The sequence below is a fragment of the Tamandua tetradactyla genome, chromosome 4 (assembly GCF_023851605.1).
Source record: "Tamandua tetradactyla isolate mTamTet1 chromosome 4, mTamTet1.pri, whole genome shotgun sequence".
NCBI classification, from domain to species: Eukaryota; Metazoa; Chordata; class Mammalia; order Pilosa; family Myrmecophagidae; genus Tamandua; species Tamandua tetradactyla.
The window spans coordinates 37,661,317-37,801,047 of record NC_135330.1 but is presented as its reverse complement, the minus strand read 5'-3'; the positions used below and the strand labels follow the sequence as shown (position 1 = coordinate 37,801,047).

Sequence of the window (139,731 nt, the reverse complement as noted above, 5' to 3'; positions counted from 1 at the left end):
GCTATTCTGTTGAAAGTTTATGCAAAAAAGAATACCACCTATAGCATAAATGACCTAATTTTTTAAATGAAAATGAATGAAAGTTTAGTCTGCTAAAATTCAAAGTTATTACTCTAAAGGCATTTCTTGAATTCACCATCTTATCCTTTGGATTTTATTTGTCAGATCTATATATCCTTTTCCCTCTTACCTTTTTATCCTTTAAGTTAACTTTACTGGTACTCTTCAATCCTGAGCCCTCCTCCAGACCTCCCTCTCCTTTTTTTTTTTTCAGCTGGGAGAACTCCCTTTAGTATTTCTTTAGGGCTGGTCTCTTGCTATTCGCTCAGTCTTTGTTTGTCTGTGAAAATTTTAATCTCTCCCTCAATTTTGAAGGACAATTTGGCTCGGTACAGAATTCTTGGCTGGAAGTCTTTCTCTTTCAGGATCTTAAATATATCATATCACTGCTGTTGGGTCTCCATGGTGCCAGTTGAGTAGTCCAAACTCAGTCTTTTGTGGGTTCCCTTGTATGTAGTAGATTGTCTTTTTCTTACCGCTTTTAGGATTTTCTGCTTCTCTTCAGCATTTGACAGATTGATTAATATGTGTTTTGGGGAAGGCCTATTTGGATTTATTCTATTTGAAGTTCATTGGCCTTCTTTGTCTTATATATTTATGTTCTTTATAAGGGTTGGGAAGCTCCCCCATTATATCCTCAACTAATCTTCCTAGCCCTTTACTCATCTCTTTTCCTTCTGGAACACTGATGATTCTTATATTTGTGTGTTTTGTTTTGTCCATCATTTCCCTGAGATCTAATTCAAATTTATCTTTTTTGTCATTTGCTCCTTTGTGTGTTCCAAATCCATTGTCCTGTCCTCTAGTTCACTTTTTCTTTCTTCTGCCTCTTCAAATCTGTTGTTATGTGTCTCTAATATATATATTATGTATTAATATATTATATATATATATATATAAACATACATATATATATGCTTTTTTTTTTTTTGCATGGGCAGACTCCAGGAATTAAACCTGGGTCTCTGGCATGGCAGGTGAGAATGCTGTCACTGGGCTACCATCGCATCACCCTCTAGTATATTTTTTATTTGGTCTACAGTGTCTTTAATCTCTGTGATATCTGCTATTTTTCTGTTTTTTAAAAAAATTCCTCATAATGCTCTTCAAGTGTCTTTTTGATCTCCTTTACATCATTAGCCATTGTTTTATTAGTAGAGTTGTATGAATATCTTTGATTAGTTATTCCAAAATCTGTGTCCCTCTAGTGTTTTAATTTGGTCATTACCTGGGCTGCTCTATCTGTCTGCAGCTTCAAATGTTTAGTGATCTTCTGTTGCTTTCAAGGCATGTAAATACCTTGCTAGGGTTACTTTGGAAGTTGATTCCCTTCAGTAGTTCAAAGCTTCGCATTTGCAGGACGGGTTGTGGCATAGGTATATACACGGGTCAGGGACGCTGTACTGGTGTCTGTGAGCATGGGGTGTGGGGTGTGGGGCTGTGGAGGTGCAGTACAGGGGTGGTGGGGGCAGAGGGCAGTGCAGGCAGGACTTGGAGTGCAGTAGCAGGGTGCAGTATGGGGGATACAGCGGTAAGGCCTGGCGGGAGACTGTGTGGATGCACAGGGCTGGTGCGCAGGCAGGATGTGAGTAGGCATGTGGAGTGTGGGGGTCGTGGGTATCAGGGTGTGGGGTATGGAGCACAGAGTTCAGAGCACAGGGAGGGCAGGGCACCGGTGTGTCCTTGTACAGGGGGGAGGCGTTCAGGGGTCCGAGATGCAGATGCATGTGTGTAGGGGTGGGGCGCAGATCTCGGGGATGTGGGTCATGAGCAGGTGATGTCGGGTGGGCGGGGCCATGGCACAGGTGTGCGGTGGGGTAAAGGGTTGGGGCAGAGGTGCACGCATGTGTAGGGCAGGAGCTATGTAGCATAGATGCTCATGTGAGCACCTGCCAGGTGTGGGAGCTGGGTGTTTGTGTGGGGGTGGGGGCAAGTATGTGCATGTGTGTGGGGCAGGGAGGGTGGGGTGCAGGGGTCAAGAGGTCAGAGCGAAGGGGAGGATGTGTCTGCGCATGTGCTTGGGTCTGGGGGGTGGAGCCTGGTGTGCAATGCGCAGATATCGGGAGCAGCAGGGTGGGTTGTTCCCGCTTGTGCTGGGGGTGGGGTGACCCTGCTTTGCAGGTCAGTACTTGCCCAGAGCTGGGAAGGCAGGCCAGGAGTACGTGCACAGCCTGGATGCACACTGCAGGAGGCAGGGACGGGGAGGTGGGGTCGAGGGGCTGGGCGTGGGTGCATGGGTCTCGGGAGGGGCGGGGTGAGACTGTGCGCTTGCACGGGAGAGATTGGTAGGCAGGTGTGGGGAGGGGGGCGAGGTGGAGGGCCTTGGAGCGCAGTGGGGGGAGTGGATGACAGGTTCAGGTGCATGAGATGTGGGGGGAGTTGCGGGTCACAGGGCAGGGAGTGGCACATTGAGGGTATTCACGTTCAAGAAACTGGACTTGGCTTACTTCCTTGTCCCCATCTCCCTGTCTGTACACTCCTGAGGGATCCGGACCTCTGTTTGGAAAGGGGCATGTTAGGCTGTTTGCACTAGCTTCCCAGTCTCCAGTTCTCTGCCTCTCAGTTCTTTAGCTTTTGCAACCAGGGCCTCCCCATGTGGTATAGGAGACCCTTCCAGGTCACTTACAACCTGGAATCGTTGTCCCAGTCACCTTCCCATCCCTTCTCTAGCTGTTCCTTGGATCAGGGGTGAACTCGACCTATTCCACCAACTTCCTGAATCTCTTTCATTCTGGGAGAAAATCCACTGGACATGGTGTAAGCCCACAGTACTCCATGTTTAGTCCCCACTTCTCAGTTATTATAGTGTGAAATTTAACAGCCAAAATTTCTGCATCAGCTTCATAAGGCAGGAAGCTCACAAATTCCACTCAGGTTATGAGATTCACCCACAAACCTCACCACACAGGCAGGTGCTCTTCCCCTGCTATGTGTACCACATCAGCAGTGATAATGGAAAAGAAGTGTTGAGTCTCTCACTTCCCTCAGAGTTTCTTCCCAAATGCAGCTCTCCCATATCTCTAGCATCTGTTTCTGCTGCGGTTTTGAACAGAGCAATGTTTTAACTGCTGCTGTCTCAAAGTGCTTTCTCAGAACCTTTTCATCAGACTTTATTTGGTACTCCAGCAGTGGCTGAAAGTTATCAGAAATCAAGAGAACTTCAGACAGTTTATCAGCCTCACGTCCATCCAGAGGGATGTTTTGTTTTCCCATATGAATCAAAATTTCAAATAAATTTCGTTTTCCCTCTCTTCAAGGGTTACAGGTAAAATATCTTCATCCCAGTCCTCACCCCCTCCTCCTGCATTTGGGTTCTGAGCATTGCTGTTGCTTATGTTTTTTTCCTGTTCAGAAGTTTCAATTTTTTTCTGTTCCAGTGTCCTAAATTTCATCTTCATTCAGTTCTTTCATTAGTTTTCTTTGTCTACTATGTGGATTGTTCAAATCACTGGTAAGATAAAACATTGTTGGCAATAGCATTACCTCGAAAAACTGTCCTATAAGGACTCTCCTGATGACTTCACAAGTATTTGCCTCAATTAATTTTGAAAAATAAAGTAACCCAACCATTCTTTAGATTTCTGATGCCTCTGCAAAATGTCTAATTCTACAGATCCTAGAGGTCTCAGGGTGTTTGGCACATAACCAATACTTCTGTTTCACTGAGATGTTTTATTATCCTCCTGCAATTCTCCACCCACTTCTGGGATCTGGCTGGGTCCCATGGGAGCCTGAAGAAGGCCGGGTCGGACTGGGTGCAGTGGGAGCAGCGTAGAAGTTCGGCGTTGCAGCCCACTGCAGGTGGTCCAGCCCTCCCCTCCTGGCCTCCTCAGAGCAGCCTGCCTGCCCCTCAGGCCGGGGAGGGCAGCCAGGCCGCCAGTGGCCCTGCAGGGCCCACGGCCCTTCCATAACTTTTCCTGAATTAATTTTAAGTCAAGTATTTATGGCATTACAAACACCAAATCATCATGTAGAACTTGATAGGTCTGTTTTCAAATGAGTCTTTAAGTACTGGTTTGAAAGGACGTATGTCCCCTTGAAAAGCCATGTTTAAATCTAAACCTCATTTCATAAAGGCAGAATAATTCCTATTCAGTACTGTATGTTTGAAACTGTAATCAGATCATCTCCCTGGAGATGTGATTTAATCAAGAGTGTTTGTTAACAGGATTAGGTGACGACATGTCTCCACCCATTTGGGTGGGTCTGATAAGTTTCTGGAGTCCTATAAAAGAGGAAACATTTTGGAGAAAAAGAGAGGTTCAGAGAGGGTAGAGCAGAATGACACAGCCACGAGAAGCAGAGTCCACCAGCCAGCGACCTTTGGAGATGAAGAAGGAAAATGCCTCCTGGGAAACTTCATGAAACAGGAAGCCAGGAGAAGAAGCTAGCAGATGATGCCATGCTCACCATGTGCCCTTCCAGATGAGAGAGGAACCCTGACCGTGTTCACCATGTGTCTTTCCACATGAGAGAGAAACTCTGACTGTGTTCGCCATGTGCCCTTCCACTGGAGAGAGAAACCCTGAACTTCATTGACCTTTTTGAACCAAGGCATCTTTCCCTGGATGCCTTTGATTGGATATTACTATAGACTTGTTCTAATTGGGACATTTTCTTGGCCTTAGAACTGTAAACTAGCAACCTATTAAATTCTCCTTTTTAAAAGCCATTCCATTTCTGGTATGTTGCATTCCAGCAGCTAGCAAACTAGAACATACCCCTATTAAAGTGTGAATTAAGATGCCTAAGGAAAATCCCCCTGGATGTAATGGATGGTGGGAAAACTGCTTGACAGAATCCACACACTCGACCTATTTGCAGTTGTGAGGCTGCACCACTTGATACCAGTTAGTCCTGTCTTGATTAGGATAGGTCTTCCAAACCCACTGCTGTGGTCCTCGGATAGCTCTTCCGAGGGATGTTATATCGGATAGGTCCTGAAATGGATATGTATTTACATATAAAGGTTTATGGTCTTCAGGTGGCAAACAGCTTTACGCAGAGTTGTCCTGATACAAGCGTTTACAAGACTTGAGGGTTTTGTTCTGTTGGTTGTTTTAAGGCTTTGAATGACTGAAGCTATGGTGTCAATTTCCTGAGTTTCAAATATAGTTTCTTTGGTTTTAGCGAAGTTTCCTAGGCTGTCTCCGAGCTCCATATTAGGTTAGTCCTGGCACATTGCTTCAGATGTGGCAGGACCAAGGACTTTTGGTTCTCTCTGAAATGTTATGTAAGAAAGTAGAATATAGGTGGAAACTTGACATTGAATTTCGAAAGTGATTCAAAAGAGATATCTTCCTCATCTCAGCCCAGTCCTCTGGGTATGACAGATGTGATGCATGGTGCATCATTATTTATATCACCTTGAACCTGAGTCAGCACATCTTGTTTATCTGTGCATTGTACAGGCAAAGAGCACTGGGCTTCAGTTTTGCAGTATCAGGTACATTGTTTGCTTAAATGGTCTTTTTTTTTTTTATCGCACATAGTCTACGAAATTCTTCTTTCAGAGCCCCAGAAAGTCTTTTCTATATAACCTTTCATGGAATAAAGGAATGCCAAGACTCTTTGGTGAAGTTTCTTTTCTAGGAGAAGAAACTTCTTGCCTTTGATTGTTTTTCTCTTGGTATTCCTGATTTCGCTTTATCATACGGCTGATCAAGAGTTAAACTATTCTTCCTTGATTCACTGTCTTCAAGCAGGGGAACATAACCATAACTATTATCTCAACTATAATTCACAAGAAGTAACTGTGTTTTAGCTTATCAATAATAGCTTATTGAAGTGACAGCTGTACCTGTTACTCATGTATTTTCTGCTCACAGCTCTTAGTCACACAACCACCCCACACTCTAATCAAGTTCGCTCAGTCTTTCTTCTAGCTCATTGCAATCTAAAATTCACAAGTTTCTATTCAAGTAATCAGTGTGGTACCACCGCTGAATAAAAAAACTGGAAGACTCAGATGCCTTTGCTTGACAGATGTTCTTAAACGGAAGTAGCACATTGACTTCTCAAAGAGAAGCCTCTGTATGTTAAATTGCGGTGAACTAGAAGAAACACTTTTGCTGTGGTTCTTTTACTGCAAAATCCCTATCCATGCATGCCTGTCAGAAGGCTTCATAAGCTTTACTGAGTAGCTTGTCAATGGTTTTGTACATTACTCTTCTTCCTGTAGAATCACTATAAAGGATAGAGTAAATGACAGGTAGTTGAGGGATTCAGCATCTATCTCTCATGTCTCACATCAGTGGCACCCCCTCTTGCACTTTTAAGAACTTTTGTGATCAGCCTGGGCCCACCCAGATAATCCAGGACAGCTTCTCATCTCAAGGTCCTTAACCTTAATCATATTTACAAAATCCATTTTGCCATAAGGTATGTATTCACAGGTTCTGGGATAAGGATATGGACATCTTTGGGGAGCTATTATTCTGTCTCCCACATTATATCTTTTTTTTTTTTTTTTTACTTTTTATTTTGAAATAATTTCAAACTGATAGGACAGTTACAAAAATAATACAAATCCTATACAGAGAACTTCAGTACACCCCTGCAACCCCAGATACCCAGATCCACGAATTTAAATATTTTGCCACATGTGTTGCATCATTCTATCTTTCCATCTATCTTTGTCTACCAATCCATTTTTTGAACACATGGGGTCTTTCTCTTCAAGCTCCCTGGGTGTTCTCTCTGACCTCTCAGCTTTTTTTTTTTTTGTCTCTTATCCTCATAAAGGACTCCAGTAAGACCCACCTTGAATTGGGTGGGTCACATCTCAGTTGAATCAACCTAATCAAAAGGTCCCACCCACAATAGGTCTGACCCATGGGGATGGGTTAAAAGAATATGTCCTTTCCCAACACTTCCTGCCCATGCGTCTTGTCTTGGGCATGCACAAGTGGCCCTGGAAATTCTCATTTACATAGTTCCAAAATGTCTCTGCTTCCCTAGGAAACAGTTTCCTCATGCTGGGCACTACATCCAGCAAACCATTGCCCCAGGCAGCATGATATGACTGCTCTCCTACAGTCTTCTACATGCAGGGAAAGTTTTGGGACAGTGAACCCCTCAGGCCACCTCTAGAAAGACTGGGCCAGGCACACATGCTCCCAAGTATGTGCACAAGGGTTAGTCTTTTCTCTTTAGAACAAAGGTCAGAGATCAGCACTGGGCATGTGGGCCAGTTCCATGCTGAGCTGGTGAGGGGATGGGAGAGACGACACCCAGAGAGCCATGAGATCCTCCTGCTTTTTTTTTTTGTATGCTATATGGCAGGGTTACATATCATTATTTTTCCATGTCAGTATCCCATTATTGTAGCACCATTTTGCTGAACTTTTTGTTTGTATTTGCTTGTTTGTTTTTTGGGAAGTGCATGGACAGGGAATCAAACCCAGGTCTCCCGCATGGCAGGAGAGAATTCTACCACTGAACTACCCATGCACCACCCCCTACTGCTTTTTTTTTTCCCCTTCTTCTTTGTATGTTGTATGGCGGGGGTCATATTTCATTCTTTTTCCATGTGAGTATAACCTTATTGCAGCACCATTTGTTGAATTTGTTTGCTTGTTTTGGGGAAGTGCATGAACCAAGAATCCAACCCAGGTCTCCTGCATGGCAGGTGGGAATTCTACCACTGAACTACCCTCACACCCTCCCCCTACCTACTGTTTTTTTTTTTTTTTTTTCGCATGGGCAGGCACCGGGAATGAATGCCCCTACTGCTTTCTTTTGGGGGGTGGGGGGAGTTGCATGGTCCAGGAATTGAACCTGGATCTCCTGCATGAAAGGCAAGTATTCTACCACTGAACCACCTATGCACCCTCCCCTACTGCTTTTCAGCGGACTTTTTCTTGATTCAGCACTCAGCCTGTTACTAGCAGTTTTTTAACTTTTCTGAAGTTTTGAGAAAGACTCATTTCTGCCATTTCTTGCTGCTTGTTCAAAGCTTCTGTGGCTTGGTAGTGCCCTGAAGTGTCACACTCTGCCATCTTGACTGGGGACCCTACAACATATATCTTAACCAGTTTTCTAGGTCAATGGAAGACCAATCCTAGCTCTACTCCTCAAATGGGATTTAAGGAGTTTCTCTCACCAGGATTGATTATCCAATATACAGCTTGTATAAATGTGCAGGAGATTGTAATTTGGAACCTAAAGGGTTCCATATTTCTGTCCTGGCCTTCTTCCTTTTTTCATAGACCTCCTCCCCCCATTTCTTGTTATCTTTGTTTCTGTTATTTTATCTTTTTAGTATTATAAAAGGGATCTTTATTCCATTACATGTAGTAACTTATTTTAATGAAATTTATTTTAAAATAAAAAATTTTTTAATGCATTATAATTGAGATATATTCACACACCATAAAATCCATTCTCAAAATACGAAACCAGTGACTCACAGTATCATCACATAGTTTTGCGTTCTTCACCACAATCATTTTCATTACTCAAAAGAAAAAACAAACCCCAAAATATTCCATATTTCTTATCCCTCCCATTATTGACCCCTACTAAGCATTGGTATGGTGCATTTGTTACTGCTTATGAAAGAATAGTAAAATATTATTATTAACTATAGTGCATAGCTTGCAACAGGTGCATTTCCCCCATATACCACTCTATTATTAACTCCTTGTAATAGTGATGTCCATTTGTCCTATCACAAAAGAATTTATTTTAACCTCTAGCTTTCCTTTTAGTAATATTTGTGTGTGCCGGTCTGAATCTTTGGTGGACACCAGAAAAGCCATGCCCTTTAGTCCTCTTCAATATTGCTGGGTGGGAGCATTTTGATCGTTTCCATGAATTGTGACCTGCCCAATTGTGGGTGGTAACTTTTGGTTAGATGATTTCCATGGAGGTATGTCTCCACCCACTGAAGGTGGCATTGCTTACTGGAATCCTTTAAAAGAGGAAACATTTTGGAGAGAGTCCCTTTTTTGGTAGCGCCAAGAGAAAGCCAACAGATGTCGCCATGTTCGCCATGTGCCCTTCCAGCTGAGAGAGAAAGGTTGAACGTCGTCAGCCTTCTTGAACCAAGGTATCTTTCCCCAGATGCCTTAAATTGGACATTTCTATAGAATTTGTTGTAATTGGGACATTATCTTGGCCTTACAATTGTAAACTAGCAACTTACTAAATTCCCCTTTTGAAAAGCCATTCCATTTCTGGTTTAGTGCATTCCAGCAGCTAGCAAACTAGAACAATATGACTGTAAACTTGCAACTACAATTACATAGTTCAGTGCTGTTAATTACACTCACCATAATGCGCTACCATCACCTCTATCGATTTCCAAATATTTAAATTCAACCTAGTTAAAAATTTGCACATATTAAACAACTGCTCCCCATTCTCTAGTCTCATTCTATCTCCTGGTAATCTATGTTCTAGATTTTATCTCAGAGAGTTTACATATTATAATTAGTTCCTATTAATGAGATCATACAATATTTGATCTTTTGTGTCTGACTTATTTTGTTCAAAATAATGTCCTTAAGACTCATCTATGTTGTTGTGTGCTTCAGAACTTTATTCCTTCTTACTGCTGATTAATATTCACGCATATGTATATATACATTTTGTTTCCATTCATCTGTTAATGGACACTAGGGTTGTTTCCATCTTTTGGAAATTATGAATAACATCACTATAAACATTGGTGTGCAAATGTCTGTTCACATCCTTGCTTTCAGTTTTTCTAGTTATACACCTAGTGGTAGGATTGCCAGACTATATGGCAGCTCTGTACTTAGCTTCCTGAGGAACCACCAAACTGTAACATTTTACATTTCCAACAGCAGTGAATAAATGTTGCTATTTTTCCACATCCTCTCCAATACTTGCTTGTTTAATAGTGGCCATTCTAGTAAGCATGAAATGATACCTCATTGTAGTTTTGATTCATATTTCCCTAACAGTTAGTGAAATTGAGCATCTTTACATGTGCTTTTTAGCCATTTGTATTTCCTCTTTGAAAAAATGTCTATCCATGACTTTTGCCCATTTTAAAAATTAGATTGTCTTTTTATTGTTGAGTTGTAGGATTTCTTTAAATATTCTGGATTTCAAACCCTTATTGGATACATAGTTTCCAAATATTTTCTCCCATTGTGTCAGTTGCTTTTTCACTCTTTTGACAAAGTGCTTTGAAGCACAAGAGTATTCAATTTTGAGGAGTTCCCATTTATTTACTAAATTATATCCATATCCAAAAGAGGGCCCCTATCTCACACCCTATACAAAAACTAACTCAAAATGGATCAAGGACCTAAATATAAAAGCCAGAACCACAAAACTAGAAAAAAATGCAGGGAAGCATCTTTAAGATCTAGTGATAGGCAGTAGTTTCTTAGACTTTATACCCAAAGTACAAGCAATGAAAGAAAAAAATAGATAAATGTTGAAGCCATCTGGTCCCGGACTGTTCTTTATTGAGAGGTTTTTAATTATTGAGCCAATCTCTTTACTTGTGATTGGTTTGTTAAGTCTCCTATTCTTGTGTCTTTGTAGGTTGTTTGTGTGTTTTTAGGAAATTGTCCATCTTAATTGTCTAATTTTTTGGCATACAGTTGTTCATGGTATTCTCTTTGATCTTTTTTAGTTCCACGGGCAGTGGTAATGACTCCCCTCTCATTTCTGATTTATTTGCATCTTCTCTCTTTATCTTTGTTGGTCTAACTAAGGGTTTGCCAATTTTATTGGCCTTCTCAAAGATCCAACTTTTGGTTTTGATTCTCTCCATTTTTAAAAATTCTCAATTTCATTTATTTGTGCTCTAATCTTTATTTCTTTGTTTGCTTTGGGATTCGTTCACTGTTCTTTTTCTAATTTCTTCAGGTATTCAGTTAAGTCTTTGATTTTAGCTCTTTCTTCCTTTTTACTATAGGTGTTTAGGGCTATAAATTTCCCTCTCAGCACTGCCTTCACTGCATCCCATACGTTTTTATATGTTGTTTTCATTTTCATTTGTCTTGAGATATTTACTGATTTTTCTTTAAATTTCTCTGACCCATTGATTGTTTAAAAGCATATCGTTTAGCCCCCATATATTTGTGAATTTTCAGTTCTGTGGCTGGGATTGACTTCCAGCTTCATTCCATTATGATCAGAGAAATTGCTTATTTTCATTTTAATTTTTAAAAATATATTAGGTCCTGGGTGGTGCGATGGTGGATCAGTGGCAGAATTCTCGCCTGTCATGCCAGAGACCTGGGTTTGATTCCCAGTGCCTGCCCATGCAAAAAAAAAAGCATTAAGTCCTGTTTCTGTTCCAGCATGTGGTCTATACCAGAGAATGTTCCATGAGCACTTAAGAATGTATATCTTGCTCCTTTGGGGTTCAATATTCTACATATTTCTGTTAGGTCTAGTTCATTTATCAATATTCTACATACGTCTGCTAGGTCTAGTTCATTTATCATGTTAGGTCATGTTTTCTTATTGATCCTGTTTAGATTTTCTGTTTATTGAAGAGAGTGGTGTGTTGAAGTCTCCCATTATTATTGCAGAGACATCTATTACTCCCTTCAGTTTTCAGCGTTTGCCTCATATACTGAGGCATGTTAGTTAGGTGCATAGATCTTTACAATTGTTATTTCTTCTTGGTGAACTGACTGTTTTATTAATATATAATGCCCTTCTTTGTCTCTTATAACATTTTTGCATTTAAAGTCGATTTTGTCTAATATTAGTATAGCAACCTAACTTTATTTATTTATTGGTTTCTGCTTGCATAGAATATCTTCTTTTTAGCCTTTCACTTTCAACCTATTTGTATTTTTGGATCTAAAATAAGTCTCTTGTAAATGGCATATAGATGGATCTTTGTTTTAATAATCCTTCTGCCAATGTTTCTTTTTATTGGGGAGTTTAATCCAATTCAATGTTATTGGATTAAACACAGTACTTCAACCATTTTCTCCTTTGACTTTATCAGATTTAATTTTTCTTTTTTTAACCTTTTATTTACCCGTATTAAGAATCATTTCTACCCTCTCCTCCAAGCCTCTCTCCTATCTTTTAGCCAGCAAAACTCCCTTTAGTATTTCTTGTAGTTCAGATCTCTTGTTAATGAACTCTTTCAGTTTCTGTGTATCTATGAATATTTGAAATTCTTCCTCATCTTTGAAGGACAGCTTTGCTGGTTAGAGAATTCATGGCTGGCCAATTTCTTAATATATTGTACCACTGCCTTCCTGATTCCATGGTATCTGATGAGAAATTAACATTTGGTTTTATTTGGCTTCTGTTGAATGTGGTGAATTGCTTCTCTCTCTCTTTTAAAAACATTTTTATTGACAAATCTTTACACACAAAGATTCCATACATGGTGTACAATCAGTGGCTCATAATATCACAGTTATGTATTCATCACCATGATCATTTTTAGAACATTTGCACCACTCCAGAAAAATAAATAAAAAGAAAAAACTCCTAAATCCCATACCCCTTTTACCCCACCCTCTCACTGACCTAGTATTTCCATCTACCCAATTTACTTTAACCTTTGTCCTTTATTTATTTATTTTATATCCATATTTTTTTACTCATCAGTCTATACTCTGGATAAAAGGAGCATCAGGCTTCCGGCGGGCGGCTGAGGTGGACAGAGGAATTGTTCCCACTCCTGCTGTGTCTGCAAGGCAGAGCAAGGAGGAGCACGCTCAGGCCTAGGACTCCAGAGTGCCAGGGCGAGGGATGCCCTAATGGACACACATACAGGTCTGTTCTAGTTTGCTAGCTGCTGGAATGCAATATACCAGAAACGGAATGGCTTTTAAAAAGGGGAATTTAGACTTCCAGAGAAGATGGCAGCTTAGTAAGACGCGCGGGTCTTAGTTCCTCCTCCAGAAAAGCAACTAAAGAAACAGAAACAATACGAAACAGCTCCCAGAGCCACGACAGAGACCAAAAAGACAGCGTACCCATTCTGGAACGGCTGAACGGGCAGGGAGAATCCGCTGCGGTGAGATACCCGAGGGGCGCACGCTTTCCCGGCCGGGGCGGCTGGCAACTGGGGTCCCCTCCACGCACGTGGCTCCCCGGTCTGACTGGGAACGTTGGATAGCAGGGCCCTCCCGCCACGCTTGGCGTCTCGGGCCAGCTGGGCAATTTGGACCGGCACTCCCCCAAGCCGCGGCGGCCGGCAAACACCCTCCACGCGCGGTTTCCCGGGCCCACTGCGAGATTCGGATTGGCAAGTTAAAGGAGCCACAGCATCTTTTACTGGTGGGCCCCGCAGACAGACGAGCGCCACGAGCGCCACCTACTGGGCAGGAAAAGAAAAACAGAGCCCAGAGATTTCACAGAAAAAACCTTTCAACCAGCCGGGTCCCACACCCAGGGAAATCTGATCAAATGCCCAGACACCAGCAGAAAATAATGGATGACGCTCGGAAAATTGAAGATATGGCCCAGTCAAAGGAACAAACCAATAGTTCAAATGAGATACAGGAGCTGAGACAACTAATGCTGAATATACGAACAGAAATGGAAAAACTCTTCAAAAACCAAATCAATAAATTGAGGGAGGACATGAAGAAGACATGGGCTGAACAAAAAGAAGAAATAGAAAATCTGAAAAAACAAATCACAGAACTTATGGGAGTGAAGGACAAAGAAGAAAAAATGGAAAAAACAATGGATACCTACAATGGTAGATCTAAAGAGACAGAAGCTACAATTAGTGAACTGGAGGATGGAACATCTGAATTCCAAAAAGAAACAGAAACTATAGGGAAAAGAATGGAAAAACTTGAGCAGGGGATCAGGGAACTGAATGACAATATGAAGCGCACAAATATACGTGTTGTGGGTGTCCCAGAAGGAGAAGAGAAAGAAAAAGGAGGAGAAAAACTAATGGAAGAAATTATCACTGAAAATTTCCCAACTCTTATGAAAGACCTAAAATTACAGATCCAAGAAGTGCAGCGCACCCCAAAGAGAATAGACCCAAATAGGCATTCTCCAAGACACTTACTAGTTAGAATGTCAGAGGTCAAAGAGAAAGAGAGGATCTTGAAAGCAGCAAGAGAAAAACAATCTGTCACATACAAGGGAAACCCAACAAGACTATGTGTAGATTTCTCAGCAGAAACCATGGAAGCTAGAAGACAGTGGGATGATATATTTAAATTACTAAAAGAGAAAAACTGCCAACCAAGACTTCTATATCCAGCAAAACTGTCCTTCAAAAATGAAGGAGAAATTAAAACATTTATAGACAAAAAGTCACTGAGAGAATTTGTGACCAAGGGACCAGTTCTGCAAGAAATACTAAAGGGAGCACTAGAGTCAGATACGAAAAGACAGAAGAGAGAGGTATGGAGTAAAGTGTAGAAAGAAGGAAAATCAGATATGATATATATAATACAAAAGCCAAAATGGTAGAGGAAAATATTATCCAAATAGTAATAACACTAAAAGTTAATGGACTGAATTTCCCAATCAAAAGACATAGAATGGCAGAATGGATTACGACCCAGCAATACCACTGCTAGGTATCTACTCAAAGGACTTAAGGGCAAAGACACAGACGGACATTTGCACACCAGTGTTTATAGCAGCATTATCTACAATTGCAAAGAGATGGAAACAGCCAAAATGTCCATCAACAGACGAGTGGCTAAACAAACTGTGGCATATACCTACGATGGAATATTATGCAGCTTTAAGACAGACTAAACTTATGAAGCATGTAATAACATGGATGGACCTAGAGAACATTATGCTGAGTGAGTCTAGCCAAAAACTAAAGGACAAATACTGTATGGTCCCACTGATGTGAACCGACATTCGAGAATCAGCTTGGAATATATCATTGGTAACAGAGACCAGCAGGAGTTAGAAACAGGGTAAGATAATGGGTAATTGGAGCTGAAGGGATACAGACTGTGCAACAGGACTAGATACAAAAACTCAAAAATGGACAGCACAATAATACCTAAGTGTAATGTAACTATGTTGGAACACTGAATGAAGCTGCACCTGAAATATCATTTTTTGTTTGTTTGTTTCTTTGTTTGTATCTTTTGTTTTTTTTTTTCTTTTATATATATATATATTTATTAGTATTATTATCTTAATTCTCTTCTCTATATTAACATTCTATATCTTTTTCTGCTGTTTTGCTAGTTCTTTTCCTAAATCGATGCAAATGTACTAAGAAATGATGATCATACATCTATGTGATGATACTAAGTATTACTGAGTGCATGTGTAGAATGGAATGATTTCTAAATGTTGTGTTAATTTCTTTTCTTTTTTTTGATTAATAAAAAAATTATTAAAAAAAAAAGGAGCATCAGACACAAGGTATTCACCATCACACAGTCACATTATAAAAGTTATATCTTTATACAATCATCTTCAATTATCAAGGCTACTGGAACACAGCTCAACAGTTTCAGGTATTTCCCTCCAGCCACTCCAATACACCGTAAACTAAAAAGGGACTATCTGTATAATGTATAAGAATAACCTTCAGGGCTGGGGACATAAATGAGATCAGAAAGAAAGATAGATGTTAAAGATTGAGATGGTATAATCTAGGAATTCCTAGAGTGTATAATAATAGTGACTAAATGTACAAATTTTAAAAATGTTTTTGCATGAGGAAGAACAAAGGAATGTCATTATTGCAGGGTGCTGAATATAGATGGTAATTAATATTTTAAAATGTCACCTTATGTGTGAGACTAAAGCAAAAAATGTTTGTTTGGTACAAACTTTATATTTTGACTAGTGCAGTTCCTAATATAACTTATGTAGATAGTTTGATTGAACACCATAAGTACTTGGAATCTCAGGTAGGACATGAGATTTTGTTGGTTTGTCCAGAGTGATGCCCCGATGAATCCCAGAATGATTTGATCAGTGAATGGAAAAGTATTTGCAAAGCCCCCTTTGGAGACTGGTGAGAACAGGGAGAAATTCAGCTTCCCCAAGTTGAATTCTCGATGTTCTCACACGCAGTGTGGACAACCAAAGCTATAGGCTGAGCCCCCAGTCTTGGGGTTTGTTCATATGAAGCTTAACCCTACAAAGGATAGGTCAAGTTTACTTAAAATTAGGCCCACGAGTCACTCCCAAGAGAGCCTCTTTTGTTGCTCAGATGTGGCCTCTCTCTCCAGCCAACAAAACGAGCAGTCTCACCACCCTCCCCCTGTCTACATGGGACATGACTCCCAGGGGTGTGGACCTTCCTGGTAACGTTGGACAGAAATCCTAGAATGAGCTGAGACTCAGCATCAAGGGATTGGGAAAAACACCAGAATGAGCTGAGACTTAGCATCAAGGGATTGAGAAAATCTTCTCGACCAAAAGGGGGAAGAGTGAAAGGAGACAAAATGTCAATGGCTGAGAGATTCCAAACAGAGTCGAGAGGTTATCCTGGAGGTTATTCTTATGCATTAAGTAGATATCACCTTGTTATTCAAGATGTAATGGAGAGGCTGGAGGGAACTGTCTGAAAATGTAGAGCTGTGTTCCAGTAGCCATGTTTCTTGAGGATGATTGAACAATGATACAGCTTTCACAATGTGACTGTGTGATTGTGAAAACCTTGTGTCTGATGCTCCTTTTATCTACCTTGTCAACAAATGAGTAGAACATATGGAATAAAAATAAATAATAGGGGGAACAAATGCTAAAATAAATTTTGTTTGAAATGCTAGTGATCAATGGAAGTGAGGGGTAAGGGGTATAGTAGGTATAATCTTTTTCTTTACTGTTTTCGTTTTATTTCTTTTTCTATTGCCCTTTTATTTCTTTTTCTGAATTGATGCAAATGTTCTAAGAAATGATGAATATGCAACTAAGTGATGATATTGTGAATTACTGATTATATATGTTAATGTTTCATTTGGTTTATTTTTTAAATTAATAAATAAATTAAAAAAAAAAAAGAAGAACCTCTAGGATAACCTCTTAATTGTGTTTGAAATCTCTTAGCCAATGAAACTAGTTTGTTTCATTTCTCTTCACCCTTTTGGTCAAGAAGTCTTTCTCAGTCCCATGATGCCAGGCCCGGCTCATCCCAGGATTTCTGTCCCACATTGCAAGGGAGATTTACACCCCTGGAGTCATTCCCATGTAGGGGGAAGGACAGTGAGTTCACCCACCAAGTTGGCTTAGAGAGGCCGCATCTGAGCAACAAAAGAGGTTCTCTGGGGATGACTCTTAGGCTAATTTTAAGTAGGGTTAGCCTGCCTTTTGCAGGAATAAGTTTCATAAAGACGAACCCCAAGATTGAGGGCTCAGCCTATTGATTTTGTTGTTCCCAGTGCTTGCAAGAATATCAGGAATTCTCCAAATGGGGGAGCTGAATATTTCCTCCTTTCTCTCCAGTTCCCCAAGGGGACATTACAAATACTTCTCTATTCACTGCCCAAATTACTCTGGGATGTATCAGGGCATCACGCTAACCTGGACAAACCAACAAAATCTCATGCTCTATTCAAGATCCCATGTACTTATGGTGTTCAACTAAATTGACCAAACAAATCAGAAAATGAACTACCCAAAATATAAATTTTGCATCAGATAGACATCTCTCCCTTTGGTATCACACAAAAGTTGAGTTTTAAAATATGGACGATATTACCCTTACTCTGTATTCTAATTTACCTCAATCCTATCAGATCAGCTTTGTTTGTATCTGTATGTCATGGTCAGGTTCATGTGTCAACTTGCCAAGTGGGTGTACTTGCCAACTTGCTTGTCTGGTTGGCCAAGTGCTGGCCTGTCTGTTGCAATAAGGACATTTCATAGAATTAGATCATGAGCACGTCAGCTGTATCCACAGCTGATTTCATTTGTAATCAGCCAAAGGGAGTGTCTTCTGCAATGAATGATGCTCAGTCTAATCACTGGAAGCCTTTTAAGGAGGATTCAGAAGAGACAGGCTCTTTCTTCCTGCTTCGGCTGGTGAGCCTCTCTTGTGGAGTTTGTCCAGACCCTCCATCGGAATCATCGGTTTCACAGCCTGCCCTGCGGATTTTGGATTTTGCATTCCTGCAGTCATGTGAGACACTTTTATAAATTTTATATACGAGTGTTCCCTGTTGATTCTGTTTCTCTAGAGAACCCTAACTAATACACTGTACTTGAAGTCTAATCACTTTTTCAACTTTTTAAACAATTCCTATTTGGGGTTGGTATAGTTTGAAAGCTGCTGGAATGCGATATTCCAAAAATGGAACAGCCTTTTAAAATGGGAATTTATTAAGTTGCAAATTTATAGTTCTAAGGCTGTGAAAATACCCAAATTAAAGCAAGGCTATAGAAATATCCAATTTAAGGCATCCTGGAGAAGATACCTTGGTTCAAGAAGGCCAATGACGTTCAGGGTTTCTCTCTCAACTGGAAAGTCACATGGCAAATATCGTGATGTCTGCTAGCTTTCTCTCCAGGCTTTTTGTTTCATGAAGCTCCCCCAGGGGCATTTTCTTTCTTTATCTCCAAAGGTCTCTGGCTGCATGGGTTCTGACACTTTTTCCAAAATGGTTCCTTCTTAAAGGGCTCCAGGCAGCAACCCCTCCTTGAACGGGTAGAGATATATCTCCATGGAAACCATCTAATCAAAAGTTACCATCCTATGGTCACCTTTAGAAAATGCTTATAAGAAATCAGGGTTTACAATCTAGTTTCTGGGAATGACCAGGTTAAAAACAAACAGCTCAGCACCTCAGAATTTAGAAATAACTGTTTCAACTGATTATCTGTGACAGTGTAAGAGCTTACAATCTAGGACCCTTTACAATAGGCTCCAACCTCATAACCCATGTTTTTGACATCAGTTTGAGTTTTTATATTATAATTAGTTTGTATGATTGAGGCACGATATTTACTTTTATCTCCTCATTCAACATACACAGTCCTTAAGGTTAAAACACCTAGTTGCATGCCTCAGTTTCATTCCTTCTTGCAGCCACTCAGTTCTCCATTGTATGTATACACCATAGTTCCCCCCCACCTCCATTCCTCAGTCGTTGTACCCTTAGGCCATCTCCATCCACTGTGGATCAAGAACACTGCCTCCATAAACACAGTGTGCAAATGTCCATTCATGTCCCCACACTCAGTTCCCCCAGGTATATACTGAGCAATGGGGTTTCAGGATCATATGGTAACCCCACTCCTAGCCTTATGTGGAACCACCACACTGCCCTTCAAGGGGCTGCACCTCTTAGTTTCCCTACCAACAATGAATAGGAACATCTTTTTCGTTGCATTTTCTCTAGCACTTGTTTCTCTCTGTTCGTTTTTAAACAGTTTTATTCACACATCACACAATTCAACCTAAGTGTATAGACATGCCTTCACAACCATAATCTATATGAAGACATTTCCTCTTCTTCCACAAAGAACCTATACCCCTCCCTCATGTCCCCACCCCTCCCCCACCTTTTGACTTTAGTTCTGCATGATGCCTTTGTTTCATTCAGTAGAAGCATATTATGATGTTACTGTTGACTATAGGCCCTAGCTTGGATTAATTGTACCTTTTCCCATTTACCATCTGCTTTCAACACCCTCTAATACTGTTGCACAACTGTATTCCTTCATTACCAATTGCCCAATCTCTACCCTGTTTCTGTCTCCTGATAACCCATGTTAACTTCCATTCTCAAATTTCACTCAATGTTATTTCATAATTGTTATTTCATAAATGTGATATATATATGTCCTTTTGTTTCTGGCTGAATTCAATCAGCATAATGTCCTCAAGATCCTCAAGCATGTTGTTACATGCTTCATGACTTTATTCTGTCTTACAGCTGTGTAATACTCCATTATATGTATATACAAACAGTTTGTTTAGACACTCATCTGGTGATGGACATTTGGGCTGTTTCCATCTCTTGGCAATCGTATATAATGCTGCTATAAATATTGGTGTGCAAGTGTCCATTTGTGTCCTTGCCCTCATGTCCTCTAAATAGATACCTAACAATTGGATTCCTGGGACATATGGCAGTTCTATACTTAGCTTCCTGAGAAACTGCCAATCTGCCTTCCAAAGTAGTTGTACCATTTTACATTCCACCAACAGTGGATAAGTGTGCCTCTTTCTCCACATCCTCTCCAGCACTTGCCATTTTGAGTTTTTTTGATAATGGTCTGTGCTGGTTTGAAAGGATGTATGGACCCTAGAAAAGCCATGTTTTAATCAAAATCCCTTTGTAAAGGTAGAATAATCCCTATTCAATACTGTATGTTTGAATCTGTAATTAGATCATCTCCCTGGAGATGTAACCCTATCAAGAGTGGTTGTTAAACTGGATTAGGGGAGATGTGTCTCCACACATTTGGGTGGGTCTTGAGAAGTTTCTGGAGTCCTATAAGAGAGGGAACATTTTGGAAAATGAAGAGATTCAGAGAGAGCCAGAGAAGAACGACATAGCCACGAGAGCCCAGAAGCCAGCAACCTTTGGAAAACTCCCCCCGGGAAAGCTTCATGAAACAGGAAGCCAAGAGAGAAAGCTAGCAGATGATGTCTTGTTCGTCATGTGCCCTTTCAGCTGAGGGAGAAACCGTGACTGTGTTCACTACGTGCCTCCACAGATAAGAGAAAGAGCCTGAACTTCACTGGCCTTCTTGAACCAAGGTGTCTTTCCCTGGATACCTTTGATTGGATATTTCTATAGACTTGTGGTAAATTGGGACATTATCTCAGCCTTAGAACTATAAACTTGCAACTTATTAAATTCCCCTTTTTAAAAGCCATTCCGTTTCTGGTATATTGCATTCCGTAAGCTAGCAAACTAGAATATGGTTATTCTAGTGGGTATCAGATATCTCATTGTAGTTTTGATTTGCATTTCCCTAATAGCCAGTGAAGTTGAGCATCTTTTCATGTGCCTCTTTTCATGTGCCTTTTAGCCATTTCTATTTCCTCTTCTGAGAAGTGTCTCACATCTTTTGCCCATTTTTAAATTGGGTTGTCTTTTTTTGTCATTAAGTTGGAGAATATATATATATATATATTCTCCAACTTAATATATATATATTCTGGATACTAAATCCTTATCTGACATGTGGTTTCCAAATATTCTCATTGCATAGGCTGCCTTTTAACTTTCTTGACAAAGTTCTTTGATGCACGAAAGTTTAATTTTGAGAAGTTCCCATTTCTTTCTTTCTTCAATGTTTGTGCTTTGGGTGTAAGTTCTAGGAAACTGCCTCCTATCACAAGATTTATCAGATATTTCCCTACATTTTCTCCTAAAAGTTTTATGGTCTTGGCTCTAATGTTTAGGCCCTTGATCCATTTTAAGCAATGTATAGGGTATGCGATATGGTCCTCTTTCATTCTTTTGCGTATGGATATGCATATGGATATCCAGTTCTCCAAGCACCATTTATTGAAAAGGCTGCTCTGTCCCAGGTGGGTTGGCTGGACCACCTTATTGAAAATCAATTGTCCATAGATGAGGGTCTACTTCTGATCATTCTATTCAATCCCATTCGTCATATATCTATCTTTATGCCTGCACCATGCAGTTTTGACTACTGTAGCTTCATAAAATATGCTTTAAAGTTAGGTAGTATGAGACCTCTCACCTCATTTTTCTTTCTCAAGATATTTTTAGCTATTTAGGGCACCCTGCCCCTCCAAATAAATTTGGCTATTGGTCTTCCTATTTCTGCAAAGTAAGATTTTGGGATTTTAATTGGTATTGCAATGACTCAATAAATCAATTTTGGTAGAATTGACATTTTAACTATATTTAGTCTTCCAGTCCTTGAACACAGTATGGCCTTTCATTTATTTAGGTCTTCCATGACTTCTTTCAGCAAATTGCTTTTCTCTTACTGCTTTCAGAAGTTTTTCCTTTTTTTTTTTTGGCGTTTGACATTCTTATTACTGTGTGTCTTCAAGTGGGTCTATTTGTATTTATTCTCTGGAAGTAACTCAGGTATAATTAATTAGTTATAGGTAGGCTTGGCTTCTCCACTACAGAAACGAGTTTTGTAAGAGCAAGTCTCAAGATCAGGGGTTTGGCTTGTTAACTTGGGAGTCACTAGTGTTTGAGAGCGTTAGCAGGAGTTTCCCAGATGTGGAGTTTAATAGTTAAATATTTTTTCTCCAGACCCTCAAGGGACTTTAGCATATTTCTAATTTCATCTATTGCATCTTTGTATGCTTTCAAATTCTTTATGTTCACCTGTGTCTTCTTAATATCCTCTATTTCTTTAGTCTTCTCCTTAAATTTATTTAATTTTTGAACATCTTTGATTAGTAGTTCCAAATTCTGTATCTCCTCCAACTTTTTAATTTGTTCATTTGACTAGGCCATGTCTTCTCATATTTTAATATGCCTTTTAATTTTTTCCTGATATCTGGGCATCTGATTGTCTTGATGGGTTTATTCTGAAGGTTGGTCTCTCTCTTGTGTAGGGTTTTTGTTGCCGTTGTTGTTGTTGTTTGTTTGGATTTGTATTAACGCTCTTTTTTTGACAGTTGGCTCATCTGTATTTCCCAGCCAAAGCAGTCCAAACAGGGCCAGGTACTCACGTAGAAGGCACAGACCAGACCACAAAGGACCTGAAAGGACCTGGAGAGGCTCTGGAAAGACTCCAAAAGCCCATTTTTCCCCATTTCATCTCATCAGCTGCACTTTTTGGTCTGCCCAGAAGATGGCACTCTTTGGCTACCTATTCCCCTCAGTCCTTTTATGGCTTTTTGACAGTTTGCCTCTGACATGATTGGAACAGCAGTGCCCAGTGGTGTATAACTGGGATGGGCTGAATCTGAGGAATCCTGTGTTCTCACTTTACCAGCCAGTTATCTGGCTTAGTGTAGGGCTGTGTCCCTCTGTACTTGGGGGGGGGGGGGGGGGGGGGGGGGGAGGATTCCCATAGTCATTCTAGTTTGCAGCTGCTTACCAGGCAAGGATTAGGCTACCTGTCGATGCATTTCTTGAGGGTGGGGGATGGGCACCAGGAACAAGGAATGGAATTACTCACAGTCTTTGACCATGGTTTCTTAGTCTCTTCTTCCTACACTTCCCTGGATGTTGTGCTGAATTCCCATGATCTCTGGATCACCAAAACAGTTAATTCAGACAGTTTCTGTACTAGCTATTCATTGCTTTTGGGAGAAATAGGCTCTGCTGCTCCCTCCCCATTTCCCCATTTTGGAAGCTACTCCTCTACCCTTCTTTTTTTTTCTTTTCTTATTTGACCATTTCTACCCTTCTTTTTGGTGCACAATATACTCTCCTACTAGACTGGTAAAATTTTGGAACATAGGCACTGTATCTTAATAACCATTATATCCCCTCTTGTTCTGTGAACAACAAGTAGTAACTGCTCAATAACTTTTAAAAAAAAAATGCTGAGACTTCTGGGAAGATGGTGGGATAGGATAGGTCGAGTTCACCACTGCTCCAAAGAACAGCTAGAGAAGGGGCAGAAAAAAGACTGGGAGAGTGACTCCAGGGTATAAAAGACCTGGGAGGGTCTACACCACATAGGGGACCCTGGGTTGAAAAAGCAGAAGTGAGACACAAAGAACCGGAGACTGGCCAGCTAGTGCAAGCAGCCTAGCACATTCATTTCCAGATGGAGGCCCAGAGTCATCAGGAGGGTATGGACAAGGAAGTAAGCTAAGCCACGTTTCTTGAATGTGCTACCCTCCCATATGCCACCCTGCAACATATGCCTCCCCTCACACCCCGTGCACCTGAAACCCATCACCTGCCAGCCTCCCAATGTGCTCCAAGCACCTCCTCCCCGCACATACCCGCCCCATACCCCTGCCTAGTGCATGTGTACAAGTCTCTCCCAGCCCAACCCACTCCTCTCACACAAGAGTATAGACTCACCACACCTCTCCTGAGACCCAAGCACCTGTGGCCAGTCCCTTGACACCCCCCCGTTCCTTGTAGTCATGTGAACTTCCAGGCTACAGGCACTCACCTTCATCTCCAGGCCACCTGCACTCAGCACCACATGCCCCCCCTGAGCTCTGCACATGCACACATCAGCATCCAGCCTCCCAGACATGCACCCACTCAAGCCACAGTCCCTCAGCACTGGAGAAGTGCTGACCTGTGCATCCGGGCCACACCTTCCCCCAGCCCACACAAGCACAATTCCACCCCACTGACCCTGAGCTCTGTGTACATACACTCCAGGGTCCTGCCCCCCAGATCCAAGCACCAGCACAGCCACATACTCCCGGCCGGGCACCCACGTATCCATGTGCTCTCAGGCACATGTGTGCCACATAGCCTCTGCCCTGCATAAGAGGGCACCTGTATCCCAACCCACCCCTGAGTACCCATGCCAGGACCCTGCCTACCCATCATCACCCATACCTGACACACATCCCACAACCTCTGTGACCTGTGCCCCACTTCTACGCATCACACATCTGCATTCTGGCCCCCCTGGAACCCTTCCTGAGCAAGGATACTCCCATGCCCAAACCTCCCTGTGTCCCGATTTCTGTGTCCTGTACCCTACACCCTGACACGCACGACCCACACGCTTCACGTACCCATCCACATCCTGCCCACATACCAGCTCTAGCACAGTTGCTCAGCATCCCCATCTGCGTCCTGCCACACCCTACCTGTGTCCTCCATGTTGCACCTTGCTCTTGTGTTCCAAGGCCTGCCTGAGCTGCATCTCACCCCCATGGCCCCCACACCACAGGTTCATAACCTCATGACCTGAACACCACACAGGTACCAGTGTAGTCTCTGACCTGTGCGTGTGTACCTGCACAACCTGTCACCAGATTGTTCTGCCTTGCACCCTACATCCTGCTTTATACTTATTCCGCAAATACAAAGCTTTAGACTGCTGAAGGAAATCAACATCCGAAGTAACCCTATAAAGATATTTACATGCCACTAAGACAACAGAAAATCATTAACCATATGAAGATGCAGACAGGTACAGTCCAGTCTAATGATCAAATTAAAACATCGGAGGAGACAAAGACTTTAGAATAACTAATCAAATGTGTTCATAAAACTTTACTAAATAAAATCAGTGGGATGGCTAATGAGATTAAGGAGATCAAGAAAGCACTAGAAAAGCGTAAAGAGGTTTGAAAAATAGCAGATATCACAGAGTTTAAAGATGCTGCAGACGAAATAAAAAATATACTAGAGACACACAACAGCAGATTTGAAGAGGCAGAAGAAAGAATAAGCAAACTAGAGGACAGAACAACTGATTCTGAACACTCAAAGAAGCAAATGACAAAAAGATGGAAAAATGCGTGAATTGGATCTCAGGGAGATGGACAAAATAAAGCATACAAATATAAGAATCACTGATATTCCAAAAGGAGAAGAGAAGAATAAAGGCCTACAAAGATTAGTGGAGAATATAATGAGGGAAAACTTTCCAACCTATATTTATAAAATATATAAATATGCAAACCAAAGAATCCCAATGAACTCCACATAGAATAAATCCAAATAGGTTGACCTCAAGACAAATCTAATCAGTCTGTCAGATGTTGATGAGAAGCAGAAAATCCTAAAAGTGGAAAAGAAAAACAATCTACTACATACAAGGGAAACCACATACGACTGAATTTGAACTACTGGTATTGTGGAGGAGAGAAGGCGGGGTATAATATATTTAAGATCTGAATGCAAAGTGAAGAATGCTGTACCCAGCTAAACTGTCCTTCAAAACTAAGGGAGACTTGCCTGCCATGCCAGAGACCCAGTACCTATCTATGTGAGGAAAAAAAAAAAAAAAAAAAACTGAGGGAGAGATTAAAATTTTCAAACAAACAAAGGCTGAGAGAATATGTTAACAAGAGACCAGCTCTACAAGAAATACTAAAGGGAGTTCTGGCTGGCTGAAAAAAAAATTAGATTTTATTAGAATCAAAAGGCTAACCTAATCTTATTGTGCTTCCTATTATTTTATAGAAAGAGCTATGAATTCGTAATCATTTGAATTATTAAAACCAATTACTAAACTATTAAAACCAATTACAATTACTAAAGTAATAAAAATAACTAGTATACATTTTTACAATTAACATGAAAAACATTATTTTACAGGTTTACCAGTTAAAATGAGAAAAATTAAACACTGGATTATGTAGTTAATTCCACTGTTAGTTTCATCTTAAGTTTATTTCTAGGTTTGAAAGAAATATGGAATTTCAAGTTTGAAATTTCCCAAAAGACTTCCAATTTAAGATTCATCCTAGCAACCAATATATCCTGGTTTGCCTAGGACTTTCTCCACTTTAACACTTAAAATGCTGTGACTCAGGAAGCTACTTAATCTCAGGCCAACTAGGAAACTGTTCACTCTACCTCTCAGAAAGTAAAGGTTCTTTTTACATATTTTCTTATAGCAAAACCCTTACTAAAGTAGTATGATGAATTCAGGTGACCTCAATCAATTAACTGAAAGATTCAATAGTAAATTTTCCCATGTGGTCCAGAAATCTTTGACCTTCTCTTCAATCAAAATCAAAAGTCCTAAGTCCATTCCAGTGTGACTGAAAATCCAGTTTCTAGTTTTATTTACTGTTTCCCATCCCACTTCTCTCTGATTTATAGGAGGAAATTGACATTTACATATGTGCTTAGCTATAGTATTCTCTTTCTAGTCGTTTGGGCTAACCCCAAGCTGGCAAACTGTTCATGTTCTCCTGGTCTATTCTTTTGGTTTAGGTGATGACATCCAGTTTTGCTTGTGGGTTCATGGCATGGGAGATTCCATGAAGTTTGTAACTGTTTGCTCAAGCATGCTTGGTGCCCACAAATTTTCTGACCCAAAGTGCTCTGCAGCATGGTTTCCTAAGACTGCATATAGACTTCTTTTCCCAATTAACTTCAAAGCATCAATCTGCACCCAAAGGAAATGAGATATTCCTTTCCATGAAATTCTCAGCACCAAAGGAAGCTTAGGGTGTAAAAACCCTCAGTTACAAATGCAGAGTAAAGATATCAACCATGCAAACTGTCAACCACTGACAGACTGGGTGGAAACCAGGTTCAGTCATAGGCCTGACTAAACTTTCAGGGCAGGCACAATTTTGTCAGTACCAACTCTCATCATGGCTCCCTACCCCAGTATATGTGTACGACAGAGAAGCGGTGGTGAGCACAAACTTCACAGCTTTCCACACATTCTTCCCAAATTCTCTCACCCTACTTTTTCTAGCCATTTATTTATCTCCTGAATGAGGAAGAGGAGGGCAGGGAATCATCTCTTGCTTTGGGGAAACTTTCCAATCATCTTACATCTGCTGTGGCAACCCTTAAACCAAATGGTACGTTCTAGCCAGGCTGTAGGGGGATAGCTGAGAAAAGAAAGGAACTGTGATAACGTGGCTGATACTACAAGGTATCAATCTGAAAAATCAAATAGCATCCGGTGCCGTCTATTCCTTGAAAGGAATTATTTCTGGTTGTTTACATCATAATGGATTCTTTGACAATAAAATTGACTTGAGTGGATTTCCACTTACAGCCTTGAGACTGATATTTGACTTTTCTTCCCATGTAAACAACTAGAAAATTGAACTCCAGATACATGAATGAACCGTTTTCAGCAACTGGACAAAAGGCAATGCAAAACTGTGATCCCCACGAAAAACAAATGATGTGAGTCCTACAATCACTCTTGACTTTGAGAAGGTACCTCCTAACTATGGCAGAAGGAGAGAACCAACTACAACACAGCAGTCTCACTGAACTGAAGAGACTGCAGTTTGGGGGAGGGAGTTGGAGTCTGTGTGGCAGAGAATACAGCAACAGGAGAGGAGGGAACTACACAGAGAAATAGTTAAATAAATGTGCATACAATTATTAGACCTTTGCCTGGTGGTTCTTTCAAGCTCAAGAAAACGTAATTGGATATCTCTTTTGGCCATTTTTTGATCATCTTTCCATTTCTCAGTTCTAGCGAGGCTATTGGAGGGATGATTACCCGCAAAATGAGGCATAATTGGATTTATGCCTTTTATGTGAAATAACATAACATGTGCAAAGGACAAGAGAAAGCAAAGTCCAATGATGGGGCCAAAAGAAGTTCAGTATGGCTAGCTATAGCTGTGGAGAATGGAGGGGGAGTGAAGGAGGGAGCAGGGAGTTTAGCCTTTATCATAAAGGTAGTATGAACCACTGAATGGTTTCACATGGGGATGTAGAAGCTGTTGTGATTAAACTTTTACAGGAATGTTTACTTAAGGTGCAGCGTGGAAAATGAATTGTAGAGGGGCAGGACTGTAGGCAGGAGGTTCAGTTAAGAGGTTGTACTGTAAGTCAAAGCTGAGAGCCTAAATAAAATAGAGGAATCTGGTTCCCAAAGCATGGACTAGATCGGGAAGAACTGATCACATATGGTAACACATATGACTTAGTCAATTAAAGGCAACTAAGTATCCGAAATTCCTATCAGTAACCATTGAGCATGAAAGCAAGAACCAGAATACAGCAGTGAGGGTGGGGGATAGTTCTTCAGCTGTCAAGTATGGAGTTTTTAAAATTTCTGTAGGATATCTAAGCAGAGATGTATGCCCAGTAAACAGCTGTCTATATGGGTTTGATGCTTAGAAAGGAAATCTCATTTGGAGATGCAAATTTGGGAGTCTGAAGGATAGGAATCATCAGCTTATTGACAGTAATTTGTTAAAAAATTATTTAAATGACATATAGAAAATGAGAAGACCTTGAAAAAGACCCTAAAACAAAGTAGAACTTGTCCAGGATCTCCCATGTGACAGATAGCAGAATTAAGATATGAACCCGGGTCTGTCTGATCCAAAGTGTTTGCAATCTCTATGATATTATGCCATCTCCTAAATGAGAAACTAGTTAAAGTTCTTTGGAAACTGTAAAATACTATGACTGTTTCTATAAAAATTAATTAGCTTCATAAATGTCTTTTGTGATACATGTTAATGTAGTTAACAATTAGTTCTCAAATATCTTTTCCCCTTCAAATTCTAAACTTCATGAACTGGTGAATCTTCTCTTACTTTCTTCCCTAAATATAATCTTTTGAAGATTTGTGGATTGATTATATTGCCTTTAATTCTTGTGCTGGAAAACAACTTAGAAAATGCCAACCTTGGTCTTCAACAGAGTTTCAAAGCAAAGCTTGGGAGAAAGCCAAAATGTCCAGTTCTAAGTCAGAACAGTTTCATTCAGGTGCAGAGGTCCATGTGAATTGTACAATACCCAGTATTTACCTCAAGAATAACAATTCAACTTCAAGGTTATTTATTTCAACTTCTATAAGTAACAATATTACTAGGTATACTTTTAAAACACAGAGTACAATCTTTCCCTTTGATGTTTAAAACTAATTGATGTAACTGACATTGTAAAATTATTCTAACGTGTAAGACCAACAATCAAATATGGAACCAGTGTTGAGTGTAATACTTTATTTTCTATTTTATTAAACTAAAGCCAAGAAAATATCAAGTTAATTTAAAAGGCAAATCTGTACTTCTTAAAGAAAAAATACAAACTGTGGTAGTTTTATAATAAATCATTATATTTTACATAATATAAACAAAATCACTAATGTTATCTATGTGCTTGGTTTCCATAAACTACAATGAAAGACACAAGTGGAAAACAGGCTTACTAATTGGTGGTAAACTAGTATCTTGGGAAAATACAAAGCATGCTTTTTTTTTTTTTAACTGTCTACAGTAGGCACTGACATAACCACGATTTAATAGCCACTAACTCCTCTTCCTTGTCCAAAATAGCCACTTCCATAGCCCCCCCTACCACCACCTCGCTGGAATCCCCCAGTTCCTCTGTAGCCTCCACTAGATCCTCTGTAGTCTCCTCTAGAGGTCCCTCTATAGCCTCCTCGGGAACCTCCTCTATAGCCTCCACCACTACCTCCACCATATCCTCCCCGATAGGAGGTAGAGCCATAACCACTGGCACCATAGCCTCCGGTACCATAGCCTCCACCACCATAATTAGAACCTCCCCTTCTGTACCCACTTCCGTTGTCATATCGGGCCATCTTGGGAGGACGGGGACCATCTCCATACCTAAGAGAAAAGAAAACCATCGTTTTAGTAAAACATTCTTAATACTTCTCAACTACTCACCAAATGTACTCATTTAGTCATATTTGAAAATTTAATGCAAAAAAGGGAATGAAGCCTACACCCACAAGAATGGACACTATTAAACAAAAGGAAAATTATAAGTGTGGGAGAAGATGTGGAGAAACAGAAACACTCATGCTGCAGAAGACAGCTTAGTAGTTCCTCAGAAAGCACAGTACAGAAATACCATATGACCCCCAATTCTACTTCTGGGTATAGACCCAGAAGGATTGACAGGACTCAAATTGACATCTGCACACCGGTGTTCATAGCAGCATTATACACAAAAGATGGAAACAATCTAAGGGTTCATCAACTGAAAATAGACAAATAAATAAATTCTGTATATATGATAACAGAATTTAAGAAAAACAAAACAAAATCATGGAACTAAAGTATTCAAACAGTGAATCCTAAGTTGGGTCATGAACTATAGTTAATAGCACAATTTAAAAAAGGTGCTATCATCAATTGTATCAAATGTTCCACACCAATGCAAGGTGCTAATAGGGTGGTATATGGAAATCCAGCATTTTAGGCATGATTGTTCTGTAAACTCACAACTTCTCTAACAAAAAAAAAAAAAAAAAAAGGAATGAAGTCAAATATACAAATTCAAAATGAAATGAAATCTGCTACTCCAAGACAGACAAAGGAGGCGGTATCAACTATAACTGTTTTCTAAAGTTCTTTCTACTTCATTCTCAAAGGTCTTGAGTTTTGGCAGCATGTCCTTATAACTCTGCAATGGGTCTTCTTCACTAGGTTCAATTATTATACCATTTTAGGAGAACATGTACTAAATATCATGTTAGGAAGAGGTTCCTGGAGATGGCAAAAAATTATTCGGTATTTATTATCAAATATTTCCCTGCATTAACTCTAAAATGTGTAATAGCCTTGGTAATAACTCCATTTCAGTATGGCCCAAACTGCTGATTTTTCTTATGGACTAGAACTACCACTGCACAGCTACACATATCAGAAATGACTGTGGTCTTCGTCTTCCCTCCTTCACTGCCTTGCTTCCCACTTTCCCTTAATCTATCACCAATTCCTACTGATTCTATGGCAAATCTGTTTAATTTATTCACTTTCCCCATTTCAATTACTCCTACTGTACTTCAGGCCATCATATTCATATACCCTAAACCTTTTCTTATCTTTATCTTACCGCTTTCCAGTCTCTGGAATTTTGTCCTAATGGCTTTCTCTACACCACCTCTTTGTATATATAAATACCATCCTTCATGGAGCAGATTACCCATGAAGCCTCTGATCACCACGTTTCTTGCCAAAAATAATCTCTCCTCAACTAAACACCATGAAGCTTTGTATGTACTCTTATCTGCCTCATGACATCTACTTTTTATTTTTGTTTCTGAACATTCATTCTCCTTCTCAACAAATCTTCTATACATTTGACCAGTTGGAGGACCACAGTATAGCAGAATAAATAAGTTTAAGGAGCCGTAGTACCTAGGTATAAATCTAACTCTACCATTTTACTAGCTGTATGACCCTAAGCAGGTATCTTCTATGTGCCTTGTTACCTCATGCATATTGAAGGATGCACTGGTCTGAAAGGGTGCATGCCCCCTAGAAAAGCCATGTTTTAATCAAAATCCCATTTCGTAAAGGCAGAATAATCCCTATTCAATACTGTATGTTTGAAACTATAATTAGATCATCTCCCTAGAGATGATTTAATTGAATGTGGTTGTTAAGCTGAATTAGATGATGACATGTCTCCACCCATTTGGGTTGTTCTTGAGAGGTTTCTGGAGTCCTATGAAAGAGGAAACATTTTGGAGAATGAAGAAGATTCGGAGAGAGCCCGAGAAGAACGACATAGCCATGAGAGACCAGAAGCCATCGACCTTTGGAGATGAAACAGGAAGCTAGGAGAGAAAGCTAGCAGATGATGCCTTGCTTGCCATGTGCCCTTCCAGCCGACGGAGAAACTTGACTGTGTTCACTATGTGCCTTCTCGGATGAGAGAGAGAACCTGAACTTCATCGGCCTTCTTGAACCAAGGTATCTTTCCCTGGATACCTGATTGGACATTTCTACAGACATGCTGTAAGTGGGACATTATCTCGGCCTTAGAACTGTGAACTTGCAACTTACTAACTTTCCCTTTTTAAAAGCCATTCTGCTTCTGGTATATTGCATTCCAGCAGCTAGCAAACTAGAACAAAGGGGTAATGTTTACCTACCTCCTAGATAGGTAGACCAAATATTTAAATGAGTTAACATTAAAAAAGTACTTATAGGACCTGGCATACACAATGTCCTAAGTGTTCAATAAATTTTAAAAAGTAATTAATTCAGTTATAAACCAAATGGGAAACCAGAATCCATAAAGTGCACAGCAGTTCTGGTAGATTAAAATTATAATAGCTTACCACCACATGCAATAAGTGATCTTTAATGGGAAATTTTTTAAAAAGCTAGAAAAGACATTCTGTGATAGCTAGAAAAATCTGAATATGTTTGATACATTACTGTAGCTCTTAAATTTTGGGGGTGCAATCATGGTGTTGCGGCTCTATTCTTAAAAGATAGATCAAATAAATTAATGTAAAATGTCACAATGTCTTCAACTTAATCACAGATGATTAAGCAAAAGACGGGTGTGTGTACTATATAAATATAAATATGAAAGCTGTATATAGTATTGTATAAATATATATATGAAAGCAAGAAATGCTGAAAGTAAATCTAAGTTAAGACTCTGAGTGGGTGGGCCATCGGTGGCTCAGCAGGCAGAGTTCTCGCCTGCCATGCCGGAGACCCAGGTTCGATTTCCGGTGCCTGCCCATATGAGGGAAAAAAAAAAAAAAAGACTCTAAGAGTGTTCATTGTACTAATCTTTTGGCTTTCTGTAGGCATCAAATAGTTCAGATAGATGAACTATGAACTATTATAGATGAACTATAATGAAAATATGCATGGAAAAGAAAAATTCAGAAGGAGGAAAAAATGGAAACGAGAAATTTTGTACTTTTTTGCTTTAAGATATCCATACATCCATTATTTTCCTAAGATAAACCCAGGAGTTTTTCATTTGAGGGAGAAGTAATTTATCCCCTCATCATTTTTTCTTTAGAGATGGCAAAAAGTACAGTGAAAGAGGACTGTCCAGGCTCTGTCACTTTCCAGTGATGAAGTTCACTCTGGGCCATATGTGAACTGGCACCCTTCTATCTCTTATAAGGCATCCTTCTATCTCTAATATGCCCTGAAGTAACAGATTATTAACAGAGAGACAAAAGTAAACAAAATTCTTTTGTTGTGAGTGTGTTAATCAGAACTAAATTCCATGTTCAATGTTTGTCTGGGTTTCTAGTAACTAACTGGGAATTCTAGGCCTGTATAAGATTACTGTTCCTGCTTGGTTCAAACAGAGGTTAATGTGGTACTCACCGTGCATTGCCAATCATAAGGCTGATGCCTGCAGCTGAGGGCCTAGAGATTTGGCGGATCATGTTTAGCATACGTTCATTTACGGGGTCCAATTGGCTGATGATATCAGGCTGTTTGGTTACTTCAACAACCAGGGCCTCCATGGCTGCCCTGAGAGCAGTGATGCAGGCAGCAGCTTCATGGGATATTTGGAGTCTGATCCTAAAATTGAAAAAGAAAAAATGAAAAATGAGAGATGTGCATATAGAAAAAAGTATAATCTTCCAACTTCACACATGGCATGTTTTATGGCAAGTCATGGAATAAATTTAACTGTTTACACCAAGTATCAATACTTTAAGCTATTGCAATGGCCCCAAGATTAGGTATACACACAACCAGTAATAATAATTTACATTAATCTCTTCAATTTCACTGTTAACTATTAGCAGGACTTTAAAAACACTAAGGACCCCCAGGCACAATACTGTTAGTAATACAAATCATTAGCCTCCAAAACCAAAACCAAAAAAACAAAGACAAAATAAGAGGGCAGACAATAGTGGCTCAATAGCAGAGTTCTTGTCTGCTGTGCCGGAGACCCGGGTTCGATTCCTGGTGCCTGCCCATGCCAAAAACAAACAAACAAACAAAAATCCAAAAAAACAAGACTCAGAATGTGGGAATAGTTTCCAAGGATACGGTTGCACCTACATTAAGTTCTATTCCATTTTTGCCAATGCTTTCCACTTGTCTCTAATAGAGGACGTAACTAGTACCTCAATTCCAATTACATTCTAACTTCTTAGTAGCAGCATTGATGATGGTAGATGTGGTTCAAGTTCCTAATGCATTTGCTTCTATTGATAAAAATCCAATCTAAGGACTTATTTTACAATGACCCATACTGTCATAATTTACTACTCTCCAAGAAAAAGTAATGTTCTTTGTGCCAGCAAATTCTGCCATGTTTTGTAAATGTGATATTTGAATTAGCAGCTGAATTACACCACATCTCAATTTTAAGATGAACTGAGTTTGTAGTTCATATCTGAAAATCCATACCAGTCATCTACATACCAGTCATCTACAAGTACAATCTGCCCATCAGATTGGACTTTCTTGGAGGCAAAGAGAAGCAACTGTAGCGGGGTCACTAAGGTCATGCCTTTAGCTGAGATGGCTCGGGTTCGAATCTGGAGATGGAGAGAGTTTAGAGGAACTAGTTGACATTCCAAATGCCAATTAACTGCCATAGAATGGCATGCTTTGAAAATTAAAACTCATCCCCACTAATAAGCAAAGACAATTTGAATTTCCAATGTAAACTCTTATAAAACTTCTTACCTTTTCACCAAATACAAAGAAGGGAGACGGATACTTCATATCCTGGCTGCTAAAGGGACAATTAACAGAAGACTTGTGGATAAGTGCATTACGTCCTTCAGTGGTGAGAATCTTTCTCTTTTCCTTATGATAGCACACGTTGGGGTACACACCAAAGGCCAGGAGAGAGATTACAACATCCAAATTATTATCTGGTCCAGTGTTATTAAACACTTGCGTCAACAAACAGTCTGTTAAGAGAAATGGAGTTAAAGATCAGATAATTGGCTAATCTTCACACCACAGCCAAACTATTAGAACGGACTCCTCTCTCAAATAACCTGTCTATAATGCTTTCTCTCCTCAGACCCCTTACATCCAAAACAGGTTTAGGCAGAACATTTGCTCAGTCTCCACAATAAGAACTTTTATAGATTCAACTACAACATAAGCTTGGGGTGATTACTTTTCAAAATCCTCCCCATTAAACATCTGAGATTAAGAGCTATGTTGTTGGGAACACTAAGTATTTCACTAGAATTTTTAAATCGCTATTATATTTCTAAAGAAGATGGAGTGACAATCCAAGGGGACACCCACTGGGATGAAGGAGCTGATATTTTCACCCAGATTATACTTCATGAGTACATCATCATTTCCTGGAAAGCCTGTCAGTGAAATGCTAAAACCATGTCCTAGACAAACCTGAGTTCTAGTCTAACAACATCCTAATCAAATGAGATTGGACAAAAAATTTAAAGCTCTGTATCAGTTGCCTGATCTATAAAATGGAATATGACATCAATGTCCCAGGATTGTTATGAAGATTCTAGGACATAAAAAATATTCTTCCCCTTTCCTTTGGTTTTGAAAAAAGCTAAAATTCAGTTTACAAAAATATTTAGAAAGGAACAACTATGTTTAGTTAACTTAGATCATATTCTTGAAAAATTTACCTTTCTGTCTTTCAAATAAATTAGTCCTGTTTCTGGTTATGCACTCCAGTTCTCAATGTTTTAGGAAATAATTCTGTCTAATAACTTAATTGGAAGTGAATACTTATCTCAACTTTATAACAAGGAATTAAAAATTGAATCACAGTTTCTGCACTATATATCATAAAAAGTACTCTGTACTACTAAAAGCTTAAAGTCATTTTAAATATAACTTGGAGGAATTTATTTCAAGTAAACAAAAAAACCTGGGCAGACTGATAAATCATTTCTCAAACCATTATTTAAGGTAATTCAACAAATTGCTCATTCTGAAGGTTCTGAAATAAGGATCAGTATTCTTTTCAAGATAAAAAGGAGGTAAAAATATAACTTCTTTTAACCAATGTAGTACAATTTTTAAAACAGCTATTATCATCTATGTGCCACTTTGTCTTTCAGCATTTCACTGCCTTTTTAAAGACAGAATTAATGCAAAAAACTGCTATCACAATAGTTCAAATAAACCTAGAAAAAGTTGGGAACATAGAGAAAGCATAGGGTCTTAAGTTTGAAGCTAAAATACACTGGTACGAAATTTGCATAAGATATAAATGTCACTTTAGACATATCTTAAGAATGTGAGGAGTCTTGAGTCTTACCTTCTGGAAATCCAGAATTGATTAGAATCTCTTTGAGTTGAACTTTGGCTTCCCAAGTCATTCTTAGTGTAGCCATATTGAGTCTTTTGTGCTCACAAAAACGTAACTCTGCTTCTTCCCCACCCATTCTAAAATAAACAGATATAAGAAGTCATTTTCAGAGGCCAGAGAATGGACACAGATTAAAAACTAGAGCTGGCCCACCCAAATTTTACAATTAACTCTCAAGGCCATACCTAGCATCATCCCAGGCTTGGAATACTGATAAAAGGGCCACATGATCAGAAAATCTGTTTCCAGCAAAATTTCGATGGATATAACCCAGTCTCTTTCCTTCACTGATGAAAGGCTCTGGAAAGCAGGTGGCAGCAGAGATGGTACAGACAGCATCTCCCACACTGAAACACACATACAGTAAAGTTCAGTCTAGAGCATTATCCTGTGGCCAGCAGCTGGCTGACCACAGGATTAAATAGCTTTTAATCATGACCAAGTGTTATATTTTTCTTTCACATTTTCTCTTTTACATTTAAATACATCTCTTAAATCTTCAAAACTTTCTGATAAAATAAACCTTTTTTCCTAATGCTATTCTTTCATGGAACAACTAAATTAACCTCCTGGGATAAAATGCACCTCTTTTGAGAAATTAGTTCTTTCTCCCCTAACATTTTGGACCCAGATGTTCATCTACTAGAATTACTCATTCTCATTTTGGTGTTCTCCTCCCCTTACCTAGATTGCCAATTATCTCAATTTAAAATACTCAGCTTTTTCTGAGCAGGGTATAAGATCGTGAAATTGTTTTACTCTTTAACTATCAGCAATAAAACAAAGCACTTACTAAAATATACATCCCATTATCATCATTTTGCCAAGACGAGGCTCAATAGGGAGTTTAGCCAGGATTCGTCCCAGAGGAGTCAACTCATCATTGGTATCTAATGCATCGAGCTCTGTGGGGAAATATTTGTGAGCATAAACAGTTATAACACCCATTTAACCTAGGCAAAGGTGAAACATTTCTTCATAGATTAGGTCAGGATAGTATACTTAAAACTTCATCATTTAGTCAAGCCTTCTGCCAGCATCATACCCATAAATAACCAATGGTTCTCATCACTCAAACTAAACTCTAGGGCACCTATATGAAGATGATACTAAATAGAGCAAGAGCGTGTTATAAAGCTTAAAACACAATCCATGAGAAGTCTACAAATCCAGCAATAATCATAACAGCAGCATGAGTATATACATGTGATGTAAGTTCACAACCATTTCTGATGATTCTTAGAAAGAAATGAAACCTGGAGGAAAAAGAGCAAAAGTTCACATAACAGGTGAATGCTAGATTAAAAATTCAAATTCAGATTACTCCAGCTCCAGTGCCTTTATTTTTTTCATTATGCTACACTGCTCCTCTAATAAGGTTGATAAGAAAACCTAAATAGGAGTTCTAAGGGATTAATGTTAAAAAATGCATGGGTATCAAATTCAAATTCTGATCTTTGTATATTGGTTAAGAGAGGCTATCTTGCCCTTTCTTTTTTTCTTTTTCCTAAATAAAACATTAACTCCTTCCTTCATGTATATGGACCATACTAAGGACATAATAAGGCAACACTGGAAGCATTATCACAGCTCTGTTCACTGACTATACCTTCTTGATTCATTTGTTAAGTGTTATTTGCCAGGATAAGACAGATGATATATTTAACATGTCTGTTAAGTAGGTTTGCATTTGTACCTCTGAGGGTATGCTCTGCTTCAATCACAGCATCCAAAGGTGGAGGTTCAATAGCCTTGGCCAGGAATTGACCAATTCCTCCCAGACGCAGAAGTTTTATGCTCAAAGCAATTTCATGCAGTGGTGTTCGGAACATCTCTGGCGTCATGTGGGTTTCAAGTCTAAGAGGAAGCCAATATAAATTAGCCATCCCACATACAGATTTTAGTTTAAAATCCTCTTGACAAGGTCCTCTTAAGTGTGTGAGTAGAAATTTCTGACACTGCCTTTATAGCTTGATGATATTTCCAGCTGTAACAGGATGAAACAATTATCCAAAACCGCCTCTTATCAATCCCCACCTATAGCTTCTTGCCAGCTGACAAGGGTTAAATATTCTAGCAAGACTTCTGGGGAAGATGGGAGCTAACGTTAACATCTCCCCAACTTTTGTACTGGTTTATACAATCCTAGTGCACTGGGAATATTATTACAGATCATCTAACCCTCTCAAATTTAAAATACAATTATTATAAAGCAATATTCACAATAACAGCTAACTTTTACTGAGAGCATACTCTATGCCAAACACTACTCTAAGTATTTTACACTATTAACTAATTTAATTTCAAACCAACCCTATGTATAGATAGTACATTCTGTCTTCCTTTTACAACTGTAGAAACAGACACAGAGAGGTTAGGAAACAATCTCATTTTACAGAAGGGGGAACTGAGGCTTAAAGAGCATAAATATTGAGAGTTTTAATGTATTTGGCACAAAAAGCAAAAAGATTCAGGTCTTTTCATTTCTAATTCAGGGTTATTTCTTATAAACTTCATGGTGAAGATTCAATGGAACCATTTAGAGATGATCCCAACACTGCTGGCAGTCTTAGATCAGTTTAACTCAGGTTTACCTAAATGTACATATCTGATTATGTTTCTTACCTTATAGAGAAAGAACAAAACTTTCTTACTAAAGGTCTCTTTATGCCATTATTAATTAGTAGGTAAGTGTAGCTCTCTAGTTGGAGCCAGTTTCCCCAGAAATAAACCTACACTTAAATGGCTAGGGAACCATATGTCACCAGTATAAAAGCAAATCAAAGTTTAATTTTTTTCAGCATATAATATAGGTCTGGTCACCTAAAATAATCAATCTCACAGTATTCTACTGTTATAAACAACATAAACCCTAATTCGACCTTTCATTAGTACCAGTTAAAGCTAATATATACCACAGAAATTTCAGAAGCATTCAATTAAACACATCTTAATAAACCTATGATTTAGAAAGATAAAGATACTTTTAACCAATAAGTTTCATTCACAAACATTCCCAAAAAGGTCCTGTAGTACAAATGGAAACAGACAAGGAGTTCAGACAGTTGGATTTCAGTCCTGGCTCTGGTATAGTCTTGGTTAAGTTAGCTAAACTACCTAAGTATTAGCTTTTTAATCTAAATAACTACCCTCTTGAGTACGTAAGCCTACCTATATAGTTATGTCTAAGAATTATTTCCAGAAAATCTCTTTCGTTTCTCAGATGTGGTCTCTCTCTCTAAGCCAAACTCCTCAAGTAAAATCATTACCCTTCCCACTATGTGGCACATAACATCCAGGGGCGAAAGTCTCTCTGGCAGAGTAGGAGATGACTCCCAGGGATGAGCCTGGGCGTAGAACCATGGAATTGCCTTCCTGATCAAAAGGGGGAAAAGAATTGTAACAAGGCATCAGTGGCTAAGAGAGTTCAAATAGACTTGAAAGGCTATCCTAGACCCCAACCAAACCCCAACCAAAACCATTCCTATTAACCCTAAAGAACACCTACGGCTCTATCTGAGATTCTACAGAAGTTTCACATACTAAGATTACTTTCCAGAAATCTATGATTTCCAGATGGTAACTCAGGTTTACATAAATGTACATATTTGATTATCTTTTTCTCATCCAACAGAGGGTCTCCAGTCTCCAGTGTCTTAGAGTAGCTATAAAGAAAAGCCTAAAATTGTGGAAGAGTAATCCATATCAAACTCTGTTCTATACCTACTTGTTACAATGTACTTTGAAATTTATTGTTTTTTTGTATATATGTTGTATTTCATACTTAAGAGTGTCTATAAAAAAATTCTATCCTCAATTTTATTTCTCAGAGATATGATGAGGATCATTATGAGGCAGATGATGTGCTAACACGGAAAACATACATTCTATAAATATAAAGGCATATTTTAACTTAAAATTTTCAGAAAAATATTCCACAAATATCAGAAATTCCAAAGTGATAAAAAGCTACATAGAATCAAAATAACATTTATATATCCTCCTTTTAAAAAATTATTAATAAAGAATACACTGGTATCAAATATGCCATGATTGGCAATTTCTGATTCCTCCTTTTCCATTCTTACCACCATCTTCCTATCCAAGTTAAGCTTTCTCCAATATACTTAATTGGACACATTTACTTCTTGAATTAAGTTTACGGCAGAGCAGGCCAGGAGTTAAAAGCGAAAAGGGGTTATAAAAGAAACATCAACCTTGATTTAAGAATTGGTCTTACCTCTCAAAACGAGCTCGGCTACAGAGATGAAAGCAGAATCCAGGCCGTACACGGCCAGCTCGCCCTTTGCGCTGCTCAAGGTTTGTTTTGGATGCCCACACTGTAGCATAGTTGGTCATATTGTTGTGAGCAGTGAACAGCTTCACCTTCTGCCTAAAGAGAAATCAGTGGTTAATTTTAAGACTCATATGTATTATCAATATTGATCACATTTTCACTAAACGGTAGACACTTTTCAGATAGCCCTGTCTACTAGTGGTGCCTGTGAATGGCACAAATAAAAATCAGCAATTTTAATCTGCGCTCTCCTGTCAAACTACTAAAAGGCAATATAGTATACATGTGTCACTTATCAGCCGGATAACCTTGGTTATGTTACATAATCCCTCTGTGCCTCAACTAAAAATGAGGCTATTACTCGTACCTATGTCATAGGGTTTTTTTTTTTCTTGGTCACAGGGTTTTATAAACATTAAACAAATAAATGTAAAACATTAAAAATAAGATGTGGAGCATACAACATACAGAGAACTGATAATTATTCAAGTCATATCTATTCCAAAATTTGTATTACTTTTTGGCTATGTATGATCTAAAGGGCATGTGCTAAAACAGATTATGTGGCATATTTGATACCAAACCTCACTAAGTGGCATCTACAAGGCTCTTCTGAACCCTTAAGAAACCTCAGAATTCTTCAGCATTACATAAAGGCAGTAACAAATAAGGACTGGCCCAAAGAGATGAATGCTCTTCTACAGTCCCTAAAGTAGGCCTTGAGAAATATTTTTCAATTGAAGGACAGGGTGAGGTAATTAGGCAGAAAATAGGGAGCAAAAGCTGGCCAGATAAAACCAAGCTTTGAGCTTGCTGTCCTGTTTATCAGTTATCATATAATTACTTTATCTAAATACAGTCTCCCCCGTGTATTCCCAGTTTCATCTCAGACCAAATATGAAGGCTTTTAATTCTTAAATGAGTGTCCTGTAAGGATATCTACTATGTCTTCTTTATACACCAACCAGCATACTAATTTATGACAGCGGTCAACAGAAATATCCAATGGGAAAAGAGCAGAACACCAGCAGGTAAGAGCAGTGGGGAGAAGTCAGAAGACAGTGTTAAGCTTTGTCATTTTCTACCGCATTAACTGATTTGCAATGTTCAATATGAACAGAAACACTCTTAATTATTAACTAGCCCATAAGTCAGTGTATGTAGATGCATGATAATTTTAAAGGTATATGAACAGAGAAATTAAAAAATGAAGTGTTGTTCATGCTGTTAACTGACACCAGATAAATTTCCAGTTGGTAACACTGGAACAATCAAAAGATTTAGTCTAGGAAAACAGGTTCTCAGGATACTTACTTGCAGGAATCAATGACATAAACAACATCATTTATGGTAATGCTTGTCTCAGCAATATTTGTGGACAAAATAACCTGTGAAAAAATAGAAAAATGACACTTTAAAAAATACTCTTACTATGTATTTGAAAGGACTGATTTGCTTATACCACAAATGTCAAGAATCATAAAAAAAAAATTCTTCACCCACTGACTTGATAATGAAAAATCTACTAAGTTTCAGGAGAGGACATACTTTTCACTTCCTTGCTTTAGATGGCTTATAAATTTTTTTTTAAGTTTTGACAACACTCTGAAGAACTGTAATTTGCTTACACTTGCAATCCCATAATGGCAATGTTTAATATTTACTTTTGTTACTCCTGCTGGTACTGGATCAAATACTTTGCGCTGCTCCTCACGAGGAATCTGAGAATGCAGAGGCAGAATCTGATAACGATGGCTTCCTATAACAATAAAGAAGGGTTAAGGACTTAGAACTAGGAGATTGGTTTAAAACTGATCTCCACTATGCATTTTTATTAAAAAATGGAGACAACAATAAATTTTCTGGGTTTTCATATACTGCCTATGACCCAGGAAGAATTCTCATTTCCACCCTAACTATGTGAGAATTCAGACTCATACCAAAATGTGGATTCATTTCCAAATGCTTCTGCATAGTATAAATCAAATTCCAGCCAGGAAGAAAAACCAGAACAGCTCCAGGAACATTAAGGGTCTCAATGTATTTAAGAAGAGCCTCGATGAGTTCAAAAGGAGTTTCTTTTTCATTCAATTGAGCCATGCTCAACTTTGTGTCTGAACCATATTCATCACCACAGATCAGGTTGCAATTGGCCTGCAAAAAAATAGGGAGATGTATTTTGGATTGTCATTATAAATTAATTAAGGCTCATGAGATAAGTCTCCTAGATTTGTTATGTTAAAATGACAAATATGTCATTAATTCTAGCTGAGAAGAAATTTATACAGATGTAGAGCTTATCACACAAGAAGCAGTGCATTTCTTTACTGATTAATATTCCCCATAAGACATGACTAAAACTCAAGCAAACTTTTAAATTTAACTTCTAATAATGGCTTCTTATAACAAGTATATTTCTCATTTCTCATAAAAGATAATAAGCTCTTGGTTTTTCAAAAATACTTCTCTTTAGGGATTAATGAATTGCTCCTATGACTTAGATAATCTTTGATCATCTTCAAGTACTTCTAAAATAGTCATATTCTGTATTTTTCCAAAGTCTGCCTCACAATCAATGATAAACAAAACCCCAGTGTTGAAAAATTAACCTGCTACAAATAAGTCTTTTTTTCCTACTAAACTTCCCAAGTTTCTATTCATTTACATCTTCAAGTCTTCTGATTTTAAAAAATCTCATCTTGGGCTATTTCCCATCAAAGTGACTGCTGGCTATCTTACATACAGTATTTGTTCCGTTCAAATTTCCAGGTCCAAGGTACATTTTTTTATATTATCATTTGTTCATCAACTTTCAAACACTATAAAATAATGGTCACTTTTCTCTCTTGTTACTTCTCAAGAAATCTCAGATTAATTCCTAAATTTAATATTCTCACAACCGATAATATAATCAAAGAATCACTCTAATTTTGGACCACAGCTACTGCTTTAAAAATTTTTTTATATATATGCATCAACTGGGATCACGTTAAAAATTCAGATTCTAATTCAGAAGATCTTGGGTGGGGCCCATGAGTCTGCCTTTCTACCACTTTTTCAGGCTCTGCTGGTCCACAGAACACACTCTGAGTAGCAACGCCTTACATTACACACTGGAGTTGTCTTTAACCACGTGTGGGCTTTAAACATCTCTTTCCTTTTATTGTTTTTCTTTTTATCTTTATGCCAGAGATGATTAACTCATGGTAGAAAAGTGCTTGTCATTGAACTTGGAATTCTTTGGGAGTGAAATAGATTATTTAATTCAAAGACAGGCATAGTCAGTTTTTAAAAAATGATTTTTTACTAAAATCATTCCCTGTAAGAACAATTTGTCCACAATGACAAATCTTCATGAAATCCACTTACATCATCATCATCACCACCATCATCCTCCTTATCCTTCTTCTTCTTGTCCTTTGGTGGAGGAACAAAGTGGGTCATCTGAATACAGTCTTCTAGAAAATATTCTGCCATAGACAATGCAGGAATGTAAGTAATATCAACTTTCTGAATGGAACAATCTTGCACACACCTGCTAATTCATAGTTTAAAATTACCTTAAAACTCTTCAGTAGGATTTTTCACAATTGCCAAGAAATTCCAGTGGCAACAGACTTTTATTTTCCTAATTAAAATCAGAGCTCCTCTCTTGGACCTAGACGGAGGGTGCAGTATTTCTTACATATGCTCCCACAGAGCCAGCTGGGTATTCTCTGGTGTACAATATTCAACCAAATATTTATGGAGTACCTAATATGCACTTGTTCTATGTTGTACAGCTCAATTACGAACATAAAATTGTCTCTGCTCTTAAGGAACAAATTCTGGTGTGGGAGTTACATATGGAAATAAATAATTTCAATACAGTATTCTCTATTAGGATGCAGAAATGAAAAAGGCCCCCTTGAGCCATTACCTTGAAGAGGGACATCAATGCTAAGGCATTGATCTGCTGATCAATTATACTCAATTATGCCCAAGGTTCTCTGAGGGGCTCTGAAATTTCCTATAATTAGTAACTTCCCCTACAAAGTGACATTCTCATCCCATCATATCAAGAGTATATACTATCAACATGATTGATGTAGTGCCTACAAAGTTTCTCCAATGTAAAATTACATCCTCACCCCCACCCCCTCTTTTCAATTCTACTCTTTAGAAGTAATCACAGCCCACTCAAGTTTTAGGGAGTTAAAACTTTTTTTGGCAGGGTGGGGGTGGCAATATCTACATAAGTTATCCATTATTTGGAATTCTTCTGTGTGGGGGATCTCTATTCCCCATTTATTTATCCTATCACATATATATTGGTATAGTCTCATTGATGTATTTATTTATCCTATCACATATATATTGGTATAGCCTCACTGATGTTTCACACTTAGGCTATAATTCAATACTGTGTTATTTATTTTTGCAGAACTGTTCCAGCTTTGGCCACGGGGATCTCTTTCAGATTGGCTCCTGTGTTCCTTTACCCCCCTTTATTGTGGGCTCAAGGGGGAAGTGGCATACATTTTCTGGCAATACAAGATGCGCAGGCTCATCCTGTGTATTCTCTGCCACAGCCACAGAATGAGACATTCATCCAAGGAGTTCTGGTTCCTTTTTATGGGAGAATGGTATTATAAATCAAGTTCTAGGTGCTGGGCATGCTCCTTGCTATTGGGGTGGTCACATCTCTATGCCCTCTCAACAGACAGAGCTAGGCAATATAGTGTGTAAACTAACCCAGGTATACACACATATCTGCAAATACTTCCATATCTACCCATTTCTATCTATTTTTAACTAAACAAGAGTTCATACTGGTGTCTCTGACTGTAATCTAGTACAACATGGTTCTTTCTAGCTTTCCTTCCTATTTCTCTATAACCTCCTACTGCAAAAGTAAGAAACTTGGCTTCCACCATTAGCATCCCAAATCCCTATATAACTTTACCATAATTCTTTTTTTTAACAAATCTTTTGTCTTTTTTTGTTTTTTAAACAAAGTCTTGCCCTAGAAAAAATGATGATAAAATCTAAAGAAACTGAAACTTTGCTTTCACTTATCAAAAAAAATCAAACTTTTCTGCTTGCTCACGAAACACTTACCTTAATCTCATTTCAAAATCTGACTGCTCTGGCGCTAAGGAATTTCCACTTAATTTGATCTCGGTTGCTTAAATTTTTTTTGTTGTTGTTTGTTTTGCATGGGTAGGCTCCGGGAATCGAACTTGGATCTCCAGCATGGCAGGCAAGAATTCTGCCACTGAGCCACTATTGCACTGTCCTGGGTTGCTTAAACTTTAAACAGTTCCTCCCACGAATGTCTAAAAACCAAATTATACACGACCCTATACTATAACTTTAAAAGGTAAGCTTGGTAAAGGCCAGAAAACTTGTTGATGTGCAAACTGCTCAAAAACTGAAGGAAACCTGGTCTCCACTCCTCAGACTGTAACTGATAACTACCACTGCCTGGTTAAAATTACAGACAAGAAACTTCCCCCCAAATTCAGTTTTCCCATTTGAAGAACTCCTGATATTCTCAAAAGCAGTGGGGACAACAAATCAATAGGTTGAGCTCTCGAACTGGGGTTTGTTCCTATGAAACTTAGCCCCGCAAAAGGATAGGCTAAGCCTACTTAAAACTAGGCCTAAGAGTCACCTGCAAAGAACCTCTTTTGTTGCTCAGATGTGGCCTCTCTCTCTCAGCCAATATGGCAAGCAGATTCATTGCCCTCCCACTCTTTACGTGTGACATGACTCCCAGGTGTGTAAACCTTCCACACAATGTAGGACAGAAATCCTAGAATGAGAATGAGCTGGGACTCAGTATCGTGGGATTGAGAAAAAACCTCGACTGAAAGGGGGAAGAGAAAAATGAGACAAAACAAAGCGTCAGGGGCTGAGAGATTTCAAACAGAGTCAAGAGGTTATCTTGGAAGTTATTCTTATGCATAATATAGACATTCCCTTTTTAGTTTAAGGTGTATTAGAGAGGCTAGAGGGAGGTGCCTGAAACTGTAGAGCTGTGTTCCAGTAGCCATGTTTCTTGAAGATGATTGTATAATGATACAGCTTTCACAATGTGACTGTGTGATTGTGAAAACCTTGTGTTTGATGCTCCTTTTATCTATGGTATGGACAGAAGAGTAAAAAATATGGATAAAAAATAAACAAAAGTTAAAATAAATTGAGTAGACTGAAATACTAGTGATCAATGAAAAGGAGTGGTTAAGGGGTATAGAAAAAAATAGGGGGAACAAATGTTAAAATATATTGGGTAGATGGAAATACTAGTGGTCAATGAGAAGAAGGAGTAAGGGGTATGGTATGTTTAAATTTTTTCTTTTTATTTCTTTTTCTGGAGTGATGCAAACGTTCTAAGAAATGGTCATAGTGATGAATATACAATTATGTGATGATATTGTGAGCCACTGATTATACACCAAGTATGGAATGTTCCTATGTTAAGAATGAGTTTGTATGTTGTTTTGCCAATAAAAATATTAAAAAAAAAACTTCCCAAGAATGCTATGGTGCATGCTATACTCTAAACTGGTTTGTATTTTAAATGTCTTTTTGACTATCACTTCAGTCTCCAGAATTACAAAAATCCAAACCTTAGTATTCAAAACATGATATTCATTCTTCCCACCCACCCCCATGATATTTACCTTGAACAGGGTAAGTTCTTCCATAAACTTCAATGATGGGGCAATTGAAGAAATATTCACAGAACATACTGGTATCAATAGTAGCAGACATGAGGACAATGCGAACTTCAGGATAAGCCTGAACCACATCACGCAACACTACCAAAAGGAAGTCAGTCTATTAAAAGACAACCACAAATAAAAAAAAAACGTTATAAACAGTTAGTATTAACTAACCCTTATGCCTAAAAGATTTCTCATGTTAAACAGCTGCAAGTCATAAGTGAAACTAAGTTTTTAGGTATTTTATAGAAATGGAAGAGAATGGGTTACATTGGAATGCCATAAGAGGATTTCTAAGACTAGTTGTAGCCCAGTAGCTATAGAGATTAGAAATGAGTACTATTCCGGTGAAGAAAGGAGAAAAATCATTAATGAGAACAAAGAACTCATCTCAACATTTTCATTGAAATTTAAATTTGCAGGCACATAACTAAAAAAGTAGCGGAAAAGTCCATGATGAACCAGAAACTAGTTAACCTGTAAGACTAATAATATGAAATTAAAAATGTCTTACTTCAAAGTTCATTCAAACAAAATAGTGGCTGAGACTTTTTTTTTTAAACAATGTAAAACATCCATAAACCCACCAACCAACAAGAAAGCTAGGGCCTGGATGGTAACTTATGTTTGGCTGTGTGGTTCCCCCCACCCCATCACCCACTATCTCCCTGAATCAGAGTTAACCACCATCCAGAACTGTATTTTCTTTTCATAATAGTTTTCATTTCATCTACATGGATCCCTAATATAAATATTCAAATATATTTTAAATTTTACTTATTCTTAACCTTATGGGAAAGCATAATATTGCATGTAATATTTTGAGATTTTCTTTTTCATATAATGTAACACTGCTATGATTCATTCATATGTACTATTACAGTCACTGTTTCTGACTGTTTAATAACCCAATGTGCAAACATACAAATTTAATTCACCTACTTTCCCAGGCATCTGAGTTGTTTCTAGGATTTTACTATTATGACATTTACTGATATGAATATTATTCTTATTTGTGTCTGCTGTTGAACATACGTGAGTTCCAAAGGCTATGAGTGGGTATGTAACTGCAGGTTACTAGAGAGTGTGTAAATGTTAAACTTCATGAGGTAATGCTAAACTATTTTCCTAAATTTCCACCAATTTATATTATCCAGTAGCAGTGGAAAAGAGATTCTGCTGATTCACATGTTCTTCAACATTTGGTACCATCGTTTAAGTTCTATTAATCATATGAATATAAAGAATTACCTTTACTGTGGTCTTAATCTGTACTTTCCTACTCACCAATGATGTTGAACAACTTGTGTTCATTGACCAAATGTGCTTCCTCTTTCATTCATTTGTAGTTTATTTTTAAGCTAATTCTTTGTTGAATGTTTTGGAATCTTTTGCCAGTTGGCTGCTTCTTTTACAGTTATTAACAGATTATTTTCATATAAATGAAGATGATTTTTTATTTTATAACCAGTGCTTTTCATGTTTTAAAAAATTCTTTCAGAAGATCTTGAACCATGCTGCCCAGTTCAGTAGTGACTAGCCACTTACAGTTACTGAGCACATGAAATGTGGTAATTCCAAATTGAGATGTGCTCTAAGTATAAAAACACACCAGATTTTGAAGAAGTCATATGAAATAGAATGCACATAATTTCAATAACATACTTCTTTTCTTGACTACAATGCTGAAAATATTTTCGATATACTGGGTTAAATAACCTAATTTTACCTGACTCTCTTAAACTTTCTTAAATGTAGCTGCTAGAAAATTTAAAATAACGTGTGTTCCACTATTTCTATCGGACAATGTCTAGATGTTTACTTTTTCTACTTAAGGTTTAAAACTGCTTTGGCATTTAAGTCCTTAGTCCATTAGGAGTTGATTTCTGCATTTGGTTATGACGTAGGGATTCAATTTCAACCATTTCTTTATGGACTAAACATTTGTTTCCAGCTCCATTTAGTGACCAGTCCTGCTCCCTTTCCTACTAATTTGATATGCCACCACTGTCATACAATCAATCCCTGTTCCATACTGTCTTAATAACTATAGTTTCAAAACAAGTCCTGATATCTGTAAAGTAAGATTTGCCATTCTACTTTTCTTCAGAACTACTGGTATTTTTGCCCATAAATCTTTCTTACAAGTATTTATAATCAGCTTAAGTTCTTTGAAAAGCTCTACTAGGATATTCATTAGAATTACATTAAAATTAAAATTATACATTAGCTTGGGGAGAACTGGTATCTGCTATATGATATTAAGTTCTTTAATTCATGGACATGATCTAGTCTTTTTCTTAATGTTTTATAATAAAGTTTTATAATTTTTTCTGAGAAGTCTCACCTGCCTTTTTATTGGATTTATTCCTAGGTATCTGATACTCTCAAAATTGTAATGGTATCTTTTCCTTAACTGTATTTTAATTATCTGAAATGTTTTAACCAGTCGCTTTGTTAAATTCTCCTATTATTTATAATAATTGGTCTGTTAAATTCTTTGAGATTTTCCATGTAAAATGGCAAATTTAGATAATTTAAGTTTCTCAAAAGCTTTTTACCATTTTTTACTGTGAATGGCATATTATAAACCTGACAACCTTTCAAGGAAAGTTGACCAAAAACACTTTTTCTTTTTAGGAAACTAATAACGATGGCCTATGTTTCTAATTAATTACTTGGAATAATAGTGGTGTGTTACAATGAAAGTCAAGATAATACTGACATATTTAATTTGTCAATTATTTAACGGGGAATAACTTAAATTTTCATGAAATTAACAGAAATATTGTTCTACTAAATAGTTAAGATTTCTGATTTAAAGTTATTGATAAACCATTCAAACAATTTTTACTTTCTTTTGCTTAACCATAAAAAGCCACACAGTTTTGCCAAAACTAAAATAACAATGACGACTGTGAAGGTATATTCTGAAGGGGAGGAGTGCCAAAGAATGTTCTGACTAATAGCATACTCTTCATCCCCTGGCACCTTTGAAAGAGACTACACTTGGTTTGTATATATAAACAGTGGTATTAAAGAGCTGTTATTATTTTATGGTATTAATCCATAATCACACAGTTAAATCTATACAGGTTTTGCCAAGAGAGAAGGGTAGGACAGTAATTTTAGTTTTTTCTCATTCTGGTGTGATTACCATTGACATCCGAAAAGATCAGAGCAGGAAATTCCAAAATGACATTGCAAAATTATGTTAAAATATTATAAAGTTAACAGATAAATTTTCAATTCAACGAAAAGCTAACCATTACCAAAATTTTACCAGCTATTCATATAGTCAGAAATCCTTAGTTTAGTTGAATTATGCCAGCTCTTACTGATCACTGTACTTATACTTACTTACTTGCAAGTACTTACTTGTGCTTCTAATAAGAGGTCTTTACTTTTACATAAAGAAAAAAAAGGTTTGGTTATCTTGGTAAACAATTATTGCCTCTTTTCACATAACGATGTTCAAGACCTTTGTGACTGAAATTCATGGTTTTGAAAGAAGATAAATGATATAAACGGTAGGGAAAGGGAAAACGAAGCAAAAACATTCCATCTTGGTTTCTCTCCATTCTGAATTAGCACCTTACACTCAATACTTACATTTATGTCTCTTTCATGTATTTCATCTACAATTACATGGCTGATTCCTCGAATACCTGCTTCTAATTTTCTTAGTAGCACACCTTAAAAACAAAATCAGAGCATAAGCTGGGTATGTGTGTCTATGTTTAACAGAAAAAAGTAAGGAGGTATAGAAAAGTACAAAAAAGCAAATTTTAGACAATCAACCAAAATAATCCCAGCATCTTTTTGGGAACAAATCATTTGTATTATTTAAACTATTAAAAAGGTGATACATGTATTCTGAAATACATACATCTGTTTAATGAAAGGTTTTAAAAGATAAAACCGCTAATAAAATAAAGTTGATTTCACTTCTCTGAGTTATAACAAAACCAGATATATTATAGACTACTTGAAGAAAAAAACTAACAAAAGTCATATTTAAAAACAAGAAATCCTGAAATTGGCTTCTTTATTAATTTCCAGCCATTCTATTTTCAACTCAAACAATACAACATAATCCCAAACCAAAGAATGAAACAAAACATGCTACTGACCTACAGTGCAAAACATTATACTAGCATGGGGACGGGGAAGTATAGACTCAAATCGAACACTATAGCCACAGCTTTTTCCAGGCTCTTCTCCTCTCTCATATGCAACTCGCTCTGCCACAGAAACTGCACTGATTCTCCTGGGCTGAAATAAGAAAAAAGAAAATTTAAAATTTAAAATTTGTAATTATAAAATTACAATTACACTTACTAATTAGTGTCTAATTATTGCTAGTGAATCCATCCCATTGCCAGTTCAGAAATCAAAAGAAATAAGAACAGCAATGAGGATCTTTACGAAGCTCTAAAATTTATTAAAAACAGAACAAAAAAACCCTCCCGCCCTCACTTACCATCTAATTTTATGGCAAATACTTAAAAAAAAAATTGCTGTTTCCTTTTGTAAAATATAAAGTGATTTCATACTTTTTATTGATGATAATAAGGAAAGTCTAGAATTTCTTTACTACTGGCCCAAACTCTTAATGATATCCCAGAGTAGTTTTCCAAAGTAATAGGAAATGGGAAAAGCATGCATAGTGAACTTGTCCATACTGGACAAACCTCAAGAAAATTATTTAATTGACATTTACGGGAATCAGGAATGTGAACAATCTCCTTTCCCACAGTTATGGTAACCAAGCTTCATTTACTTATTAACTTATAAATCAAACAATTATTACACATTTGTATACATGCTACAGAAGGTCCTACAGTTAAGAGAAGCTGAATAAAGTCACTCCTGTTCTTGATGTGCTTAAAGAACAGGGAAAACTGAGTATCACTGTTTCAAGCAATAAACCACAGAACCCTAAGGGGAATACATTTTTCTACAGGGCAGAATTTTATTTATAGGTAAAAGTTAATATTTTAAGTGTCAGACCTTGATTTTTCAGAAAAGTTTTCAAAAGCATTCTAGTTCTTCTAAGGACAGAAAACGATCTTTGTTAGGGCTACCATAATATGCTCAAGATATAGCTATGGAGATACAGGCAGATATGACATTTACAAAGACTAAATCCCTGCCTTAAAGTTGCCCTGAAGTTGATTTTGAAAAAAAGTTCCTGGTCAGTTGTATTTTAGTTCCTTGCTTGAGAAAACTTCGTCAGTTTCATATGTAGTTAAGTACCCATGTTGATTTTCCAGGATAGGACATAACTAATTAGGACATCAGAGGTTCACAGAACTTTAAAAAGAAAAAACAAAACAACGCAAAAAAACTTCACTAGATCTTTCAGTATCCTTTCAACTAACTCAAACGATGATTTTCTACTTCTCTAACACAACAGAACCCTTAGGGTATATGGCTAGTAACAAACACAGGTAAGTGTACAAAACAGTTCATACCTATCCTGTGTACAAAATAAGATAGAAGATAATGGTTAACATGCCTTGCTAAACATACTCAGGCTCTGGCTTACAACTGTCAGTTGATGTGGCTTGACTTGCTCAACTATGTTAGTTGTTACTGACCATCCTTTTTTTACTAAGATTATGTTTTTAATAGCTTTTTAAAATTAAATAGATAAGGATTTTCCCAACTAGGCCATCATTATCTAGAATTTTTCATAACTTCAGCTTTTACACAGTAAAGTTCTGAAGTTTTACTTTCTGCAAAACAGATCAACTACTTAAATATTAATAGCTTTATACATCCTCATCCAGATTTAATTAGTGAGATAAAAATCCTGAAAAGTAATATTACACAAAATATTGCTCTGTAATATATTTTTCAGTGAATGTTAACATATTCCACCAAAGGTTCAAAGTACAAAATACAATCAAAGTTTTCGTGCAAATGTTTTCCTGGCCCTTTCAAGAAGTTCCATGCATTCTGTACACAATAAGGTTAATGCCCAACACTATTATGTCCTTTGCCCATTTTTTTCCTTCCTAGTTCCCAGCATTTCTTCTTAATAGCTAGCTTCCAGAAGAACTTCATATTCATTAGGATATTTTAGTCTTCAGAAGTGCGTTTATATGCCACTGGGTACTTAAGGATTGCTTTATCACCTTGGGACTATTGTCAGGTCCATTATCTTCATAGTTTCCAGCCTCCCTCTAAAATGAATATGGGTAGGAGATGGCATATTCTCTATGCTATTTAAATTCTTAATCCCTCCCTCCCACACCCTCAAACACAACTAAAACTAAAAGGAAGTCATGATAAATGAACACAAGAGGTACTAAAACCACCATCATCCAAAGCTGTACCTGCTAAATTTCCTTGAGTGAATAGAACATCAATCTCAAAACAGCCATTCAAACAGTTAAGAAACAAATGATCCTACTATAGCCTTCCCATGTTTTGTATGTTTTTCTGACTTACCAGTTTCTATTTTCCTCCTCAGTCCTGACTTAAAAAAAAAACAGCCCACATTTTCCAAAAAAGAAATGCTTCTTTCACTCAGTTGATTTTATTGAAAATCAGTGTAATTTTCTGGAAGAGTATGGCAAAATGTATAGAAATTAAACTACCCATTGATCTATCAGTTCCACATTTGGGAAGTTATCACAAGGAAATTAAAATGTGTACATATATATGCTCAAATGTCTACAATCCAGCATATGCAATATTAAAACATTATAAACAATCTAAAATAATCTAAAATGGAGACTTATTTTAGATAAATGCATTAGATGGATATATGCATTAAACAGAAAATTATGAAGCTATTAAAATTACAATGTAGCTCTAATACCATATGTTCTTACATAAAGGGGACAGATTTAAGACATGTGCATATAAATATATATTCACTGAAGTCTGAAAGTACATATAACAAAACTCAACTGAAGGATGATAACGATCTTGAACTTTGGTTTCTTTAAAAATATACCCTATTTTCTAATTTATTCCCCAATGAACATGTACAACTTTAAAATTAAAAAAAGGAAAGAAAAGAAAATCTTCTAATTCTCAGATTATATACATTCACAGGATAGGCATATTGTGTGGAAAAACAAGACTGTTTAATGTAAGACTACTGATGAATGTTTAAAACACTGCATACCACTTGACCGGCTATGAAGTAAATGTTCTACTTACTCCCTGAATAATTCCTTTACCCTAGATCTTCTATGTTTAAATAGTTTTTCATACAGTCCTTCACAGTGAATTAATACAAGGTAAGGCTCACAGTTAAAATGCCATCTTCTGTTTATACCTGCTGAGCTACTGAGTTATCATATACGGCTTAACTATCCCTTTCAGCAAATATATACAAAGAACGCTCAAGACAGTGAAGATCTGTAGAATCATAATTAACATCTGTGTAACATACAACAGAGCAAAAACAATGGTACGAAGTGATTTTTATTTCATTCTAACAGATAAAAACACAGTCCATAAAGGTTAAATTATTTTGTCTAAAAATATACAAAGGAAATAAAAGGATTTATATTCAAAATTTCTTTCCAATCCTTTTTTCATTATTCTGCCCCTTGTAGTAACTTTAAATTGCAGATAGGGTATTAGCATGTAAATAAGAACAAGGCAACTGATTTTAAGTGAGACTAGTTAAAAGTAATTGGTGATGAATGCAAGAGATATGATCTTAAGCCATTCCAACAGAATACTTTAAATTATCCCCCAGGAAATGAGCTTTTCTTTCAGCTTTCACTTATAAATCTGCTGACCTTATTTTCTCTAGAGAAGCTTATTACTCTCGCCTAGAGTCTAGCTAGGGTAGTAGGTAGTCTGAAGTGATCATTATTTCTTCACACTTCTGTTTATTTGCTTTAAGCAATGCAATAGTTAATACCTAATCACTTACTCTGTGACAGGCACTGGGTAACATTCCATACCACTGAAGATTGAAGATCACAATTTTTTTGCAGGAATTCCATGATCTGCATTTTTCTTGTATCCCTCTTGGTATTTACCCAGAACTACTAATTTCTCTTATCTTAGAAATCTTCTAATGAAAGGATACAGGTCTCAGAAATTTGCTCCTCTACTGCTCATCTAAGTATTTAAATACATAATAAAACTAGGCTGCAATAAAATACTTAAGATTCAAAATTTCAAAGGCACCAGTTACTATATAATATACAAGATCCACTTTATTTTCTAAGTTGTGAGTTTCTTTCATGTGAGGGACACCTATATCCTGAAATGATGGCAACCTGTGATGGTGCAGGATTGATGAAAAGTCACAGGTGATATTAATTTAACATGCTTGATTTACATCCTCACAATTCATCTCTCTCAAACAGGTTTCATGTCTGGGAATAACTATTTCCTATTTTCAGATTTTCTGCACTCAGCCCCTAAGTTGTAAGTGGTTGGGGTGCAGATAGTCTGAAGGCACAGATAGAATTCAGTGGTCAAGAATTTACATGGAGGTTGGTGACAGTTATGACTGAGGGTTTGAGTTATTTACTCTGTTTTACTATGTCAGTAAAATGCAACTTATGCTCTATGACTTGAGACAACACATTTAAACCAGGGTCATAAAAAGCTTTCTAATATTTAGATAATGACTTCGTGTGGTTTCTGATATATGGTTACAAATAGAAGAAAAAGAGAAAATAGAAGAAGAAAAAAAGGGTGACACAACTAATGAAAATTACTAATGTAATCTCAGACTGCCTTAACCAAAGTATTATATAATTATTTTTTTAAAGCAAATAGTTGCCCCACGTTAGCCTATAATGAACAAGCAGTACACTCAGGCCTATCTTTTATATTATAAAAAGGCAGATGTATTTAGAAATGGGTAAACTGAATCTTATGCTCTGTTTTCAGGGCTGAACTATGGATATTAACAAGCCAAAGGAGAGAGACCGCGATACCACAGAGGTTTTTAAATTTTGAAGACCTGTAACAGGTAAGAGGCAACAGACCGATATGGTGACAAACAGGAGTGGATTACTAGGACAAAAAGAATGAAACCACAAAATGCAGATCCAACATGACACAGTCATCTGTCTAAAATCAGAAGGCATGGACTTGCTACTATATTTCACCTGCACTGGAAATTTTCAAGTAGAAGTCAGGTAACCATTCATTATAAATACTCCATCCTGGATAGGAAGATAATAGTTCTTTGAAATGTTTTCCAACTTCATGATTCTATCATCTCATGAAGGAATTAATATAAAGGAGGATTAGTAGACAAATGAAAGCTATTTTCATACTCACAAGATGCAGAACAGCATTTGACCCACCATTCCACTTTGCAGCTCACTACTATACATTTTTTACAGCCTATGTACAGAAACCTGTGTTCTTCACAAATGAAACCACTGGAAACATCCAATTATTTGGGAAGAGACACAAGTTAATACGCAAATAACACGAAAGTGAAAACCATAACATAAAAGGCATTGTTGTAAACAATCTGGCCTGAACAAATGGCCTGTGATTAGTCAGGAGGGCAGAAAAAATACTTCTCACTTGGCCAGAAACTGAGTGTTATTTTACTCATGACATGTACACAATATCTGACTTAGAATAACTGTTTTTAGTTTACTTGTTAAATTCTGTATTTATGCTGACATGCCTGAACTGTTTTTGACATTAAACTGGAGAGTGGTAGTAGAAAAGAGAGGATAGGCAGAACTCAAGTTCCTCTCTTGTAATTAGCATCCTGAACAACACTTGTCCTGAAAGATCAGGGAAAATTAAATAAGGCTATTTTATTGAATCACATTACCTGGGGATGAAACTTTCACTGGGAGGCAAGGGATACAGGGCCAGTTGTGAGGGTTGGAAAAGAAATCAAAGAACATTCTTGGAAGAAGAAGAAAGCTAGGAATCCTTTTCCAGAAAAATGTATGTATCCTTCAGAATTTTTTCCTAGTCTAAGAGCTATCAATCTTACATGCAACATTTATCCCTTCGGTAGTTTTACTTCAGGCCAAAAACCTCTCATATAAAAGACATTGATTATAAAATAATTCTCAATCTCAGAAATGTTATAAAAGGAAATATGGCTTGTACATATATGTGTAATCTTTTTGGGTTATTTCAAGGTTTATGGCCTGCCCTCAAGTATCATCTATACTTTTCCGGTTAAGAATTCCAAAGTCCAGGTTTGAGACTATCTGAAAGGTGGCATCACTGGTTATTTGCAATGTTGTTCTCCCACATGCCAGACGTGCAGGGTCAGAAATGATGGGAACTGCTTCAACCTGCAAGGCTTATTCTTTCCTAAGCACTGGGATTTATGGTTGTTGCTTCCTGGTAAACTAATAAAATATAACAGTTAACAAAAAGGATTCTGAAGACAGATTGTTTGTGTTTGAATCCTAGTTTCACCACATCCTATGTTATACTTGAGCATTCTATGTAACACTCTGTGCCTTAATTTCCTGAAAGAGAAAAATTAAATAAAAAACTACCTACATCATAGGGTCATTATGATCTGTAAATGTGTTTAAAAATCACCTGTTTAGAACAGAACCTGACACACAGTTAAGCATTCAGTAAAAGTTAATCATTCTTTATTTTGTTTGCTTGCCTATTTTTGCTCAGATGGGAGTCTACTCAATAGTAAGGCGGTAAGAGAGAGGGGAACAAAATTTGGATATGAACTCAAGGTAAAACTCTCAGTCTTGTTTGATTCTAGGCTTAAAGTTTACACAAAAAGAATCATTAGAGTTTACACAAAAAGAATCATTAGCTTATCAATGAAATTGGAGACTGGAATGAAACTTAAGTTCTCCTCTACCACTCTCAGACTCATGTGACTACAAAGAGGGAGATGGATGGAAGAAAGGGTTAAATAATCTAACTCAACATACCTGGGTAGATCATTTAAATAACCCAAACACAGGGAGTCCAGAATGGGAATGAAGGCTTGTAATTCTGTACAGATTAATGTAATACCTGGATACATCCCAGAGTATGTTGAACAGATAATTAAAAAGTATTGGCAGGGCAGTACAACAGTGGCTCAGTGGCAGAATTCTTTTCTGCCATACCAGAGACCAGTGTTTGATTCCCTGTGCCTGCCCATGCAAAAAAAACAAAAAGTATTGGCAAAGTCCCTTGAGGGATGAGAGAAAAAATATGGAACTATTAAACTTTACCATTATGGCAAAACATTAGATATGGTCTGAAACATTAGAGACTCCCAAGTCAATAGGCCAAGCCCTTGATCTTTAGGCTTGCTGTTGTGAAGCTCATTCCTGCAGCAGAGAAGCTAAGCCTACCTATAATTATGCCTAAGACTTACAGCCAGAAAACTTCTTTAGTTGCTCAGATGTGGCTCTCTCTCTCTCTAAGCCCAACTCTGCAAGTAAAATCACTACCCTTCCTGCTATGTGGGACATGACATTCAGGGATAAGCCTGGCCCCAGCACTGTAGGATCGACAATGCCTTCCTGATGAAGAGGTGGAAAAGAACTGTAACAAAATAAGGTATCAGTGGCTGAGAGAGTTCAAGGAGAGTGGAGAGGCTATTCTGGAGGCTACTCTTGTGCAAGCTTCAGCTAAATATTACTAATTATGAGGGCCCGCCAACCCCCAACCAAAACGATTCCCATCAACCCTAAAGAACAGATAGGGTGTTATCTGATATTTCACTACAATTTCACACACTAAGATTACTTTCCAGATTACTTTCTAGAGTAGCCAGATGGGTTCCTAGGCCACTTAAGTCCTGAAACCCAGAGGGGACAGCCTCTTCAGACATCAACTAATTCCACAGCTTTATCCCATATTATCAACAGTCCTTTCTGACATGAAAAAGTTAGAATGGCCATAACCCAAATATTCCTAGAGACTGGCAGAAAGATAAAAGGAAAAGGTGGAGTTATAACAAAGACAGGATTTTATAAATGAGTATGACTGCTAAGGCATTATATTGATATTTCTTTTAGTTGCCAGTGTCTTGGCATAACTAGAAGGAAAAACCTAAAATTGTGGAACTGTAATCCCTACCAAACTCTGAAATCTGTTCTGTAACTAAATCATGCAGTGTGTTCTGAAATTTATTGTTCTGTATATGTTATTTTTAACAATAAAAACAAACTCTAACCACACAGATACAGCTCCTAGTTAGGTTGCTACTTACCTGAGTTACTACAATATTACACTCTGCTGCTCGGTCATTCTGGATAAAGTCATCCAGAATGAACTGGGGAACCTGTGTGGTTTTACCACAACCAGTAGCGCCGCGGATAATGACAACTGAATTCTGACTAATTGATTCCAGGATTTCACTTTCAAATTTCTTCACAGGCAGTAACTCTCTCTCCTGCAAAATCTGTATTAGAAAAGTTATACCTCAGTCAAATTTCTACCAACATATACATTAGAAACAAATGTTGTAATCCTAAAATTAAAAAAAAAAAAGCAACCTTTTCCATATTCTTACTATTCTTGTTTCTCCTTGTACATTCCACATACATTCCCTTTCTTCTAACACATTACTGTTAAGTTTTTTCAGACAAATACTAAAAAACAGCCCAAAACAATTATTACCCCAAATTTCTCCACTTACATTGTATTACATTAAGTGAAGTGAAATTCTCTTCTAGACACTTAAAACTCTTAAGAACTCTTCCTAGAGGTAACTAGGATTAGCAATTTATTACAGATCTTTTAACTATTCTTCTAGAAAGAACAAAATATATAATTCACTGTCCTTTTGCCCATATAAAAGATTCAAAAGCTCTGGGCACCATATGCCTAAATACTTCACAGACTTACTGCTTGCAAATCATGATCCTGTTCCAGCTGGTACATTAACTCATTCTTGAGATCCATGCTTATTTGTTCTGGGGTAGCCTATAAAATGGGAAGGTAACAACCAAACAGAAGCATGTAACTCAGCTTCAAACTGAATCCATTTTTTATCTAGACATCCTGATAAAATATATTCAAGAGTAAAACTCAAGACTCTGGTCTCAAAAACAATGCTGCACTCACATAAGCCAGGGGGCCCTCATCAATGTTGCTACTGGTCCAAGGATTCCAGTTGGACTGTGGTGGTGACCAAGGAACCACACCCATTTGGTTTTGCCGCTGAGACGGTTCGAAGTGAGCCAACTTGCCAATATTGAGTACAACTGGCACAGAAGGATCGTCAGGCTATTAAAGAAAAAAAGAAAAAAAAAGCAACCCTATTATGAGTTGCTTGTTGGACCAGAGAAGTGCTATGCAAAGGTGAACTAAAGAGCAGTATACTTACTGGCTGCATGATTTCAAGATTTAGCTCTTGAACAACGTTTTGCAACTGGTGCTCTAAATCCTGAGAAAGGTTAACTTTATAAGGCTCCACCTACAGAAGAAGCATGACCATGAGCATCATGTAACACACATATGACTACTATTCAAATCCACCCTACTGGTCTAAGAATATGTAGTTGACAGTAAGTTTACAATATTCCTAAAACCAACAATGAGTTATTTTAGTGAGAGAATTACTTCAATTATTTGCCAGGTAAGACTCCTGGAAGTATGAATTAAACATACTTAGCCAAATACAAAAGCTAAATTAAATCTTACAATATCTCACTGGGCTAAGTCTAAAGACTCACGGTCTCTCCTTCCTTCTTCTTTGTAAGTCCAGAGTAAGCTTCAATAACTCCAAGATGGTAGAGTTGCCTGACAAGTGATAGGGCACAGGACTGTGCTGCCAATTTCTTATTTGATCCATGTTCACGTGCAAAAATCCCTGTAATGTAAGGTCCAGAATTACTGAAACCAAGGATAAATGCCCTGAGTAAGGAAACAGCTTAGCACAAGCAACTCAGGGCTTAGGTATAAAGGCCCCAAATAAGAGAGTATGCAATGGGATCTAAGCTCTCGTTCATTCTTTTTGCTAATCAAAAGCAACTGCAGAACAGATTATCAACTAAATAAACTGTGCTTGATTAAAGGCTGATATTAAAACATGCCTAAATTGATGTTAATGAGGGCAAATAACCAATATCAACAAAACTGTCATTTTAGTATCACTTGGTATCATGGTCAGGTTCATGTGTCAACTTGGCCAGGTGACAGAGCCTGGTTGTCTAGTAGGGCAAGTGCTGGCCTGCCTGTTGCTATGAGGACATTTCATGGACTTAAATCATGCCCATTTTGGTGGAATCCACAGCTGACTGTATTTACAATCTGCTAAGGGAAGTGCCTTCTGCAATGAGCGATGCTTAATCTAATCACCAGAAGGCTTTTCAGGGGGACTCAGAAGAGACAATCACTCTTCCTGCTTCAACCAGTCAGCCAGCCTCTCCTGAGAGTTCGTTGAAGACCTTCATTGGAACTGCTAACTTATGGCCTGCCCTACAGATCTTGGACTCTTAATCCCCAGAGTTGCCCAGCCAGCACCTCCTAAGAGTACGCTGAGGACCTTCATTGGAGTTGCCAGTTTGTGGCCTGCCCCACAGATCTTGGACTCCTACATCCTCATGGTTGCCTAGCTAGCCTCTACTGAAGAGTTCAGTGAGGACCTTCATTGGAGCTACCAGCTCGCAGCCTGTCCTACAGACCTTGGACTCTACACCCCCACAGTTACATGAGACACTTTTATAAATTTTATATATACAGTTACTTCCTGCCAGTTCTGTTTCTTTAGGGAACCCTAGCTAATACACTTGGCATTAAAGTAGAAAAAAATTCTCTTTAACATTCGAAAAGCAAAATAATCTAAAATGTACCAGAGTGGTCATCCAGACAGGGGATGGCAAACATTTTCTGTAAAGTCAAGTAAATACTTTAGGCTTGGTGGGCTATATAGTCTGTCACAGCTCTTCAACTCTGCCTTTAAGGCATGAAAGCAGCCACAGACAATAATTAAACGAGGGCTGACAAAGTACAGGCCTGGGAACTCAGAATGGTTTTTACATTTTTAAAGAATTGTGAAAATGAAAAAAAAATTAACAATATGTAACTAAGGTGACCCACAAAGTATAAAATATTTAAAATCTGGCCCTTCACAGAAAAAAATTTGCCATCCCCTTATGTAAACAAATGGCCAGAGCTATCTTCTAATAAAACTCTATAAAAATAGGCAACAGGCTGGGTTTGGCCAGAGGGCAGAGGTTTGTTGACCCCAGCAGTTACTCATACTCTTAAAGAAAAGTAGTATTAGGAAATTTTCTTTCCTCCAATAGCATTCAGCTTTAGAAGAGATGTCTAAAAAGCAAGGAGGGGTCACAAAGATTTCTTTCTGCCTAACTGGTCAAAATGAACCTTGATGATATGATCAATGGGCTGGAAGAAGTTATACTACCTTTTTCCTCTATTCCTCAATACCCTGTCCACTCAAAGGAACTTATTTTTAAAGCCTTGGACAAAAAAAGTCAAAGATTTGATTTTATTAGGAAAGGCTTTCATATACTAAATTCAAATCATTCATGTTAGTTGCAGAGTTCTCAAACTAGAAAGCATCTTAAGACACTTCTTTCAATCTGAAGATAAATGAACTCATAGGATGTGATTTACTGACGATCACAAAAATTTGTTAGTGGCAAAAACCACCCAGGCATACAGGTGTACTGTGCTTTATATTTCAAGCATAACAAACATAATGCCTTAAGCTTACTGCCCTAAGAATAAAGAATACAAACATCATACTTTAATCTTTTTACTTCCTTTATAAATAACCCCAAATCTATTCTTAGGGTCTCCTCAAAGAATTTTCTCACTTTCTCTTCCTGATTCTATGACCCTTATATTTTAATTCTATCATCTGATTTACTCCTTTCTAAATTTCACCTAGCTAGTTTTACCTGAACAAACCAAAAAAATGCTTCTGGGTAGAAAGATTAAAAAATGTTTTAACGTTCTCTCAAATTGGCAGATTCCTACTCTCTGAAATATTATACTAATATGAATGATCTTTTTTCACATCCAAATTGGTAGACTGGGCCCTATAACTCATAATCACTAATATTCTAAAATATCCTAAGACATTACCATATATATCATATTCTTTCACTTAATACAGTTTACATAAATATGGCCCAAGACTTTTATGTGAAGATTACTGCTCTATACAGACTAACAGAGAAGCAGTTAATACTTACTTCTGCCCAGCTGCTTGATATAAATAGTCATTTCTGCAATAAAGCTCCTGTAACAACATATACAAATAAGATTAGGAGTTTCACTGTTAGAAATTACTAAATCCAGGATTCCCAAATCAGGCAGGCTTTCCAACTGCTTAGGCAAATCACAGCAAAAACACCACTGTAAACATTCATTCCTGTTCAATCCTAGAACAAATAAAGTACATAAACTTTAAATAATACACAACATAGTATGGCACAGCTATAATCAAAGTTGACAAGCCAATAATAGTTCTTGTAAAGAAATTTTAGGATTTTAGATTCTGTATTTACTTACTGTTTTTCAAAGATTGGCATCTGAATAGAACACATTCAATGAAAAGAATTTTGGTCTAAGAAATAAATTAAGCCCCAAACTCTTCAAATTACAGTTTGTAGTTATCTTTAAAGACCTTTGCAGAAGCCACTCATTAATGACTTCAATGTATATGCATTCATGCATATGCACGCGCCTGCACGCATGCGCACACACAAACACTCTGTGCTTATAACTGGCTCCTGAGGCAGGATTCTGGGATCTGCCTGCAGTTGGAAGTAGCCCTGCATAACAAAAATTTTAGCCAATTTTTATCACATTTACTTAACTCAGGTCCTGGAGAATAAAACACTTTTTTTTAACATTATAGTCAAAATTGCTAACAGATTCTAGTGAATGAATATAGATTCTAAAAAGGGAAAAACTGCTCTCTAAAAACTGCATTCTGGTCTTTCCACTGCTCATGTACATTCTAACCTTGACCTTGTGCCGTGAATAAAAGGTTAGATAAACTTAAGAAAAAAATAAATGTTAGATTCCTTCCTATACCTCTTGTGAACTGACCTTCAGGCACAGCGGCTTCAGGGGTCAAAGGCCACTGGCTTTCAGGGGAACAACATCCACCCTTTCATTAATGACACCGATGCCAGTATGTTTCTCAGCCAGGCTTAAAGTCAGCACTCAATCTCATTCTCCTCCACCTAGGGGGAACAGCGACACCAGAAATCAGTTTACAATAGCTTCCCATGTGATTGCTTAGTTCAGCCTAAGCAGCAGCACATGTGTGAATGAACACAGACCTCTGGTGTTGCTGTCTGTTATGCCTTTTAAAAAAAGACATACAAGGAGCAAAGCTGTCCTAGATTGCCACTGGAACTCCCAGCTGTCTTTGCTTTCCACATTGTTATATCCTGAATTCTTCAATTATTCTTTGTATCAGAAGCCACAAAATACTAGTATCAAAAAAAAGTTTACAATAAGCTTCAGACACAGGTATCTTAACTCTTCTTAAAGTCACCAAGTGCGAGGCCAAATCAGTTCAGGACAAAATATTAAAGAAAACAAATCAACAACAAATTTATCTTTCCTCTATAACCTCTGATGGTTTTAAAACAATCTTCTGACACCAAAAAACATATTTGAAAATTCAGGATTGAACAAAACAGTGGAAAGTAGGGAGAACCATGCTTTGAACGTTATTTTGACCACAGTGTGAAAGTTTTATTTCAGCACTAGTTATTACAGGGTTGCTAGATTCAGAAACACCTTGATTTTCAAGGAAATTTTTAAAAATGTAATTTGAATAATTTATTTTATATAATTAAGGACAGCGAATTGAATCATCCAGAAGATTTCCATTACAACCTCTTTTCCCTTCCAATATAAGAACCCCAAGAAGAGTCTAATCCATACGAGCCTTCCTGGGAGTAATAACTACTACACCCTGGAACGCTCTCAGGAAGAATAGCAAGCAGGCTGAGAAACAGACTGTCACTGTTACAATGACCTCTCTTTACCTTCAGTTTTATAAATTTAACAGAAAAAACATATGCTAATTTAATCCACATACAAAGACTGATGCTGTTCTTCTTCAGCTTTATAAGACTTGACATTTTAACAATAAGACTCTTAAAGAGAACCGGCAACTTCAAAGCCGAAATAAAATTTACATGTACATCTAGATGCAATACAGTCTACCCCTGACATTCCAAAACTTAAGTGCCTAATCTGACCTATTAAAGAAATAATTCTTGAAGCTGCCTCTCAAGATATCACAGTGAAAAAAACATCTCTGGCTGGTTTTTAAATCAGTTATGGACAAACACTACCACTCACTGTGATGACTTCTGCCTTTCAAACTAAATGAGAACCTTACAAGTCTATATCACAAACACATTTCTGCAGAAGGCTGAACTCCTTACACAAGCTAAAATCATACATGTAAGTGAAAGCTATGTTAACATACAACAAATCAATGACAATCCTTCTGCAGAGTAATGTATTTTCTTTACACAATTCTCTGCTAATCTGCAAACTCAACCAGATAACACACACAAAACTAAAACAAATTCAACAATGAATATTCAAAACAACTTCAACTTACTATAGAATGAAAAGAGCAAAACAAGCAAACCTGTTGTGATCAGGACCCACTTGGGTGTACTTATATTCTCCTTGAATCTTTTCTTTTTGGAAATATTGGTTCAGACGAGCCTTAGCATTTTCCAAGGTCCAGTTTCCATGAAGCCCGGCATTTAAATCCACTTCTTCTGATTCTAGAGTCTGGTGAATCAATGATAATTAAATTCTGGTGTACTAATTTTAGTTTAGTTGTGTGCACTTTAGGTACAGAAATTTATAACAATATCTTCTATGTACCATACTTCATATTGCAAAAGGTTTTTTTTTTTTTTTTCACATGGGCAGGCACCGGGAACCGAACCTGGGTCCTCTGGCCTGGAAGGCAAGCATTCTTGCCTGCTGAGCCACCGTGGCCCACCCATCAAAAGGTATTTTTAATAGGTTCTAGTCCTAGTCAAAACTGAACAAGAATTAATTTTAATTGCTTCCTAAGGTCCAGTTACACAAAAAAGATATTAGTTAATATACTGCATTAAGTTGTTCTTAAAAACCTTCGACAAATTTATTTTTGTGCTTGTTTTAACACTTTAAACATATTAAATGGAAAAATAAGCTGTACTATCAAAGCATTTTACTATGAGTGCTTATGATATAAGGTTTTCTAAGATACATTTCCTAAAAGCAGATAAGGGCACGTTTTATTACTACCAGGAAAAACACTGTTTTTTTTCCATAAGTAAATCTAATGACCAGATCTAATGGGTAGTTTAAGTTTTACGGTGACTTGTATGAATAAGCAGTCTCAGATAGGAACTCACAAGTTTCTCCAAACCATTACTTTGTGAATATCCTAAACCTAGCTGTGAACTAAGTCCCAAATCACATTTCCAGAGGTGTAATACAGGCAACAGGCTTACCGCTTGTGCTTCTTGTTCCTCCTTTCGTGAGTAGTAGTCCTTTAAATTGGCTCCCCGATCCCAGGTGGGCCCAGGAGCACCATAGCCAGAAGCTCCAACTCCAGAATTATTTTCTATTAGAGAAAGAAAATCAGTGTTTTCTTGAGGAATCAAACTGTAAGAAGATCTTAAATATCTTAAAGAGAGGAATAAATTTTTATTTCGACACTCCATGATTGGAAATTCAAGGTTTTAATTGTTTGGCAAAGGGTTCGAAATATCCATGACTTACTTGAAAAGTGAAGATGGCTATATTATCGGTCTACTGCTGCAAATTCCACGGCTTGTATGCAGGGGAAAGCTACTTCACTAGTAACTGATAATCTAGCGTACCTATCAATATACATTTTTCAACTTATACATATGTAATAACTGGCTAGGTGATAGAAGTGTTTCTTTGCTATGACCCTGAAAAGAAGTTACTTGCATAAGCTGGTGCTGGTGCTGGAAATAAACAGAAGCTAAAGAGGTGAAACAGCAATGAATCTTTATTAGAAAGTAGAGTAACTAAAAATAGCAGCTATCATTGACTGGATATTAACACTAATTTTATTACTTGCACTGCTTTTTCATTTACTCCTCAGAACAATCTTATGAGGTCGATACTACTGCTATTCCCAAATTATCAACACTGGATCTGAGACTTAAGTAATCTGATTCATATTCTAGCTCCTCTCCCTTATAGTATATATCCCCAAAAAAGTTTTGGCTATATCAAAGAGTGAAAAAGGAATTCAGCAATAGTTTGGGTGCACAAGATATGAAAGGAGACTATATAATTGGTAGAAATAAGTGAGAAAAAAGGGCAGCACATAAGATCCTTTAACCACATGTATAAAATCTATTCAGAGATCACAATTAGTAAAAACTAGTAACACCAGAGAATTATGGTATACCACAGAATTTAAATGATCTGCCATATTTGAAAACTTATGAACTTGGGTGGTCTCTTTTAACATATTTTCACATAAAAAATTTACTGTAGTTAACATGAAAAAGGAGAGGTGGTGACTAAATAGATTTTATTTTCTCAGTCATGCACACAAATTCAAGTTACTCACCTGCTTTAAGAGCCAGATGTGGAGGAAGAGGTCCTCCCATGGCTGCTGGTAAACCTCCACCAGTATCAGTTGTGGCATCAGGAGTATCAGGTGGAGGGGGTGCTACCTACAAGAGAAATAGTCAAGGCAATGTCAGTGTTTTTGCCTCCATGGGGACTAGTAAATTATTTTAATATTTAAACAAGGCCCACATGTCATAACTCCTCTCTGTACAATATTAACATGATTGTTTTTTAGTGGTAATGAAACTGTCTTAGCTCTCATTTTAGGCAGAAATGGATCAAGAGCAGAAAAATTATTCCCATCCCTGATTTGTTATGTGTATTTCATATCTCTATATATTTCACACACATATTTAACATACTGAGTATTATAAATTATATTTAATATAACATACATATAATATGTACACAAATGTAATTTTTCCATAGAAAGTGGGATCAGTTTATGCTCTATATAGCAATATACTTTTTCTACTCAATAGCTTCATGAACACATTCAAGACTCAACAAGTATTTGTTAGGCACCTTCTACATACCAGACATTCTTCTGGATAATGACACAGGAGTGAACAAAAGAGATGGAAATTCTGCTCTCATAGAGCTATATATATATAGATTTAACAAATGAGTATGACTGCTAAATCACTATATTGACGTTTCTTTCAGTCTCTAATGTCTTGAAGGTACTAGAAGGGAAAACCTAAAATTGTGAAACTATAACCCATACCAAACTCTGAAATCTATTGTATAACTACTTGTTACAGTGTACTTTGAAATTTGTTTTTTTGTATTTTGTATTTGTTTTGTTTTTTGTATGCTATATATATGTATATATATGTATATAAACATTTTTATTGTGAAATAAATAACTCCTATGGAGTTTTATTGTGAAATAAATAACTCCTATGGAGTTCGTCCAGACCCTTCATCGGAGCCACCAGCTTCACAGCGTGCCCTACAGATTTTGGACTCTTCCATTCCCATGGTTGTGTGAGACACCTTTATAAATCTCGTATTTACAGGTATCTCTCGGTGGTTCTGTTTCTCTAGAGAATCCTAACACATGACTCATCTGTTGTAACTCTTCCTTTCATACTTCTCCCAATCTTTAGAGGCTTTTGGCCTATGCCCATTCTAACCTTTTCATATTGGAAAGGGGTGTTGACAATATGGAATAGGGAGATGGACTAGTTGATGTTCTTGGAGAGGCTGGCCGCTCTGGGTTCCTCACCCTCTATAGGGTGAAAAACAGATAATCAGATATGTACATTTATGTAGACCTGACTTATGTGGCCTAGGAACCCTTCTGGAGATTCTAGGTTTCTGGAACGTAATCTTAGTGCATGAAACTTGAGTAGAGTCTCAGATAGGGTCCTAGATGTTCTTTAGTGTTGACAGGAATGGTTTTGGTTGGGGTTTGGCAAATACTTGTTATTTTTTTCCCTTGCAGTAGAATTTTACTTTAAATATTGAAAAGAAAAAAAAAATCCTAGAAGTTTAAAACAAGTCAAACACCCTTTATACACAGACAAAAACTTTACAGACGTCAACAGAAGTAATCTGGAGTAAAACCAAATTGTACAGATTTTCAATGTAGTCTCCGAACAGCCAGAGAACACTAACAAAAGTCAATTCCATACACACTGGGCAAACCACCCAAGAACTGTGCCCCCAAAAGCGTTAACCTTCATTCCGTGCTGTCCTGAAGACTTGCCCCTTGATTTTTTCACACATTTTTAATAGTGTGTGCTCTCTACCCTGTGCTAACGCTTTGGAACTGTTCACATAGGATCGCTTACCCTTAAGCTGTGCCATTTCCCCAAGAGGACCTTTGATTCTGCTTTAGGAGTTTCATATAAATTAAAATCTTTATCAAATATTAACATGGAGGTGACACAGGATGCAACATATACAGTCAAATTACCTATATATTTAGTTACACTTTTTCTTTCAAGGTTTTTGCAACAGAAAGCTTTGTCTGTCCCTCTTAATAGTCAGTCGTACAGGTTTGAATAATCAGAACCCTGCTAGGACCTCAATATTTCAAAACTATTACCCAATACCTCTAGGGACAAGTCCATATTACTGAATTATGGCAGATTTACTATCATGAAGGAAAACAAGTGTAGCAGCCATCTAAAAAATGCCGAAGCACTGCCTTTCAATATGGAAACGACTAGAACTACATAGGGTTTATGAAACCCTTGTGTTTTAATCCATGAACTGCTGGAATGTGATACCAGAAATGGAATGGCTTTTAAAAGGGAATTTAATAAGTTACAAGTTTACAGTTCTAAGTCTATGGAAATGTCCAAATTAAGAGTCCAGGGAAAGAGACCTTAATTCAAGGAAGGCTGATACATCTGGAACACCTGTCAGCTGGGAAAGCATGCTGGTCCCTTGCACCTAGGCGCTGTGCTTTCAGCCTCTGTTCCTGTGGGGATTAATCACTGATTCTCTGGGGATGGCTTTCATCTCTTGGCTTCCCTTGGCTCCCTCCATGTTCTGGCTTGCTTAACATCTCATGGTGACGTCTGCTGGGCTCCAAGCATCTCCAAACATCTGTGTCTCAGTTCTCCAAATGTATCTGTGTCAGCTCTGCTCTGAAATTTCTGTTGGCTCTCTCTCTGTTGGCTCTGAAGTTTCTGTCATTTCTGGTTTCCTCGGAAATGTTTCCTCTTTCAAAGGATTCCAGTAAACTAATCAAGATCCACCTAAAATGGGCAGAGCCACAACTCTATCTAATCAAACACCACACCCACAACTGGCCACACCACATCTCCATGGAGATAATCTAATCAAGAGTCCAACCTACAGTACCGAATCAAGATCAAAAGAAACTGCTGCTCCCACAAAACCGGATCAGAATTAAAACATGGCTTTTCTGGGGTACATAATACTTTCAAACAGGCACACCTTGTAATCAGCAGTATCTCGCTGAAGCTTGTGGAAGAGTAGCCTCCAGAATAGCCTCTTGACTCTACGTGAACTCTCAGCCATTGAATCTTATTTTGTTACAATGCTTTCCCTTTCTTGGTCAATAAGGCAATGTTGATTTCATGGGGCCAGGGCCAGGCTCAACCCTGGAAGTCATGACCTACATTGTGAGGGAGACTTTCACACCTGGATTTCATGTCCCATGTAAGGGGGAGGATAATGATTTTACTTGCAGAGTTGAGCCTACAGAGAGAGAGTGAGGTCACATCTGAGAAACTGAAGAGGTTTTCTGGATGTAACTCTTAGGCATAACTATAGGTAGATTTAGCTTCTCTGCTACAGAAAAAGGCTGCACAAGAACAGGCCTCAAGGCCAAAGGCTTGGCCTACTGACTTGGGAGTTTCTAATGTCTGAGAGAGTATCAGGGGTTTCCCCAGTGGAAAAGCTTATTAGTTCCATATTTTTCCCCCATCCCTCAAAGGACTTTGCCAATACTTTTAAATTATATGCTCAACATATTCTGGGATGTATCTAGGTATTACAGTAAGCTATACAGAATCACAAGCCCTCATTTCCATTCTGGGCTCCATGAACTTGAGTTGTTTTAATGAGCTAGCCAACCAGGCTGAATAAGCTTATGTGCTACAGAAAATATAGGTTTTGGACAACCTAAACCTCTTCTTTGGTCTCATACAGCAGGTGAAGTTCTAAAATACTAATGATGTCATCTTTACCCCTGTACTCTGATTTACCTTAGTCCTAACCCAATAGACTCTGTTGTTATCTCTAACTGAAGACTGATAGATCTGTTTTTCGGTTTCCCTACAGTTGCTGCATGAAGCAATGCTGACTTTCAGAGCTGCAGAACTCCAACTCTGAATTTTAGGTGTTATATAGGCAGCCAGAGTTCCAAGGTGATACAAAGTTATACATATATAACACAGCATCTCAAAATCTAGAAACATTTACAGCTCCAGAATAAATGTGACTTGCCGTAAGAGTTTACAACGTAGGCCCCAATTTTCTTATAAGTACTTTCCAAAAGAGACCATACAATATTTGTTCTTGTTTCTGGCTTATTTTGCACCACATAATGTGCCCAAGGTTCATTTACCTCATTTTATGCCTCACAACTTCATTCCTTTTTGTAGCCACACAGTATTCCATCATATGTATATATCACAGTTGGCCATTTATCCTTCAGCCACTTCCTTCCATCGGGTGTTACGTATAATGTCCACAGCCAGTGATCCATGTCTCACCTTATCCTCTTAGTTGTACAACCATCAACACTCTCAATTTTAGAAAATTTTTACTGCTCCAAAGAGAAAAATAACTGAACACACCCTTAGCAAACAGAAAATCCAAACCTCTCCTTAACTTGTCATTCCCCCCCAATTATCTACCCGTGAAACTGCTGTGGTACTACTGACGTCTTCCTGTTAAATATAGACCATAGCCAGCAATAGCAGTTTTTCCTCCATACCCATCTATTATTTTACTCTTTGCACAAGAGTCATACCTTTGAAGTAGCTCATGCAAGAACTTATTTATATTTGTAGTATTAATCAGTATAGTATTAATTACTTATATTTCAATCATGTTCACCTTCAATATGGCAATTTTACTTATAGACATACTAATGAACCACCCTCACTTCTGTTCATTCCCCTACATTTAAGTTCAACTTCAGTAGCTTAAATATTTTCATCCATCTCCAGCTTCTGTGCATCTCTAAGTTCCCTTTACTCTATATTATAAGCTTCTGAGTTTACGTTCACCAAGGTCATAATAGCAAAATCGTACAGTATCTACCCTTTTGTCTGGCATATTTCACTCAGCATTATGTCCTCAAGGATCATCCATGTTGTCATATACTTTAGGACCTCATTTCATCTTATCGCTGCATAATATTCCATCACATATATATACCACATTTTGTTGATCCACTCATCTATTGATTAGCATTTGAATTGTCTCCATCCTTTGACAACTGTGAATAACACTGCTATGAACATCCGTCTGCAAATGTCTGTCTGTGTCACTGTTTTCAGTTCTTCTGGGTACATACCGAGCAGTGGTACTGCCATGTCACAGAGCAACTCAATATTTAGTTTTCTAAGGAATCACCAAACTGTCTTCCATAGTGGTTGTACAATTATACATTCCCACCAGCAGTGTATTAAGTGTTTCAGTTTCTCCACATCCTGTCCAATATTTGTAGTTTCTTGTTTAATAGTAGCCATTCTTAAAGGTGTGAAGTGATACCTTCACTGTAGCCTTGATCTGCATTTCCCTTATAGCTAATGAAATAAGAGTATCTCTTCACATGCTTTCTAGCCATCTGTATTTGCTCTTTGGAAAAATGTCCATTCATATCTTTAGCCCATTTTATAACTGGACTGTGTGTTCTTTTGCTGTTGAGTTATATGTTTTCTTTATGTATACAGTAAATCAAATATTTTGTGATTTGTGATTTCCAAATATTTTCTCCCACTGAGATGGCTGCAGATTCATTAGCCTTCTTGAACCCAGGTATGTTTCGATGGATGCCTTATATTGGACATTTTTATAGCTTTGTGTAATGGTTTGAAAGGATGATGCACCTTAGAAAAGCCATGTTTTAATCCTAATCCATCTTGTGGAGGCTACATTTATAAAAAAATCCCTATTCAGTACTGCAGACTGGAAACTTGATTAGATTATCTCCATGGAGATGTGGCACATCCAAATGTGGGTATTAATCTTTGATTAGAAGATGATGTGACTCCATCCATTTTAGGTGGATCTTGATCAGTTTACTGGAATACTTTAAAGGAGGGAACCCATTCTAGTTTGCCAGCTGCTGGAATGCAATATACCAGAAATGGAATGGCTTTTTAAAAGGGAGAATTTAATAAGCTACATGTTTACAGTTCTAAGGCCATGAAAATGTCCCAATTAAAGCAAGTCTATAGAAACATCCAAATTAAAGTAAGTCTATAAAAATGCTCAGTGTAAGCCCACAGGGAAATATACCTTGGTTCAAGAAGGCTGATAATGTTCAGGGTTTCTCTGTCAAGTAGAAGGCACATGGCGAATACGTTCAGGGATTTTCTCTCATCTGGAAAGGCACACGCTGAACACAGCATCATTTGCTAGCTTCCTCTCCAGGCCTCTTGCTTCTTGAAGCAGCCCCAGGAGCATTCTTCTTCTTTATCTCCAAAGGTCCTGGTTGATGAACTCTTTCTTTGCGGTTCTGCAGTGTTCTAAAGCTTTCTTCAAAATCTTCTTTTATAGGATTCTAGCAAACTAATCAAGACCCACATACAATGGGTGGAGACTATCTCCATCTAATCAAGTTTAATACCCACAATTGATCGAGCCATATCTCTGAGGAGATAACTTAATCAAGTTTCCAACCTATAGTACAGAATAGGAATGAGAAGAAACTGTTGCTACCACAAGGTTGATTAGGATTAAAACTTGGCTTTTTTTAATTCTAAAAACACTTGGCTTTTCTAGGGCACACAGATCCTTTTAATCAGCACAGACTCCAAAAAGACATGTTCTTTCCAAACGCAAAATACTATCATTTCATCACAATATCACAAAGCCTTAAACCATTTCAGTAACAATACGAATACAATACAAAGTCAGAAACAGTATAGAATCTCATCAAAGTCAGCTACAGGCATGGTCCGTCCTAAGGTAAAATTCTCCTATGGCTCCAGACCCTCAAAATTCGGAATAAGCTATCTGCTGCCAATATACAAAAGAGGAAAAGTCATAGGCTACATATTTCCACATCCACAAGGAGAAATTGAAAGGAACTCAGGGGTCAACAGACCCAGTTTCAAATACCTACAGGACAAACTCCATTAGATTTTAAGGTCTAATAGTCATTTATCTTCAGGGATTTTGAAAGCAGCAGTCCCACCCTTTCCAAGGGCCTATGCAGCCACAGCCTCTCTCCAAATGCAACCTTGGGGGACCTTAGGGCAATCACCTTATTCTCAGCTCACCCTTTCAAAGCCTTGGGGGTGCATCCAGGTTCTCTGCCATCTTCTGGGGCACACACTCAGCCCTTCCACAACAATGTGGTGGCAGCCAGGCTCTTCCCAATCCCCAACGGATGTGTTCCATCCTCTCCAATGCCTGAAGTGGCACAGCTTTCCACTGCAAGGAGGTAGAAAGCCCACTCTCTGTCTTCTAGGCAAATCCATCCTCAAGTACTTGGATGGGTCCTCTGTCCTGGCCCATGGTTTCTGGATTTCAGACCTTAGTCTCCATGGTTCTGCCATGTGCCTTTTCAGTTGAGAGAGAAACCCTGAACTTCATCGGCCTTTCTTGAGTGAAGATAACCTCTTGTTGAAGATTTAATTTGGACATTTTTATAGATTTGCTTTAATTGGGATATTTTCTCAGCCTCAGAACTGTTAATTACCAACTTATTAAATTCCTCTTTTTAAAAGCCATTCCATTTCTGATATATTGCATTCCAGCAGCTAGCAAACTAGAACAGGGTCCAAAGGGTGGAATATGCCAGTTTGACACTATTATGTACCACAGAAAAGCCATGTCCTTTAATCCTCATTCAATATTGATGGGAGGTGTGCTGGTTTGAAGGGAAGTATGCCCCCTAAGAAAAGCCATGTTTTAATATGGATCCCATTTCTTAAAGGTAGAATAGTCTCTATTCAATGCTGTGTATTTGGGACTGTGATGGGATCATCTCCCTGGTTGATGAGATTTAGTTAAGAACGGTTGTTAAACTGGATTAGGGGATGACATATCTCCACCCATCTGAGTGGGTCTTGATTAGTTTCTGAAGTCTTATAAAAGAGGAAACATTCAGCAATTCAGAGAGATTCAGAGAGAGTGACACTATGAAGCAGAGAGTCCTTCAGCCAGCGATCTTTGGAGATGAAGAAGGAAGATGCCTCCCGGGGAGCTTCATGAAACAGGAAGCCAGGAGAGAAATCTAGCAGATGACGCCGTGTTCGCCATGTGCCCTTCCAGCTGAGAGAGAAGCCCTGACTGTGTTCGCCACGTGCCTTCTCACTTGAGAGAGAAACCCTGAACTTCATCGGCCTTCTTGAACCAAGGTATCTTTCCCTAGATGCCTTTGATTGGACATTTCTATAGACTTGTTTTAATCGGGACATTTTCTAGGCCTTAGAACTGTAAACTAGCAACTCATTAAATTCCCCTTTTTAAAAGCCATTCCATTTCTGGTATATTGCATTCCAGCAGCTAGCAAACCAGAACAGGAGGGATCTTTTTGATTGTTTCCAAGGAGATGTGACCCACTCAATTGTGAGTGGTAATCTTTGATTAGATGGTTTCCATGGAGATATGTCTCCACCCATTCAATGTGGGGTTGTTTACTGGAGCCCTATAAAAGGGAACCATTTTGGAAAAAGCTTTAGAGCCACCAGAACCAAGAGAGCTACCAGAATCGACAGAGCCCCTGGGAAGCCACTGAAGAAGTCTTATGAAATGAGAAGAGAAAGCCAGAAGATGTCACCATGTGCCCTTTCAGCTGAGAGTGAAACCCCGAACATCATCGGCCTTAGATTGGACATTATTATAGCTTTGCTTTATTTTGGATATTTTCACGGCCTCAGAACTATAAACTTGCAACTTAATAAATTCTCCCTTTTTAAAAGCCATTATGTTTCTGGTATATCACATTCTGGCAGTTTTCAAACTAAAACAGCTATTTATTTCAGCACTATCTACTAGTAAAATAATGAGGAAAAGAGTCTCTGTTGATAAACAGAGACTAGTTGAATAAACTATGGTACTATGAAGTGAAAAACAGGTAGGTGGAGAAGGAAAACTGAATAATAAGACAACTGTATAAGAAATGAGAGTTCTGGTAAAGAGTATTTGTAACTTATATATACATATGCATTACTTGCTCATAATTAGAAAAAGGCTGAAAACAAAACAAAAAACCTCGGAGATGGAGAACAGGATGGAAAAGGCAGGGATAGAAGCCACACTTTCCTGAATATATTTGGTTTTGTAGATTTAACTACAAAACTATGTGATGAGAAAAAGGACATAATTGTACAATGAGGCTAATACCCTTGTAGTCCTAAATTTGAGTTTACGAAGCATCAGTTTGAACTCAAAATATATTTTATCCCTAGCTCTGTACATTGTAAAGGCTAAAATAATTGCCAATCTGGTAGCAATAAACATGACTAACACCCAGCTCACGGCCTCTAAAAACCAACCCTCATTAAAAAGACCCAGGGCTCCTGAGGAAATGGCTGATTCCAAGTCAGGGATAGGAAAATTCAATTTGAAATATGGTAAACCAGAAAGCAAGAAAGTGATCAAAGGTTAAAGGATTCAAGCATCAAGCCGAAGAGGTTGCTAGTGGCCAAAAATGAGTCAATTTCAGCACTGAGGAAAAAAAAAAAAGGATTAAAATACATTTTATATTTGAATCAAAGAGTTCATAATGATTCTGGAAATAAAAAATAAAAACTAGGTGAATACCTTTGGAGGATACTAAGGATTAATTTTTTAAAAAATTGTTAAATTAATGACAAGAATCAAACATTCTGCTTTCCTTGTATGAACCTGTTTGAATTATACTTCAAGGTGACTAAGTTATGGATAAAGAGAAGTTTCTTTTTATAAAAGTATTCCAACTAAAGAGCACAGGCACTCCTAATGAAATAGATTTATGAAGTGATCATCATAGCCTCCTTTGCATTTAGAAACAAATAGGTCACTTTTGGCAAGTGCAATCTGTACAGCTAAAGGGCAAATACCAGATGGAATATGATTTTAAAAAGGGTTTGGCTGGAATGGAGACGTATAGTGTAAAGATGGTAGATAAAATATACGTAGGCTTGTGATATGAATTTTTTTCTAAATTCATCCATTCATCATTCTTCATTCAACCAAAAAACATTTAACGACTTGTCATAAAATCAGGAACTATACTAGATGCTGGGGACACAGCAGTGAACTTATATTCTAATACAGTCACCCTGAGAAAAAATTTAGTGTAGAACAGCATTTTTTAACAGTAGAACTACTGACATTTGTGACTGGATAATTCCTTGTTATAGCAGGCTGTCCTGTGCATTGTAGGCGTTTCAGCAGCATCCCTTACCTCTACCTATTATAGATGTCAGTGGTGCCCCTCTAGACACTGATAAATATCACACGGGAGCAAAACTGTCTCCAGCTGAGAACCAGTTGATTAAAGCACAGTAAGTGCAATGGAAAAAAGGGAAGTAGTGAAGGAGCAAGAATGACAGTGGATTTGTAATTTTAAATAGGATGGCTGGGAAAGACCTCATTGAGAAGATGATATTTAAGTAAAAACCTAAAGGTGAAGAAGTAAACCCTGATGGATATCTGGAGAAGAGGACTCCAGGCAGAAGAAAACTAAGTATAAAAGTCTTAATCAAAAAGGTGCTGGCATATTTGAGGAAGTACAAAGCCAAAGTAGCTGGAATAGAGGAAGTGAGGGAGAATAGGAAATGAATGGTTGGAGTATTTAATGGGAAAAAGTTAAGCATATTAAAATATTAATGAGGAAAAGTCCATAGTATACTCTCTCAGGAATGGCCAGATAAGCTCCTACTAAATTGATCCTCCTGCAGGTAATAACACTAGAACTACAAAACAGCAACTATATCAAAGTACTGAGGAGTGGACAAAAGCAGGCAGGACTCAGAAGGGAATTGAAATAGGGAATAGGGCATAGTAAGAGCGTAATTCCTGCATTTTTGTGGCTTTAGTCTAAAGGAAAGCTATTTGAGGCTGCTAAAACATCCATAGAAAACCCAGTCCTTCTGGCCCAGAGAATCAGAGGATAGAGTTTGAAGGAACAAACTCTCTGCTAGAAAATGAGGAGGGAATCTTGGAAAGGTCAGAGCCAGAACGGGAGCGCACCACATGCTGTGTATGAACTCTACTCAAATCTCTAGCTAAGCTCTGAAACACAGGGCAAACTCCAAGATGCACAACAAAGGATCAGAGAACTGAAGTTAAATTTGAGCTGATACTGAAGAGACAGCATTTGCAGTTTGAGTTCAATCAAATTAGTTTCCTGATAAATCAAAAATGAAATCAAAACTCTCTAACAAATAAGATATCAGTGGCTGAGAGGGTTCAAATACAGTCGAGAGGCTACTCTGGAGACTACTTTATGCAAGCTTCAGCTAGACATTGCTACTCATCATCAACCAAAACCATTCCTGCCAACCATAAAGAATACCTAGGGCTTTTTCTAATACTCTACAAAGGTTTCATGTACTATGATTATTTTCCAGAAACTTACAACTTCCAGATGGGTTCCTTGACCATGTAAGTCCTGAAACCCAGAGGGGCCAGCCTCTCCAGAACATCAATTAGTTTCATTCCCCTATTCCATATTACTGACAGTCCTTTCCAAAATGAAAAAAATTAAAATGGCCTTGAAGGTTGTGAGAAAGATCAAAGGACAAGGTGGAGTTATAACAGAGAAGAGAGAACTTAACAAATGAGTATGATTGCTGAACCATTACCCTGATATTTTAGTATCCAGTGACTCGGAGCAGCTAGAAGTAAAAACCTAAACTTGTGGAACTGTAACCCACATCAAACCCTGAAATCTGTTCTATAACTAGTTGTTGTGATGTGCTTTGAAATTTACTGGTTTTTTTGTATATGCTATTACACACACACATGTAGGAGCCAAGTGTTAAAACAAGACCTGCAGAATTTGTTGGGAGCAGCTGGCCTCAGGATGGCGGCAGTAAACTGTGGAGATTATTATGTAGAGCAGTCTGGGAGGAAGAGAATGTTTACCCCAAATGGTTATGTTAAGTATGAAGGAAGAGAGCACTGAAAAATAAGCTCTCTGTTCTTCCAAGAAATGCATGCATGCCTTTTGTCACCCTGCAGTATTTAAGCAGGATCTGGATAAGAACAAAGTTGTCTGATGTTTGACGTAAAGTTAAGCTTCAGACCCCCCGAGCCCGTCTGTGTCTTTCTTTCGTTCTTCCTTTCTTTCTTTCTCATCATTCCTTAAAATCCTTCGAGCTCCATGTCAATAGGAAGCAACATTTGGTGCCCAACGTGGGGCTCGAAGAAGACTCCAAATCAATATTAAGGAACCAAGGAAAAGTCTCATTAGAGGCACGTGTGTTCAGCCGATAGAAGAGGCCTCGAGTCATATTGGTAAAGTAAGCATTTTCCTTGGACCATCAGGGTAACAGGTAATCATAATAGGCGGCTGGAGGAGTATGTGTGTGTGTTGAAGCTACTGGGGTGCCTGTTAAAACATCTGAATTATTAAGCTTATTTGATCTCATTCAAAAACAGTGTTATTGGTTTCAGCCTTAAAGCTATAATGTTTTAAATCTTAAGTAATGGAAATTGGTTATGAAGGCTTTGCAGTGAACATAACAAAACGGGGAAAATATTCCTGTTCCTATTTGGTTATTGTGTTCAGTCAGGCAATGAACTACCTGGCTCGTGCTTTGTCTTAAAACTTTAAGTTGTGTTTCTTCTCAATTTCCCACTACCCCTTCTTACCCTGTTTGGACAGTTGCTTGAGCTGGACTCGGCAATTGGTGCCCAGACAGGGATCTAATAAGGGAACTCTTAAAGCATAAAGTGAGGAGATGCTCCAGGGATGTCCACTACAAATACTGCAAATGAGCCTTTGTGGGTTAAGCAGTGGCCCTTATCTATAGAAAAGTTAGAGGCTCTAACCCAGTTAGTTCAATAACAGTTAAAAGCAGGATGTTTAGAGGAGTCTCGTGGTTCTTGGAATTCTCCAATATTTATTGTAGGAAGGAGGTCAGGAAAATGGAGAATGTAGACTGATTTGATAAAAGTTGATAATGTGGTTCAACCTATGGAGTCATTGCAGCCTGGCTTGCCCACACCAGTTGTAATTTCTAAGAACTGCTTTATTATGATAGATTTTAAAAATTGCTTCTTTGCCGTGCCTTTGGCAGAGTAGGACAGAGAAAGATTGGTTTCTGGGCTTGTTCTTGATGGGCTGCCTTTATATAGGGATTCATGTACACCTGAGTCAGACAGTATTCAGTGAGAATGGTGCCATACCAAATGGGGGTCAGTGCTTATTGGTGGTTCCTGTGGCATGTTGGTCCCCAAGGGGGTATGCAGTTCGGGATTGTAGTTCTGACTCAAGGTGTTCTGTTAGGTTACCTTTGTTTAGTCTGAATGATAATTCTATGAGAGTTATACCAATGCTACAGGTAAAGTCTTGTGATGGAGAGTGGGAATGGTAGACCCATCTTCTTTTGTTGGCTTAAATTCTCAACTGGCAGCGGTTTGGGGACTGGCCATGAGTTTAGGTCCTATTCATGTTTGAAGAAGAGATATATTTTAGGAACTTTGAGACTGAAAATTCTCATTAAAAACAACATATTGATGTTTTGAATGTGCATTAACTGAAGTGTTTTAAGTATTTGACATTCTAGCATTTGATTTTGATGGTAATTGTGTGTGGTAAAGTATTTGTTTGGAATGATGGCTTAGGCATGAAGGATGTGGGGAACATATTTTTATTAGTAGGAAGACAGAGTAGTTTTAAGATAAAATGAATGACTGTTGCAGGGTAAGAGGAGTGTGGGACAAAGCTTAAACTTAATATAATAGTTGCTGGGGGTTTGCGGGGATGGAGATTATGGTCAAAATAAAGAAAGATTTAATGAGTCTGGAATGACAGCGTTTTCTTGGACTCTCAGTCTCTTCTAATGAAGATATAAAAACGTCTTTTTCTAGATGATCAACGTGAGGGGCAGGGAGTATGCGTTTTATCAGGATAGCTTACGTTGACTTTTATCATGCCGTTATCTGTATAAACAATGCTGATTTTCTCCTGGGTATCGTTATACTGGCAAAAAAAAAAAAAAAACCTGTTTCTTTTCTTGCCCTAAACCAGGTGGCTTAATCTAAACTACATATATATAAACTAAATTTATCCCCAAATAACCATGGCTCATTTGGGGAGCAGATCAGATTTGAGGGCTTAATGCAAGGAAAAAATACACTTGTGGAGACTTTTTTGTTCACCTGATGTTGCCATTACATGCAACTAATGTTGCTATCACACGACCTTAGTAAGAAATAGTTAAAATGTGCACTCTTGCTGGAAGGACTGGCTATCTTCCCAGAAGGAGGTGTACTTTAATAAAGATATCTAAGTCCCAGGAAGCTCCTCTTGGTCCCTAGCCAGTTTGCAGAGGACCCAACTGGGCCCAGTCATGTAAGCAAATTGGAATTTGACCACTATTGTAGGAAAGTTTCATAAAACTGCACACAATAAATTTAAAATTAGCAAAAACGCACAGCCAATTATAAAGAATCCATGTTCCTGCATTCCTTTTCAATCAATTCAATGAATTCAATTTAAAAACTCTGGTCATTTACTATAGGTACACATCACTATTGACACTGCTTTCATTTTTGCTACCTGCCACTTTAGGAATTCCTAATTATATGTTACAGAGCCTGTTTAATATTTTACAAGGAAATTTTGATTTATTAATCATAGTGTGTGAAATCTATTTATCTTCAATACCTCTTGACAAATAGTGTTAAGTGATTTTAAAGGACAAATAAATTATCATTTGCTATATCAAAACCTTTACAATTTTTAAAAAAGAATGCAATGGATTTTGTCTAAAATAGTTCAGGCTTCCCCGCTAGCTATTGTCTTTACTGATGATAATATAAATGGGCAGGCTGTATATGTCACCCCAGAGGAAAACAAGTTAGAAAACACCTTATACCTCAGTCCAGTGCACTGAATTAGTTACTGTAATTCAAGTATTGCAAAATTTCCCACAATCTCTTAATATTGTTTCTGATTTGGAATAAGTCTGCCAAACAGTTACTCACATTGAGACAGCTTCTTTGTTTAAAGGAAATGAATTGTCCTGAATGTTTTTACATTTACAAACATTAGTCAGAAGTTGAATTACTCCCCTTTTTATCATGCATATAAAGAGCTCATACCAATCTTCCGGGTCCTTTGTCATTACAAAATCAGTAAGCAGATACTCTTGTGGGGGTAATGCAAGACCCCACAACATTTCACAAATTGACTCATATCAATAGCAAAGGGCTGTGAAAGAAATTTCCATCTTTATCTAAACAGCAAGCTCAGGACATTGTTAGGACTTGTCAAACCTGTGGACCTTTAACTGCACCCCCATTTGCATCAGGGATTAATCCTCAAGGTCAAAAAGCAAATGAATTATGGCAAATGGATGTTACTCATATTTCACATTTTGGTAAAATGCAGTATGTACATGTTATCATAGATGCTTGTTCTCATTTCATCTGGGCTACCACACAATCTGGAGATCATTTTTGCCATGTTCGATCACATTTACTTAATGCTTTTGCTGTTATGGGATGCCCTTCAATCTATTAAATGGACAATGGTCCTGCTTATACAGGAAAGTAATTTCATAAATTTTGTACTACTTTTAATATTACACTTATCACAGGAATTCCACACAATCCCTCTGGGCAAGGAATTATTGAATGAGCAAACCGGACACTAAAGTCTATGTTCTTGAAACAAAAAGAGGGAGATGATCAGGAAGATGATGTTATGAAAATAAGTACACCTAAAGATCAATTAGCAAAAGCACTTTTTACTTTAATTAAAAAAAAAATCATTTATGATAATTCATCACAGACTTTTGCAGAACATTTTAGTAATTTGGAAAAGAAAAATGATACAACCCAAACAGAACTGCAGCTGCAGCCGATCTATTGGAAAGATGTAAAGATGAGTTATGGAAACCAGGCATGATAAAGCTGTGGGGTAGGGGATTTGCTCTTGTCATTACAGATGACAGAACATTGGTTTGGATTCCCTCGAAGAGAATAAAACCCAGACATGTCAACCCGGATGAAAATAACTAAATGGGTAATGTATATTATAGGACATATAACTTTAATTGCTGAAAGACAGGGACATAGTCATACTTATTGGGTTTATATTCCTAACCCACCTCTGCTGTGGGCCGTAACATGGGCCAATTCAACTTTACCAAAATATCTGAATACTAGTTTAGGATTCCCAGGTCCAGTAGATTCTAGGCTTCCAAAACTACTTAAAGAAGAAGAAAAATGGTGTCAAATTTAACTCTTCCATTTTAATAACACCCGTATGCATAACTCTATGGAAACAAATGATACTTGCCTGTTAGATGGGAAAGAAAGTTGGTATGGATGGCAGTTATGTCATATGGATTGAGCAGTTATCATAATTAATGATTCCTAAGGAATTGTAAGAGATGCAGCCCCTGTGGGGTCTCCCATCTCTAACTTGAAGATAACTGAGACTATATGGACAGGCAAGCTAAATCAGAATTTAATACATGGAGGATGATTTGTGCCAAATTCATGGGATAATAAATATAACATTAGTCAAAGAAATTGACAGAAAATTTTCCTAGGACTGAAACCAATTTTTATAGCCAATTCTAGTAACTATAACTTCTCTTTAAATAGCAGCCATAAACACTATTTACAAATATGTATTAGAGATCCATATATATTTGTTAAAGGTCATATACATATAGGAAATCAAACTTTGAATTGTGAAAATTTTTCTCTATTCACTTGTATCCAAGCATTTATGTTGCAGAAAAATGAGATGATTGTAGCAGCAAGGAGAAGAAGAGGTATTTGGCTGCCGGTGCAGAGGTCAAGATTCTGGCAATCCTCTCCAGAAACATAAACACTGATCCATTTGGCAAAAGAATAATCTAAAAAGGACTAAGAGACTAATTGGACTCATTATTGCAGCTGTCACTGGAATCACTGGAAGCATCAGTGGCCGCAGTCGCTGGAACTGCATTGCATCAAACTATACAGACGCAGCACTGTTAGAAAAATGCCAGTGAACTGTGGTATAGACAATCTCATTGATGAGCAAATTAATAATAGACTAAATGATAGAGAAATGACATTGGTTCATATTGGAGATCAAATGTATAATTTAAATTTTTTACAAAGTTTAAAGTGTAACTGGAATGAGAACAGTTTTTGTATTACCCCCTTTTAATATATAATGTATCTGAAATAGAATGAGAAAAGGTAAAGAGCCATCTTTTGGGGCTTTCAGATAGTTTAAGTTCTGATATCTTAGAATTACAAAAAAGGGGTGTCAGAATTATTTCAGAATAATTTACATGTACCCTATGGAGGTGATGTTACACAATCACTTACCCAAGAGCTAAAAAATCTTAGGTTTGGGGCTGTTTATACTCTTTCTCTTCCTCCTCCACTGTGTTAAACAACAAATAATCAAAGTCAGAAAGCATGACTGGTAGCCAATGACAGGTAAGACCCTTCCTTCAAAGCTTAAGGGCAACCCGAGACAGGCACAGTCACTAAGCGAAACCACGCTAACAATGTGATTTTTGCAAAAACTCTTGGCTCCCTCCCAAATTAAAGTCAGAGAGCTTGACTGGTAGCCAATGATGGGTAAGACCCTTCCTTCAGAGCTTAAGGGCAACCTAAGACAGGCATAGTCACCTTGGCTTATAAAATAAAAAGGGGGAAATGTAGGAGCCAAGTGTTAAAACAAGACCTGCAGAATTTGTTGGGAGCAGCTGGCCTCAGGATGGCGGTAGTAAACTGTGGAGATTGTTATGTAGAGCAGTCTGGGAGGAAGAGAATGTTTACCCCAAATGGTTATGTTAAGTATGAAGGAAGAGAGCACTGAAAAACAAGCTCTCTGTTCTTCCAAGAAATGCATGCATGCCTTTTGTCACCCTGCAGTATTTAAGCAGCATCTGGATAAGAATAAAGTTGTCTGATGTCTGATGTAAAGTTAAGCTTCAGACCCCCTGAGCCCGTCTGTGTCTTTCTTTCTTTCGTTCTTCCTTTCTTTCTTTCTCATCATTCCTTAATATCCTTGGAGCTCCATTTCAACACACACACACACACACACACACACACACACAACTCTCCAGAGGAATAAAACATTATTTGGATGCTCTACCACATAATATCCACAATGTTCCTGATACACTCCAAAATTACTTAATCTATTCTATAACTAGTTGTTGTGATATGCTTTGAAATGTATTGCTTTTTTGTATATGCTATTACACACACACACACACACACACAATACTCTCCAGAGGAATAAAACATTATTTGGATTCTTTACCACATAATATCCACAATGTTCCTGATACACTCCAAAATTACTTGGCAAACTAAGAGGAAAATGTGATCCAATCTCAAGAGAAAACACAATCAAAAGAGACTCATCCTGAGATAAATCAAACATGAGAATTAACTGTTAAGGATTTTTAAAGCAGCTATTATAACTATGCTCAATGGCACAAAAGAAATGCCAGCAGAGAAATAGAATCTGTAAGAATGAGCTGGAAATTTTGGAAATGAAAAGACAGCATCTGAAATAAAAAATTCACTGATGGACTTAACAGCAAAGTAGAACTGACAGAGAAAATACGTCAGCGAATTTAAAGCTATATCAATAGAAATGATCAAATCTGAAGAACAGAGTGAAAGCCAGAGGAAAAAAAAGAGAACCTCAGCTACCTGTGGAATAATATCAAAGATTTAAGACACATTTTAGCATACAAGTCCAAGGAGAGGGGTAAAATGGGGATGAAATATCTGAAGAAATAATAACTAAAACTTTTCCAACTTTGGTGATATATATCCATTTACATATTCAAGAATTTCAGCAACCACAAACAGGATAAATAAAAGAAAATCATGCCTTGTTACATCATAGTTAAACTGCTAAAAACCAGAGATAAAGAAAAAGACTGAGAACACAACACATTATACAGGGGGAAAAATGACTTAATACAGCTGATTTTTCATCAGAAATAATGGAAGTAAGAAAACAATGGAACCATACCTTTAGAGTGCTGAAAGAAAAACCTGGGACCCAAGAATTTAATATTCAGTGAAAATATTTTTCAAGAAAGTTACTGATAAGAAAATCCAAAAGTCTTAATGTTGAATTTCTCATCATACATTCATCTAAAAATACAGTTAAAAAAAAAACTTGGAAAGGAAGATTGTAGATTGGTTAATTTAGGTGTTTACAGTGGCTTATTATTTAACTAGTTGACTGCTAGGGTTTATATGCTAGAGAAGGAAAAAAAAATTTGGAGAAAATTGGATTTTCTTATCACAAAAAATAAAATGAAAGACCTCAACCATGAGACCCATTTTATCAACCAGTTTGAATCTATTTATCTTCATTTGAATGTCTTTTAGAATACGTAAAAAGTAATAAATGTATCTTCCATGCTACATGTATAATAAGAACTTCTATTAATTGCATATATGCCTTTGATGTATTTCCCCTCAAGATTATCAACTAAGTGATTGACAAGTGAATATTAAATAAATCTGTAATTCATTGATTGTTTTTGGTTATAAAAATATTATAAAAGGAATTACTGAAAGTTTTGGTTATAAAAATATTATAATAGGAATTGTTTCACAAACCAAAAACATGTAAAACAGTATTAAAATTTGAACAAACAGATGTTCTGTATCTACTTTAATAAAAGATTCTTTTTTTCGCCAAAAAAAAAAGAAAGTTACTGAAATAAAAATAATTTCATATAAAACAAAATTAAAGAAGCTGCCTCTGGCAGACATACTCTACAAGAAAACACCAGAGATGAAGAGGTTTAAAAAAGATACAGGTCGTAATAGATGTAGCACTCACCAAGACTTCACATATTTGAAAGATATTTGAAACATTTTCATAGCCAGAAAGAATCTTAAAAGATCATCTTTTCTAATCCCTTCATTGTACAGATGGGCAAGCCATTGAAATTAAAGGCTTTAAGAGCCTATAATTACCTAAAACAATCAGTACTAGAAAATAAGTCTCTTGACTTCTAGGCCAAAGCAATGGAACAAAGTAAAACATTTTTACCTGTATAAACAAGTTAGAATAAAAAAAAATCAGTGAAAAAAATGACCCTGTTGAAACTGGTACAGATATTATTCCTAAACATTTTATAAAAACTGAATCTCTCATTTTAATTTATCTAAAGGATTTATTAAATCATAATGTGAATCTTTTTTATAATGTCAAAATTCTATTTCTGTTTCTTTAATCAAAGGAGAAATAAAGTTTATTTCTTAAAAAAATGAGGGATATTCATTGTATATTTACATAATACATTTAAACCAGTCACGGTATCAAAAATACTAGAATTGAAGCCAAGAAGTAAGGGATGATTATGATTACGGAATCATTACATAGATATTCCTTTTTACTTTCTGGTATATTCAGTAGATAGAGGGAAATATCCAAAGTACCTGAACTGTAATCTAACTGCCTTGATCTCTGATAGTGATTGTACAGCATTTATCTTGTGCCTGTGATTGTAAAAACCTTGTAACTGACCCTTCCTTATACCTACTTTATGTGGGTTTTTTTTTTTTTTTTTTTTTTTTTACTTTGGAGTCTTCTGATCACTAAAGACAGTCGCTAATGTTTATTAACAAAGGGACTTGGGTCAGCCCAGAACTAACCAACCCCCAGTTTTAAGTTGGTAACTGAAGCTGGATCTAACCAAAATGGGCCCGCCTGACATGTGTAGCAGGTTAGACTTTAGCCTATAAGTCACCTATACCTCATTATAACACTAAAAATCATGCCCATCATCATACTAAGTACACCATTTGCTTACATATGTTCTGTGACTAAGTATGTAATCAATCTGTGCATGCTCAATAACTAGATCATAATTTAGATGATCTAATTACATCATCTAAAGCCACTGAGCTCATTATCTTAAACCCAGCCCATCTTTTGATATTATAAAACTACCAGAATTACTACAGTTCAGGAGACAGATATTTTGGCTGATAAGCTCCTGCTTTGCAACTAGCAATAAACTGTTTCACTTTGAAATCCTGGCGTCTCAGGAATTGATATTGAGTGTAATGGGCAAAAATCCCCTGCCTTTGTCCGGTAACAGAACAATAACATTTCAGTGAATGAAATATTAATTTTTCCCTGCTATTTATAGAAGTATTAAAAAGACCAAAAGTTTTATCTAAAGTGTTTGATTTTCATATTGCTTAAAATGTTATCTTTGGGAGCACACGGTACATAACAAGCTCTGTAAATCTGATGCATGAATGAATTAAATATATAAAACCATAAGACAGAGATAAAAAGAAGCGCTTAAGCTCACAATACAAGTATATAATAAGAATGAAATGCAAAAATTCAGAAACTTATTTCAGTGCTAAGAAAACAGCTGCCAAGGTTTACTAACGAACACATTAATATTTGAAAAAAATTAAAAATTATTACCCTGGGTCTTCATATATACTGGGTTAACATAACCTTATAACTTACACATCTTGTGTGTCTGACCATTAGTACTTACTCCAATAGCTGGGACTTCTTCACTCTTTACTTCATTTATTCGAACCAAATAGTTAACAAAGTCTCGGGCAGCGTTACTCTGTGCGTCTTTTTTATTGGTGGAATTGCCCATGCCAGCATAATTATACCCTTCTACCCGAACCTTTAACAATCAAGAAAAAATGTATCAGAGATAGACCTGGGTAATTCTGAGATTTAAAAAACTGATAATTCAACAATCCATTAAGAGAAAACAAACAGTTATTATAAATCTACTCTACAAACAGATTGAAAATAATAAACCTAAGAGAATTCATGGCCTACCTTACTGAAAAGCTTTAATCATGTTATTCAGTGATAAGCTAACGCCAAAATAATATTAACTTATATAGCACAGATAGTCTCTTCTCATATAACAGAACATTCCACATAAAAATCTGATTTCATAATACCCAAGAACAATCTCTGTTTATAATTCTTTCATGCATTTTGATTTTAACGAACAAGAACTGTCTACTTTCTACAGGAATTACTTAATAAACAGGCAAATAGCTGCTCCAACTTCTCTAATCTGTACCTCTGGTAACGAAGAAGCTGAGGATGATACAGGTTTGAATTGGAGTAATTTACCTAATAGATTGTTTTTAAAATAATGCTCATTTGAAAACGATCTGTAATGAAATAGAATAGGAACTACTATTCTCCAACCTACAACAAATTAACATATTCAAACAGAAAATACTCCTCTTCTTTTAACCCCAAAACAAACTTCAAAAACCACATAAATGTAAACTTATTCTTTAGTACCTCACACATGAATTTCTGCCTGTTTTTGTTCCCCACTGCTCTAATTTCGTAAGATGGGGTCATCTTCCTTTTGCCACACCAGGCATACAGAAAATTTTTAACATCACCCATGATTCAAGTGTCTTCTTCAGACCTAAGGGAAAAAAAAAGTAGTTAGAAACTGCTTTTAGAATTAACCAATAACTAGAAATTACTGACAATTTTGGGTACAGGATATTCTATCACACCACCATTAAAACTGCCTATGAAGAAATTTTAATGACTTAATTGGAAAGTTTATGACATGCTACAAGAAAAAACAGGCTATAAAAATGTACGATTTTAACTACAAAAAATGTACATCTGCATAAATCAAGATTAGGAAAAATATTCCAATTGGTTATCTTTAGGTGACTAAGAATTATTTTTATCTTTTTTAAAAATAATTTTTAAATTTAATTAATATTGAAGGTAATATCACACTTTTTACAGTGAGCAACTTATGTGTTTTAACTTAATTCCTCATAGCAATGGTAGGTATTTGGCAGATATGTAACATCTTTTTACAAAGGAAGAAACTGGGCCTTAGATAGGTTAAGTAACTTTTTCAAGTCACCAACTCTGGAGGCCTAAATTCAGACTTAAACTACCATATTAAAAAACAGTCATCATTTTGTGTATAAATCCAATGGTTTATTCTCAATCTGATAACGACTGCTAGTAGAATGCCCTTAAGGTTGTATATTACTAAGCCCTGTGATGGTGTGAAGGAAGGATCAGGTTCTTAAAGCTAATCCGTTCCTGTGCGTACAAATCTATTGTAGGTGGGACTGCTTGTTCAGGTTTTTCAGTTGAGGTATGCCCCAGGTGGGTCTTAATCCTCTTACTGGAGTCCCTTATAAGAGATGAAACCATAGCGAAGCTAAGACAAAGAGAGAGAAGCTGAGAGAGAAAAGCCAGAGAAGGTGAGAGAAGGTGAGAGAAGCTGGAAGCAACAAAACCCTGGAAAGAAGGGAGACACTAGCAGATGTTGCCACGTGCTTGGCCATGTGACAAGAGGAGCTGAGGACTCTGGTAGTCAGTCTTCAGGGAGAAGGTATCATCCTGTTGATACTCTGATTTGGACATTTTCAAAGCCTCAGACCTGTAAACTTATAAACTAATAAATACTGTTAAAAGCCAGTCCATTCCCATTCGACTACCACTTTTTCTCTTAATAGATTTTAGTGGCTATGCTTATGGGATAGATGAAAGTTGCCATGATCTGAAGAGGGAGGATTTTTCTGTGTGTCCTTCTTCTATATGAAATGGCTGAACAGAAAACCAGTGCCTGTGACATTTTAGTACTATGTACTAAACTCGATAAAACCAGAAGAATTTGAATAGTAAATTTATAAGTGTTTTTCTCCCCCACACTTCAAACAGGGAAGCAGTGCGGTATATCAGTGAAAACCTAATTATTAATACAGATAAACTTGGAAGAGATTGCCTGATTAATGCTGCTAAGACCTCTATGTCTTCCAAAATTATTGGAATGTATCCTTGTGATGGGCCAGCAAAGCTTGGGCTAATTTAAAAAGAAAGATTCTGTGTTAGTTTTTATGCTTAAACTATTGATTGCACTGGAGATCATATACTGAGATTGCCTGATGCCTTCCCTGCCTTTCTAGGGAGAAAAGCTGAACATAAAGTGTGTGTAAAACTTAAATTGTACATATTAAGTAAAAAAAAAAAAAGCCAGTCCATTTCTAGTATATTGCATTTTGGCAGTTTAGCAAACAAAAACAAGTCCAAATGCAGTAAGTATTCAGTACTTGAACTGAAAACAAGAACCTATATAGCTCAAATATTTACATGTTTCTAAAGTATCCCTAAATGTCCAATTAGCCCTAAAATGGCCTTGTCACTTTGACCTCTCCCCTAAAGAATACATGACTTTACAAGTGCTCCTGTATAAACCGCCTCTCTTCCAAGACACCTGTACCAAATTAAATATTAAAAAAAAATTTAAATACAGTAGAAAAGCCTATTGAGAGAGTCCTATTTCCTACTTTACAGGTATCTTTTTTCCTGTTCTTAACACAATGGAAGTAATAATGTAAGGAAGAACGACCATTACAAGGGAGAAGACTTGGTTTTATCCTTGCCACTTGCTTGAAGGTCTGCTATTACCACTACACTGCTAAAAATCCTCTGGTGGTGTCTCATCGCTCTATGAAAAAAAAAAAAGTCTCTTGTCTGAAGGTATGGGAGTTGAACCAGTTCTCTCCTTTAGGCCTTGCTACTTGTAAAACTTGAAGATACCAAGTTTCTTGAAGTGCAACATTTATTTGTTAGCGTCCCCCCTTTATTCCAGCTTATAGATACCAAAATAAATGGAGCCTACAAATCTAACGTCTGAGTCGTAATTATAAGCAATTTACCTGAAACCAAATTTAGACCAGAGAAAATATGCTATGAATTTAGTCTGAAGCCAAGAGAAACCTCCTTTCTCAGGTTACACCTGTTTAGGATCACTCTTAGTGCACTTTGTTAGCATCTACGTTTAATGCATTTAAGCCGGACACTAGTATAATCCTGTTATGGTCACTGTGCAGCCATGGGCTAACCCTGCTCAGCTGTTTTGGTGAAGGAGCACTCTATCACAGAAAAGCTGTGGAAAGCTGAAGAGGTCTACCTGTAAATTCCATTCCTGAATAATTAACTCAAAAAACAAGCCCTGAGTAACATGAAATACGAACTACACTATCAAATTCCTTTCTCCTTAAGTTGTCTCATCTAATTCCACAATATTCAGCATCAACTATATATTGAAAGCACAGTCCTTTCCCTTCAAGCTCCAAGATCATAAGTTTATCCAACTACCAAACTAACCTAATTTAGGAGTCATCTACCTCCTGAATAACTGCCATAACTATTCATTGTAGAGCACCTTAATATGGGCTAGTTTCCTTAGTGGATCATCTACATGAGCTATTTTATTTACTCTTTAGAGCCTTTAGATAACCATTATTATCCCCTTCTCACAGTTGAAGAAGACAGAGCTAGTGATCGGAGGAGCCAGAATTCCACCAAGGAGGTCTGACTCCAGATTTACTTCCCTCTACCACTACAATTCTGCTTCCCAAATATGTCTGCAATATATCTGCTTATGTCCATCTCTCCCACCAGCACTGCACATCTGGAGTACTGCTTCCACTCTTGCCACCTAAAATTCATTCTTTTAAATCCTTCTTGCCACAATCCAGTCACATCCCCTTCTTGAGGTTCCTTTTTAGTCTCTGGCCTTTAAGCGTCAACTAATCCCTCCTGCCTCTGCAGCTCTGCTTTTCCTCATCTTCACAGCTGGCGCAATCTCCGCCTTCAGATAATACCTTAAATGTCTACCCCCTCCCCTAGACGCCTTCCCTTGCCGCCCGACCTAAAATAACTCTCTCCCTTTACACTTCTAAATTCCTCATAATATTTTTCAATCGCTTACCCCTCACAAACCTCTCTGAGGGAAGCGGCGGGACTGTGTCTAACCTGTGTGATGCTCTACCCACTCTCTGCAGGAGGGCGCCGAATATTTGTGTCGTGAGGGAATGAATGAAGGGCCTAGGAGAGTGCGTCGCCGCGGGCTAACGACCCGACAACTCACTCCCCTTTCGCTCCGCGGCGACAGCGCCCCCAACGTGAGCTGATCGAAGGAGAAGCGGGTTGTACCTCGGAGACAGGGGTAGGAATTGCTGGGAGAAGGCCTAGGCGCCATAACCGCGGCCCTGGACAGGGCCAGCGCGCTGCGGCCAGCGGCAGACGCAACCCCCAATCCGGGAACTTGGCGGGGTGGCTCGCCCCTTCCCCCACCCGCCATGGGCACCCGCGCTTTGTAACAAAGCAAGGCTGCACCGACGTCGGGTCCCTCCCCGCCGCCCCGCGACACTGTTGCCCCGCAATGAGGGAAGGGCTCCTTTTCCTTACCGAATACCGCTTTAGGGTGCTCAAGAGCACAGCCCTCTCAGGACTGACCGTGGCTCCGGCCTTCTACGACGAAAGCAGAAAACCGCGAGAACGCTAGCATGGAAACGGCGGCGGAATGGCTCCGACCGCTGCGCAGGAAAGGGGCGGGGCGGGGCGGGGTTAGTACGCGTACGCCTGCGCAGAAAGCGAGCGTGGGCGAAGGCGCCAGAAGGCCGGGGGCGAGCTTGCTGCAATCTGGCTGCGCTTGCATCCCGTCGCCTTGGAGACCCGCTAAGTTCGCCGGAGGTGCCCTAGCGGGACTTCTTCCAGTAACACGCCACCCGCTTTTTAACATTTTAGGAGTTGGGGCCGTTAATATTTTAGATGTAGCAATATATATCGTAGCTTCTGTCCTAGGTACCTCTGGTGAGATGACAGAACTGGAAATCTCCGTGCTCACCTCATTAGGTTACTGTGATGATTAAATGAGATGGCATATTAAGGGGGCTTAACACACTACCTGGTTCATAATAGGTGTTCAATAAATAGTAGCTGCTGTCAATCGTTAAGTGATTCAGTTACTCTGATCGTGAATGTCTCCTGAGAAGGAAATACGCTCAGTGAAGGGAGGGACACTGCACTAGCTCAGGACACCCACTATGATGCCGGGCACATCGCACTTGCGCAGTAAGTACGAGTTGAAGGAATGAATAAAACATGCAAGGCCATTTTTGCTTAAATTGGATATCCTTTTGTATTCAGAATCTTTGGGTTAATTTGTATCCTTAAGTATTACAATAGTCTACTGCTAAATTTTTTTAACTCTAGTGCAACACTGCAAGATATTTCAAACTGAGTTGTTCCGGAAAACATAGACCAATCAATACTCTGGACCCATCATAACTATCCATCCTTAGTTTTCGCTTCTTTCATTACATTTTTTCTTACTCCTTCTAGGTCATGGTGATCACTCCCTTCTTCAAAACTCTAATGCACTTATAATGAGAACAACAAAATTTAGCATTTACTCATCTTTTATTTTCATCATGTGTTTGCTCTCCTCAATGAAGAGATGTGACCTAGCCCATTCAAGGTGGGTCTTAATCCTCTTGCTGGAGTCCTTTATGAGAGGATAAAAGGCAGAGACATTTTGGAGAAAGCTGAGAGAAATGCCCACAGAAGTTCAGAGAAATTTTGGAGAGAAGGAACAGCAGACATTGCTATGTGCCTTCCCATGTGACAGAGGAACCCCAATGCCAGCAGCCTTTCCTCTGAGAAGGTATCTTCCTCCTGATGCCTTAATGTGGATACATTTTCATGGCTTTAAAATTGTACATTTGTACCCTAATAAGGTTCAAATCTCCAAATAAGGGAGATCTGGAGGCGGAAAGGAAGCTGCAACCATCTTGTAGCTCACAGACATTGAGCAGTAGACTCACCTAATAGGTATGAGGCAACAGCTGGGCCTGCAACTGCTGCACCTTGCCATGGCTTCTCCTTCAGTTTCTCTGACTCCTGGGCCAGGTAACTTAATGAAGTGACATCATCATAATGGCAGCATAAGCTATCCCTAGGAAATTTCCTCTTAGAGACATTTAATAAAAGGGCACATACCACTCACCTGGAACTCTGGAAGACGAAAATCTGGGAAAAGATTCTACAAATGCTGAATCGAAGAAAAAAAAAAAAGCACCAAAAGGAAAAGAGAAAATCTGTGGCACGGACCTGCCTATCTGGATCTTCTACCTCACTGGGTCTTATGTGGTTTAAGAGTCACTCAGTGGAAGCACTCTGGCCTGGGCACCTCCTGCCATGGTCATTGACCATAGAGCCACCCACAGCAGTAACTTAGATCTCTGTACACATTTAGACACAGGGACCAAAGTGGGGAATCCGGTAGTCAGCAAGTGTGCTCAGAAAAATCAGCCCCCAGGAAACAGGAAACAAAGTGACCCACGATGGAAGGGTTGGCAAAGGGTGCACACTCCCAACTTGGTCTCTAATTGCTGGTGCACCTAAATGAAAAATGGGCATTTCTGAACACCAACCCCATCTGGCTCCCTGGGTGGGATACTCTAATGTGCAAGTTACTGGAGGCAGAAGAGCCGAATGGGAAAAAGGGAAAGACTAAACTGCTCTAAGGCAGAGAGGAGAGAGGACCAAAAACTGTAATGCAAAGGCAGTCCTGGAGTGGAAAAGCAGTTGATCAAATCACAGTTTCTGGGAAGGAAAATTTGCAAAAAGAACAAACAGAATAGTTCAGGACTCCTGAAGGAGGAACAAAGAAAAATAAATCTTTTCCTAGAGCTGAAACAGTCACACTTAATTGGACAATTGTAAGAGTTGCAGCACATGCCCAGAGCGAAAGACAGGTGCAGAAGATCTAAGAAAATCTGAACTGTTAAACACAGGCTGCTTTAAATGTTCAGTATAAGCCGGACCAAGCATTTGAAAAGAGCCTTACCACTCAGTCAGTGCACAATCAAATCCTAGGCAAAAGGAAGAAACTGGCTGAATTAGCACATCAAAATAATCAAATGGCCAGACATGAGAAAAAAAATCACAAACCATATAAATTCATCTTTATACCTTACACATATAAAATGTAATGTAAATATTTAATTAAAAACCTTAAAAGGTGGGAATGAACTTATTCAAAACTATCTAGGAATAACTCTGTTTTTTTTCCCCATAGATGAAGGTATATAGCCTTGATGATGAAGATTTGGTTCAGGAATAAAGAAAGTCTGATAGTTTTTTAAAAACATTGTCTTAAAAATCACTAGATTTCTACTGCAAGTCCTTGAATGGTGGATGTAGGTCCTAAGTATTAAGGCATGTAAGAGGAAATTCTACTCTTTACCCCAATCCAGCCAAATCCAATTTGTGCAGAGACTAATACCAAAAGCTACACACCTGGGGGACATACCTGGGGACTAGTAAGTGCAGGTTACCCCTACTCTGGTATGAGTTCATTTACACTAAATCCTATTTTCTTGGCGACATCATAATCTCTGATCTTAAAGAAGAAAAATGGGTGGATAAAGACATTACAGGTAAATGCGAACAAACATGAAGAAGGGGTGAAAATGACAGTATCAAATAATGTTGAATTCAACTACAAAAGCATTTAAAGAGAAGGGAAGGACACTTTATGATGATTGTTCTAGTTTGCTAGCTGCTGCCATATACTAGAAACAGAACGGCTTTTAAAAGTAGGAATTTATTAAATTGCAAGTCCACAGTTCAAAGGCCACAAAAATGTCCCAACTAAAGCAAGGCTATAGAAATGTCCAATCTAGGGCATCCAGTAAAAGATATCTTGGTTCAAGAACGCCAATGACGTTCAGGGTTTCTCAACTGGAAAGGCACATGGCGAACCTAGCAGCGTCTGCTAGCTTTCTCTCCCAGCTTCTTGTTTCATGAAGCTCCCCGGGGGGAGCGTTTTCCTTCTTCATCTCCAAAGGCCTGACTGCAAGGGCTCTGTAGCTCTTTCCAAAATGGTTCTCTCTTAAACGGCTCCAATAAGCAACCCCACCTTGAATGGGTGGAGACACATCTCCAAGGAAATCATCTAATCAAAAGTTAGATGTGACTCACAATTTGATGCGTCATATCTCCATGGATAATTTTAAAACTTCCACCCAGCAATACTGAATGAGGATTAAAGAACATGCCTTTTCTGGGGTCCACAAATTCAAACCAGCACAATGATAAAGGGTAAAAATCTATGATGAAGATTTATTAGTCATGAAACTTAAAGCAATAAGCAACAAAGCATCAAAACTCATAAGGCAAAACCACTTTTTATTTAGGGTTACATAAAGTCAGGTGTGGTAGTGGCAACAGGATGATCTATTTTAGGAATCTGTGAACAGTAAGGGATGCTCGATCTGAAAGAGGTGCAGGTTAGAGAGTTGAAAATAGTGTCAAGGAAGATCAGCAAAATGTTTAGTCTGCTTCTGGCTGCAAGTAATTAAAAGTCCAGCTAGAAAAGGCTAAAACAGCCAGGAAAACTTATTGTCACATAATAACACAGTCTTGACGTAGGGTAGCTTCAGGGTTGGTTAATTCAGCAGTTACATGAAGGTCCACAAGTTTTTTCTGCCATTCTCAGTATGTTGGCTGTGTCCTGAGATTGGCTCCCTCATGACTACAAAAGCATTGTAGCAATCTACCTCTGGATTCAACAACGGCCAGAGGAAGAAGAGATCTATGCATCTAGGTGGCCAGATTTATATCACATGCCCACCTGTAAACCAGTCACTTATAGGGAATGGGATTTCCATGGCTGGCTTAAATAATTTGGGATTTACCTCTGATCAGGACATAGGGTCACTTTTCCTGAGGTATGGGAAATAGAGAAATGGAGGTTCTATTAGAAAGAAAGAGGAGATGGAGGCACAATGGGCAGGAAAAATATGTTACATACAGAAGTGCAATACCAACTGTTTCCTTTTGGTAAGTCCAGGAAAATTATTCCATATAAAATGATCTTTTTATGGAATTAATCGATTATATTCCAAGTCTCTTGTAGGAAACTGTGTAGGCCCCATTCATTCATTCATTCATTCATTCCAAAAACCTCTGAGACCCTATGGACTCAGTGTGAGGACTCAGACAAGTAAGGCTGGTCCCCGCCTCTATTAGTCAGGTTCTCTAGGGAAACAGAACCAACAAAAGACATCTGTAATAGTATGCAATTTTATAGAAGTGTCTCATGCAACTGTGGAGATACATGAATCCAAATTCCATAGGGCAGGCTGCAAACTGGCAACTCCAATGAAGGTTTTCCAGGAATTCTCCAGGAGAGGCAGGTTGGCTGAAGTAGAGACAAAAGTTCTCTCTTCTGACTGCTGAAGTCATCACCTCTCCCTTAAAAGCCTTCAACTGATTGGATTAAACATCTCTCATTGTGGAAGGCACGCCCCTTAGTTGACCATAGATATAATCGGCTATAGATGCAACCAACTGACTATTTAAATCTACAGAATGCCCTCATAGTAGTGGTTAGGCCAGTCCTTGCTTGACTAGCCAACTGGGTACCATCATCTGGCTGAGATGACACACGAACCTAACCATCATACTTCTCTCAGAAGGCTCTCAGTTTATTAGGAAGGTAAGTAATTTTAAAGCATTGCAATAAACATGAAGGTGAGCATATCCAATCCCTTGGCTTTAAATAACATGTGTTTGTTAAAGATACCCAAGCTTATACCTCCACCCGATTTCTCCTCTGAGCTCTGGAATAACATATCTGCCTGTTTGATACCCACACTTGAATGTCTCATTTAACATATTTAAAAGGCAACATCTAATTTTCCTATCCATCTCTATTCCTCTCTACTCTTTTCCACCTCAGTGAACCAACCATTGCTTAAGTTAGAAAATTGCAGATCATTCTTAAGTTGTAAACCCTATATTTATCCCACCATTATCTTGTCAATTCTATCTCACTGTTTTAGTTTGAAAACTGCCAGAATGCAATATACCAGTAATGGAATGGCTTTTAAAAAGAGAATTTAAGTTGCAAATTTACAGTTCTAAGGCCATGAAAATGTCCAAATTAAAGCAAAGCTATAAAAATGTCCAAACTAAGACATCCAAGAAAAGATACCACGGCTCAAGAAGGACGAACGTTCGGGGTTCTCTCAGCAGGAAAGGCACATGGCGACATATGCTAGCTTTCTCTCCAGGTTTCTTCAACAGTTTCTGCAGGGGACATTTTCAAAGGTCTTTGGCTGTGTGGGTTCTGCTAGTTCTGAAGCTTTTTCCAACATGGTTCCCTCTTAAAGGGCTCTAAGTAAGCAATCTCACCTTGAATGGATAGAGACACATCTCCATGGAAATCATCTAATCAAAAGTTACCACCTACAATTGGGTGGGTCACGTCTCCATAGAAACAATCAAAAAGATCCCACCCATCAATACTGAATCAGAATTAAAGAACTTGATTTTTCTGGGGTACACAACAGATTCAAACCAGCATACTCCTACATGGTCTTTTTTATATTGTCTTGAATTTGACCAATCTCTTTTATCCTTAAGGTGCCATCATCTCTAGCCTGGACAGGGACAATGGTTCCTCATTTGTTTTCCTGCTTCCACTCTAGATATTCTCCAATATATTCATAATACAGCAGCCAAAGAGAGCTTCTGAAAACATACATAATTTTTTTTTGTTTGTTTGTTTTTTACTTAAAACCCTTCACTGATTTCTTACTGGGCTTTAAATAACATCCAAGCCACTCCTCTAAATTTTGGGAGAAAGATCAAAGGACATGGTAGAGTTAAAGAGGATAGGATTTAATAAATGAGTATGGTTGCTGAATCATTATATTGATATTTCTTTTAGTCTCCAGTATCTTGGAGCAGCTAGAAGGAAAAGCCCAAAACTGTGGAACTATAACCCATACAAAACTCTGAAATCTGTTCTAAAACTAATTGTTGCTTTGAAATTTATTGATTTTTTGTAATTATTTTTCACAATAAAAAAAAATCCAAGCCACTCATATGACATACAAGGCCTTATAGGATCTGGCTCATTCCAACCCCTTTAAACTCATTACTTTCTACTCTGTTCTTGGTATTTGAATTTTGGCTCCATAAGCCATACTCTAAACTCTTCTGTAGCTTGGAGTTGCCAAGTCTGTGGCTCTTACCACATGGAATGTACCCCTTGCCACACTTCACATGACTGGCTCCTTCTCAACATTCTAATTTCAGATTAAATCTCACGGACTCAGAGAAGCCCTCCTTTTTACTTAGTTGAGGTGGATATCCTTGCATTCCCATCCTCCATTACTTTACTCTGGCCATCTTGAGTAATTTTAATGGAAGACTTACAAATAAATACAGTTCTATATAGACAAGTAAAAGAGCAAAAAGTGGAGGATACTCAGTAGACTGATTTTAAGAGTCTGCTCATATTGCAAAGTCAAAGCCAGTTGAGATTACTGCTTTAGGAAAAGGACAACACTAATTGGGTCACTGTTTAAGGGAGTCCAGATAGCTATTACAACCATAAGACCACCTATGCCATTGAGTATTATTTACCCTTCCAGTAACAGATGCTTTAGATGTGCGGGCTCAATGAAGCCCTGAGGGTGGAACAGTTTCACCCCAGTGCAAGGACTCCCAGGAATGCAGAATATGTAGCATCACCTCCTTCTGCCTGAGGCAGGATAAACTTAAATGGGGCAACCTGAACTTGGACTATAGACCACCCCAAGATGCTGGTGTGCTTGCTAACTTGTGGGATCTCTCTTACAGGTCCTCAAAGATAGCTTATGTGTATGTATGCCTGCTGATAGAGGAGAGGAGGCCTGTTCTCATAGCAAAGATTGGCATTTGCAAAAATTTCTGTGCCTGCAGGGCCTCAACCAACATCTGGCTCAAATCTGGGACCCTTGAATTTATGAAGGGTATTTTAGCTGTTGTATGGAAAATATATCAGAGGTAAATACTTGAGGTCCAGTCTCCTTGGGTGGTCTGGCATAGAACTTGTATGGTATAACAAGTCCTGATGGATCAAGTTTCTCTATGCATTTTGTAGAATCCATTCCATTAAGTCTACTAGTTGTGTGATTAACATTTAAGAAAATTTGGGAAAATTTTTCTTTGGGCTGTCTAATTCAAATTGTTAGAGTGGCCTATGTATCAAATGATTTCCTGAATTACTAAAGGGGTTGACAGAGAAACCATGATTTTGCTCACTGAATTATGTACCCCAGCAGAGACATGTTCTTAATCTGCATTCCTGTGGGTATTATTCCACTGTGAACAGGACTTTTTGAAGATGCTATATTTAATTAAGGTGTGGCCCAATTTAATAGGGGTGGGTCTTAATCTGGATCACAAGAGTTACAAAAAGGACTTAAAAGTCACAGAAGTGAGAAAAGAAAGGACATCACCATGTGATGGGAGGCAAAGATAATAATAGCCCAGGAACCATAGATTTCTGGCAGCCAGTCCCAGAACACTATCGATTTCAGGGAAAAAGAATGGCCTTGATTTTGGATTGCTTCTAGCCTCAAAACCTTGAGGGAATTAATTCCCAGTGTTTGATTGCACTCCCCACCCGGCTCCACCTCTGCAGGTAGCCATTTCTCAGCCATAGAAACCCAAAGTGCTCTGTGATACTTCTCCTGTACCTGGTGAAGCTTACTTAGCCTTGATGTTTACGTAATCTTGATTCCGAGTTTTAGGAGTTGAATGGGTATGTGATAAGGAAATTGGTTAAAGGGGTTAGATATGTTGCTTGCTCTTCTTGATTTGGTGGGCTTTGTAGGCCCCATTTCATTTCTCTGCATGAAGAGCCTAGGTAGGCCCTGATGAGTCCCAAAGGCACAGACTACAGAGTCACTCTGTAAAATTCCCCAGTCCCAGCCTTCCTTTAGTCATTGACTTAGAACAGTGATTTTCTGTGACTTCTGGATGACCACAACGAGGAAATTTCTCTCAAGTTGTGGCAAACAGACCTTTCAGAAGAGTATGCGCACCAGCCCCCTCCCAATCCACTCTGCCCCCAGCATTTTCTACATATTTGAATAAACCCAAGAGAGATCTTAAGTAAAATTAGTCCTTGAAACCACTTTGTCCCCCCAACCATCCTCAATTGACTGACCTCAGATTTCTATCTTGAAACAGAGATAAACTTTTAGTATTTTACTGAATGAAATATTTCATACACTATGGATTTAAAATAGTTTTAACATAAAAAACAACTTAAAGATGGGAGTCAAAGACAACAGTGAAGTCATAATATTCCAGCCTTTACTTATGATAAAAGGTATTAAAAGATAAAAGATATTAAGGATAAAAGATGTTAGTAACCTACTATTTATAATAATCATTCATTTCTAAGGAGCTGCATATTTTTAAAAAAGAGCTAAAGTCTGCCCCATTCTTTTTATTGTTGTTGTTATTTTTGTTTCATTCACAAGATCTCATTAAACATCTTAAGTCTTCTAAGCAGTGATTTCATAAGAGCAAATATAGGAAAATACAGTTCTTTGCTAAATGGATCCTCAAGAAATTGATCTCCATTGAAAAATAAATTTGGCTTTAGCCTTACCATTAAATAGCAGTATCATATCCTCAGATCCAAAGACTAACAAGAACCTCACTTTTCTATTTTAAGAAAGTTAACACATACAAAGAAATAAAACTTCAGTGAGACTAGAATATACACTTACATAAACCACTGTGAGTTCAGTTTCTAATTCAGATACTTTACTCCTGAAGGACTGGGAAACATGAGAAAAGAGCACATATCATTCCTGGACAAAAAGAGGGGATAAAGGAGTTATAAAAACAGCAACCCTAAAATAGCTGCCCAAATTAAGGAGAAGATTATTACTGATATTTGGAGTCAACTGAAAATTTCAAATTTATATTTTGAAAAAGTTTCCCTTGCAATTTGAAGTGATAAAAAACAAAGAGCAAAACTGATATGAATTTCAAATACTTTTTGTCTGTCAGTGAGCAGAGTAATTACTCAGAAAATGAATGAAAATAAAATGCTTAGGTAATTAATAGACTAGATAAGTTTAAAATCTCTAGGGGTTGATTGTGAGTACATGTCATGCTGCTAGAAATCAGACACCTTGTTAGGGATTAGATAGCTTGTGGTATATTACAGAGCAAGGAAAGAGTAAAGGCATAGCAAGAAAGCTAAAAGGAGATCTTTGAGTCCTCCCAAGGCCTTATATCACTGAAGAGAAGTGACTGCATGAAAATGTGACAGGGAAAGAGTAGTGGCCCCTAGGCTCAGAAGAAAGGAAGCCTCTGCTGCCAATAATTTAGGACTATGTGTGGGAGACACTTCTTAATGTGGGAAGGGGAAGCTTATGGGAGAACAAGAAAAAGGGCCCTTTGGGTATTTGAAACTTTGAGAAGTTCAAGAAGTGAAGATTGATTTCATCTTTGGGGAAGGTCTTTCCTTTGTTATGAGAAAATCACCCTAATGGACCCTCTTGCTATACAGAACTGAAGCAAATCTCCTGTGCTGGTCTGAGGCTATTGTGTACCCTAGAAAAGCCATGTTCTTTTTCCTAATCCAATTTTGTAGAGGCAGACCTATTGTTTGGGTGGGATCTTTTGATTATGTGGTTTTCATGCAGATGTGTCTTTGCTCATTCAAGGTGTGTCTTAATCCACTTACTGGAGTCCTTTAAAAAGGAATAATTTTGGAAAAAGCTCAGAACTGACACAAAGACATGTGGAGATGCAGAAAGAAAACACCCCTAGGGGAAGTGTTTGAAACCAGAAGCCAAAGGACTAGCAAATGCCAGCAATGTGCCTTCCCAGATCGGCCTTTCTTGGGTCAAGGTATCTTTATCTGGATGTCCTAGTTTGGACATTTTTATGACATGAGAATTATAAATTTGTAATTTAATAAATTCCCTTTATAAATACCAACCATTTCTGGTTTATTGCATTTCTGGGGTAGCATTAACAAACCAAAACATCCTCATATGGCCCAATGATTTAGGGGAAAAATGGTGACATCACCATAAATTTGAAGGCAGACATTCTAGAGTTAGACTGAGTAGTCAAGTGTGCTGGTGTAACAGTTTGAGTTACGCTGTAATTTGGCATGAAAGTTAATGGGCTACCTAAAAAGCAACAGATCAGAGTTGTACTAGATTCCAAAGGATATTTATTAAGATGAAAGTACATTATACTGCTTTAAAGTTAGAAAACTTTAAAAAATGATTTTGAGGCAGAAATCAAGATAACATGAGTTCCCAAACACAGATGAAATTAATCAGTTACAATTTTCTTCTTGAATCCATTTCATCAATGTACGCAGGAATTTCTCCAGAAAAATTTTGTGAAATGTTGAATAACTTTTAGGACTAATGACTACTTTTAGGGTTTTCACCCCATTGCACAATACAACTAAAGTTTAGGCTCACAGCATTGGTTAATAAATATTTGATGAAATGATGTGGGATTTCATTTGCCAGCAAAGAATCCAGTTCAAGCCTATCTAAAATGTCCCTGAGAAATACACTATTCAAGGTGGATTAGATCTCAGTGTTTACATAGTGATTTGATAGAGAGCCCTAGCTACAAGCTTCCAAGTTTCCATCTTTTAAACCACTGAAAGAAAGAAAATCCAGGCTCTTCAGTTTTGCTTCAGCAGTATCAGTGAATTCCCTGGAGGCTTTCTGCAGGGGAAGCCGGGGTGGGCCCATTGGAATCCCAGAGACCAGAGTCATGATAGCTTTGGTCTGCGACACTCCAAAACCTAGATAGGAAAAATAAACGCAGAAATATGACTGGGACTGTGCACTTCCACACAAACATGCCCAAGAAGAGATCATACGCCTATAGTGACTACTCTGGTAGGTTAAGGTGAATTAAGACGGAAATATTTCTGGTCAATATGGCAGACTGAGAAGACACAGGAAATTCTTTTTCCCTGCTTCAAACATGTAGAAATGCTGGAAAAATTTACCTAACAAAGGGCAAAACCAAAAAACATTAAGATTCTAAAGTCTACCACAAAAGCAATGAGAAGGAACCACAGAGGTCATTCAACGTCAGAACTGAAGCAAGATGGCCCATGAGGGTAATGTGAATCAGGGAAATATTGTTGTTGATTGAATGATGTAGAATGTCATTTTATAAGACAGAAGTTAATTCTCAAGATCATCTAAAAATTCAGTAAGAAATGCACCATTCGAGGTGGTTGATGACTCAGTGCTGCTATTTTAGTGCTGGTATTATAAGGTTGGTGTACAAACGCAAGATGAAACCTTTGGTCTGTGTAAGGTGGGGAGTTGGAATTAAGCTCCCTGTGTAAAACAGGGATCCAGTCTTCTATGAAAAGCAATAGGAAAATGAGACAAACAAAAAACACCCATCCCACTGGCCTGGGGATGGAGAAGCAAGGAAGATTGACTTCTACCAGATAGGGGTAGGAAAGATCTTATAAAAGATATCTCAAGCCTGCACTACATGTGACTGCTGGACCCAAATTTGTATTATACACTTGGTATAGGAACCAGAGTAAGAAATCAACCTAAAAACTGCTGAAACTAGCAAAGGCAAATTTAAAGTCACTTGATAGGGCACCTCACAACCCAGGGCGTAATGGATTCCACAGAAAACAGGAGTCTCTGGAGATGAGCTAAAATTACAACACAAATGAGGAAAAAGAACTAGCATGAGAGTCAACAAATGTACAAATGACACAATTCATATCCTCAGATCAGATGATAGAAAATTCTGAAAGAGGCTTCTCAGAGGTAAAAGAAGGAATAAAAGCCACAGGCTATGAGAATAGCATATGAATAAAGAATAGGTAGATTTGAAAAAGAATCAAAGAGACTAGAAATGAAACAAATATAATCAATGAAATTAAAGAGTAGAAAACATAGCTGAAAAAATAACTAATAATTTTAAAGGTATATGTGAGAAAATAACCCAGAATGCAGCACAGAAAGATATGTTAAGTATAAAAAAAGTTAAAGTTACTGATTTGAGAAGATTCAACATATGTTTAATAGGCTTTCAGACTGAGAGACTTGAATGAAGGCAGTAAAGACAATATTCATAGATAATAGCCATTTATTTTTCAGAACTGAAGAAAGGCAGAGCCTTCACGCTGAAGAAGCAGAGGAAAAAAGCAGATATTCTGTTAATATGTAAAGAACATAAATAATAATTATCTATCACAATCCTTCCCCCACAGCCTAATTTTTAAAATAGCTATGATTTGACTTTTTAGCTGGTTATTGTATTTGGTTTCAAAGTATTAAAAAGTAACTTTCTTATGCTAAGTTAATTTAGTTATCCTAACAACTGAGCACTGGAAGGGGTAATACTAACATCATCAAAATATAAAGAATATTGTTTGATGAATGCAAAACGGGCACTTGCAGGTTTATTATGAATAGGTGGACTAGCATATTGCCTTCATAAGACTATGAGTTTATTATGTCTCTCTTAACTAAACTTTGAAAACTTTGAAAACTTCCAAATCCCAAGGAGTCTGAAATGAGCTCTTTCAAGATATAGTTTTTATGACCTAAAAGAACATATCTTTTTAAAATGCAAATTATCTGGCAAAAACTCTTTCAGCTAACAGCTTGGAGCAATATTTTGCAAAAGCGTTGTAGTATCACTGCTGCTAAGCAAAATGATTTTGTGGTACATATAAGTTTTTTTATAACAGTATAGTTCTTTTCAAAACTATAATAAGTCAATATCTATTTTAATGTTTATTAGGAACATATAGCTATTACATCAAATATTCGATTTTGTGAAATATATTGCTTTAGGGCAAGGGGATTATATTAAGTAATTAACAGTGCTGGTGGCATACAACTGTGACAAACATCATGAAAGAGGTAATACAAATGGGAAACACGGGCTTGGAAGTATTAAGAAAGCTAGCTGGTAACGTCATAGGAATGTGGGGCACAATAGGTGCTTGAGGCAAGGGAAGACTTGCCAGGATTAGGCAGAGAGATTCTGAAAGAGAGGTGGGAGGTCTGCCAAGGACAAATTTAAAACTTTTCCTGGCATTGACCCAGGTTTGCAGGAAGGACCAATCTCTTGCAGAAATAGGATGAACTGTGGCATTTGTCATTTATCATGTAATAAGATTTACGAGACTCCAGAGAGGTTCCCTTACTCAAATTTTCTGTATTCTCTGTATTTCCCCCAAGTTTTACTTTGTCATATTATCTAAACTTCTATTCATTTAAGCTCACTTGTGTTAATAAGCTCTTTTTAAATTGTAAATACTCTTGGGAGGGCTGTCAGTCATTCACAATTTAGTAAAATCTGTATTCAGACTGTCTTGCTCTACACACTTAGGGTGAACTCAGCCATAGAGCAGAATTTTAATGATCAGAGGCAAATAAAGGGAGGGAGTGCTGAAAGTGGAGAGGAAGAATAAGAATTAGTGTGCGTGGGTGGGGGTGGGGTACTAAAAAGAATAACAGTTTTGTAAAAGGGTTCCAAAGACTTTCCAACTAGGTTCCCTTCATCATTTTGTAAGGTTGTCCCTGAAGTCCAGTATGAGAAATACAACTATTTGCAACAGAGCATTAAAAAGCATTCATGTTGAATTCCTCAGAGAAAGCAAAGATATTTCCTATATACTCTCCATTTCCTGACAAGGCAGGAAATGATCTAGATGTGGCACTTACCTAGCTTTATCACAAAGTTGATAAATCTCTGGATACAAAACTAGAAAAGAAAAATACAAGTTTGAGGTCCATGTCACTGAACTGTGATAACAAATTACTGAAACCCTAAACTACATAGTCTGCACATCTTAGTTTTCTGAAGGTCTGTCAGAGTGAAAAGAACAGCCAGGTGAAGATGGTTGAGACCCTATTCGGGATAAGGTAGGATCCTTTTCATACAGCAACCTTTATCCATCTCGTTTATGTAAATAAACTCATCAGCTAGTGAAGTGGTTTTCAAATTGGGGTACAGAGATCACTGTAGTACTTTGCAAGATACCCAAGGGTACTTCCTAAGAGGGTACTTGGACAAGGCTAAGATTTATGGGAATCAATTTCAACTTCCATTTTACTGTTTTCTAAAATCGATCAGCCTAAGAGTTTGCATGTTATGGAGGTGCAGGCTGTCCTTCTGTATTTCTCCGTTCACAGTCCCTCTCCCACTTTTGAAAAAATAAAGACATACCTCCCACATCGTTGCCTTGGGACATCTCTAGGGTACCAAATACAGGAGCAAATCAAAATGTGGGTATTGGCATTGATAGAGAGAGGACAGAGTGATGAATGGATAACAAGTCCTCTTGAAAATGAGAGAGTGTTCTATTTGTTTTCAATGTTGCTACTCAAGCTGTCAGCTGAAAATCATTAAATGATCAAGCATTCTGTGATTTGGGGCATATGACAGAGAAAGTGTTCAAAGAATTGAGTGATATTGCTATAACATAACTTCTCCCATTATTATCTTTTCATATTATGAACAGCATTTCTCAGCACTTATTTCTCTAAAAACAAAAACACAGAAATAGTATTAATGCTGAACCACATTCTAGCATTCAGTAATGTTCATCCATGAATTCATGAACTAATTGGTTAAAAAAAATCCCATCGATCTCATTAAGAGATATATTTTCAATGTTTTACTTTTATGTTGAAAAATACTTACCAAAATGTATAACATATTTATGTTGTTTTAATATACTGTATATACTAATAAAAATTCATTGCAGAATAAAATTTTAATAGCCAGAGCCTTACAAACATATCTTTATTATATTCTTTTTTTCCCCATAAACAAACCATAGCACATTATATTCATTATTCTGTACTTTGTTGGTTTATAGCCACTTAATATATCAGGAAAATCTTTCCATATCAAGCATATAAAGCTACCTCATTCTTTTAAAGGATTACATAGAATTCCACTGTATACCCTGAACATAATGTATCTAACTATGTTCCTTTGACTGGATATTGTTTCCATCTTTGGCTATTATAAACAATGCAGCAAGAAGTACTTTTGAATACATATCATTTCTTGAGAACGAATGAGATAAATTTAGCTCTAACTTTTCTGCTTCTTCACAGGCAGGCCATATTGAAATTATGTATCAGGTTCATCCTTGATAGATGAATAAATGAGTAAATGAGACCCTCTCATACTTTTGTTTTGTAAGCAGCAGCAAAGGATGTGATAAACTCAATTCCTCACAAATGCTGCTTTGAATGGGATGGTTTATTTGAATGGGACTTCAGGTAAAAATGATGGAAAGTGGACCAGCCAATAAGAGAAACAACTAAGTGAAGTTTAATGTCACAGCTATTCATAGTTAACTTGTTCTGATTTCTCTGTCATTCTGCCCAAAGGAGATTGGAATTTTTCAGAAATATCTTTTTTTTTTTTTTTTGGAAATTAAGGAGAAAGAAAATAACAAATAACCATGGGTACAAAGGTAAGGTAGAGTCTGTACAATTCAGACTTTTTTTTTTTTTTACCATTTTAAACCAAAGTCTAGCCAATGTTTAGTTAAACTGCCTTAGGCGCCGAAGTTCACAACCTGTTCCTGCTCTTGCCACCATCTGATGGGGGCCGAACAAGGGTGAATATTAGGTAATTTATTTAAACTTTAAGGAGGAAGTAGACTTAGCCTGGCTCAATTTTGTGATAAAAAATTAATCACTCCTGGCTACTGTTTCCTCATTTTCTCCCTGGGTTGGAGCTCCAGATCATGCCCAGGATGCTTTGCTGTATTGCTCTGTAATCCTGGTGATTTTTTGATGGCCTGTACTGTTTAAAAAGATCTATATCTGAACTTTATTGGGATTGTCTTAATTTTCCAGGGCTGATATGAAAAATACCACACATTGCTTGGCTTAAACAACAGGAATTTATTGGCTCATGGTTTTGGAGGCTTGAAGTCCAAAATCAAGGACTTGACAGGTCATGTTAGCTTGCCACAATCCTTGGGGTCCCTTGGCTTGCATCTCTGCTGCTGTCACATGGGGATCCGTCTCCTTCTTTGGCTTCTTCTGACTTCTGGCTTCTACTTCTGCATCCAATTTCCTTTACTTATAAGGATTTCAGCCATAACGGATTAAGGCTTGCCCTTATTCATTTTGGCTATACCTGAATGGATGACATCTTCAAAGGTCCTACTTATAAATCCTAAAGAAATGTGGATTAAGACTTGAACATTTCTTTTGTGGCATTTATGATTCAGTCCCCAGGAGGGACTAACCACCTGCACTGGTAATGCTGATGTTCTCTTCCATTCCAACTTATCTTCTTGGAACACTCCTTTCAGCTATTTTTACCAGCCCCATCTCTTGGGCTCAGAAATCTTTCTCTTATGTGTATCCTACTTCTTTTTGCCTCATTCCATTCACCAAAAGTACATATATTACTTTCATAGGGTAGACTGGTTCTATGCTTCCATGAGGCTCTTCTTTCCCCAGACTATGTTATCCTCCATGTAACAAGTTTGCTGGGGTCTTTCCTGTAACATACCAGCTCCTGCTGCTTTTCTCTTTCTGTTTCAAAGCCAGTATCTCCTACTGGTCACACATTAGGCTCTTGTTTCCTGCCTCATGGATGTTTTCCATTCTCAGCACATTTCTAGGGTGAAGAAGACTGACTTGCCTTGATTTCGGATTAAGCCTTCCCCATTTTAGGTAACTGACTTCACACCTTCCTCATACTCTCTGATAACTCATATTTGTAGTTCAAGGGGATGATATATGGTCATTTTCCCAGAAATTAATCGCTATTGTTTTACAAAAATGCTTTGAATGTGCAGTTAAGAATAAGGTCCCTTCTTAGAGGACCAGAAAGGAGGAGTCCTTCCCATACCAGACTTGTCCAGAGTACACATGTAAGGAATACATACAATGAGGACAGATGTGGCTTGTTTGGTGGTTTGGAGCTGTATGTACACCAGAAAAACATGTTCTTAATCTATTCCTATGGGTGTGAACCCATCGTAAGTAGAAACTTTTGATGAGGTTATTTCAGTTAAGAAGGTGTAGCCCTCTTCAATCAGGATGGTTCTTCATCCTATTACTGTACTCCTTCATAAACAGAGTGAAATTCAGACAGAGAGAGAGAAAGCCACAGTGTTCTAGCTTGCTAGCTGCCAGAATGCAGTATACCAGAAACAGAATAGCTTTTAAAAAGGTGAATTTAATAAGTTGCTAGTTTATAATTCTAGGGCCGAGAAAATGTCCCAATTAGTCTACAGAAATGTCCAATCTAAGGCATCCAGGGAAAGATACCTTGGTTCAAGAAGGCCAGTGAAGTTCACAGTTTCTCTCTCAAGTGGACGGGCACATGACGAACACGGCATCATCTGCTAGCTTTCTCTCCTGGCTTCCTGTGTCTTGAAGCTTCCCGAGCCTTCTTCATCTCCAAAGGCTGCTGGCTGGTAGACGCTCTGCTTCTCATGGCTATGTCATTCTCTGTTCTCTCAGAAATCTCTTGCATTCTCCAAAATGTTTCCTCTTTTATAGGATTCCAGTAAACTAATCAAGACCCACCCAAAAGCATGGAGACACATCTCCCCTAATCCAGCTTAACAACCAATCTTGATTAAATCACATCTCCAGGGAGATGATCTAATTACATGCAATACTGAATAGGGATTATTCTACCTTTATAAAATGGGATTTAGATTAAAACATGGCTTTTCTAGGGGACATACATCCTTTCAAACCAGCACACACAGGAAGCAAGAGGCTGGATATTGAAGAAATCGAGAAGAGAAGGGCGAGACCAGGAGATGCCACATGTGCCTTGCTGTGTAACAGAGGAGCCAAGGATCTCCAACATCTATCTGCAGAATGCCAGAGTTTTCAGGGAGAAAGCCTACCCTTGATGACACCTTGATTTGGACTTTCTTTTAGCTTCAAAAGTATGAGCAAATGAATTCCCATTGTTTAAGCCAATCATTGCATAGAAACAGTCTAGGAAACAAAAACAGTTTCAAATAAGAAAAAATAAAAAACAAAAGAAAAGTAAAGAGGCAGCGAGGTAATTTTAAATGAGGCCAGGTGGTATGAAACAGATGAGAGAGAAAAAAAATTTTCAAGCAGGGAAAAAAAAGGCTACAACTTATGTGAAGGGAAGAAAAAGTTTACCTGATAGTTGAGGGCCAAAGAAAAGTCCTTTCGTTCAAAAGCCTCCAACATCTGGTTTGTCTTTTTCCCCAGGTAGTTATAGGTACTGGCAAGAAAACAACAAATAAAGTAGGTTCAATAATTCAACTGGAATTGATATTCAAACCCTTTAGCTGTTTAAAAGGAAAAAATATATACCCAGGCCTCCTAGGAGTCTATTTTTAGGCCCTAACCTATGAGGCCGTCTTCAGTTCTGAGCTTTCCAGCAGTTCTAAGCAGTGTAACAGTGGCACAGAACATGAAAGGGGACAAAAAGTAGGAATAAAAATGTAAAATGAATAAAAAGAGAAAAAAAGTGACAGGCAGCAGTGTACTTGGTAGGGCATGATGGAGGCCAATACCCGCTCCCAGGGGTCAGTGCTAGCTAAAATCTGTGGATAAAATGTAGTATCTGAGGGGTTCCTAAAAGCCTTATGCTGCAAAATTGGGTGAATGGAGAACCACAGTAAAAGGGACAATTCCCAACACATTCTAAAAATTAACTGCCAACTCGCATTTTAATTAAAGAATATTGTTCTCCAATTCTCCATAACCACATTGATAATAATAAAACAAGGGACCATTTACAGTATTCCAGGTCTGTGACATAAATCATGTATAATCCTCCCTCAAGACCCTGTAAGGAAGATTAGGTTTCCATTTCACTGTGAAGACATTATGGCTTCAAAGAAGGGCTGCAGGGCAGTGCAATGGTGGCTCATCTGCCATGCAGGAAACCCAGGTCTGATTCCCAGAGTCTACCCATGCCAAAAAAAAAAAAAAAAGGTCTGCAGAGTTGTTGCAAAGGCTTCCTAATGATTAAAGCTGCCTTCTATTAATTCAATGAAAATGAAGGCTAGAATAGTTATTTGACCTGATAAAATGTCTTTGGAGGGTGTACTGGTTTGAAAGTATTATGTACCCCTGAAAAAAACATGTTTTAATCCTGATCCAATCCTGTGAGGAGAACTGTTTCGTCTAATCCTGATTCAATACTGTAGGGTGGAAACTTTTTATTAGATTAACTCCACAGAGATATCACATGCCCAATTGTCGGTGTGACCTTTTTAATTAGCTGGAGATGTGCCCCCACCTATTCAAGGTGGGTCTTAATTAGTTTACTGGAGTCCTTTAAAAGGGGAAAACATTTTGAAGAAATCTCAGAATTGACAGAAACTTCAGAGCCGACGTAGTTGCTTGGAGATCGAGATAGAAATAGCCCAGGTGCTAAGCAAGGACTCACAGAGATAGCTTAGAACCTGAAGAGAAGAAATCTCCAGCCCTGGCAGATGCTAAGAGATAAAACCCAGAGTTTTGTCCCAGAGCAGTAAATGAATGTCCACAGATGCTTAGAGAGGAAAACACTGGTATCTTAAGCTAGACGCACTGGAAGCAGGAACAAGGACCAGCAGATATCAACCATGTGCTGTCCCAGATTACCCATCTTTCTCTGGATGCCTTAGTTAGGACATATTTATGGCCTTAGAACTGTGAATTTGTAACTTATTAAATTCTCTTTTTAAAAAGCTGTTCCATTTTTGGTATATTGTATTCTGTCTGCTTAATAAACTAATACAGAGGGTTTTAAAAAATGTCTAACTCTACCAATAAGGACAAATGTCTTAGACTACTAATTGAATTCTTAGAAAAATCAGCAAAGCAGAAAGTTTTAGAAATCCATAATAAAGATGCTCCCCCAATTTCCTTAAAGAAGAAACAGAAGCACAGAAAGGTTAAGTGGCTTAACACATGGTAAGTATCAGAAAATGTATTCATCTTGATGCATCAAGAACAGAACGTTGGTGGTCCTCATATATGCAGACAGACCCTGGAGTCAACAGGAATTCCCAGAAGGTGATATTATTGTATGGTTAAAAAGAAAAGGAAGAAAAATAAAATAAAATAATTGAGATAAGTCACTTGTAGAGGAGAAACATCTCTAAGGCACAATAGGTACATGGAAGTCTAGGGAGTTTCAAAATACTAAAATCTGACTCCCAGTTGTCTTAGGTATACCCTCAGTTAGAGGAATGCGATTATAATTATGAAAAGCTGAAGTGTAACCAAATGTACTTTGCTTAATTAGAGAAAGAGTATGCTGACAGAATTAAAATAGTAAGTAAGGACACCAAAAGAAAAAGGAATGAAAAAAAAGTAAGAATTTCAAGGCAGATGTAGGCATTTAGGTTTCCTTGATAGATATGTCTCTAGTGATGATAGATATAGCTAGTCATCCTGGTTTGGGGAACAAGCCATTAAGATTATTCAGCTCAAGAATAATCTCTGCATTATAAAATATAAAGCTCTGCATTATAGCCATGTTCACCAAGAAATGTTATGAATATTACTTTGCTTTCCCCGTGCATTTTCTCCCTGTAGAACATTAATGCAAACATTTCCACAAATCTGCTTGCGGCCATATTTCTAATGAATCAGGTTAAGAGGTGCAGTGGGCGGGCAATCTGCTTGCCCTCTGTAAGCCTTCTGTTGAGTAGGCACCAGGTAATGTGATGCTGATTTCCTGGAGATAGCTGATTGGATCGTGGGTGGACACTTGACTAACCAGTGCCATATAGTGGTATCCTGAGATGCCATGTCAGAACCATCATGATTAGCCCTGTGCAAACAGAAGAAGAGAAAACTCATCCGGAGTAAGAAAGAGATAAAAGAAACGAAAAGATGCACAGATAGATGCATAGGTGAGTCTCCAGAAGACCACAGATGGAGAATGGTTGGCTTTGGTTGCTGGGAACATTGCAGTTGCTGGTTCTCATCCATTCTGAGGACTGGCTGCACTTCTTCTGCTCGGGTTTTATAGAATTCCCTAGTTTTTTTTTTTTTTTTTTTTTTTTTTTTAATAACTTACCTTCTTTTATATGAGCTAGTACACAGGGTTTCTGTTACTTATACCCAAACAATTTCTGACAGAGACAGTGTTATCACCAGGGAAAACAGAGCTAAGGACCAGATCCCAGTAGGTAATAGCTCCTGTTCATACTTTCAACTCTCACGCTCATGTGTCTCACCTCTAACAGCAACAGAGGCTTCCAACAAATTGCTAAACCCTATGTAATTCCCTTTCCCTGATGAAGGGATGTGGAAAAGTAACTTCTATTAGAAAGGGTGCACAGGCAAGAAGTATAGCTACTCAAGTGATGCCTGCCTTTATTGAGGGACTTTACATTTATAATCATCAGGAAAAGTGAGTCACAGTTACCTGCCAACTGCTCCAGTTGCTCCCATCACCAGCGCACTCAACAGTTGCTAATCAGAAATAGACAAAGAATATTCACTTTTATAAAAAAGAGAAAGAATAAAGATGCCACCACATAAATAGCTACATAAACTGTTTTGAAGGGAAACTAACCTGCTGGAGTATTCTAGGACAGGACTTACCTCATCCACCCCAAAAAGGAAAGCAAATTGTTGCTGGCGATTCTGATCAATACATTGCCCAAAGTCTAAGAGATCTGTGTCGCTGAATTTTAGACCTTGGAAGGTGGGAATTTCATCCTGAATTCCATCCAACAACTCCTCAGCACGAACTGCTCAAAGCAATAAATGCCTCATTAATCTGCACACCTCCAAAAAATGCGAAATAGCACCACACGTGGCCCACATGTCTACAATGAGCCACCACGGGTTCTTAGGTGTAACTGACTGTGGACTGGACATCATCACTAGCCTCTAACTAGCAGTTTCTCTGTACCTGTCATGCTATACTCCTTCCATTCCCTTGAAGTCAATAGATAGGTATTCATAAAGCCCATTTCTACTTTTTATTTTAACGATGCTAAACACGAATGGAATTTTTAAAATTATCTCCTAAAAACTGCATCTAATCCTAACTCTTCTAGCTAGAGAAGTAAATGTAAGAATTTTAAAAATCTAGAAGGACTGTCAGAATAGATCAGGGTGCCAGACACCGAGAACACAGTAGGGTATAAAGGAGACCCAGTCCCTATCCTCGTGGGGCTTAGTCTCGTGCCTTCACAGGCATAGGGATGTTATGTGGTAGTAACTAGGGGTCAACTCTTCTTTCCAACCTAAGAACTTCCATTTTAAGCTGGTGTGAATGACTGATTGGGGTTGGGATATTAGAGCGACTTATTTTGGAGCAATAGGAGCTGCCTAGTCAATTGGGGTAGAGTAGGGGTTTCTTAGCAAAATAGGGGATGAGGTGAGAGGTGAAGGAAAACAAATACCAAAAGAAGCAATACTTACTTTTTACCCCTGTCAAGGCAGGAATGTGATAGTAATAAAATGGCAATGCAGGGGCGGCAGCAGCCACCTCCTTTAGGAAGTTAATCAGGACATCTGAAAAACAGCAGGACAAACCATGGTGTTAAAGCAGTGTCTTTACCTGGTGAAAAATGAATCATCAAATGAAATGTAACCAACTTTTTCAGAGGCCAAACATTCATGACCCTCCCACCATCCCTGACTTTGCTACTGCAATTTCTTTGCCATTCATTTCACCTAAAGTCATATTATCCTTTCCGTAGAAAGGCTAACATAAGACTGTCACTTTCCTACATTAAGCTACTATTTTAAAACCAGTGCAAACCTTCCTACACATCAGGAGAAGATCTTGAAATGCTTTTATAAAAACCAGAAGCTCATCGGCTGGTTCTTATAAAAAGGGCTATGCATGGTCAATGAATAACAGAAGCTCTGCCTTATTATAATCAAAGTAATAAGGTTGTAAATAAGATTCTACAACAACAAAGATAAGCAACATCCACATAAAGAGGGGAGTTAGGAGCAGTGGCACATGTCACAATAATTCAGTCAGACTTTGGGAGAAATTCAGACACATTCCTCTTTTTATAGAGGAATTGGGATTTCCTACATGCCATTCAATGTGAGCTTCATCTGCAACATTACTGCAAGGACCAATAAATCAAGCAGAACTGCTGACATTTTTGGATGTCATTGCATAGAAAGAGAGACTATTATATGTACTTATATTTGAATACTGTGATGAGGTATTGTGTCCATGACAAATATTTTCTAAAAAATCATTATGTTTAATTCATTATTTTTTCCTTTGTCTTTTGGGAAAAAGAGACATGTAAAATTTCTTAAAAACATGATCAAAAAACCTTTCAAAATGATCCTTTTAAATTTCTAAATTAGCAATATTTAAATTATTTAATAACTATTTTCTCTATCAATAATTGATATTTTATGATTTTAGCCTATTTAGTTATAGATTTAATTCACTATATATGCAAATAATATCATTATATTTTTATCCTTTTAAAGTTTGTATGTCTTTTTGCTAATCAAAAAGGATTCATCAGTTTATCTGGAAATCACAAGTAATTTCCATAGAGAGCACAAGGGAGGAGGAAGCAATGACTTGATATTTTGGAAGACAATGGACATTTTTTGTGAAACCTCTTCAATGTTTTCATTCACTCATTGTCTTGAATAGGACATGTAGTGCCAAAGTACCTATAATTTGTATTACTCTTTTTTGGAAAAAGTGGTCCCATGCTTTGTCATGCGACCCTAACATCCTGCCCAACTGACTACAGCAGGAATGAACCCTGTAGCAGGCACCTTAGGCTGACCAGGAACTGATGGGTGACCCAATCATAGCACCTGGCAAAAGAGATAAAGCCCTTTAATGTGGTTTCTTATAGACCTAGGGAGGAGAAATATTCCAGAGACCCACTGTACTTTCACAATTCCATGCCTGAGTCTACAGGATTTACTTTCATGGATTAAATACAACCATTTGAATGGAAGCAAGAAGGGGACCATGTGAGGCACTGAGAGTTTAGAGCTACTTACCTTTGTTCCATGGCTTGAGAAAGAATGGTGCAATGACAGCAATGCCATCAGCTCCTATTTCTGCTGCGTGTTGAGCCTTTAAAAGAAGACAGGGGTGCAAGGGTAGTTCAGTGGTAGAATTCTCACCTGCCATGCGGGAGATTCGGGGTTGATTCCTGGCCCATGCACTTCCCAAAACAAACAAAAAACAAACAAAGAAATTCAGCAAATGGTGCTGCAATAATGGGATACTCACGTGGAAAAAAAAATGAAATGTGACACACACACATACCCCCCCCCAAACAGCATACAAAAAGAAAAAAAGAAGAAGAAGAAAGAAGACCATATTTGAGTAAGTGATTTCTACAGGTCAGATACTAGAGTTCAACAACACCTTAAAGTTTCCAACTGATGCACTATGGAGAGTGGAAAAATTAGCCAGAAAAATCTCAGATTGCATAGTAGAGATTCCTGGTATAGATGAGCTGTGCAGTTCATCTTCTTCTCCTACAGATCTTGTCATTAAAAAACACTCTGCTAAGGAGATACGAGCAGCTCATTTTGATAAGATATAACTGTTAACAGAAAAAGTTAAATGTAATTTTTCTTCTAATGTTCATCCCATTAGACAATACTGTCTTTCATGTCCAATGGAATGACAATCATATCTTAAAATTTATAGTACAGTTTGGAAGGGAAAGCAGTTGAGAAATATTGAGAAGAAACAGATTACACCCAATGAAAAAACATTGTACCATTCCTCTGATACTTTCTCAAATTCCATCCGAAAAAAAAGTGACTTCCCGCTTGCTGGACATCATGGCATTCTGTATCTATCACAAACCTAAATCTACTATGCATGTTGTAAAATAATGAGTTGTTTATGGTGACTGTCCTCCCAGTAGATTGAGACCCTGAGGACAGTGGTCTGATCTTATTCCCCTTGCACTCAAGTTTATGGTGGTGGGCACATTGCAGACATGCAGTAAATGCTTGCTGATTTTTTGGTACATGTTCTCTAAAAGGGAACAAGGGCTTTCCTCTAAGTTATATATATCTGAGAGACGTGCTTAACTTTCAGCAGTAGTAACTAGAGAGTTAAATAGAGATTTGAATATATCCCAAAGACCAATCAACACTTTCTGGAAATAATTTCATTAACACAGGATTGGAATGTACTATCTTTGAATCATTTGTTTACTACCCTATTTAGGAAAAGAGAAGGGTAACCTGTGCAGAAAGCAAAGAAAAAAGGAAACAGTTCGTTGATGGCAGTGCCCATTCAAGCACGATACAATGGACAATTGTGGCTAAGCCAATGTTATTGTCTCCTTTGCAAGATTATCCCCCTACTACAGGATTATCCCTGTAACAAGATGATCTCCGTACGAGTCTAGTGTTCAGCCCACTGGACACACTCTTTCATGGCATGCCAATATTTTAGAATTAATATTACACGTTGGAAAAGAAAGTGATTGAGAGGAAAAAAGATTCCCTACATCACACTTCCTTAATTGAGAGACCTTTTCTAAAAAGAAAAAATCAAATGTAAAAAGAATAAATCGAGTCTCTGAGTTCTGATTTCAGGCTTATCAAGCAACCACTTAATAATCTGTCTTCCTCTGTGCCCTGTCTAAGAGCAATGAATTACAATTTTGCAAGGATGTAATACATCCCATTTCTTAATTCAGAGAATAGGAGTAAGAATCAAACAAAACCCATTAAGAAAATTGGATGATGGTAGCACAACATTGGGAAGAAAATTAACAGCACTGAAATATATATCTTAATGTGGTTAAAAGGGGGAAATGTTAGGTTGCATATTTGATATTAGGATTTAAAAAATCCATGGAGGGCGGGCAATGGAGTTCTCGCCTGCCATGCTGGAGACCCGGGTTCAATTCCCACTGCCTGCCCATATTAAAAAAAAAAAAAAAAAAAATCCATGGAACTCTACTATATAAACAGTGAACCCTAACTTAAACTATGTACTATAGTTAATTGTATAATTATAAAAATGTGCTTTTACAATTATAACATGTTCCACACCAATGCAAGGTGGTAATAATATGGTGGTATATGGGAACCCTGTATTTTATGCATGATTATTCTGTGAATCCACAACTACCATAATAGAAAAAAATGCAAGAAAATACTGGACTAGATAAAATGTGATCTTTGGAGTTAGGATGTCAAATACCAAATTCTGGCAACACAGTTAATTAGCAGAACATGCACTGGGGCTTCTGGTAAATGATGCTAAACATGTGTGCGCTTTTTTTTCCCCACCCAATTCAGCTCACGCCTCTACTTTTCTGCCAACAACTTTAACTCCTTCCTTCTTAGCCTTTTTGCCCCAACCTACCCTGCTAATCCCTAAACCTAAAGCAATCCAGTTGTCTGTTTGTTCTTATTGCTATGTTCTGGCTGCATAGTATGCCTAGAAAAAAATTTCTACAACTGTGCTGAATGGTAGTCTGACAGGTTTATGACTTACAACTTTAGCATATTTTCCACACCACTGGGCAATCCTTTTGCACTTTAGCTCTCCCATTCTCCCAGGCAGAAATTCTCACTACTACTCTTAAAGCCTGCATCCCATTTTCTATCCCCTTTATGCCCAGCAGATGTCCTTGCCTCTACTTCTCAGAGAAAACTGAAAACTGGCTCAAGTTCTCCTTACCTGCCAACTTTCTTGAAGGGAGAAGTGCCCCCATCTCCTATCCAAAGCCTTGCTACTGAATTCATAACCCTGGGCAACAGCGCTTTCTTTATGATTTTGTACCTGCCTCTAGATAAGCTCTCTGAGATCTCATACCTTCTCTTCTCCAGCACAGCATCCAGCACATAGTGGTATCTTAAGGATAAAAATGGAAGCCCCATGAATGTGCTCTCTGGGAAGGACCTTCATACTTACCAGTTCTTGTGATTCCTTCAAGCTCAGTGTTCCTACGTGAATTACCACCTGATCCAACCTGCAAGAGAGAAAACACTGCTGCATCACATGTACAGAAAATGAGATTATCTCTCAAAAATTAGAGGCAGAGGACCCCAGAGATAATTTAGCCCATGCCCATTATTTTATAGGTAAGGAAACTGGAGCCCATTTAGATAAGTATCATAAACAAGCTTGCATAAAAATTTGTCCAGGTTATTATGAAAGACATACAATTTAAAAAACAGGGTGCATGGGTGGTCCAGGGGTAGATGCTCTCCTTCCATGTGGGAGACCCAGGTTCAATTCCAAGATCATGCAACAATTCTAACGAAATAAATGATCTGGTTGAATAATCAATAATTTGTATCAGACATCACATATTGTTTTGTAAATAAATGACATTGCATATATTTATATAACAGTGCTTTGTACATACTAGGTACTTAGTAATATTTGTTAATTTAAATGATCAAATAACTATTAAAAATGATGAAGATGTCAGTGGTTAATCAAGTACTAAGGAAAAAATCTAATGGGGAGGTGGTACAACATTATCTGTTAAGAACTTATACCCCAGAGTTAAGAGTACTGGGCTTGAATCCTGACTCTATTACTAGCTAGCTGTGAACTTCTCCATAAAGTACTTAATCCCTATATACCTCAGTTTCCTGGAATAATTAAAATAACAGAATGTGCCTCATGGGCCTGTTATAAGGATTATGTAAGTCCATGCATGTAATCACAGCCTAGTACATGGCTTATAGTAACTGCTTAACAAATGTTAGCAAGGACTACTTCTAAATCTTAAGAATAAAGCCTTGGGTAGAAAGTTATTATTATTATTATTATTTTAAATGGTCCTGCTGTAAAAATAGGGAAAACAGTTGAAAGATAAGAATCATTTGGGATTCTAAAAAGAAAGACTGCCCAAAGAATAAAATTGAAGGTTCAACCAAGCAGAAGCATTTGAAATCAACATCTGATAACCAATATTTGTTATACTTACTAAGCACTGTTTTAGATGCTATATTAGATGGTGACATGTACATGAAGATAGGCATTATATTGAGATATTTTTGGTTGAAGAAAGATAAAGAGGTCCCTTGAAGAGTACAACCAGGAATGAGCCATGCAGAAAATGACTTCACTGTAAAAAGCCATTGCCTATCTTGTAAATTCTCAGAATTTGGCCAAAAGGGCAGACTGCTCTGAGACCCTAATGTTCCTCTTTGGAGGTATTCCACAGTTAGCACAGGTCTTTCAAAGATGGGATTAGAAAAACTCAGCTGTGAGTCTTGTGAGGCACTCTGGAAGATACATATCCTGTCCTAATGGACAGAAACAAAAACCTGATTAGGCCTATCACTGAATCTTCCAATGGTTCTTGGCTTGCTACGTCTTAAGTAAATGGGGACTAGCTGGGCAGTGACATCATTAGATTTCCATTTGTAAAGGATAATAGAAGACTTCTGGATAGAGGAAGGGAGACTTACTGACCTGTTTTACCATCACCTGCTTTATTACATGACTCCTTAACCTTTCCCCACTCCTGCTTAGCCAGTCTCCTGACTTAGATTAAATCATCCAGCCATTTCTCTCTTTCATCCCCTCTGGGCTATAAGGCACTGAGAGTGAAAGTTGCCATGAAGTTTTAATGCACACTTGTAATTTCCAATTCAGGAGAATGAGGTTCCAAACAGCTTTCTGTCCATCATGACACAATGCCTATTCAACCAGAGTGGCTTTTCCAAATTGTGACTCTCCTCCTCAAGCTCTAAATTCCACCCTACTCCTCCTTCTTGGTAGATGGCCTAGCAGTCCAGATACTGTGGAAAGAGAAATAAACTGAGCTGCAAGACAACAAACCTATTTATTTGGGGTCTTAGAACTGCAATTCAGGAAACACAGATTCACGTAGTAAGCCAAATAGCACCCTATCTTGGCAATTCTAGGCAAGGGGTTTCTTTTAAAAATATTTCTATTGATAAATCTTAATACACAAACATTTCATTCATGGTGTACCATCAGTGGCTCACAATATTATCACATAGTTGTGTATTCATCATGACAATCATTTTTTAGAACGTTTGCATTACTCCAGAAAAAAAAAAGTATACCTCTTACCCCTCCCTCTCATTGACCACTAGTATTTCCATCATACAATATATTTTAACCTTTGTCCTGCCTACTGTTTATTTTTTTCCATATTTTTTACTCATCTGTCCATACCCTGGGTAAAAGGAGCATCAGATACAAAATTCTCACAATCACAGTCACAAGGCTACTGGAACACAGCTCTATAGCTTCAGGTACTTCTCTCTGGCCACTCCAATACACCAACTAAAAAGGGATTTCCAGGATAACCTCTCAACTCTGAAATCTCTCAGCCACTGACACTTTATTTTGTCTCATTTCTCTCTTACCTCTTTCAGCTGAGAAGTTTTTCTCAATCCCTTGATACTGGGTCCCAGCTCATTCCAGGATTTCTGTCCCACATCGCCAGGGAGATTTACACCCCTGAGAGTCATGTCCCACGTGGTGGGAGGACAATGAGTTCACCTGCTGCCTTGGCTTAGAGAGAGAGGCTACATCTGCGCAATAAAAGACCTTCTCTGGGGGCAACTCTTGGGCCTAATTTTAAGTAAGCTTAGCCTATCCTTTGCAGGAATAAGTTTTGTAGGGGGTGAACCCCAAGATGGAGGGCTCAGCCTATTGTTTTGGTTGTCTCCTCTGCTTGTGAGAATATCAGAAATTCTCCAAATGGGGAAGTTGAATATTTCCTCCTTTCTCCTCAATGCCCCAAGGGGACCTTGCAAACACATCTTTATTCACTGCCCAAATTACTCTGGGATATATCCGGGCATCATACTAACCTAGGCAAACCAATAAAGTCTCATGCCCTATTCAAGATTCCATGTACTTATGGTGTTCAACTAAACTGACCATACAAGTTAAATTAGAAAATGCACTACCCCCAATATAAATTTTTAGGCAAGGGTTTTTAAAGAAAAAGATTAGATAAGTTTGTGGTTAGTGGATATTTGGGGTACTCCAATTGTCCTTCAAGTTAGTTTCTTTTTCTCATGGTTTATTTATGGTTTCTCCATCCACAGGGTTGTTTTTGTTTGTTTAAATTATATATATATATATATATTTGTGTGTGTGTGTGTGAAAAATAACATATATACAAAAAGCAACAAATTTCAAAGTACATTGCAACAATTTGTTATAGAACAGAATTCAGAGTTTGGTATGGGTTACAATTCCCCTAATTTCAGGTTTTTACTTCTAGCTGCTCTAAGATACTAGAGACTAAAAGAAATATCAATATAATGATTCAGCAGTCATGCTCGTTTGTTAAACCCTACCTACTCTTGTGCACAGGGTTCTGAGGAATATTGTTGCATGAGGTTTTGCAGACTTTGGCAGTTTGTTATATCTGGCTGAGATTTGCATAATAGTAATCTCCAGAATCATATCCCAGACTCCATTTGAAATCTTTTAATCATAGTAACTCTATTTTGTTTTATTTCTCTTTACATTACCAAAGATAAAGAAGTTTTCAGGTCGGACTCCTTCACTTTTTCTCCTCTTTGTCTCTAAACGTACCAGTATCACCAGCCATGCTTTCTTCCCAGCTTCTTAGCTGTCTTCTACTTCGTCTACTTTTGGTTTTGTTTCAAACCCCCTTATTGGAGATCTTCCATCAAAGGCAGCAATTCTCCACTCTCCTTTCTTCTCTTCTCCCATAGCAGTGTCCTTTTAGCACCTAACCTGTCTCAAGATTTCCCCAGTTTGAGCTACGCTTCGTTCAATCTTGAATCCTGCTTAATCTACTGCCCCTTCTTCTTGCCTTCACCAGAAAACTTTTTTTTAAGAATCAGCTATCTTCACTGCCCCCAGTCCCACATGCCTGCTTCATTCTACAGCTCACTGCAGCCTGAATTCTGCTTCAATAACCCGAATGGCCCTGCTCCCTCTGAGGTCTGTGGTGACTTCCAATGTGTTGAGTGTGAAGTCTTCTCAGCCCTTCATCGACTGATCTTTGCAGCTTCTAGTAACTATCATGACAAATGTTATAACAAACACAGTACTTAGTACTACATACCAGGTACTTTTCTAATCTTCACCACAACCTTATAAGATAGACGCTATTATTATTCCTATTTTACAGATGAGGTACAGAGAGGCTAAGTGCCTTGCCTGTGGTCATGTAACTAGTAAGAGGCAGAGCTAAGACTCACTCAGGTAGTCTGGCTCTGCTGTCCCCGCCCTGAATTACCACATACAGTGATACTTTCCTGAACCATTCTTCCTGGCTTCAGTGACAGGATTCTTCCTGAACTCCCTTCTACCTTTCTGAGGACTTTCTTTCTCTGCTCACTTCCATTCTCCAGTTTCTGAAGCTTTTTCTAATGTCTATCCTTAGCGTTCTTCTTTTCTCACTCTGCCCATGGTCTTTGATCTTTGTAGGATCAGATTCTGGCTGAAAATTAACTGAAAGCTGATGCATCACTAGAAAATGCTTACGTGGTCATGCACTCAAAATTGGCATATAATTTCAGGGTGTTCTGAAGCCATTTAAGGATTCCTGAGGTGTTCATGGGTTTCATGCTGACACCCTCTGTCCAGGTTCACTTTGAACTTTTAAAACCTCTCCTTCAATCACTCTCTTCTCTTGATCCCTGGTTTTACTACTTTTCAGAAGGATCAGAGTATTAGTTTTCATGATCAGACTTCCCCATTGGATTGCAAGCAACCTGAGAATAGAGACCTTGCCTTATTCTACTTTGTATCCCCAATGCCTAGCACAACCCATAACAACATAATAGGTGATAAATATAACTTGGTTAATTGAATGTGCTTATTGAATTGATACTGCCCTGCTTGTTTTACCACAGCATGAACTGAATGTTAAAACAAAAATATATCACTACACTGAAGTTTAGAGTATGTGAAAAGTCCCCCAATACTACGGGGGAAAGAAATAGGCCAATATGAGCATCAGGCACCCCTCCTGAGAAGGGACTTTCTGGGATTCATGTTTAAGAGCTCCCAGAATCATTCAGCAGGAGAGCCCAGTATACAGCAGTCACATATCAGCATCAAGCAGGCCTTCCTTTCTTTCCTTCCCCTCTTATACTTCAGCCCAAGGACAGGCAGTCTGAGGGGAATAAAAGGCAGTTTTCCAGGTGGAACCTCTGGGAGTCAAATGTGCCCTGCAGTCTGGCTGCCCTTCCATATGAGAAAGGAAGGGCTCTCCTCTGCCTCAGCTCCTTACAGAATTACCAGGATACCCTGGGACCCTGCTCATCTTTCCACAAGCTGACCTTGAGTCCGGCCACTGAGCAGAAGGAAGGGAGGTTGTATCATCCCAGAAAGAGCCTCAGTCAATACAGCTTTTACCAGTGGGTGTTTTTATCCTGGTAGAGCTACTCACTTGTTTCTCCCTCTTGCTACCCACTCCTCTGCGACGCGGCGGCGCTCTGAGATGCTCAGGGACAGGCCTTCTCCTGTGGTGCCATTCACTATTTCAAACAAAGAATCAGTAAGTTGGACCAGCAAATACTTTTGCTCCTTCAACACCAACTCTTCAAAGTACAGGGCAGAAATTCCTGCTTAAGGGACTTGAGCAGATATATGTATACCAATATTCATAGTGGCATTATTTTACAGTTGCCAAAAGCAACCCATGTCCATCAATAGATAAATGGATATGCAAAGTATGGTAAATACATAAATGAATATTCAGCCATAAAAAGTAATGAAGTGCTGATACATGCTATAGCATGACGAACTGAAAGTACATTGAGTGAAATAAGTTAGACCCAAAAGGACAGAAATTATATGATTTCACTTATGAAATAACTAGAATGTACAAATTCATAGAGACTGAAAGTAGATTACAGGTTATCGGAGCAAGGGGTGAGGCTAGGGGTATGGGGAGTTAATTCTTAATGGGTACAGGGTTTGTCGTGATGAAAAGGTTTTGGTAATGGATGGTGGTGATGGCAGCACAACATTGTGACTGTAACAAATACCACTGAACTGTAAACTTGAAAGGGTTAAAGAGGAAATTTTATTGTCTGTAGATTACTACAATAAAAATTTAAAGAGAGAGAGAGAAAAGGTAAGAAAATGAAAGAAGGAAAGAAAACAAAAGAATGAAAACAACAGAAAGAATAGAGAAATTCCTGCTTAAAAAGAAAGGGGCCTAGGGAAAACACCACAGGCCAGTCTCTGGGAAGTGAAACTGTCATCCCTGTTTTCACTACAGATTCAATCTTTATTTTTTTTCAGCTTTCACTCTGTTAAAAACAGTGGGAAGGTTAATTACCACTTGTAACTACAACTCTTATCCTTGCTATCGAGGACAGGTAAGAAGTATTTTGAATGGAAACAGAAATACATGCCCACATTTTAGGCACTCTCCAAACCTTTTCAGAAGGATCAGAGTATTAGTTTTCATGATCAGACTTCCCCATTGGATTGCAAGCAACCTGAGAATAGAGACCCTGCTTTATTCTACTTTGTATCCCATCCAGTTCTAAAACTGGGCTTGAAGGGCAGAAACATCAACACCATGCCCTACTGGCATGTCAACAGGTCACAAGTGGGAGAACACTGGTGTATGCTACAGATCTAAAAGTACCTGTTCAGAGTTTGACCCAGTCAGCTGTGGTAATGATCTAGGACAACTTTTTTTTTTTTTTATAATAATTCATAAGAAATCACAAAAGAAATGAGTATTTCTTGTGCTTAATGCTATGTTATATATTGATTTATTTTCACAACAACCCAAAGTAGAAATTATTACCCACATTTACAAATAAAAATATGAGGTTCTAAAATGCTAAATAACTTTGGTTTGAATCCAGATCTGTGTAACTCCAAAACCCACCTTTTTCCCTTCTCCTACAATTTTCTCTTAATGGGGCATAGAAAGGAAGCCAATGGCACTAGGATATATTACTGGGGCATTTTATGAATGCATATGGCAACACTTTGGACCTGCAAGCACTGAGTAAGTGATGGGTGTGGGAGAACAAGGGGTAGTGAAGAAGAGTGCTTTTATCACTTCTCTGAAGTCTTGTCCCAATAGAAGAGATGTTCCCCTTTCTTCCTATACCCAGGGAAGATCTGCGGTTCTCTGGGAAATAAGGATCAGGTTTCCCCACTATGGCTTGGTAGGGGGACACTGAGTGTTCTGTAATCAGGTCTCAGTTTTGGTATGTGGCCTGGGAAACCTATCTGGCTCTAGAAGGGCTTCTATAGGTAGAGCAGTAGTTCAGGTCCAAGGTGTCCTCAGAATGACAACCAATCCAAGGGGACTCTCACTCACAGGCAGGTCTGTAAGTCAAGGTCCGACTTTTTAATTTCCACTGTCTATGAATTAAACAGGGGTAACTGTTAGACCTGTTATTCCTTTGTGTGCTGTACTTAGTCCTTCTTATACTCATAATTTGGAAGGTCAGGTGAAGATAGAATAAAACCCAATTTTAAGGGCTAGGAAGCCTAGGCTTAGTTACTACTCCACCATCGCTTGGATGAGTAGCCTTGGATAATCTAAACAATATATCCAAGTCATAGATTTCATCTGTAGAGAGGGAATAAAAATAGCACCTTCACTGTTTTGAAAGGATACTACCAAATTATATCATTTGTTGAAGTGCTTTGTAGGCCTAAAATTGGTGAGGCGACAAATTCACAAATTTTAGTTAGCTTGGCCAGGCTCAATCACAACAGCCAGTGACACTGTGACCTCCTAGTGACCAGGGGAAAGCTACCTTCTGAGTACAGAGATGGAGATATGGAGGAAGGTCCCTAAGATGACTTACCAAAAATGCTCTTCACTCCCTGTTCTTCCACAAGATAATCCACATACTGACCAATTACTGAAAAGTTGATTTCTCTAAAAGATTAAGGGGGAAAAAAAAAGAAAAGAATTTATATTTAAATGAGTCTTTCTTAGATTTTTATTCACCTAAATGCCAGGTCTATATACTGGTCTCCCTTGTTAATCAGTTATTAAAAATCCATTTGGTCAGTCTGTGAAATTCTCAGTCTCTGAATAATGGTTTTATTTTTGGAGTCTGGTGATTTCTCCACTTAGTCATGTGTGCTCCACTTACGTGAGCAAAAACACGATTAGTTATCACAGGTTTATATTTAAACCTCCACATAAGTAATATTTAAAATGTAACTATCCATTCATCTTTTGCTCTTTTCAGGGAGAGTAATGTAGGGGGCGTTGTTAACTGAAAACTTAACATTTTCCCCTTGGGGAGAAGCAATCATTTCTTAGGCTGAAAAGAAATGAAAACCTAATCTTAAAAATTAAAAAAATGTAACACTTAACGGCTGTGACAACAAATAAGGCTAAACCCAGCTGTATTTGCTAGTCTCAAATTGCTGAGGATTAACAGTTGGAAAGGAACTTCGCCATTACTTGGCCTCTCCAAGAGTGATCCAGGGTAGCACCAGCAGCATTTCTTGGAAATTTGTTAGAAATGCAGAATCGCAGGCCCCACAGAGTCCTACCCAATCAGAATCTGCATCTCACTATGATCCTCTCGTGATCTGCATGCACACTGAGGTCTGAAAAGCTGTGACCTTATAAGGATTTGATGCTTAAGGTAACAAAGATCCTCTTCCTTAAAATCACACTGATTTTATGATACAGAAGCAGACATGCAAATAAATAGTACAAAGTGACCTGTACTGAATCAAAATGCAGGTAGGGAGGATGGAGGGTAGAGACTGAAAATCCAAAGGCAAACTGTGTGGCAAGTCTGGGTAAAATATTGAGAGAATCCATGGTTATGTTGCCAAGCCACGAAGCACCAGTTAGCTGCCACTTCCAGTTTTGTCTGGGGCCAGAGAATTCTAATGACTTTTTAGCCTTATTTAATGTTCTTTTCATCTTTACTTATTATATTCCTCCAAAAACAGAAACAAAACTGATGCCTCAAGGAAAGGAAGACATCAAAGGCAATGTGTCAAAGGAAAAGGAGCAATCAGACAAGAATAAAAGACAGCTAATTCTAAGATTAAAGGAATAGGTACTAAAAGCAAAGAAGGCAGAGGCACTCAGTGCCCACAGCACGCACAGAGAAACTAGACAGCTAGTTCAGCAGAGCCCACCGCTTGCGAAAAGGTGTGTTTAAAGCAATTATAAGGACTGCTAGTGGAGCAAACTTTCTCCATAATGCCTCACATTCCATTATCATAAACTTGCCTCCTCCTTGCTACACTTGCTCAAATGACAAACCCTGGCTCCCTGATGCAGGACAGGAATGAATCCAGGTCGTTCTTACCTAAAGATAAGATAGGAATTCAGCGGCCTAGATCATCCATCTCAGGACCCATTCTTTTAGGCCAGCTTAACTTGCTCAACTTCTTGAAATCTCTTTGCCCCAGAAGTTTTCTAACCACTCAGAACCATGACTTTACAGTATACCTTCTTCTTGCTGCTCCCATCACCTCAACTTGTCCCCATGTGTGACAAGCACTGAAATGCAGGAACGGTCTGCAAGGGCTTTGTTTGTGTGACAGCAACTCTTGTTTTGATCAGTGATGTTGCTCAAACAATCAAACAGGAAATGGCTGGGGCAGACCCAAGGGATTTCTGAAGTACAGATTGGAAACTTCAAATAAAACTAGAAAGAGAAGTAACCCGTGCTGGAGTTCAGATTCAGATGTACTGGCTCCTGAACACTTTAACTGACACCAACCCTCCCTCCCCCAGCACAGACTCAGAGACAAGGAAAGCAGGGCTGACTTTCTCACAAGGTACGGGCCTAAAGAGCTTTGGCTAGTAGAGGCCTGACAAGCACTGTATTCACTTTGATCTGTACGCTTTCGATTTAATCCAATAAACTCATTTGGAAAAGGAGACTAGAGAGCTTGTTTCCATTTTCACAACTCAAAGAAAATGACAGTCTGTTATGGCTTGTGTGTGTGTCACCAAAGTAGATTCTAAACTCAATAGAAAACACCACTACCCATGTGCTCAGCATTATACCTGACTCATAGTGAATACTCAATAGTTATGGTTATGATTTCTTAGCCACAAAACAAAAGTATCTTACACCTTTAGCAAAGAAGTTCACATCTCTATTATTATGGACATGATTTTGTAAATTGTTTATACCCGCCTCCAGTTTAGAAAGTGAGGACTTTCTGAAGGCAGGAATTATGCCCTTTGTATTTGGCAATCTCTAGATGGTACCTGGCACAGCACAGGTGCTCAAGAAAGTTTAGGTAAAGAAGTGATGTGGGAACTTACTGATGACAAAATTATGATCTCTGCCTTTAAAAGCAGCTTATTCCCACATTTGTATTTGCTTCTAAGTTTCACTACTACACTCCTTAAAGTAAAGGGGATAGTATATATAAACAACTGAAATATAAAGGAGAAATATGATGCAGGTGATGACTAAGTCAAAAATAAAAGTGCACAGGAATTCAGAGGAGGGACTGATAAATTCCAACCAGGCAGGCTGGTAAGGACCATCTAACTCTGTTTAGATGAAGGGGAAGAATTACCAAGGAATAAGTTTTCATGGATGAGTAGAAATATGTGGGTGTTTAGTAGAGGAAGGAAAGTAGAGGTAGTGGAAAAGGCACAGGGGGAAGGAAGGGTACGATGTGTTTGGGGAAATGGAAATGAAGTAGGAAAACTAGATTGTGAAGGACTTCCTATGCCATTCCAGGGAGACTGGGCTTTAATCTCTGGAGCAATTCATCTCAGATTTTAATGTGTTTAACAATCACCTAGGGATTTTATTAAAATAAATATTCTGATTCAGTGGTATGTAGCAAGGCCAGAGATTCTGCATTCCTAACTAGTTTCCATGCGACGCTGGAGCAACTGGTCCATGGAGCATATAATAAGGAACAAGGTTTAGACAAAAGAGAGTCAACAGAGATTCTTCATGGGGAGAGTGACATGATCAAATTTATTTTCTGAGACGCTGACTGGGCTATAGTGTGGAGGAAGGACTGGCGTTGCAGGTACCTTATACATTCTTACTTAATGGAGGTCACCACAATATTCCTAATGACTGAATACCAGAGGACAGTAGGCTTTAAGAATTGGAATGGGCCTCAGAGATTACGTTGGTTAACGCCCTCTCTCCACAGAAAACAAAAGAGAACTCTTAAAAGGAGACATGACATTCCCAGAGTCAGACAGTTAGTGGGAGGCAAAGTTGGAGTCAAATACCCAGAAATGCTAAAATCTATTTAAGAAATACTATGTGCTTTCTGCTAACTTCCCCACTCCAGGACATCAGCTTATATTCAGAGAGTTGAATAGTTAGCGAGTACTCATTAGAATTAAGAAGAAAAAGGATGTCCAGTCTTTCTGAATGATGGAGCCGTGTTATATTGTACATACCCAGTTAGGCAAACTCTCACCATGGCAGGTCACCTGGCAGAATTTCCAACTTTTAGATTCCACATGTACCTTCTTTCCATCCTATCTCTCAGTAGCATGTAAGAAGTACAGATTCCCTTGTGGGCACACAGATTAATGCCTGCTTGCTCTTGGTGGGTGCTCCAAACCTACTTTGTATCTATATAATGCTTACGTGGTGGGGGAAGAAGGGAGCTAACTTCACCCCCTAGAGTTTAGAATCAGGAAGTGGATGAATGTCCTTTTTCTTAGGGGCAATGTCCAACAAGGAGGTATAGTGCATGGACACCCATGGCCCACGATTGCCATCAGATTGTGCAAGCGAAGGGGCTGTGATAGTATTCACCTGGAAGTCAAAAGACTTGATTGGGCAATGTATCTCTCAGCAATACCTACTATGTGCTAAATACTGCCATCCCCTATTTAATTAAACGTAATCCTTACACGGCCCCTACAGAGAATACATTCTTATTTTGATTTCATATCCCCATGAAAGTGAAATTCATAGAAGAGAAAAGGAGAATTAAAAAAACATATAAGATGGAGGAAATGGAGAAGAATTTAAAAAGCAGAGTCATCTTCATTATCTCATATACATGGGGCCTGAATAGGAAGGATATGTTGGCATTCTCAGTAAGTCCCATAACAATGAACAAGACTGCTTTGAAAGGCCACTTCCAGGCTAAGAGGGTTCTGATTACAAAGGTTAAAGTAATATCCACCAGACGTGGTGTTTTGAGCTTACAAACGGGATCGCCACTCTGTAGCAGGAAGTAAAACCTGCCTGCTCATGCAATCACGTCTTCCTTTTTTAACTGTCCAACAAGTGGCTGACACACTGAAAAACAGCTGATTTCAGTCTTTCTCAGAACTTACAGAAAGGGAGAAGCAACAGAAAAAAAAAAATCACTATTAACCAGCTGGGTAATTTAAATGCCATCTCAATGAGAATTTTACTTAGACCTAGTAAAGATGTGATTTTTCATCAATCTCAAAAGCTGGAAATATCGAGTTCCATGATCTAAGGGAAAACTTTGATGTGGCCAACTCTAAATGAGTATACTTAAAAGTGGTAAGAAATTTCATCTACTTTAAAAGGGTAGGATTGAGGTTTACAAATTTAGCAACATAAGACCAAAGGGAAAGGCCTTATTAAAAGTGTCAAATGCCTCACCATCCTTTTACTCCTGCCTTATGCCATGCTAACAATTCAAACTTATTGACCTATGTAAACAATGATCCTATGCCAAGCACTGTTGAACGGATGATGTCATTTAATGCTCCTAATTCCATGACACAGGTATGATTCTTTTACACTTTATAAAGGAAGAAAGGAGAAGCTTAAAAAATAAAAAAACAAACAATTCAACTGCTTTGGCAGTCTGACTCCTCTGACGGGTCAAAAAAGTTTAGATCCAGGAGGTAGATGAATGTCCTATTTGTTAGGGGCAATGTCCAGCAAGGAGTTATACTGCATGGACACCCACGGCCCACAATTGCCATCAGATTGTGCAAGCAAAGGGGCTGTGATAGTATTCGCCTGGAAGTCAAAAGACTTGATTGGGTAATGTACCTCTCAGCAATCATCTCCCGTTAAACTTCTCCCATCCCTACCATAGACCCAACATTTGACCAATATTGAAACGAGCCTAAAACATTTAGCAACACTCTCCACTTTCCTCAAGCTAGGGACTTTTCCCTTCAAATCTATGAACAGCCGAGGATGGAATCATGCAGATCTTGAGACATGATCTCTAGAGGGGCCAGGTCAGTGTTTGATATCAATTCAGGCCTAAACAGGATTTTCCTCTTCCAACTCTACTGCCGTATTTGGGAAATCCAGGGCTGTGGTGAATCCCAAGGAGAATTTGCTCTGTGGAGCTACCAACTCTGGGAGAAAGGCAAGCTGCCATATCCTACCTTCTTCCTTCCTGCACTGATTGTGATGTAGAGACCTCTTCTTAGTCTTGGGGGACAGAGACAATGCAGGAGAACCACCAACAGAAGCTGCTATTTGGCAACAATATCAGAGAGGAGCAGAGTCTATGTGACTGCCTCTACACAGAACTTCTATGCATCTTGGTTGAGAACAGATGCCTTTATGGCCCAAATGATAATTACCCATTCTCAGTCATTGGCGTGATGGTTGCAGCAACAAGACCTTGGAGTTTCTTCTTTGGGGAAGCCATTGTGCTGCTGGCAAAAAGTCTGGAAAACATAAAATGTAACTCTTCTCCTTTTTCAAGGAGTGCCAATTAATGATAAAACTCCCGGGCAAAGTCCATTCCCAGTTTAGAACTGTAAAATATGCTTACAAGTGTACAGACACACAGAACAAGTGAAAATAATGTAAAATTTTAGAGCCTAATTCTATTGGGGAAAAACATTCTATTATTTTTTAAGACGAGAGATTGGAGACAAGAAGAGAGCCATGTCCTGAGAAATACTATCAGAAAGGCCTCCCATCTTACCTACACAGATGAATGCGACGCAGACTGAAATTCAGAGTAGGATAAACAATAGTACACCCCAGAAAGAACCTGAACATAACTCAGGGAGGCCAAATACACATAAAATTACTATTACTTAAGTTGAAATATGATCAGAAAAACAGGGACATTCCTTACTCTTTCCATATCTTCATTCATTTAAATAGAATCTCACCTAAAATTAGCACTTAACAGCCTAGGAGGGCTTCAGCATGATCTTTGTAACTACTGCAGATTTCCCTAATTATCTTTTCATACTCTAATTCGGACCAATTTTGCCTTGTTTTCATAGCTTTAGTAAATCAAGTAAACTCTATCACTACTCTTTATTTATCTCTCCTCCCCATTAGACCAGGCTCTGGGAGGACAGGATTTGTGTTTTATTTGCATTTGCTTCCCCTGTACAGGAGTGCTCTGCCTAACACACGGTCTTCAATTAAAAAGAATGAATATACTGGTGATCGAATGAGGTGTTCAGAAGGCGGTTGGATGAAGACTTCCACTGATGGAGCTCGCTGCTCAGTCAACCTGACACCACTCACTTGGAGCAAAAAGATCCCTCATCAACTGGCAGAGAGTGTGTCTGTCCACAATCAGTGGGCTAAAGCCAAGAAGTTGCACAAAACATACACAGTGAGAGGTGACAGAGGCTGGTGGTTAACAGCATGAAATCTCTGCAGCCACACTGCTTAGTTCAACTTCTAGCTCTGACACTTACTAGTTATAAAAGCATTACTATTTTTTTGAGATGTAAAACATAAAATTGAAAGCCACTAAATCAAAGTCTAATAATTCAAGAAGAAAATAAAATATAACCAGACAGTTGCTGAAAATTATACAAAAGACAATGGGCTGATGGCAAATACAGCAATGTCTACAGGTGATCAACAAGAGGGAATGTGTTATAATTTTGAGGTTCACTGACACATTTAAAGTTCCAGTGCTCCCTGTACTTACAATCTGTCCCACATAATGCATTACTTAATTATGAATTGTCTTGTTTTGTTTGCTCTTCTTTTACAACAGTTAACCTATATAAGATTAACAGATCAACCCCAAGTGGGAGTATAAATTTCTGGAGTACAGATTGCATATCTTCTACTTTTTCTCTTTCTCCCAAGCTCTGGCTCAGGTGAGCCCTTTCTACTTTTGTGGAAAGTCAACATGATACGCCCCTTGCAAACAGATATATTCCTAACAAGACTTGCTCTTGAAATCAAGTCCAAATCTTGCCAATAGCTTTGTTCCATGCTGTAGGGCAATAAAGGAGAACCTTTCTAGGATACTAGGAATTTCTCTGGACTTTTAGCTTGAATATGAGACTAATATGATACAAGTTTTAAAAGATAAATATAATCACCTAGCCGATGGGGAAAACATAAGATGAGAAGTCATTAACTCATGGCCCTAATCTTTGGGCTTCACGTGATCACCTTTGTTACAACAGGCAGGTTAGCCTCTGAGGCTCAGAGGCCAATAACATAGGGCCTGTCTACCACAGAGGAATGTGGAGTATCAACCAGGTAGATGCAATGCCTGCTGTGTATCTTCACCTGGCACTCCTGCAGGTGCCTCAACTCAACATGCCCAAAAGTGAACCTGCCATTTTAGATCATCTTAGCTCAGAAATGATCTCTAAATGATCTCATCCTCTCTTCCTTACAGTAGAGTGGCTAAAGAGGGCTTGTTCTGGAGCCAAATTTCATGGGTCTACATCTGGCTCCATGACTCACCAGTGGGCTGGCCCTGGGCCCCATTTCTTAACTTCTTTGTGCTTCAGTTTCCCCATCTCTAAATGGGAATAATGGTAATATTTCAAAAAGGTTGTTGAGAGAATTAAATGAATTCATATAAGGTGATTAATAACACTGTGGGCCACATAGTAAGTACAGGTTCAGCCTCCCCTATGAAGTTTTGTCTGAAGGCTGCAGGATGTTAGCTATCATCATCATCATCACCTTTATTATTATTCCCTTATTAACATCATCCTCCATCATCCTGGTGCACCCTCCCAGTCCTTGCTACTGTTGTCTATTCGTAGCAATCTGTTATCTTGTTCTCTTGCAATCCTTCCTTGATCCAACTCCTTGCCTCTCTCATAACTTATCCTTCCGTCATCCACTATCTAGTTTGATGGGACAATCTCAGGTCCAAGGGGCCCAGATAGCCCAAGAAGATGTAAGTGATAAGAGTCTCAAGATCCATATTCAACATTTTAACGCCTCCCAAGTCAAGCATTACCAGGCTGTTTACAGTAAACAGACCTGCAAATAATTTATTTGCAGCTGCATTTATAATAACTTTAGAATAGTACCACTGATACTGTTTTAGGATGGTCAGGAGCCCTGACTGGCAGTTTCATTTCTTTGATAGAAATCCATCGCCATTTAATGCAGCTTGTTTGATTTTAAAAGAAAGTTAAAATGTGGGGCCTTGAGGGTGTGGGACGAGAGTTTGGTATCACTTTCTCACTCTTCTCCTTCATTTCACATGGGCAGCCTGCTGAATCCTCCAGTAACACAGGCATTTCTGGCCTTGTTTTTGCGCTGCTCAGAAAATACTAACTTCCCTGGCTTACAGCATTAAGTACCAAACTTCATGGTCTGGCTGGGTCTCCTCAAATCTCTTCATGCCTGCAGTGCACCAGCCCAGCTGAAACCACTGTTCACATGGCCTTTCCTGCAGAGCCTCTTTGCTTTTGCTCCCCTGGCTCTCCCACCTGAATGGCATTATCCCCTACTTCAGCCTCTTCAGTCTAGACAACTTTTAACAACCACTTTAAAAAGAGTGTTCAACATTCCCTGATGCTCTCTGAAAATAATTTCTTAACCTTCTGAATTCCCCCTAACACTTGATTTTTTTTTTTAACCGTATATTGGATTTATTAGTGGGGTACTTTTGGCTCGCATTCTAGACTGTAAGCCACCTTGGAGCAGGACAGCTTCAAATTTATCTTTGCATATAGCAGTACTCTAAATATGCTGTCTGTGTGAATTGTGAAGCCCCTAGACAAAGAATTGGATAAAAAATCACAACTTTAAGGGAGAATGGTAGATATTTTGTAAATTCAACTTTGAAATAGGTTTGGGGACATCGTGCTTTGAAATTCTTCGCAACTTGTATCAAAAGCAATTGGTTAAAATGTTCCCCAACCTAAGGTACAATGTGAATTTAGAATGTTATTAAGCACTGGGGAGGGGATATCATTAATCTTGAATTCTTATATCTTTATCACAGACAAGAACATTTAGTGGGAAGAATTTAAGTTGCCCAAGCCACATTTTCTTTAAAAGAACAAAGTATCATGAAAAATAAAGAATCTCGGGGGAAAGGGGAGGATGTAGCGCTGGACAAAGAGAATGACTTGAGAGAGAGAAACACTTGGGATTAGAAATGAGATAGAGAAACTGGAAAAGGAAAAAAAAAGCCCCCCACAAAAAAAAACTAACAAAAAAGCAGAAATACACTAATTTCCCATAAAATGGGACATGGACCAGATTTAATCGCTAACTGATGATGTTGAGAAAAAGACCCTCCAGCTCCAGCTATGTGGTCTTGGAAAAGTATCCAGACCTTCCGACTCCGTGTGTCCCTCTGCCTGCCCAGGCTGGGAGGCTGTCACATCCAGGCTCTCCACTTTCCGAGCACCTCTGTTCTCCTTTTCCCCTCGGGTCCGTCACCGTCTCACCCACTCCAGGTTCAATCTACCCGAACCCCCCGGCCGTCCGCCCGTTTCCGTCAGCGCTCACCCCGGACGCTGCGGGTCCGCCTCTGCCGCTGTGATAGTCGCCACCACCGTGCCGCAAACTGCGCGGTCAGCGCCGCGGTGCCCCAGGCGGGCACTTTATCGCCGCCACCCGGCCGGGGCACGTGCCCGCCGCGCGGGGGATCCTGGGGGTTGTAGTTCTGCGCCTCCTCCCGCCGAGCGCGCCCGAGCGCCACCGCGCGGACCCGCAGAGCCGCCGGGTCCTGAGATCCCCAAGGTACGGTGTATATATGGGGTTTATCCATATGTGTTACGTCAGCGATAAGGGCTGTACAGTCCCTGCTCCCGGATAGTTGGAAGCCCGAGAATGTTCCGGGCTTGCAAGAGAGATGCAGAAGTGCGCGTGTGGGAGGAGGGGGCTGACGCGCGCCTCACCCAGCCCTGTCAGGCACCGCGAGTCCCTCCCGCTCGCGGGAAACCTTCTTGGCTCTATGAGGTCTTAACCTTTCTTCTCCGGCACGTGCCCTGTGATGGCATGGTTCTGGATTTTAGATTTGGGATACTGTTTCAGCCAGTGCCGACTGGCATGGGGGATTCTGTTCTTTTCACACTGACCCGGACTCCTCACACCCTCATGGCTAATAGCGAGGAGCGGGTGGTAC

At 38.3% G+C, this 139,731-nt stretch overlaps 2 protein-coding genes, 1 non-coding gene and 1 pseudogene across 5 annotated transcripts; 1 reads left to right on the top strand and 3 right to left on the bottom strand.

Annotated features, from left to right (window-relative positions):
- Positions 1–2,043: 2,043 nt before the first annotated feature.
- On the bottom strand, positions 2,044–6,224 carry LOC143680210 (TRAF family member-associated NF-kappa-B activator-like; annotated as a pseudogene).
- A 23,225-nt stretch (positions 6,225–29,449) lies between these two features.
- On the bottom strand, positions 29,450–94,265 carry DHX9 (DExH-box helicase 9). 2 transcript variants are annotated; one of them, XM_077157193.1, is made up of 28 exons: positions 94,120–94,265; positions 90,181–90,313; positions 89,396–89,536; positions 68,050–68,155; positions 66,950–67,062; positions 66,085–66,233; positions 63,653–63,699; positions 61,163–61,299; positions 60,814–60,903; positions 60,552–60,713; positions 60,333–60,410; positions 59,695–59,886; positions 51,674–51,815; positions 51,153–51,235; positions 47,499–47,655; positions 44,200–44,300; positions 42,771–42,984; positions 42,495–42,589; positions 42,145–42,218; positions 40,774–40,926; positions 38,230–38,390; positions 37,327–37,438; positions 36,719–36,880; positions 36,483–36,610; positions 34,910–35,139; positions 34,643–34,758; positions 33,584–33,784; positions 29,450–30,094 (listed from the first exon to the last, which is right to left on the bottom strand). In XM_077157193.1, the coding sequence occupies exons 2-28, from the start codon at positions 90,289–90,291 to the stop codon at positions 29,761–29,763; spliced, it is 3,789 nt and encodes a 1,262-aa protein (XP_077013308.1). In that variant the 5' UTR covers positions 90,292–90,313; positions 94,120–94,265; the 3' UTR covers positions 29,450–29,760. The 2 variants fall into 2 exon arrangements, with proteins under 2 accessions (XP_077013308.1, XP_077013309.1); XM_077157194.1 differs by lacking the exons at positions 66,085–66,233; positions 66,950–67,062; positions 68,050–68,155; ... (1 more) ...; positions 90,181–90,313; positions 94,120–94,265 and adding an exon at positions 64,515–64,627.
- Positions 91,346–91,484, top strand: LOC143681964 (small nucleolar RNA SNORA29). The gene has a single exon (XR_013174997.1). It is a non-coding gene; the product is annotated as a small nucleolar RNA SNORA29 (small nucleolar RNA).
- A 10,479-nt stretch (positions 94,266–104,744) lies between the features above and the next one.
- NPL (N-acetylneuraminate pyruvate lyase) lies at positions 104,745–139,227 on the bottom strand. 2 transcript variants are annotated; one of them, XM_077157191.1, is made up of 12 exons: positions 139,113–139,227; positions 134,996–135,082; positions 129,294–129,367; positions 126,896–126,983; positions 121,435–121,492; positions 118,539–118,614; positions 116,961–117,053; positions 116,133–116,281; positions 115,954–116,000; positions 112,719–112,803; positions 108,270–108,309; positions 104,745–105,355 (listed from the first exon to the last, which is right to left on the bottom strand). In XM_077157191.1, the coding sequence occupies exons 2-12, from the start codon at positions 135,061–135,063 to the stop codon at positions 105,171–105,173; spliced, it is 963 nt and encodes a 320-aa protein (XP_077013306.1). In that variant the 5' UTR covers positions 135,064–135,082; positions 139,113–139,227; the 3' UTR covers positions 104,745–105,170. The 2 variants fall into 2 exon arrangements, with proteins under 2 accessions (XP_077013306.1, XP_077013307.1); XM_077157192.1 differs by lacking the exon at positions 112,719–112,803 and having other exon boundaries at positions 105,245–105,355.
- Between the last annotated feature and the right edge of the window lie 504 nt (positions 139,228–139,731).

Coding starts and splice junctions, on each gene's coding strand:
- DHX9 (XM_077157193.1), bottom strand. CDS start 90,291: ATGGGTGATGTTAAAAATTTTCTGTATGCCTGGTGTGGCAAAAGGAAG. Junction 89,537..90,180: donor GGCAGAAATTCATGTGTGAG/GTACTAAAGAAT, acceptor TGATTGTTAAAG/GTTCGGGTAGAAGGGTATAA. Junction 60,714..60,813: donor ATCTTGAAATCATGCAGCCA/GTAAGTATACTG, acceptor TTTCTTTAATAG/CCTGACGATCCTTCTGTGCC.
- NPL (XM_077157191.1), bottom strand. CDS start 135,063: ATGGCTTCCCCAAAGAAGAAACTCCAAGGTCTTGTTGCTGCAACCATC. Junction 118,615..121,434: donor TGAAGGAATCACAAGAACTG/GTAAGTATGAAG, acceptor CTTCTTTTAAAG/GCTCAACACGCAGCAGAAAT. Junction 116,282..116,960: donor TGCCTTGACAGGGGTAAAAA/GTAAGTATTGCT, acceptor TGCTTTGAGCAG/TTCGTGCTGAGGAGTTGTTG.